General features: G+C 39.5%; 1 protein-coding gene across 1 annotated transcript; it reads right to left on the bottom strand.

Moving 5' to 3' along the window:
* Nucleotides 1–55,290: 55,290 nt before the first annotated feature.
* On the bottom strand, nucleotides 55,291–138,564 carry LOC133993224 (NALCN channel auxiliary factor 1). Its single transcript, XM_062432115.1, has 3 exons — nucleotides 137,833–138,564; nucleotides 58,083–58,254; nucleotides 55,291–55,592 (listed from the first exon to the last, which is right to left on the bottom strand). Exons 1-3 carry the CDS (start codon nucleotides 138,562–138,564, stop codon nucleotides 55,291–55,293), a joined length of 1,206 nt encoding a protein of 401 aa, XP_062288099.1.
* Between the last annotated feature and the right edge of the window lie 623 nt (nucleotides 138,565–139,187).

Here is a 139,187-nt window from a genome sequence, read left to right as displayed (position 1 = left end):
TGTCAGTTCTTCATGACTTTATAGCTTGCAGAAAACACTTCAGTGGTATAAACAGCTTAGATGGGCAGTGGTGATGCCTTGTGTTGTGGTTGTGAAGTGTACTGCTAGCCATGTTTGTGTTTATGCGGCAAAATTTTAGCTGCAGTGCTTGTTTGTAATCTATCCTTGAAGTTGCAAAGGGTCATTGGACCCTTTGCATTGTGTGTCTTTCTTATATTAGGGCCTCTAGTTTGAGGGCAGTTGACTTATGCAATTGGTTGATATGTAGTACCCAGCATTGTGGATACACAGAATATAGAATTAAGTATGTCAAAAAGGCTTAAAATGTATGAAAAAACTATATATTAGATTAACAGATATTACTGCATAGAATACTTAAATAACAACACATGGGGCCTGATTTACTAAAATCCCAAATAAAGGGTACTAAATTGTGTGCACAGTGCAATAGATTGCACATTTAGTTTGCGTGCGTTTTGTGGGTGATCTACTAAGAATAACTCTGTATATGAAAACAGGTGCAACAGGGTGGAGACAGCATTGTTTAAATGAGGGTTTTGCGTGTCTTAATGGAGAGTTTGGACGAGCAGAAAGCCTGCAAGCGCAAAATGAAATGTGATCAGGTTCTAGTGGAAGAGGTTAACAAATATATTGAGTTATAACTTAAACAAATTTTACTAGAAAAACCGACATATGGAAGAGTATTGGTGACATTTTCTCCTCCTTGTATTTTGCACACTGGGGTTAAAACGCCCCACATTGTATATTCATTATCGCAAACGTACTAAATGGACAGCGCGTATTATCTTGCACAGTTGAAAGACTCCAACCTCAGTGCGATGCATTAGTAGATCAACTTGCACATTTTTTGCAGGTGATGTCAAGTTTGCACACGTTTTTACACACGCAGACCTTTATGGCCCTTTTCCACTATACAGTTCTAGCACTACTCGACTCTACTCGTTTTTTTTTTTGCGTTTCCATTTGGGATAGTACCTGGTACCTGGTACTTTTTTAGTACCTGCTCTGCTGAGGTTCCAAGCGAGCCGAGCCGATGCTAAATGTGACGTCAACAGACTGCTGGCCACTGATTGGTCAGAGAGTCTTCATTGGAAGAGTCTTGAGCCGTCCCTCACAAGAATCACACCCGGCTTTTTTAAATACGGGCAACAGTGTTACAGCCATACGGCTCAATTTTCTTGCTTTGTGTGTGACAAAAAGCCACATACAGCAGCAAGTACACCACTGCCTCAATGTCCTCCATTGTTTATGTGTTTTGTGTCACGTATAAAAGAAGTCACGGCAGTTTCGCACAGCCGTGCTATGACGACCCCGCCCACGTTGACTAGGTACTATAGTACTGGAAAAGGTCGTTCCTAGTACCAAATCGAGTCGAGTCGAGCCGATTAGTGCTAGAACTGTATAGTGGAAAAGCGCCATTAGTAAATCAGGCCCATAGTGTTTTGGAATAACAGCATGATGGTAAATGATAAGGTGATTTTGATGAAAGTGATTTTTGTAATGTGATACAAGTTAAAGTTTACCACTCCAAAACTAGAAGCCTTTAGAGTAAAAGTTTACATTGCTGCTGTCAAGACCAACTGAACTGTGTCCAAATGAAGACTAAGAACATGTTTCAAGACTATTGTATTAAAAGTATTTGGTGATATAAAAAAATCATTTACATAATATTCTGTGTTTTAGTCATGCTACTTTGGTTGGCTGAAAAATAGTCGTGAATGGGATATGTTGTTGTTATGTTGTTGTTAATCTGTTGCATTTCAGTGTACTTGCTGAAGTAAAATAAGTAAAATGCACTCAGCAAACCACCTGACCTATTACCATCCAAGCTCTGCAATTATGGTTAAAAAATGACTCCCTATCTGTAGTAAACTGTAGCTTACTGTAGCTTGTGTGTAATAATAATAATTTTTTTTTTTTAAGTAATAATAATAATAATAATAATAGAAGAAGGACTATTTGTATTTCACCTTTCATACAAAAAAATGCAACTTAAAGTGCTTTACAACAAAACAATTACATGCAGCGCTGCACATGAAAAATAAACATAAAAACATGTACACCCATGGAAAATAAAGCCCACTTGATAATAATAATAAAGTGAAAATAGAATATGCAGAATGTGTACTTCAGTGGTGGTAATTTGAGTCTCAATAAGCGAAATCTTGCTTATTATAATATTTAGTCATGTTTTCACAATTTATTAATTGGTGCCCAGGTTTTTTATGAAAAGTAAGTTTACAGCAGCCTTATGATTTAAGGGAAGTCTCAAAGGGGTCACGTGACTAAGTATGAATATGTTCAGTGACTCATTTTCCCTGCTGAGCTCACCTGCAGGCTTCAGAGATATGTGTTTGTCATGCCCTGTCTAACGTGCCTGACTCTGGCTCCACTATTCCCCTTGTGCTAATTGTGTTACGACCCCAACCCTGCCAGGCTGAACCGCCAAGCATATTTCACTGAGTGCACCAAAGCACAGTGCTGTCAATCTTACAACTAATGGATGGGATGTATGGCCTGTCTTTTTGGAAGATTCAAGATCAGCCTGAAGCTTTTGCAGTATATTGTGTACCCTGTTCCCTTTGTCTTTAAAGTATAAATCATATTGATTCCTTACTGCAGTAGACTGAATTACATAAAGAAGATGAAGGAGATAAATATTAGGGAAAATATAGTAAGTGACAATCTTGTTGACACGCCGAGACTTGGACAATAAAATCGTACTCTGATATGATATGTCTGTTACAGCCAATTCCTCTTGTATCTCACCTTCATGCATATACACAGCATTACCGAGGACAAGGTGACTGTCTGATTTTTCCGTCTCAGTGAGCAGACTCAGACTACTTTATCTTTGGAGTACAGAGGCACATATTTATCTAGTTGCTGACATTCTGGAGGCTTGACACCATTTGGGCTCAGGCATTTGAATGTATGGCTCTGATCTAAAAAAATGTACATACAATGAGGTAGAGAATGTGTTTTTAAATTCAAGATCCAAGGTGTTAGTCTGACTCCCATTATTAAACATTGGAAAAGCAGGCATTTCTAACCGTGAATGAAGTCCTCCTACAGGAATAAACAACAGACCGGAGGTATTTATGTCTGCTAGTGGCATTTCTCAGACGGAGAGGAATGGTGTAATGCGGTTGTCTGTGTTGTTTATGAGTGACACTTGGAAATCGCTTTTTTTTTCTTTGAGAGCTGTGAGAGGCTGATTTCCCTGCGGTGTCACAGACGCTGTTTGACGTTATGACTTGCTTTCCTATCTGCCCCTCCTTATCCAGTTCCCACAAACACAAACACACAGAGACCCACACACCCATCCACACACACACACACACACACACACACACACACACACACACACACACACACACACACACACACACACACACACACACACACAGCTTATTAAACTAGTTATCAGATGGACAGATGCCAATTATTTGTTGTCCCCCTGCATTTAATTCTTATTTACTGTGCACATGAACGCTCAGTATAAAAATAACTGACAGCAACAACACTGCAGGTAGTGCTTGGATCTCTAATTAGTATATTTCACTTGTGTATAAAGAAATATCAATGTGACCAGAGGGACAAAGGTAAATGCTGCCTGTCGTCGTCTACTTTAAAATGTCAAGCTGATGCATTCTTTCATCAGAAATAGTAATAGAAGACAATTACTTCAGTTTGAATTTGATTTAAGCAAGGACATAATATGCTTGCATAAATATTTAAATGTCAGTAAGGGAGACATGGCAGGAGACAAGGATATATTATTAAGATACAAACCTCTGACAATTGTACCAACATCCCGATACAACAGAGGTGAAGCAAAAGGGAAAAATAATAGATGGAAAGCTCAGAATTTCTCTTTGCAGAAACAATGTACCACTTCCTCACTGTGACTATTTCTTTGATTAAAATTCCAAAATAGCTAGCAGGTTATCATCATATTGTTTCTACAAAAATGCACTGTTGGTGGTTTATTCAAATGAAATGATATATTTTCATTTACCTCTATTAAATTGGGATGGGAGTAAAAATCTCTGAGATATCTGCAACATCTCAATACCTTGACAGAAGAAAACAAAAACTATTTGCATGGATAGATAACACAGGTAGAAAATGAGAAATGAGAAAATGTGTTTTTTATAATATGGGTAACCTGTAAAGGCACAAACACTATGTATTCATACATTTACTGGACATCTCCATCTTACACAAAGTATAGCAAGATAAATGAGACAATGTAGATTCCAACGAGCACAAATATGCTAATGTAAATGTCTGCTTATATATACATATTTAAGAGATTTTAGAAGTGTCTCTGCCACTAACAGCAGAACAGTTGGATGATCACTATCAGCATAAAACTGTAACCATTTGTCACAGTAAATGGTCCAATATTCATTTGCACAAGTGTCACTGACAAATGGTGCTGCGGTACTCAGAGGGGTGCTGCTGTGAATGAGATTGACAGTGTCCATAGGTGTTATAGAGGAATTCTCTGAGGTATAGGCTTGGCAGTTTGGAAAGGGTCATGATGGTTCATCGTAACAAAAGCTGGTATTTGAGGAGCAAATTTGTCTCACTGGGCTGCTCAGCTGGGTGCATTTTTGACAAATAAGCTCAGTAGTAGTAACATGATTGAATGGAAATAATACATTTGGTTATCTGAAAATGGCAAATAAAACTCCCTGTCAGAACACCCTTGCAATGTCAGATGTGCAGATTCCCTTATGAATTGAAACTGTTGGCATCATGGTGTTTGTTACTGCTTTCACCTTTTTTAGGAGCTGGAATATAAAGAGGCACAACAAAGGTTTCACTGTCTGTTGAAAGGCTTTAGTTTTAAGATGGTTCCATGTGTATTTGTTGTTGGGTTATCAAGTTGCAGCAAATTGCAGTGTGAGTTTTGTTTGAATATAGCCTGCAGGGTTGTAATATAATAAAGATGTAGATGTACTGTAAGTCATTTCATCCATATGATCCATGTGGAGTGTGGGAATAATTTCTTTGACCATAATGATGAGGATTAAAGACTGTCATCTGAGAGTCAAGCATCTGGGTATTGTTTAATTTGTGTTGATGTTTACTGTGTCTGTGGGACGGATTTTGGATTAGTGCAGCCATCTTGCTTGCCTGTGAATGTCAGCGACAATATGTGGAGACACACAAGCCTTCTCTAGTGAAATGTAAATACCTGCTTGTGTACTATTGTTAATATACATTTTACTGAATTGTACTAAAATCAGGTGTTAACAGTATAAAATGAAAACTAAATATTCTCTTGTACTGTCTATTTGCATAGTGATGTTTTGTGAAGGAAAGTTCGGATCTTGTGTTTCAGTGATATGTTGTAGTGTATGATGTTTCTAAGTAGCTTGTTCAGGCCACAGGGAAGAATAGTGATAAAAGGTTACAGAAGCAAACAAGGACACATTTAGATCTACTCGAATGGTCACAGTTGCCAGGCCACCATTGCCTTAAGTGTGTTTTTGAGTGTACAGCACCTATATTTCTATGTGTGCATGTGTCTTTCATATACTTAGATGCCTATGCGTATATAAAAGCGTCACTTTTCTTTGAGGCGAAACAAGAGCTGAAGCATTTGGCAATGATATTTCCTCATCCATGGAAATGAATATGGGCAATGACAGCCACACTCTTGAATACTAACATATTCAAGGTTGGCTTGACATTCTTCTATGACTGTTGTCCTTTCTGAAACAGTGTGGAAATGATGTTATGTGGTTTTCTTGGCTGCTGTCCACAATCTCAAGAAGTATGTCATTGCTGCTATGACGCTGTAAGGCCTTAGGTGTTTACATGTGTTCTGGAATGTGTAGTTTTCCGTTCTGGTTTATGCTCTGGATGGAGGAGGTTCAACAGGTCTACCTCCCTTGCGACAGCTTAGATTCATTCACTATTATGATTGTTGTTATGGCAACTATCCATTGTTTCTGACTTGGCAGACAGGAGAGATGTGCTATCTTTCAGCACAAGGATCATTTGGTCAATATTTGTAAGTTGTAATAATGGAAATTTTGTGTATGTAAAAGAAAGAACCAGAATCATACAAGAGAGATTTCTGTGCATCTGCTGTTTGTTTTATGCTGCCTACTTTGGGTTACTAAATTGGTGATATTTATGTCTGACAGATGCACATTGTTTGTTTTTTCCTGAATGTGTATGTCTCTCTCTCTCTCTCTCTCTCTCTCTCTCTCTCTCTCTCTCTCTCTCTCTCTCTCTCTCTCTCTCTCTCTCTCTCTCTCTCTCTCTCTCTCTCTCTCACGCACACACACACACACGCACGCACGCACACACACACACACACATAATTGTCACTATCCAGCTGGTATTACTTAGCTTTTGCTTTTATGTGTTATTTAATTCAAATAAAGTTTCTATGTCAACTTATATTAAATCACCTCATGTTGTCTTTTGACCATTTTGAGATTGTACTGCAAGTTTTTTTTCCAGCACTTTGGATGTTTTCATGAAGTTGAAACTACTTTGCTGTCATTTTTCAGGAAACAGAGGAGCAACAAATTCTTGCAGTCATGCCTCATCTGAGTCCATTTCAGATCCTTTGAGCACTCAAAGCAAAGAACGAGGCCGTGCTGAAACTTGAGAAGTACAAGTGCACAGGGATGGCCACTGACTTACTTAGAGTGGTCTTAATGGACACGAAAGGAAACTAAATGTTGGCCTTTACTCTTTAAATAGCCTGTGTATAGCCTCTCAAAACACCAACAGCACATAAAATATAGATAAATCTATATTATGTACTTTAAAATAACCACTAGGCCTTAATGGACAATAACATATACAAGAAGTACAACAAGAGCATTTCAACACACCTAGTAATGAAAGATTGGAAAGATTAGAGCTGATCAGAAATGTGCTGATTTAGCACTGATTGACATTTATTGACAGTTTTTATTGTAACAGATAACATGAAGAGTCACGCATCACAAGCTGAATATAATTTAGATGGTATGGTTCTGGGTAATGGATGACTATTGATTAAGGGAGTACTTGTTATCAATACTGTGGCTCTGACAGGGATTAGCACCACCTGGGTAATGCATGAATGTCTGAGCAGTCAGCCCAGAAATCATTGAGAGATTTCATCATTCCTATCTGTGAATAATGAAACAAATCATTTGGCCCCAAATTAATATAACAATCATTTTCATGTATGCTGCTGTCACTAAAATATGCTGTCTTGCTCAAAGAGTCCAACCTAGTGTTTTATTGTCAGGTTTTACTGGTTCATAAATAGCAGCTACTTTTACAATCTCCAATTTTTTTTTCTTTAAATTTTTCCATCATTAACAACTGATTTAATCAAAATGACGGAAGCTCATACTTGGACATAAAACTAATAAATGTCAGGGAGCAATAATATAACAATAGCCATTACTCCCTGCTGCACATCCTTCAATCACATCCTCAGTGCAGTCCACATATGGAAGGTCAGAGAGGTCTCAAATTGCCCAAACAGTCTCCTCTGAGGTGCTTGGGGGTGGATGATGCATGTCTCTGTCATTGCACAGAGACATGCATCATGATTTAGTGCTCAACAAAACAAAATATTACAAAGTGCTTTTGTAATACCTCCTTTGTAAGAAAAAACATACACACATACAATCCAAATACCCAAATTAAATTAAGCAATAAAAAAGCCTTTTAAAAATATGTTATTTTGAAGCAACATGAAAGAAAAATTGTCATTTTACAGATTGGTTCCTGCCTGTGTATCCATGTTGATACATATGTAAGAACACAACGTCTGACCACATACCTAGTTTGTTACACCGTACACCAGTTGGGGTTGTAGCTATTTCAGGCACATACACATTAACACTTATTCTTCTAAACTGGCATTCTCAGGACCTCTTTAACGCTGTCATAGCTAAATACATCAGCTGGGATAATTACCTTCAGAAAATTGACTTTTTGTTGATTGCTTCAGAGATGCATTCATCACTGTTGCAGTGCTTTGTCCCATCAGCAGAAATTGGACATCTTATTCCTGACCTGTTGAACTGAGAGAACACCTAAGTGAAATGTCAAAATAACACAATGACCTGGCTTTGCCTGGTATAAAAGTGTTTTAGAACCAGCACGAGTCATGTTTTATGCATAAATGAGATTAAGCTTTAACTAGGGTGGGAAAAAATATGTAATAGAGGAATCCATAATGTGGGTCCGTTATGTGCTGGTCTTCTGTAAGTCAGGGCTCACTCCTAAAACCTAGATACAGCATAGTAGAGGCAGATCAGTGCTGATGTTGATGCTTTTTATATCAAATGCTCTTACCATACAAACAAAGAAGCAGTCATTTGGACCTACAGTATGAATTTATACACTGGGAAAAATGTCCTACGTTACCTGCTACATTCGCACCCCTTAAAACATTGGTTTGTGTTTTTTAGGTGTATCATAATACAACAATCACATACCATATATATACTGAAAGACTCACGGCTCACATACATGTCAATCAGCAATAATGAACACAATAGCTTAAATTGCAGCGTCAGATGTTAAATATGAACTCTTTTCCAATAAAACATCTGGATGGCTGTTTAATGTAACCGGACAATCCTTTTCATTAAGTTACTTGCCTTTTGAAAACTGGGCCTGTAGTTGATTTTTTTATTAGAAAAAATTGCACTCATGTTTATGGGTGAGTGTATGTGCAAATGAACTCAATTACAGACTTTGTGCTAGGTGTGTGAGCATTTGAATACATATACGCAAATATAGTATACTGTATATTTATTTAGCCCAACTGGGTTAGCCCCTGGTTTTCGCCTACACTGGACTTAAAGTGATCCCACTGTAGTGGAAAACGAGAGACAAAATTCAGTGCTCTTTCTGTGCAGAAATGCTTTCTTCAATTTATCCAGCAGCCAAATCACAACACAATTTTTATCAATCATTTGATGATGTTTTGTCTCAGCAATAAAGCTAATAGGACACCATTTCCTCTTTCTGTGGTTCAGCAAGGAAACAATTTCCAAGGAAACAGCTTTAACATTAGAGTAAAAAGACTGTCTGTTTGGAAGATACAATCTGAACGTATCCTTAAATAAGATTCTAAACAGAGGTAGAGAAACAAGTTGACTGCACAGACTGTATGGGGTGTTGTCATGTTAAAAGATTAAATTGTGGACACCCTATCCCTCTAGTTTCTCTAAAGGGAAACTTTAAAGTTTAGACTGCGGGGTCAGATGGTCTCTGTCAATCAAACATAACTATATGTTGTCTTTGGGCAAATTATATAATGATCTATTGTGTGGTTTTTCAGTTTCGTCTGGATGTAACTGCTTTAGCCAGTTATGTAGGTGTAGGCTTTTATACTAGGTAAAATAGCTTATATCATGTTGCTCAAAATCATTAAGAGAAAGCATCACTACAGATGTAGATATTTACTGTACAATCCTGCCTCAAAGAAGAGTAAAATGCAGTATTGTTGAGTCTTACAACCCTTTGACTCCATAACAACACGTGGGTATGAATGAGGCATTTGTTTAGTTATTCAAATACAAAATAACATTTATTCATTCAAAACAACAGCTGTCTATTTGATCAATCGTTTACCTCTGTGACCTTGTTTGTCCCATGGGGCCTGCCATAGGACAGAATTAATCCCTCTAACCCCTCTTGTCTTGTCGACATATTTCACTCTGTAAACCGAAGTGGAAATGAGCCTCTCTGAAGAATCCCAGTAATAACCATTGGTTCTAATGACAGGATAAATGAATCATCTTAGCAGTAAATGAAGGCTGTAGACACACCTTAGAAACCAACGTGTTAACTCCATGCAATTATGATACACTGAGCCTAACCCTTGCAGCAGAGATGAACAAAAAAACATTAATGAGATTCATCATTAAAAAGTGCTACAGTATTAGTAACATATAACACAGCATACCATGAAGAAAATAAGAATTAAGGTGTAATATACTTCCTGACTAGAAAGGTTTCTCAGATGTATGATATTGTGCTTCTAGAGATTCCAATTTAGTTTTGGGGTTTTGTTTTTTGTGACACCTCAGTGTGTATTCTGTTACATTACTGTGGATTTAGAAATCCTTCTAAATAGGAAAGGAGAAGAGGCTGCACGCCAACAAGATCTTAAGCTATGATTTGGCTTTTACCTTAAAACACAGGGTTACATTTTTTCAAGTGTGCTTTAATACACACATACATATGTACCCATATGTCATATGCCCATATGTACTGTATGTTGAAAGAGTTATTAGTAGCTGTAATAATCACTTCTGTTCATACTGGCCATACAACAATCCTTTCATAGTCCAATGTAAGTAATAAAACACTATCTAAGACTTAGACAAAGCTCAAATGAGGCTTCAGCAGCAGGCTGCTAACTTGACTTAAAAATACATTTTTCCTTAGAACAAGAACCCCCTACTCTACAGTGTAGTTAACGAAGGGATCTCTTCATGGCCTATACGATTAGGAAGGTTAGAAAAGTGAAATTAGCAACTGTATTATGCAAAACAAATTTATATAAAGTATACAGTATACAATATTTCATTAATCTAGTTTATCTGTGTTACTACATCATAGCAAACATCTACATTGATTTCACTGTATCTGGCCATGGTGCTAGCCACTTGATGCAATATAAACTTCAACTGTTTTGTTCGGGCAGGTTGAGACCAAAATCAAGCATCACCATAACAGCAACATTATAATATCAGTTTAGCTTGTCTTGGACTTCAAACTCATTACGACATGTTATACATATCACATAATCACATTTTGTGTTTTTTTATTCTGAGGAATGATTATTTTTTGTTACAGTATAAGTCATGTCTGAAGGAACCTATTAATCTTCGATATTAACCTTTATTCCCCTTTAAAGACATTTCACTTCGTTGAATAAAGGAACTGGCCCCCGAACAACAAACTGGACAGAATGAAAGAGTTTGTGCTAGCAGAAAAATGCCAGCACTCTTGTGTAAACAACCAAAGGCAATAATACAGTTAGGCATTAGACAAAAGGGTACAGACCCTCTTATTCTTGCTGTGAATTTACATTTTAGCTCAGGAACCACTTGGGCTCCTTTGACAATGGTTTGACAAATTGTTGGCACTTGGTATCCAAGGATACTTCCGTGTAGCTGCTTTGTTGCCCGAGTTACTAAAATGAATCAGTCATTTTGCATGTGATCTCATTATCTAACCCTAATTTGAAAAAATGTTAATCATCAAACTTGATGTGGAATTTGCCTGACAGTGAAAGTAAGGAAGAGATCCATGCTGCTGCTGCAATCACATTTTAAGCACAACATTTGTATGCTTTCACTTTTGTACGTGTTTTGACTATGCAAGAAACCAATCTTAATGTAAATGACTAGCAGTGTTGATATTGGCTAGCAACACAATTGAGTTGAAATGACTTTAAACACATCCAGTCGTGTTTCAGATGCAAACCGGAAATACTTAAGTCAAGGAATTTACCATTTTTAGCAAATAGTTAGATAGAGTTAGTTTTGGTGGAAAAGGCTCTGCGGTTTGAAAGAGCTCTCAAACAATCTGAGCAACAACGAAGCTTCTGTTGAGAGAGCTAATCCCCCAAAACAATGGCTTGCTCGCTTCTTAATAAATACAGTATTAGCAGGGAGTGGATTAAAACCCCCAGAACAACACAGCAATTGCGATCTGCCATCCTCAATCTATGCAACAGCATTTTGCAATTTCCCTTGAATGCTAGCAGAGCCCTTCTCATCTGAGACGAAGCCTAGAAAACATCCTGGCTAACCTCAGATAAACATGCAGAAGAAAATTGACAGTATCCTGAAATGTTCTTAAATAAATGTACCTAATCTTTGAGAAGTGACACACACATTACAATTCCTCTTAAATGCAAACAAAGCCAATCTAATCTGAGATTTAGCAGTAATATTGATTACCCTCAGATAAACATATAGTACAATACTTTAGCATCTTAACACAAGGGATTTCTACAACAAACATGTACTAAACTATATATAAGAGCGCATGCAAGCCAGGCCTCCTCTCCTTCTCCTTCTTAAACTAACCAGATTAACAAGCACAAATTAACTTTGGGTAATTATCTCAAGTGATGAGCTGAATAGCATACATCAGCTAATAGAAACCCCAAAAACAACTTCAACTGACAAGATAGATATGCCCAAAGCTCATGCAGGAGAATTCAAATGTATCATTTGGACATAGCGACAAGGCAAACGCATGCCAGTCCCCACAACAAATGAGCTTTACTGCTACATAAACTTTTGATTTATTGAACTTAAATAAATACCAATGCAAATAAATACATATACATTGCAATGAATACACTTTCATTGCAGATTCAGCAGGATATAGCAAGCTGAGCAGTGTTGCGGAATTTACCTCTTGCACTCGACTTCAGTGTGGAAAGAGATTACTCAGTATGGTATTGTCACACTTTGTTTAATGCACAGCATGGCTCACTCACACTACAGACTTATGAGCTTCTGTACTGGACTGAGCCCTGAACAGTGGAGTAAATATGGTTTAATCTGTTTCAACACTAACTTCTGGGAGTTGTTGTGACTAAGGAGAGCAGAGAGCTTTGTTGAGGCAGCAGAATGATTTGTATTTGTATGTGAATAAAAGTGGGAATAGAAGTAAAACTCCTATTTTTGCTTTTATTACTCTACTAACTTTAGGATTTTAAGTGATAAAGTAAGTGTTCATCAATAAATTAATTTGCGAAGCAGGTCCCCACCGCAGGTCTTGAATTCAGGTTCCCAGGGGATGGACGACTGCACTAAATACTCAGCTAAAACTCAGCTTTACTACACTTAGAGACATGCAGCTATTTATACATCCTTGAAACACAGACAGCACAGTCAGAGACAGCAATGTTAACTGACTTGCACTCTGTTATCTGACATGTCATTTTTTTCTTCTCAAATAAAAAAAGAAGAAGAAAAATCCTAAAATATTTGTACAACATAAATATTCATAAAAAAACCCAATACTTTTGTTTTTTTCAAATACCGTATCCGTATTTGGCTCTATCCTTAGTACCACGACACATATCCCACAAAGAAACTGAGAAACATCCCTTTGATTTGCAACAGTACGGTATTAAGAGGTAAATGGTAGAAATTACAAATTCGGTGACAAGGTTAAAATTAGGGTTGCTGCTGCTGCCAGCATTGTGTTTCTACATAGAGTGTGACCTAGATAATGGCCATCAATAAAAAATGTTTCATATCTTTTCATAATAGATTTAATTTATATTTAGTTTGAGCAGCTTGTGGTCAACTGTGAAAAATAAACAATATATGAGGTGAAGGCAGCTTTTTTCTGACAGACCTGTACCGAGTTAGGGCTACTTTTGTGTCAACCACATACACCCCTCACACAGGACTGTTTTTTTCAATTGATTATATTGATTATTCCACTAGTTAAAAACCCTCACTGTCACCGCACCAAGCGAAGAAAACACCTTCATCCACACCTTCCCACCCTCCAATCTCACCACTCTTTCGTTCAAACTCCAGAAGAAAGGATATGGCTGTCATTTACATCTCTTATTTTATTCCCAACAGAAATTCATCAACAATTTAAAGTCATACCAATAACTTAACAAAGTTCTATGGAAGAACAAATGTATTAAAAAAGAAAGAGAAAGGAATTACAACATATTCATATATTCTTAACCATATATGAATTGTGTTTGATTTACATACATGACCTGCAGTTCACCTCCCTGAGGAAAAAGAACGACACAGAGGTTGTGGTGTATGTGCCTCTCTCCCAGATCAAAGGAAACAATGTCATCATCCACCACAGTGAGCTGTGTACACTTCAAACTCACCAGTGGCTAACAGGCGAGGTATAATTCTAATGAGAAATCAATTTTAAAAGATAGTGTAAGATGATCTCATTATTAATATATGAGGTCAAGGAATAATATTTATCATTGACGCAGTTATATGTAATAACCCTTTGGTTGTTTACTACAGTATGTGTTTGTCAGGTTAACCATTCAAATAGTACATTGGTTCAATTGTTAAGATACACAAATACATGTGTGGTAATACAATCACAAACTGCAACAATCCTAATGAGGTTACCAGGATAACTATAGTGTTGAATTACGTTATAATGAAGCCACTATATAATCTTTTGAACACTCAAATATACTGTATATAGATTGTGTTTTTTCCCACCCAATTCCCACCCGATCTAACTAAATGAAGGCCTGATACAACTTTCTTCAAAACAGCTAGAGACCACATACACTATAAACCACTACACAGCAGGTGTGATTCTGTTTTGTTAAAGACTGCAGCTTTTCCAGCACAGTTTCACCAAGGTAATTAAGTAAGTATAAATCTACAATGTTAAAAAAGACAAGTTTCGGCATAAATGAGTGTCATCCACAGCTTCTCAGTATGAGTAACCTCATGAGTACCCCTCCATGTCAAAAATTATGCCTATCGTCATCTTGGAGCTAATTCAAAGATTATACATAATACAGCGTAAAATAATACTTAGACAAAAGGTATGAAAATTCACACTGAAAGACTAATCTGACCTAATTTAGTGATTTTGAGTATTTTTCAGATAATTTTTGCTTTATATATGATTATTTATGCATTAATCACATTCAGAAATTCTGGTTGGAAAGAACAGATTAGGAGACAGATAGGGAGCTGACCATGCAAAACCCAGATAAAAGGGAACATCAGAGCTGTAAAAAGGAAAAAAGGGCATGTCAGGGTGATTGGTCAATGACTCTTCCATCTCCTCTTACCTAATTGTCACATTAAAAGACAGGATGGAAAAGTGGACAGAGCACTCTGGAGAGCCATGGAAATGGAGATAAGAGTGAGTTTTATTGCAGAGCACAGCAATTCCACAGACCTGATAGAGTTGCGTGTAGATATTATTACCACATGGATAAGAGCCCACCGCAGAGAAGAAGAGAAGCTCTCTTATTTTCCAAACCTCTTACTTTAAAATCTATTAAGGAGTCCGTGCATCCCCTGCATATAGATATACTGCAAAAACAATATTGTTCATTCATGTAATTTTAAGGAATTTAAACAATTTGTTTTCCAAAATCAGTGCTGATATGAATGCAAAATATATAAATCATTGTTCTCTTAAAGATAAATTAAACACTTATTTTGTCACAGCTTCACTTAATTTTCTACAGCCCTGACTCTGTTCTTTTCAGTGTTGACCTTTTTAGTCTTGTCCACAGCGCTGCCAGGCTTTTCGACTCACTCTCCAAATGTGCAACAGTCACCCTGCTGTACTGAACCACACTACTGAAACCGTATGTCAAAACCTTAGACACATCGGCACCTTCTTCTCTGGTGCACCCGCTGATTCTTTTGTTCCATTTTCACAGTTTATCCTGACCTTTTCCTGTGACTGTTGATTTCTAGATTCTAAGACATGTACAGGCACACAAATAAAAAAGACTTCGTTACAACAAAAGTAAATGATTGTGTCTTGTGCATCACTGTGACAATTGTCCTCTTGGCTAAAAAAACAAAAAACTGGCTGAAACTGTTAGATTTGCCTGATTGAGAAGGCAACAAGAAGCCTTTGGAAAAAAATCCAGACCTTCAGTATTCATTATTTTTTAGGGTTTTAACTGCAACTATAAATAGCTTTCAGTCAATGTAATTTCTGCTTCTTCCCTTTACCTAAACTGGATCAATTGAACCAACTACGATTGATGAGTACTTGAGTGACCCAGCAACTTATTAGGAATTAGGACAGGTACACCTTGGACAGGCCGTCAATAAATCACAGAACATATAGTATAGAGGCAAACAACCAATTACACTCACATTCACACATACGGTAATTTAGAGTCACTAAATAACCTAACCTACATGTTTTAGGCCTGTGGAAGTAAGCCAGAGAATTTGTCAATATCTTGATTCACAGCTGACATTAACATAAAGCTGTAACCTGGCAAACCGTGCCCATTGATATTCATCAAGTCTCTACTGCAACAAAGTCTTATGAATACTTGCACATCAAACAAAGGCTGAGCTATTTGATGGTGGGAATTCACATCTACTTCGTGGAATGAACAGTACATCAAACAATATAAATCAGGTAACATTTAGTGCAAAGATAAATAAATAAATATGAATGGGACTACAAAGTGCATTAGTACAATAAATAAACAAGAATGTGATTGCATAGTCAGTGTGAGACAGAGTATGCCACTCTGAATAGGTACGTTTTCAGGCGGGATTTAAAGGTGGAGACAGGGTCAGAAGTGCAAAGGTCTGGTGGGAGACAGTTCCAAATGCGGGGGCAGATCAGCCGAAGGCTCTAGACCCCATGGTAGTTAAGTTGGCAGATGGGGCAGAGAGCTGGTTGGCAGAGGAGGATCGGAGAGTTCGGGAAGGTGTGTAGATGTGATTAAGTTCAGAGAGATATGATGATGCCAGGTCATGAAGGATCTTGAAAGTGAGGAGTAGAATCTTAAAGTCTTAAAGTCAATTTGATAGGGAGCCAATGAAGTTGCTGCAGGGCAGGAGTGATGTGTTCAATAGAGGGAGTTCTGGTTATGATACGATTTGTTTACAAAATATTAAAAAAATATTGTTTTCAAATCATTACTCAAAACTCATAGCTTTTATGTGATGTCATCTGTTTGTTTGTTTATTTTGCATATTGCTACTTTCTTTTATTTAATGTTATTTTTACTGTCTTATTTATTTTATATATTTTTATAATCTCATTATCTCCAACTGTATTCATTGTCCTCTACTTTCGTCTACTCTTGTCAATGCCAGTCTTGTTACCTCTCTCTGTGTTGTGTGTCTTATTTTTTTATTGTAATACTTTTGTTTGCCTTGTCTGTCAAAGCACTTTGTGAACTTTGTTTTTGAAAGGTGCTATATAAATAAAAGTTATTATTTTTATTATAATTATTACTATTATTAAATAAAAAGAGCAATATATGTATTCAGTAACATGTTAAATATTAAAAATCTTCTCGAAGTCTGACTTCAGATATAACCTCCTTTGTAATCATCAATATTTTCACAAGTAACTGTAATTTAATTACCCATTTTTTCTCAGTAACGGATTACAGTTACATTTATTTTGTAATTAAATGACGTAACACAGTTATGTGTAACTAGTTACTCCCCAACACTGGGAATATGACATCAAGATGTCTGTTGTGTTCTGCTCAAACAAAATGCCTTCATTGCCTTTCATGTCCATGTAAGAAAGATACAACAGGGCCATGTCCATTATTAAATAAGTCAAACTTTAAGGTTAGAAGATGAAGGATGATAAATTAAAGTTTGAGTCTATCTATAATATTTAATTATATGAAGCGAATACCAGCCAGCCAAACTGACATTGAATGAATTAGTATTCAGAGACACCATTAACACCAGGTATAATCAGGTTAAATCATCCAGATACAATCTGGATACAAGAAACATTGTAATGCAAGGTGTAAAGGGACTAACAGAGATAAAACATTTGATCCAAACTCCACTTTGCAAATCCAAATATGATACAGTATGTATCAGTACAATCCAAAGGTTTTTGTTACAAAGCAAAAACGAGTCCCTCATAATGATCTATGAACTAGCAGTAGCCTGATAAATTAACTCAGTCTTACAGCAAAGACTCGCCATGAATATCACTAGCATAAAAAGGCAGAGCCAGAGTGTCTCGTTTTATTCATAATTAATATTTGCTCTCTGTTTCAGGCATGAAATACCTCATCAACCTTCAATTAACCTCTAAGATCTTCATCTCCTCTCTGCACCTTTCTTCTTCCGCTTAAAGGTGCAGATGACTGGAGGCTGTTTTTACAGTCACACTGGGGGTTGATAACTGCAGGTAATCACATCTATCAGTGCTGAATGCTACCTTTCCTTCAATCATTAAAGGTATTAGTGTTGTAATAAAAGAGGGGACGGTAGGAAAAGCAGTTAGTGTGAGGAAGGCATCTCTGCTTTACCTTTTCTTTTTACCTTTGGAGTCAGCATTTTCCATTTCTTACTCATTTGACCTTACTTCCTACTTATGGTTAATTTGATGTCGCTGTTGCAGGTTTTCAATTGCTTCCATCTATCTTTTACCTCGCCATCATTCTTGATCGCTTGCAGTGTGTCTGTGAGTTGACTGATGAAAACACATACACAAGTATGGACTAACAGATGATAAGAGAGCTTACACACAGACGAAAGCACACAAAAAAACTGGTACATGTTTGTGTACTTTCGTGCAGTCTGTCACCAAGGCTCAAATCCTAATTTTAGTAAGTGATTCATTTCATCAAAGTAGTTAAAGGTAATTACAGATGTCACCTGTAGCTCATTGCTTAATAATGACTGACGCAATCTGAAGGAAAGGAGAGTTGCAGGGAGAAATAAGCAAAGAGCAATCTTGCTGCATGTGTTCATCTTCCTCTCTGGCTGCCTGTGGGATGCTGGTAAATGGCTACAACAGAGCTGAATTCTAACATGTTAATCAAACAGTAGGTTTGTTTTCTCCAAAGGGAAATTAGAATTGAATTTAACACCGAGCAAAACGTGCACACCATGAACCTAATACACGAGCAGTAACAGAGGGGTGTATGTGCATACAAAGCCCTTTATGCCTTGCATTAAAATGCATTTTGGGTCATCGGAATGTTATTGGATAGTGCTTGACCACATGAAAGTACAGGTTTAACACACATTGAGGATAGATTGTGATCTAATCAGCCAAACAACCTCAGAAGTTTGTCAGAGACACTTTGTGACCACATTAAACACAAATGTAAATATTGCATTGTCAATCCACATACAACAACTGCGTGGGTGGAAATACTGTTAAAAATTATTGCTCCAAACCAGCAAGGTAGCAGCTGTGAGTGAGCTAAGATACTAGTAAGAAAACAGCAAGAAAGCGATGGATATTCAAGACCATCATGGACCATCAATAGTCCACACAGTATTGCAGCTTCATGGATGGCTATCATCTGTTTTTGTTTGTTGGGGTTTTTTTGTTTGTGTTTGGAGCCACATAAATGAGAGAATGTGACGTTTGGTTGTTTGAGATGGACAGAGGGACTGAATCTCAATATGTACACTGGAGACAAAATTAATACCAGGTGTAATCAGGTTAAATCATCCAGATACAATCTGGATACAAGAAACATTGTAATGCAAGGTGTAAAGGGATTAACAGAGATAAAACATTTGATCCAAACTCCACTTTGCAGATCCAAATATGATACAGTATGTATCAGTACAATCCAAAGGTCTTTGTTACAAAGCAAAAACGAGTCCCTCATAATGATCTATGAACTAGCAGTAGCCTGATAAATTAACTCAGTCTTACAGAAAAGACTCGCCATGAATATCACTAGCATAAAAAGGCAGAGCCAGAGTGTCTCGTTTTATTCATAATTAATATTTGCTCTCTGCTTCAGGCATGAAATACCTCCTCAACCTTCAATTAACCTCTAAGATCTTCATCTCCTCTCTGCACCTTCCTTCTTCTGCTTAAAGGTACAGATGACTGGAGGCTGTTTTTACAGTCACACTGGGGGTTGATAACTGCAGGTAATCAAATCTATCAGTGCTAAATGCTACCTTTCCTTCAATCATTAAAGGTATTAGTGTTGTAATAAAAGAGGGAACGGTAGGAAATGCAGTTAGTGTGAGGAAGGCATCTCTGCTTTACCTTTTCTTTTTACCTTTGGAGTCAGCATTTTCCATGTCTTACTCATTTGACCTTACTTCCTGCTTATGGTTAATTTGATGTCACTGTTGCAAGTTTTCAATTTCTTCCATCTATCTTTTACCTCGTCATCATTCTTGATCGCTTGCAGTGTGTCTGTGAGTTGACTGATGAAAACACATACACAAGTATGGACTAACAGATGATAAGAGAGCTATCAGATAATAAGATTAGATGCAACCATGATGGAAAAGATTAGAATGGAAAGAGAAAGAACAGCCTGGAGCTGACTGGATAATTATCACTTAGTGGACATACTGTCCAGAGAACAGAAACAGCAGAGAACTTATGATAAAAGACACGTTTAGTGATTTGGAAAAACACAATTGATGAAATCTTTTTTTTTTTTATAAAAAAAATTAAAAGTACAGTGTGGTCAATAGCAATAGTAATCATTTTTGATAACACATCACTGAAATTCATACACTGATTATTCCAATATACAATCCTTTACTTTTCTGTACTGCTATGCTTTTCTGCACATTTAGATTCCAACAAAATTACATTTTAGCAAGTCGCTAGCAGCAGGGCTCCTTGGTATAGGTCATATATTGGTTCTCATGAATGTTGACATTCATACAATAAATCCTAAAGACTTTGGTGATCTCCTGACTTTTCCTCTAGTACTATTGAAAATTATCAATCAATCAATCAATCAATCAATCTTTATCAGTCAATCTTTATATAGCGCCAAATCATAACAAAAGTCATCTCAAGGCTCATTTCACATAGAGCAGGTCTAAACTGTACTCTTTAATTTAATTCAAAGAGACTCAACATTCCCACATGAGCAAGCACTTGGTGACAGTGGCAAGGAAAAACTCCCTTTTAACGGGAAGAAACCTTATGGCCGAACCGGGCTCTTGGTGGGCGGCCATCTGCCTTGACCGGTTGGGGTTGAGGGAGACAGAGAGAGAGGGAGAGAAGGAGAAGAAGGAGGAAGTAGCCTTCTGACTCCTCCAGCTGTCGAGTCTTGTCATGTGACCCTTACTTTGCACTTCATAGCAGTCCCTCAAGCATCTCAGATTCCAGGCTGGCAGCCTTGATATCTTCACACAATTATAGACTGTAGGCCAGGTGTCATCATGGATGTATGAACAGAATTACAATAAATAAAAATAATGAAGGGTTGAAAGGCTTCTACATAAAAATAAACATCTAAAATTGTGCACATTGGCAATAATAGCAACTGATTTAAGGTACAATAAATATAAATGCATTCTAAAAAAATAATACAAATAGATTTGAGTGGTAATAAAATAACATATCTGTCAATAATTGGTAAATGGATGATTTCACTGGTTCTCAGGTTCACATGTTTTCAAAGACATGGAGAAAACTGCATTGGTCTGAAATTAACAAAGACATATGCGTCGTGCCCACCATCGGCTGCGACGTGATGGTTATGGGGGTGTGCTAGGTGAAATAGACAACTGCACCTGCCATGAGATTTACTGTAACCCACCCTCCACCGTCTGCCTTCTGCCTGTTGCCCAACACACAACAACAACCTGGCCTTGAGTGCTCTAAGCCCTGCTGATTGAAAACACTGATGGTAACATACACAGTTTGATGAGGCCTGGATAAACGATAAAGTTTCCACATCTTTTTGGAAAAGTGCGTGACACAGACAGCACTTGGCATTGACAGGTAGGCATCCACCCACAGCAGCTTAACTGACTGGAATCCCCTGCTGATTTACTGATCTAACAGGGCTTAACTGGTGGCAAGTAGAAGAAATAGGAACTTGTCCAGAGGGCTTTACTCACTGTGTCCTTTACGTTATACACTCACAATCCCATTCATTCCATGCAGTGTTGATAAGCGTGTGTGTATCCCACACATACAAGCACACACACACACACAAAGAGAAAATCAAAGAATGAACATGAAGGGCATCCATTTATAATACACCACAGAATGAATAAGAGAGAGAGAGAGAGGCAGAGAGAGAGGCATTTAATTATCTCATTAAGCTAAAAAAAACACTTTGATTTCTGACGTGCTTTGATTCTAATGGCAAAAAAAAGCAGTTTGAAATGAAACAAACATTTTAAAATCCACCATGTTTAAAAAACAACAATCACGTTTAAAAGCTATGAGGATTAAACTATTAATATTAACTTTTATTTAAAATGATCTTTTTAATTTTGTGTTTTCCAGATAGATACTAAATTAAAGCCGCAAGCGGCGATGGCGGGCCCTCGCTCACCCATGCCACCGCGGGGCCTGAGGCATGGCGGGGCTGTGGCGTGAAGCAGAAAGTGAGAAAAAACCTGGAAGGAGGCCAAAAATGCAATGTTTCGTTCATCCAGTAGGGGGCAGTCACAGGTAGTTACACATATGGTCTGGTGTGGTCTGGTGTGTTCAGAGCGGCCACTCATCAGTCATGTGAAGTTTGGAGTGAATTGGACAAAGAATGAAGGAGTTATGAGCAGTTAATGGTTCATCCACCAGGGGGCAGTCACCAAATGTGGTGTGGTGCGTTCAGGGGCGGCCCCTCATCACTCATGTGAAGTTTGGAGTGAATTGGACAAAGCATGAGGGAGTTATGAGCAGTTAATGGTTCATCCACCAGGGGGCAGTCAGCACATGTGGTGTGGTGCGTTCAGGGGCGGCCCCTCATCACTCATGTGAAGTTTGGAGCGAATCGGACAAAGCAAGAGGGAGTTATGAGCATTTGATGGTTCATCCACCAGGGGGCAGTAATGGGATGCGTGCAGGTGTGTTCAGGGTCAGTCCCTCATCACACATGTGAAGTTTCGTGGAAATGGGACAAAGCATGAGGGAGTTATGAGCAGTTGATGGTTCATACACCAGGGGGCTGTAATGGGATGCATGCAGGTGTGTTCAGGGTCAGTCCCTCATCACACATGTGAAGTTTCGTGGAAATCGGACAATGTTGATGCAAAAAATGGCACTTCCTGTTTCCACTAGGGGGCGACATGAGCGACACCCCTATCAGATGGAAGAGGTCGGCACCCTGGACCTGTGTATCAATTTTCATGATGATACGTGTTCAATAAAGCCATCAAAAAGCCAAACGTATTTTCATGGCGAGGAATTGATGGTAGCCACGCCCCCACAGGGATGCCATTACTCGTAGCTTCACAGTGTTCATAATGTAGCTTCACCAACTGGTTCTGCATGTTTTAGAAGTGGAATGAAGTTGATGGGGTCAACTATGTATTTTTCATGAATTTAAGTTCACTTCCTGTTACCACCGGGGGGCGCTATGAGTTAAGTGGGAAGTTAATATATCGGGACGTTCAGGGCGGAGCCATCATCAAGTCCAGCAAGTTTGAAGCTGATTGGATGAAGTATGTGGGCATGAGAGCCACTCGTATGTACATGGCGAGCACGCCAAAGTTAGCTGAGCCCTGGCAGACACGCCCTTTGACCTACGGATGCGCAGAGCACAACTTAAGCTCAGCTAGGCTGCGTACCTAATTTGAACTTGATCGGGCGAACGCTGTGGGAGGAGTTAATTTTAGGCGGGAAAAATCAAAACCAAAATGGCCGACTTCCTGTTGGGTTGAGGTCATGAGGTCAAGAGGCTTTTTTGCATATGTGGGTATAATACATATGTGTACCGAATTTTGTGAGCATAGGACAAAGTTAGCAAAATTCCCTATGGGCATTTTTGGACTTTGTAGGGGGTGCTATTCCTCCATTCTGCGTCGACCATGTGCGACCACCCAAAAATATCGAATTTCGGATGAGGCCGGATGTCCGTGCAAAAGTATAAGCATTTTCGCATTTGGGAAAGGGGCGAAATTGGGGCACGAAATGTTGGAAGAATAATAATAATAATTAAAGCCGCAAGCGGCGATGGCGGGCCCTCGCTCACCCATGCCACCGCGGGGCCTGAGGCATGGCGGGGCTGTGGCGTGAAGCAGGAAGTGAGAAAAAACCTGGAAGGAGGCCAAAAATGCAATGTTTCGTTCATCCAGTAGGGGGCAGTCACAGGTAGTTACACATATGGTCTGGTGTGGTCTGGTGTGTTCAGGGCGGCCACTCATCAGTCATGTGAAGTTTGGAGTGAATTGGACAAAGCATGAAGGAGTTATGAGAGGTTGATGGTTCATCCACCAGGGGGCAGTAGAGTGTAACAAAACACAAGCGGTTGCGTTCAGGGTGGGACAGTGATTACACATGTGAAGTTTTGTGGAAATCGCACAATGATGATGTAAAATATGGCACTTCCTGTTTCCACTAGGGGGCGACACGAGTGAGATCACCTATGAGCGAATGGAGACGTTGAGGTCGGAACCCTGGACCTGTGTACCAATTTTCATGATGATACGAGTTCACTAAAGCCATCAAAAAGCCAAACGTATTTTCATGGCGAGGAATTGATGGTCGCCGTGTCGCCACACGGACGCCATTACTCGTAGCTTCACAGTCTTCATAATGTAGCTTCACCAACTGGTTCTGAATGAAGTTGATTGGGCAAAGTATGTAATTTTAATGAATCTTAGTTAACTTCCTGTTACCACCGGGAGGCGCTATGAGTTACGTGGGAAGTTAATATATCGGGACGTTCAGGGCGGAGCCGTCATCATGTCCAGCAAGTTTGAAGCTGATTGGATGAAGTATGTGGGCGTGAGAGCCACTCGTATGTACATGGCGAGCACGCCAAAGTTAGTTGAGCCCTGGCAGACACGCCCTTTGAACTACGGATGCGCAGAGCACAACTTAAGCTCAACTAGGTCTGGAGATGTTGCGTACCTAATTTGAACTTGATCGGGCAAACGCTGTGGGAGGAGTTAATTTTAGGCTGGAAAAATCAAAACCAAAATGGCCGACTTCCTGTTGGGTTGAGGTCATGAGGTCAAGAGGCTTTTTTGCATATGTGGGTATAATACATATGTCTACCGAATTTTGTGAGTATAGGACAAAGTTAGCAAAATTCCCTATGGGCATTTTTGGACTTTGTGGGCGCTATTCCGCCATTCTGCGTCGACCATGTGCGACCACCCAAAAATATCGAATTTCGGATGAGGCCGGACGTCCGTGCAAAAGTATAAGCATTTTCGCATTTGGGAAAGGGGCGAAATGTCGGAATAATAATAATACTAATAATAATAATAATAATAATAATAATAATAATAATAATAATAAACATTACAATTTCAATAGGGCTTTCGCCAGGCGACTTGCAGTCGCCGCTCGGGCCCTAATAATAATACTAATAATAATAATAATAATAAACATTACAATTTCAATAGGGCTTTCGCCAGGCGAATTGCAGTCGCCGCTCGGGCCCTAATAAACATTACAATTTCAATAGGGCTTTCGCCAGGCGACTTGCAGTCGCCGCTCGGGCCCTAATAATAATAATAACAATAATAAACATTACAATTTCAATAGGGCTTTCCCCAGGCGACTTGCAGTCGCCGCTCGGGCCCTAATAATACGGGTTATCTAATTATCAGATCTTACATTTGTTTTAATAGCCAGTCACTGGAGTATTGAACTGAGACCAATGTGAAAAAGCCCATTTTGCTGTGGATGAAAGCAGCGAGGAGAGAGCCAAACTCTGCTGCCAGCACTGATATTTAGAAGGTCTGGACTGGAGCGCACTGGACTTTGAGCACAGTCGGGGTCAAAACAAACACGCTTGCCTCTATTTTTACTCGCCAAGCAGCTTAGAAACCTTTCATAACATCAGTTCATATTTTTTCACCACTGAGCAAACATCTGGTTTAATTCAGCCATCATCCTCCTTTCAAATTCAATTGGTTCTGGAGGCTGAAGTGTCATACTGTGGTATGTTTGTTGACTGAAATGTTTCTCTTGCTTTGTTTTCTCTTGTCTGTAATTAATTAGTGCTCTCTGTGTTTGAATTACAAAAAATATTATGGTTATTATGATTATTGGATTATATTACACTTGTTAGTAGAAAATATCAGCACTGTCAGCAGACACCTGCTTACCCATTCAGCAGGAACAGCAACAGGGGCGTGACTCCCCTTTTTCACTATACTCATTCAGGGCCAGCATTCATTCATATTTTAGCTCTGGTTTAGTCCTTTACTGTAACTTGCTGGATGTTGAAATGTCTGCACCACCAACTTCACTTGTGCTTGTCACCATTTTGTCTGGTCATGTAGTTGCACTTGATTGTTTGATTGATTATGGTGATATAGTTCAAATGCATGCCTCTCCCTCCATCCTAGCCTCTTGGTTCTGTGCACTTTGTTTTATAACAGCTGATATTTTTCTTACTCACCATTGCCTACTTATACTAAAAAAGGTGGGTTGGTGGTAGTGGCATTGTATGTTGTTTATATATAAAGCCTCACTGCAAAAACAGAATAATGTGTGTTGGATTCTCTTATTTCACTTAAACATTTTAAAAGGTGGTACTTATATGTTGGCAATCATGCTTGTATATGCTTTTGTTAATGTATAAATGTATGTCTGAATTATTTTTGTCTTTATATCCTTTTATGTGTTGAAAGACCTGAAACACCCAATGATTCCAGGAACATCGCTGAAGATGTGTCCAGAAGCATCTGTACTGTAGATGGATTCTCACAGTACACAGGTCTTTCTTGAAAAAGAGATTCATATCTCAGTGAGACTACCTGTTTAAATACATTTTAAAAATTAAAATAAAATTATGAAAGAAGCTTCCCACAGTTTTACATGACGGTTATTATTGGTAAGAGCCACTGGGTCAACCATTTGGAGAGCAAACCACAGTGTTCCCATGGGATTGGCAGAACTAGCAACACCTATACAATATGAGGGTAATTAGTTATTGAATCTAATATTAATATTTCAAAAAATACAGATTCACCATTAACTAATGGTACATATAATTCAAGAAAATTAACATATTTTTGAAAAGAAACATTCATTGTAGCATATTTTTATTTGTTTAGACAAGTGGATATCAAGACACAAAGAGAAATGGTGATGTGCTCCATATTCAATACTAACCATTATGTTTCAAATGATACAGTAGAACATTTAAAGTCTGACTCATTCCTTGAAACGCCTTCAGTCTTTATTTTCAGAGGGTTTACATTGAAACTCAGAATGTAAACCTTCTTTACAGATCACTGAGGCCACAACAAGTCACTTGAACCAGTCCATGTAAAACCCAACCCAAGATATTGTTATCATACTTTTACCATTTGGGTTTAGGTCCTGTAGTTTTACGCTGCGATTCTCACTCAGTTGGCTGCTTCAAGAATCTTTATTACCTCCATGAGCTTTAACTTTTGTATCATATTTTCCATGTGTTTAAAACAACAGCATGCACATGTCCCTTTCGCATTGTAAAGTATCTCCATACTCAAATCTCTCCCTTCACACTCCCTGCTTGCTCTCCGTCAACCCATTGGGGAGGCATGTCTCACAGTTGGAAAGACTATTTTATGCAAGCAGACTTAATGTAACCACTAGTGTTCTCAATGACCTGTCTCAGAAAGCTATTACTATTATCAGAAAAACTTTGCATTGTAAAAATCATAAAGTCCCTCTAATCTGCAAAGAGCTGTGTAAGGTTTCACTTGGTGCTCTTGTCCGAGTAGCTAATTTTGCTTTGTGAGACAAGCTACGGATGTCTCATTGAGGACATCTAATCAGAGTTTAAACCCCTATTGTGTTTAGTGGCCCTAGCTTTTTGACAGCAAACACATTGCCTAGTATGCTATTATAACCTTCCTCAGATAGGGAGCTAAAGAACAGACAGCTCAGAAGCCTTTTGGCAATCTGAGCCTGTACTGAGAGTCCCTCTGCACTGCTGTGCTGATCAAAGCACCAAATTAATCCCTGCTCTGCCATTCTGGTCTTCCAGCCTGAAAGCCTACAAAATCCTCTTTTACAATCACATCAGCCCATCCACCAGAGCAGACTGCAGGTTAAGCAACACAAACTTTGTAAAGTATCCAACACAAACCCAAATATTTGCTTTGTGTGTTTATCAGTGGTCAACTACATTTAGGGATCCAACTGACTTTAGCTAGTGCATCAGCATGGCTCTTAAGAAGGCCACTTCACCAGACTGAAATATCTCAATAACTACAGTACAGACAGTCACTGGCCACAGAGGATGAATTCTACTGACTATAGTAAATCCTCCTAAATCCTTGTCCACTTCCTTCAGTTAACTAATTGTGAGCAAGTTAGGACCCACAGGACTGAGGATGCATGCATGTAGCCACAGCTATGCAAACATCTTCCTGGGTGGTAGAGGCAATGAAGAGAAAGGCAACCACACTGAGAAGAACAGTTGCGGTACTGTGATGTAGTAAAAAACCTGAATTGAAAAGGCGACAGAATGACATTTGACTACATTAAGTCAAATGTACTGTATATTGACTTTAAAACGTCTTCTAAGATTTCTCTATTCATCGCTTAATTCTCCCATTCAGAGAGAAAAATTACATTTTTTTTATCTTGAAGGTATCAGAGATATGAGGACTTGCAGGAATTGTGCACCAATGTCATCTTCAAACAGGAGCAACCATTAAAATGCTTGAGCCAGCCATTTCTTCATCATCATTCACTGCTATTTTTATAAAGGACCTGCACTCATGGAGTTATGTTTGCATCTTTATTATGCATTTAAATAGGTTTGCAATGAAAAAGATTTGAGAGCAAAACTATCAAAACTGCAATCAAAATGTGTTTTATTGCAAGTAAAATCATTGAGTCTAATAGTCGGTTAGCAAATCCAAACGTTTTGTTTGAAAATCCAGAAATGTGCAAATTAAAAAAAAATGTAAAATTAAATTGCAGTTAAGCTGAATTTCGGGGGTTCGACCTACACTGAACGATGTAAGACACGTCTCCATTGGTCTCGAATGAGTGGACAGCATGACAACATCCAGAGTTGGTAAATGAGAGAGGAAGTGTTTAAGTACATGGGAAAGACAGATAATCAATGCACAGGTATGTTTACATATAACTTCCGTCTAATAGAAATCATGTTTTTTTTAGTTTTTTTTTAACTAGTGCATATAGATAGCTTTTGATTAATGATTTGTGATGTTGTCATGTGTGCCTGTATTCAAAGCTGGTTTCAAATAACAAAAAAGTATGTAATCAATGAGAAATCCTGCCTTGTGTTATGGATACAAGCATATTTTAAAATTACTACTACGATTACTACTAATGAACTCTGATGAAAAATCGTACAAATTGATAAAGGGGTTCTGGCAAAGACTAACCTTGAAAACAACATACTTGGTACAATCAGTTACATCACTCGTCTGATTGCCAATATTATTGCCATTAAGTATGGTGGCATAGCATTACAATATTGAAAAATCACAGAGCAGAAAAAGTAACCAACCCTTGCTGCCTGACAAAGTGATGGATGAGGAGAAAAAACAATCAGCCTGATTGAACCAACCTTAAATGCTTTGTTTATGCTTGCGAACTCAAGACATCCTCTGCTTTTTCTATATTAGATTTTCTTTGCATTAAGAAAACGATTCACTACCATTCCGGTAGACTGCAGAGACAAAAGGGAAGCATCACGTTTGTGATGTCAATTTATTCGTTCCAGTTTACCATTCTGTTGCTAGTAGCAACCTCTACTGGCAGAATTCCATACCAGTTTAACCATTTTGTCAGAGCTGTGGCTATGAAAACACCAGGCAAGCGCCTTTTAACCTCCCTGTAATGCCCTTGTAGGACTAATTTCTGTAAGTACCCTGCTTACTGTTGCTATTTTGTACTTTTGTTTTTAAGTTGAAATGGTCTTCTGCAATCACTTTCTGATCCTAATCAAGCTGCAATCACTACCGCTTGAGGTTGAAGCCTGTGCAGAAGTACCTTATGAGCAATACTAGGTCCAATTGACTCCCATCAAAAACTGTCAACCTCATCAAAAGAAGTTGACTATGTCAACAAACTCCCCACACTCCTTATTTGGAAGTTTTTGGCTCAAAACGGGCTGTTGTGGCCTTAATGTATATTTACTAGATTAGCTATTAACATTAATGACATAGTGCTGGTTGTTATATGGACATTATGACTAATGTTAATTAAGTCTTTAATTGAAAAAAGTTTTCTTGTTCATGTGCGTTGCCTGGCCTGGGAATTCGGGGCTGTAGCTCTTAAGATTTTATCTTAAGCCCCAAATAATTCTCTGCTTTTATCAGTTAGACACTAAAGAAAATGGCAGTGTTGTAATTTTGTATGTACAGTGAACTGATGGAGGCAAGACCAAGCAAAGAGGCTTTACAGGAAAATGCATGCAAATACCCACGTTTTATTGGCTAACAGGTCCTTGTCAGTTCTTGTTTCTCTCATGTTCTTCCTTTTCTGTAATAACTGACATTTAATGTATTTTGGAAACGCTTGTCAGGTATCTCTCTTAAACTGGCTGCCTTTGACAGTGCCTAAAAAAGCAAAATTTCAGAGATTCAAGTCAACATTTACAACAAATTAATTATAATTGAATATGTTAGTATTTTTCCTCATAATTTCAGAGGTTACAAGTCCAGTTTTGACACTTAAAATTTTTGTTGATAACCTGTCTTACTAATCGTTCATTTATCTCATCAAGTGACACTGATTAGACAGTGTTTGTTTATAACCTGGAGTAAGGGAAAATTCCATAAATACATTACAGTTGAATTGGTTATTTTGTTGTTTCATCAAATCTCAAAACAGACTTGTTTTGTTTTTGTGGTACAGAGTGTTTTCTGATTTAGCATAATGATGACTTAAGCAGGGTCAAGGCTCAGTGTGGTGCTTTATAAAATACGACTACATGCTGCTTTTTTTTCATGGCTCAAAGAAACTTAACTAACCATGCTTTTGCATAGTAATTAGCTAATACAGGCTGTACATCTTGTGTATGTACCTGGAAAAATCAAGAGTTAGATACAAAAGACTTTGTTTGCTCTGCTCTATACTTTGTGTCATATTCCAGGTCATGCTCCTTCCTTCCTACACAATTTTCAGCTCAGTTAAAGGTGAAAATTCAGCCTTTTAATGGTGAAGGTTCAGCCTTTCCTAACAAGTTGATCAGGATCAGCCGTGCCACAGCTATGATTAGGTTAATATCCTGTCAGTAATGGTCTGAAGTCTACACCTCTGAAAAGAAATGTGTTCATATATGTGTAAAGGTTTTGAAGGTAGGATCATGCTGAAAGTCAAGTGACAGATGAGAAAAGTGAGCATCATGGTAAACGTTCATGTAACCATTACATTCATGGCTGATTGTTTCATTCTCTAATATGATGCACACTCACACTCGTGTTATTTACAGTATGTGATTCATTGTTAGAGCCAGTTCTCCTGAGGACAGAAATGCTGATTACTTCTGAGGCAATGGTCCCATAGGTGTGAAAAGCCTACACAATACCAGAGCTGACTTGTCTACAGCCTGGCCGACTCTGTACAGATAAAGCCCAATTTTAGCCCTGTCATATCTGCCAGATTGGTTGTCATGCAGGTTGAGCAGTTCCATGATACAACTTCCCACATGGCTACTATCAAATAATCAGTTGTAAATTGTAAGTGGCATAGTTTTAATTATTGAAGTATTGAAGTAGCAGAACAAACATACAGAGTGTGTCATAATGCTGCCATTGCAGATGAAGGCAGCTAGTTGGGAACAGTCGTTGGACTGAGTGGAAGCTTATTTATTATAGATACAGTACACTATACAGAATCAATAGGCATATGCATTTGTTCTGAATGTTTGGCCTTTACAATCAGTTACCACATGCAGCCGAAGCAAAGAGACGACCACTAATAAGATATGAGCAGTGCTTGAAGAAATATTATGCCACATGTTACAACACTTGTGATAGTTTAAGACATTTGTTTGTCATTGATGAAATAAAGCCTTAAAGCTGCTCTAATCAATATTTTAATATGTATAAGAGAAGTGTCCGCACACTGCAGCACCCAATGCAGGCAATGTATTTGGATACCAATAGTGACGTTTCGAGCATTGTGCACATTATATAATGTGAACGGTCAAAAATTTAAATAGTAATGTATGGTTAACTGAGAATTGCCCAACTAAATGAATGTAAGGAACGAGCAGTATTTCATATAAAGGCTGTAATCAAGACCAACCAGCCCAGTGATGTAGTCCTCTGGATGAGCAAGTATGTGTTTGAATATTCTGTGTATGAAGCACAATTATCTGAGACGATTTATCTTGTATATTGGATATTATGTGTCTGTTTTGCACTATTTTGAGTGTTTTTTCTTCTACCTGTGAGAAAATTAATCAGGAGCTTATGCAGCTTATGAGATGCAACAATACTGCAGTTTATAATATATGAAGCCGGATTACAACTCTAGAAACTCAACAAAGAGACAATCATTTTTTATTCTCTGTCTACATGACTGCAAGGATTCCAAATTTTGCAGTTTGTGTGAGGATAATCCCCCTTCAATGCACATGTGCAGTCAAAATAGTCACTCTATAACCAGAGTGGGTTTATTTATAGTCTGCAATTGAAAGTAAAAGGAACTCCTGGTCATGATGCTGTGTGATATGCTAGTGCCAGACATTTACATACTATACCATTAGCTAAAATGTTACTGCATACAATAAATATTATTTTAATTTACTAAACATTAATCAAGTGTTACTTTGCACAGGTTCTCCTTTTTTTGCACCTAATTATTTGTGAAAGAAAAAGACTGATGGATGTACAGAGGAGCAGAGAAGTGCAGATGATAAGAAGAGCATCTCATCTGACAAGAGGATGGATCAGCATTGCTCTGAAGCTTTGATAATGATCAAACTCATCTGTGTTGGTGATTAGTTTTTATGGTAGGACTCAGATTTGCATCTAAAGATTCCACACTTGACAGTTTGGTGTCTAAAATAATTGGGGTTTTTTGTGCTGCGGACACAATGTCATGCAAGACTCACCGTGAATGCTACCAAACTATCTAATGTGGTCAAAGTCAGTCCATCATCAGCCAGCAGTTGATGTCTGCAGCAGATGGCATTAGAAACAGATGCTATCAGTCAGGGTTCAGTCCCATCTGGGTCTAATCACTGATGCTATGTGTGACCTGTGTATTCATGTTCATGTGTGTGTGTGTGTGTGTGTGTGTGTGTGTGTGTGTGTGTGTGTGTGTGTGTGTGAGTGTGAGAGAGAGAGAGAGAGAGAGAGAGAGAGAGAGAGAGAGAGAGAGAGAGAGAGAGAGAGAGAGAGAGAGAGAGAGAGAGAGAGAGACAGAGAGAGAGAGAGAGAGAGAGAGAGAGAGAGAGAGACAGCTAAGTATGTGTGAGCGTGTCAGTGCATTTAATCCCTCTAGTGCTGGAAGTGGAAAAATTAACAAACAATTCTTTTGCACCAGTACAATTTATAGTAGTACGTACTGCCTCCACGTAATGGCCATGTGCTTGCACCAACATATGCTGCCAGCATATAAATTATAGCATTACAACCTTAAATAGTGTTACAAATTCACTAGAGTACTGTGTGACAACATTTAGTTTAGACTAACACATTATGCTCTCGGGGCTTACCATAACTGTATACACTCGCAGCGGAGATCTTCAGTGTAGTACAAACAAGTATACTCAACTTGACCTGACCACAGACTATACATAAAGACGTAGTGAGGTGTGACATCATCCTTTGTTTTGCATTGGAGCCAGAGCTGCTGCTCATGGTCAGCCATCTTTTCTCTTTGGAGCTAGGATCTTCTAAATAAGGTGTGCAGGGCATTTCCTATCATGTTCTCGAAACACGCCCTACTACCTCTGACCAAAGCAAACGCTAACTTAATGGGAACATTAAGTGGTGCACACGTTGGCTGTTGGCAGAGTAAAAAAATGTCCACTCACACTAATCCAAATTCATTTCCAGATTCAGAGAAAGGCTGCTCTCCAGCACATTGGAGTGGCTTGCTGTTTGCTTGTTCATTCACTGTTTATAAATATTAACTGTGTTGCATGTCCACTGCACTTCCTTGCATCCAAATCAAGACACCCGCCAAGCGTGAAGTCGATCAGATGAACGGTTCTCCAGTTATGCGAAGGACATGCAAACAGACAGAGTCATTCCTTTTTAGTTAGATAGTTGAACAACTTCTAGTGTCTGGGTTAATAATTGTTTTGCATTTTGATCTAAATCAAAATCTAGATCAGTTAATTTCTTAATTCTGCTACTGTCATGATACAACTCATAGTAGATTTTTGTTTAGTAACTGTAAAATAATTGAGACATAGCATCAACACAATTATCACAATAAACTGACAAACACTTCTTGATTACATAAGTTTATGTTTATTTAGCCCACAGCTTAATATTTTGGAGGGATGATGAAGCATATTGCTTACTATAAATTCAAGTTCAGACGGTGGTATACTGAAGCAATATAATGCACATTTTGTTGCTTTAGTTAAGACAACAACAAACTTGCCTGTTATATCAGAATTCCAATGTGTTTCTGTGGTTTGGATTTGTGTACACTTGCGTGTGTGGGTTTTATGTAATTGCATCTCTGTGTTTTAGTCTAGGATTAGTCAGTTATAAAACTTGTTACCTGATATATATTGTTTGATGTACTGTTGTTGTGTTATATGTGCCTTTTAAGGTGTCCTTGAGTGCTTTGAAAGGCGCCTTTAAATAAAATGCATTATTATTATTATGCTTATTATTATTATATTTACTCATGTTCACAGTCTCATCTGTGGTCTGAGTATGATAAAAGTAAGTATGATGAAAGTATGATGTCAGATCTGAAGTAAAACAAAAACATGCAACTGAACACTGTATGTGTCCTCAATGCAACAGTGTTTGTGTGAGCCATCCTCATGGTGAGTCTTGAAGAAGCTCTTATGGTACATTAGAGCAGCTCTTTGAAGTGCTACCATGGAGATGAGATGATGGGGACAAGGAATGGCACCTAGGTTGTGCTGTGTGTGTGTTTGTGTCTGCATATGGTGGGCTACAGATGATTGGACCCCACCATTGACTCACCTCATACACATTTTGTCTTTGTGTGTTTGCAGGATAGATCAAACATTTCCAATTGCATTTGTATGTAATTTTGTAAATACATTGGTACTGAAAGGATGTAAACATTTTCACTTTTTTGAATGCTTGCTCTTCTCAGATGCATCTACACCACTGAGCTCCTCACACTACGCTATGATGCGTGGCATATCTCCCATCTATTCATCATCATCAAATGACATGTTGCTTTATTAATAATGCCACTGACTCGGACTGACTCTATATGTGATGTTTGCTCACCCTGGATCTCTGTAACAAATACACAGAAATAAAATTGATCACAGTGCTGGGGGAGACATCAAATAAGCATATTTATGAATATGATGTTTGTTATTAGTCACAACAACGGTAGTCATGGGAAACAGAAACAGTGAGGGGAAAATTGTTCCAGCCATCTTAATTGTTGTAGATAACAACATGCCTTGCTTGAACAAAGAACACGCATCAATTAACTGTTTAACAGCACAAAGACACAAACTGCAGGCAAGAGTGCCTGTGTTGTATACACAAAACAATGTGTTTAACCAGACATTGCACGTGCAGTAACTGCTGACCATTTGGTTCAGCTTTGTGGATTAAAGGGGATCTACTATACTTTTACTTACTTTCAGTCATATATAATGTTACAGTGTTGGATGTCAAAAATAATAAGGTAAACATAGGCTATGTAGAAGTAATCCCTGTGTGCACTGGCTTCTGACTGCTTTAAGTGCTCTGTTTCTAATGTTTTTTTCCACTTTGAGTTTTTTTCTACTTTCAGCCCGAGCTGACATCAGCTTGTGAAGGATTGTTTTATTATTACAACAAATGGAAGATACAGTATGTGTTAACTAGAAGGTTACATTTGCCAACATATCTCCCAGTATTGCAAAGATCCATAAAAGAAATGAAACAAAAGCCTGCCTGCAGCAGCAACTTTGTAGTAAATGAACACTGGCATGTTCTGAATCACTTGATAACATAAACTCTTTCCCTATTCACAAAAAAATAGTAAAGACTTAAGCCAAAATACCCCTGTAATGGGCAATGAGCATAGAATCCATCGGATCCAAAACATTTCTGTAGTAGCAGCTAGCTGCTGTATTATTGTGTAAGTTCTTGTGGAAGAACAGGAGCTGCATGTTCTGGCATTGGCTTACAAGGGCTGCTGAACTGCAGCATCACTGAAGGTCTGGCCGAGCTGATTCACCAGCAGAAAAAATGATGAAGCCCTTCTTTTGGGAGAAGAAGGGCTTTGGTGTTAATCCTCCTCAGTGGGCTGGGGATGAGGGATGTCCCTTTCCCTTATCACTTGCTGTAGGCTATTTATGTAATATTTGTTAATTTGTCAATTGGTAAGTTTAATAACCAAAAATAAGTTTAAAAATGACTTAAAGTGTGACATTTTATGCGTTTTACATTTTTTTTAAAGAAATGAAATGGTAGAAATGACCTCTATTGATTCAGCCTCAGCCATCACTCTCTCCACCCTCTCCTCCTCAGAAAGAAAAGGCCTTTGAAATGCAGGTCAAAAGCTGAGGCTGTGCGAAGAGTGTTTCTCTCCTCACTCACTGGTGTATCTCTTGTTGAGGTCCCCATTAATGGCCTGCTTTTTCTCCTGGACAATTGACAATTCTCCAATTCTTTCCTTTATGTCCTGGATAAGTTTAGCGTGCAGTGGTGAAGTCAAAGACATGGTGGTGCCTCTGACAAGAGAAGTGGTATCTGTAATTGGTTTTAGGGCCTTAATAACATCCTCTGCATTCGAGATATCTGCTTTACTCAATGCAGAGGTCAGCCTTTACTCTCCTTATTTGAGGAGAGATTAAGGTGCAGGTTGTTGCTCCAGAAACCTGTCAACCATCTCATAATCACTATTCCACCTGTAGCTGATGTCTGTTTTCAGCTTGTGACACAGAAGACCAAAAACCTTCTGTTTCTTCTCAAACTGGTGTTTTGCAGTGGTGCTGCAGTGGAAAAACAAGGTAAGACACCTGACTCTTACTGGTAGCTTTGATAGAGTGGGCAACTTGAGCACCAGGTTTAATTTGTGGGCATAACATCTCACATGTAGGAATTTACCAAGTTGAGCAGTAATGACCACTAAAACTCAATATTTCATAGTGAACTGCCATTCTTCTGCTACATTCTGTAACAGCTCAACCACATTTGCACCCACGTGGCTCTCATACATTGCTCTTGTTTGGAGCACTGAGACACTAGGTGCCAGTCATTGGTGATAAAATGTACAGTAACGGTGGCATTCAAGAGCAAGGACCACACCACCAACAAGATTTATTGACCAAGTTAAAGATTGAAAATTGACATTCGTGTTCTTGAGTGCGATGTGGGCAGGCTGCGTGGAGAATCTGCTGTGGCGCCCAGGCAGCGCCGAACCCCCTAGGAACCTATGAGAAAGGAAAGCAAACAGAGAAAGAGAGGGCGCTTCGATAAGATTTCTTCAGTGATTGCTACCAGGTTCAAATTTGGTAACAACAAGTTGGATTTAAATGATTTACTGGACAGCCAGAACTGAAGATGTTGCACTAATAGGAGGCTCACTTCAGGCTGGTGGGGCGTCCAAGGCATCTGAACTTCTGGTAGTCATTTACACTGTGATGTCACAAAAGAGTGGTTGACACACATGACACTGAAAGTCATTTATGGGAGGTTCAGACGGAACAGTACTGCAATAAAATAAACACAGAGGTGCTACATCAGTGTAAGGCGACGTTACTTCAGGCAGTGGTGAGACGATAAAGTCCAATCCAGTCCAGTGTGAGTATATCATCCAGAAGTTTGAAGCATCAGCTGCCAAAAGACTGGACAGCTGTTTATAGTACTATGAGCCAGGATTTAAAATCCTGGACGTTTATCATAGAGCAGTCATTTTATTTTCTCTTGATGAAATAGCAAGGTAAACTGTAGAATGACCTCACACATGAACAAATACAAACACTTGCTAGCTAAACCTGCCAGCTTGCATTAGACTTTATACTTCTAGATGACAACACATGTAAAAGAAAAGGCTCTGAGAAATGTTTAGAGTGCTTGTACATATAAACAAACTGGTGCTTTTGTCCATTTGGTCCAGCTTGGTATGATTGTGAACACCATTCCAGCTATTGCACTGACTAAACAGCCACACTAAAAACTCAGTCCAAGCAAACTCAAGACTGCAGGAGCAGAGTCTTAAAATGCTCCAGGCTGGTGCTTTTCTGGGTAGATTCTCCATTTCAATTTAGTCCTGCCACCAATCCAGTGAGTCGAGGGCGCAACACACACAAGCACTCACAGATATGAAAATGCACATCAACACCATCCATGCAAGCATCCTCTCTGATATCTAAGTAAGCTTATGAAAAATGCAGTCCTGTTGAAAACAGCAGCATATGGTAACAAGGGGTATAGCAGATTGATAGTTCTAATAATCAGTGTACATTTATAAAGCTGCTGCTGTTCACTTGAATGACACCAGAATTGGAGATACTCTCTGCTACTCCTAACCAAGCAGTTATCATTATTCATTTAACAATCTTTAATATGTGCTGTGTATGTGAAAATGCAGTGCAGTAATTGTCTTCACTGATGCAACATAGAATGGCAGATTTGGCCATTTTACGGCATGTCTAAATCTTTTCCATGTTTATTTTTGAACTAATTAAATTATATTTGTTGCCCTTTTTTTGTATATTTCCTTGCCACTATTACATATTTTGTACCCTATTAAGTCCAGATACTGCTGTTACTGAGAGGGCACCATAACCTGTGCGCTTTGATGTGAACTATTGGTTTTGCTGATCTGAAGAATACACATACAAAGTCAGACAGCACTTAAAGCTCTAAATGGATTCTTCTAATTAGTTCTTTCCATATGCCTGTAGAAAAAAGGATGTCATTTGTGTTTGAGGTAGGTGGGGAGGTGGGTTTGAATACAGCTGGGACATGTTAGGTATCAAGTATGTGCAACTGATAGAGAAGGATGCATGCTGAAGAAACTGTTTCTGCCTAGCAACCATATGCGCTATATGATTCTCGTTCCTGTTTCTGCCATAACAACTCAAGAAAAGCAGGAACAGACAATTTAACATTTTTCAATATGAATCCACTATGGACTGAATTATTTTGAAGTGTATTTACAGTATATGTACCTCCTCTCTCATTCTTCACAGAGACCCTTTCAGAAGGCCTGCCTTTAATTTCTACAGTTTCAGGCCTCTCAGTAGCTCCACTGAGGTTTAAAGGTGTCAGGGTCGCATTGCAGAACATGGATTGATGTTAGCATGTAAATGTCTTCTGCATCTCTCCTCCCTGGAGGACCTCTACAACACTCGCTGTCTTAAGAGGGCACGCAGCATCTTGAAAGATAGCACACACCCAGGACACCATGTGTTTGAGCTGCTGCCCTCTGGCAGGAGATTCAGGGCTTTAAAATCACGCACAAACAGACTGAGAGACAGTTTTTTTTAACAGGGCAATAACAATACTAAATGCAAACATCTAACATGACTCATCTCTATTGCACTTTTTTTTACACTGAACTGCTAATTTTTGCACTGTTACTTATTTACTATTCGCATCAATTCATGATTCCCTTTTATGCACTGCTACTTTTGTATTTATTTTAATTTATATGTGATTGATTGAACTTGCTTGTTTGCACTGGAGGGGACAGTAGTCCAATTTTGTTGTACTATCGTACTTGGTAAGATTGTGCAATGACAATAAAGATTTTATCTCTATCTTATGACCTTTCTGCAGTCTAGGATCATAGAATACTGTGTACTGCATTATCTGGTTCCTGTGCATCAAATAGCACATTTAGGACTTTTCATGGTTGCTGTTGTTGCCATCTGATGAATAGTGAGCAGTTAACCATTTCTCGGTAACTTTGTGATTCCAGTTTGTTTGTGACATGGATCTAACTACAATGTACTGTCCTGTATATTATTTTAAAGTTTCAGAAACACTTTGGTGAGTTTAGTGTCAAGCCTTCTCCAGGGTGCTCCTTGGACAGACCTATTAGGTTTTTTAAAATTAAGATATACATTTTTAATTAAAATATAATTTATGTAGCTACCAGAGATGCTTTTTCTCTCATTTCTTCATTAATTTCTGGGACACCTTTAGCCTTGATGCACCTCATTAGTATGAGAAACAATTAGTGTGAAATTGGGCTTCTCTGGCAGTGACGCTTACCACAATGCCACTCATGTTGTCATGATGAACATTTACAACCCAGTACCTAACTCCTGTTCATCTAATCAGCTATGCTGAAGCATCTGTTTAATTATGCCTCCTCCATTAAGCCCTAAACTGTGACCAAAAACTATGCTTGCGGATTGAGAACGGTGCAGCACCATAAACACTGAGCTTCACCCCCGCCCCCACCCCACCCTCCTCTCTCACACCACCCCTTTGAAATGATGTGAATTACACTGCTAAACTGGTGTATTTGAATTTCCACTCAGGCAGATCATCTCTGTAAATCCCTTTAGTCCTAATGTTGCTTTCCTCCCCTCCCTCTTGTTATAAAACCTGAACTCACACAGTACACACACCCTGATGCAAAAACAAGTGAGGAAAAAAACAAACAAACAGGAGGATGCACCAAAGACTTGGTGTAAAAACTGTTATGATGGATAATTACATAAGAACTTCAGAAGCTGTAATTTTGTGAAATATTTAGCTAAAGTGGCATATTGCAACTCTTCTCACAAGACACGTACACAACCTCAGTGACAAATACATTAGGCAATACAAAGGTAATTGATGCTAAATTAAATCTAGAGTCAGTGAAAGAAGAATTTGAAGCTTGAATAAAATGTTTATTAATGTTTGTTAATCCTCACACCTGCAAAGCTCTCAGCAGATCTGACAAATGACTGTGCTCTGAAGGATTAGCCTGCAGCCAATCAACAGCATGTAGGCTGGTAGAAAGAGGAAAAAAAACACACTGTTCAGCCAAGCTCAGCTCAGCTTGGTTCAGTGGTTCAGCTAACTGCACAGCCCAGATTTTTCTGTTAGATTGACAGATTGTTTGGAATTTAAAGCAAATCACACCTACTTTGTATTAGTCATGTTCTTAAATGCAAATGTTACCCTGATTATCTAAAAAGCAGCTGTTTCTAAAATCAATATTGTCTCCATAGAGCATTTGATCTTTTTAAAAATTGAGATACGCCAACAGTCTGAAACTTAACATCAGTGTTATGTGTCCTATATCGCCTAGATAATACTGACCTCTATTGGTGGATATACTGTATGATAACACAGTTTTCACATAAAATACCGATAGGCCTATTTTTCATGGTATCAACCCCAACAAGGTGTAACACATTGACAATTATAAAAGCATTTTTTTTTAAATTAATCTTTTAAGTTATTACAGGGAATACTAGTTAAAATAGTAAGACATTTGTATATGTAATACCTGAACATCATAATAATTGATAGCTGTTAGAGGCCCATTTGGGACCCTTGATACTTTATGACAAATTTGTTTATGAGAACTGCTTGTAAACATGATTTTGACCTGGTGAAACGTTTCAGAAGTCTGCTAAAGGAAATTACACATTTCTTCTGTTTGGACCCCAGCTGTAAAACATAGTTAAAAATTAACTTTATGCTCCGTGTCTGTGGTTGGTGTTGATGGTACTTGATGGTACCATCAACACCATATCTGTTCATTTTTGTGGTTTGTGTCACCTTCATCAGTTGTGCAAGCTCACTTGTTACCAGTTCAGTACTTCTATACATTCTTAAATAAGGTTAGAAGGAAATAAATAATATATTTGAAGAAAATAAGGTTTATGTTGAATTTATTATTTTTATTGTTACATCCCAAAACAGTCTAGCTAAAGTGATAGTAATATAATGTAGAAAAGGTGATCAGCATCAATTAACTATTACTCTTTACAGTCTAACAGCAGTGCTAGATTCCTAAAACCAATTTCCCTCTACAAAACATATGGCTTTTTAATAGCAAGAAGACATGCACACAGTTTATAGTGGAATATTGGCAGGCTAGTTGAGGATTAGTCAACTGAGCACTGCCCCCTCTCCCCCTCCCCACTCCACCACCACCAAGTCGAAATGAGGGCTCTAATCCAAGGTGGATGGGCCATTGGCACCGAAATAGAATTACAATAGTGCTAATTTTTAGCCAGCCCCTATGCAATACTGCCTCCCAGGGAAAAATAAAACTCTGCTGTGTCCGAAATCACTCCCAATTTACTATATAGTGCACTACATTCACCCTCCACCATTTTATTTGAGTGTCCAAATGCTGAGTGTGTGAATATATCCACTTCATAGTGCCCTCAAATATTCCACAAAGGAACGAAAAAAAAGTAGTGTTCATGGTATGTACACTATTTTCTGCTAACAATCCCATTAAAGATGTTAAAAATTTGACTCTGCAGCAGACAGTGATGACACAAAATGACAATGATTAATTAGTGTCTGAGTGTCTTGATTTGCTCCTCACTACTGAGTAAACTATTTAGTGTCTATTTACTTTCACAGATTAATATTCAAATTCAGGAGAGTCATAGCCTTACTGCACAGTTTTATCAATGCTTGCAGCCAAATAAGTGTATGCCGTGTAACATACATTATATATTGTAAAAAGTTAAGTGTTAATGCTGTTGACCAGACTGACCTCAGCAGCTCTTTGTCAGCAGTTTCATGATGTATGATTGGAAGAGATACCAGTCTCCTGGCTTAAGTCTCAGCTCAGTGAAAAACTGCAGTAAATATTTAATAACACCTAGTGGATATTGGATAAACTAATCCCCTGCTGTCGAGAAAATACAGTGAGTTTAGCACAAAATTGAATCAATAAATACCCATATAGGATTCATTTATTATCCCCGTCTAAATTTTCTCCCTCTAGGTGTCAGGTTTTGTAGAAAGTTCGGACCCAAATGCAGAAAGTTCCAAATTCAAGAGTTTTTAATTGAACAGAAAAAGTCAAAAAACAACTCCAACAAAGAATGTCCCGTCAAACGGTGAAAAAACTCAACAAAAATGCAGGCTCTTGGCCACAAAACTGAAACAGGAGAAGAGCTGACAAACTAGAGGGCAGTCCAAAGAGTGGTCTAGAGGCAGGCAAGGGTCAGGTCCAAATAAGCAGTCCAAACAGGCAGATAATCCAAATCGGCAGGCAAAATCCAAAAACCAGGTTCACAGGCAGAGTACAAACAAGCAGGTTGGCAGACAGGCAAAGCAGGTAACAACGGTATATGTGCTCAGAACAAAAGACTGGGACAATCTGACAAACTGGGGCTGACAGAGCACAGAATAAGTAGGCCTAATCATTAGGACTTAACGGAGTACAGGTGAGCACAAAATGGCCGACAATAACCACATGGAAGCATGACAGGTGAGGGCGGAGTCATTACCCAAACAAACAAACAAACAAACAAACAAAAGCACATGGCTGCAACACACAAAATGTCCAGCAAGTGTCAATGAACATGCAAGGATACTGACACTACCCCCCCCTCAACGAACGCCTCTCGGCGTCAAGGCAGGATGGCGTGGGTGTTGCTGGCGAAAGTCTCTAATGAGTGTCTTATCCACAATGTGGCGGGCGGGAACCCACATCCGCTCCTCTGGCCCATACCCTGTCCAGTCAACCAAAAACTGGAGACCACGCCCACGCCGGCGAACATCCATCAGCTTCTCGACAGTGTAGACAGGACCCCCATCAACGAGCCGGGGGGGAGGGCGGGGCACAGCCGGGGGAGACAGAGGACTGTGACAGACAGGTTTGACCCGGGACACATGGAAGGTGGGATGGACTCTGCGAAGTGAGAGGGGCAGGCGCAACCGGACTGCAGATCTGCCCAAGACCCGTTCGATGACATAGGGCCCAATGAAGCGGGGAGCCAGCTTACGTGAGTCCACTCGGAGAGGTAGGTCCTTGGTAGAGAGCCAAACCCTCTGACCGCTCCTGTAGTGGGGGGCCTTGACCCTTCGGCGGTCTGCCAACCGCTTGACCTGGGCACCCGAATGCAACAGAGAGGCTCGAGCACGTCTCCACGTCGCCTTGCATCGCCGGACAAACGCCTGGACAGATGGAACCGATGCCTCAAGTTCCTGGGAAGAAAAGAGAGGTGGTTGGTAGCCAAGGCAACATTGAAAAGGGGAGAGACCCGTAGATGCAACAGGGAGAGAATTGTGGGCATACTCAGCCCATGCCAAATGCCGACTCCAGGATGTGGGATTCTGGGACGCCAGGCACCTAAAAACCCTTTCAAGGTCCTGGTTGGCCCGCTCTGTCTGGCCGTTGGTCTGAGGATGGAATCCTGAAGAGAGGCTGGCGGTGGCTCCAATAAGCCTACAGAACTCCTTCCAAAACGAGGACACAAATTGAGGACCTCGGTCAGACACCATGTCAAAAGGCATTCCATGGATCCTAAAGACATGGTTAACCATGAGAGAAGCTGTCTCCTTGGCAGAAGGGAGTTTAGGCAGAGGGACAAAGTGCACACACTTGGAGAACCGATCAACAATAGTCAGGACAGCAGAGTTACCATCAGAAGGCGGGAGGCCAGTCACAAAATCCAAGGCTATGTGGGACCATGGTCGTCTGGGTACCGGGAGCGGCTGGAGGAGTCCGACAGGTGGCTGATTTGAGCTCTTGTTTTGGGCGCAAATCTGACAGGCAGCGATGAAGGCTTGGACATCTGCAACCATTCGGGGCCACCAAAACTGTTGACGGAGAAATGCCATAGTCCTCCTAACCCCGGCATGGCAGGTCAGTCGGGAGCAGTGACCCCACTCCAAAACCTGAGGACGGACAGAACTGGGGACAAACAGGCGGTTAGGGGGGCAACCAGCTGGGCAAGCCTCCTGTTGCTGGGCACTGCGAACCACAGAGACTATATCCCAAGAAACTGCACCCACTAAACAGTGAGAAGGCAAAATGGTGTTAGGGGCAGGAGCAGCATCTGGAGCACTAAACTGTCGAGAAAGAGAGTCAGGTTTAGCATTCTTGGACCCAGGACGGAAAGACAAGGTAAAATTGAACCGACTAAAAAAAAGAGACCACCTGGCCTGGCGTGCGTTGAGTCGTTTGGCAGACTTCAAATACTCCAGGTTCCTATGGTCCGTCCACACAAGAAAAGGAACCTCAGCGCCCTCTAGCCAATGACGCCACTCCTCCAGAGCGAGTTTGACTGCCAGAAGTTCCCGGTCCCCGACATCGTAGTTTCTCTCAGCAGGCGTTAACTTGTGGGAGAAAAAGGCACATGGGTGCAGCTTATTGTCCTCCTTGGACCTCTGGGACAGGACAGCTCCAGCCCCTACCTCAGAGGCATCCACCTCAACAATGAACTGACACGAAGGATCTGGCATAACCAGAATGGGAGAAGAGGTGAAACGCTTCTTCAGTTGTTGGAACGCCTTCTCCGCCACTTCCGACCAGAAAAACCTGACAGAGGAGGATGTCAGAGCAGTTAGAGGAGAGGCAAGAGAACTATAGTTACGAATGAACCGTCTGTAAAAATTTGCAAAACCCAGAAACTTCTGCAGATCCTTGCGGGACTGAGGGGTAGGCCAATCAATGACTGCCTTGATCTTAGAGGAGTCCATCCCAACACCACCTTCAGAGACGACAAAGCCCAAAAACGATGTGGAGCGTTGATGGAACTCACATTTCTCAGCCTTTACATAAAGTTGGTTCTCTAGTAACCGCTGAAGAACTAACCGGACATGATGGACATGGTCACGAAGGGACTTGGAAAAAATCAGAATATCGTCCAAATAAACAAAAACTAATTTGTTTACCATATCCCGCAGTACATCATTGACCAAAGTCTGGAACACAGCTGGGGCGTTGGTCAGTCCAAACGGCATTACAAGGTACTCGTAGTGCCCTGTGGGTGTATTAAATGCCGTCTTCCACTCATCTCCCTCCCTGATTCTCACCAAATGATAGGCATTACGAAGGTCCAATTTAGAAAACACTGTGGCACCCTGTAACAGTTCAAAGGCTGAGGACATCAAGGGAAGAGGATATCTGTTCTTAACCGTAATATCATTGAGGCCCCGGTAATCAATGCAAGGTCTTAATGATCTATCCTTCTTGCCCACAAAGAAAAACCCTGCCCCTGCTGGAGAGGACGAGGGACGGATAATACCTGCTGCTAGGGAGTCCTCAATATACTTGTTCATGGCCATTCTCTCAGGGGGCGCCAGAGAGTACAGACGACCTCGAGGCGGACAAGCTCCAGGAAGCAACTCTATAGAGCAATCATATGGACGATGAGGTGGTAGAGAAGTTGCCCTGGACTTGCTGAAGACGGGTCTCAGGTCTAGGTATTCCTCCGGAACTCTTGACAGGTCTGGAAACTCCTCAGGTAGCTCAGGAAAAACAGGGAACCGGTTAAGGGCAGACCTCAGACACTGGGAATGACAGAATGGGCTCCAGCCCAAAATAGAATTCTTCTCCCAATCAATGTGCGGGTTGTGTTTGACTAACCAAGGGTGACCAAGAACTATGGGAATCTGTGGTGAATCAATAACATAAAGAGCAATCTCCTCAGTGTGATTACCAGAGAGCATCAAACTCACCGGGGATGAGATATGGGTTACCTTGGCGAAACAGGTCCCGTTTAGCGCTGAGGCAGTCAATGGCACTTGCAGGGTGGTTACTGGAACTCCCCATCTGGTGGCCAGTGATACGTCAATGAAGCTCTCCTCAGCTCCAGAGTCAATGAGGACGGAGGTGGTGTGATGATGGCTCCTCCACATCACAGTTGCTTGCAGAACAGTGCGAAGGGATGGGGAGATCCTTGAGGGAATTGCGCTCACCAGTACTCCCCGCCTCACTGGTGAGCATTGTCTTTTACAGGACAGGTTGAAACAAAATGGCCACGCTGACCACAGTACAGACAGGCACGAGACTCCAGCCTTCGCTGTCTCTCAGCTGGTGAAAGACTAGTCCGGTCTATCTTCATTGGCTCTGGAGGAGCCGGAGTGGACGACCTTGATCCCCCCTCAAGGACCTGAAGAGGAGAACTGGACCCTCGACGAAGCTCAGTCCGCTGAGAACTACTGGTTGTCTTCAACCGATGAAGCTGACCTAGCCGAGTGTCCACACGGATAGCCACATCCACCAAGCCATCAAAAGATGAAGGCAAATCGCGGGGAATGAGTTCATCCTTAATCCCTTCAGAAAGTCCATTGAAAAACGTATCATACAGAGCTTCCAGGTTCCAACCAGTAGAGGACGCCAGAGTCCGGAATTCTATTGCAAAGTCGGACACTGACCTGCGGCCTTGACGGAGGTTAAGGATCTCACGAGCAGCCTCCCTTCCCTGTTTAGAGCGATCGAAGACCTTCTTCATTTCACCAGTGAATTGAGTGAAGTCATCCTGGATCGCCACCTGGTTGCTCCAGATGGCCGTTCCCCACTCACGAGCTCTTCCAGACAACTGGGTGATGACGTAGGCAACCTTAGAACGATCGGAAGGAAAAGTCAATGGCTGTAGTCCAAAAATCAGCTCACACTGAGCTAGGAATGACTGACAGGATCCTGGATCTCCTGAGTAAGTCTCAGGTGGAGGCAGGCGAGGTTCTCGGGCTGGAGCAGCTGGAGGAGGTGGTACTGAGGAGGCTAACTGGAGCTGTTGCACCCTAGCAGCAAGGTCAGTCACACTTGCTGTAGCTGCCTCCAACGTCCTGGAAACAAACTCAATTTGTTTCCCCAGCGTTGCTCCATGCCAATCAAGAACCGTACTTATTTCTGCTGGGTCCATTATCTGGTCAGATTGTAATGTCAGGTTTTGTAGAAAGTTCGGACCCAAATGCAGGAAGTTCCAAATTCAAGAGTTTTTAATTGAACAGAAAAAGTCAAAAAACAACTCCAACAAAGAATGTCCCGTCAAACGGTGAAAAAACTCAACAAAAATGCAGGCTCTTGGCCACAAAACTGAAACAGGAGAAGAGCTGACAAACTAGAGGGCAGTCCAAAGAGTGGTCTAGAGGCAGGCAAGGGTCAGGTCCAAATAAGCAGTCCAAACAGGCAGATAATCCAAATCGGCAGGCAAAATCCAAAAACCAGGTTCACAGGCAGAGTACAAACAAGCAGGTTGGCAGACAGGCAAAGAAGGTAACAACGGTAAATGTGCTCAGAACAAAAGACTGGGACAATCTGACAAACTGGGGCTGACAGAGCACAGAATAAGTAGGCCTAATCATTAGGACTTAACGGAGTACAGGTGAGCACAAAATGGCCGACAATAACCACATGGAAGCATGACAGGTGAGGGCGGAGTCATTACCCAAACAAACAAACAAACAAAAGCACATGGCTGCAACACACAAAATGTCCAGCAAGTGTCAATGAACATGCAAGGATACTGACACTAGGTCTACTTTTATACTGTTGGAGTAATGCCAATTTACACTCACACATCTAATATGCTCATACTGCCATCCCATGGTTTTAAGTGGAACCACATACACTATGTTACTGTGCTTTTTTACATATAAAATAATTTGTTTTTTAAGCATCACATTATTGAAGGCTTTAACATTGTAGATTTATACTCTGTATTACTGTTGTCAAGATTATTTAATGATGCATCATTTTTAAAAGTGTATTTTTTTTTACAGAGTTAAAGAAACCCAATCCCGGGCACTGCAAAGCTACTATTAAAAGTGGTGTGGTATTTAAACAAAATAACTGAACTGAAACTGAACCAACAAAGTACACTAGACCTCAGACAAAAAAAGACTCACACCTTGGCACTTTGTTCAAAGGGGCACACACCATTTTCACACATGAAGATTAGCTAACATGAGGAGTACCGCTTAGCCTGTGAAAACTATACGTAACACTTTCTGTGACTGTGGAGGGGGTTTTCTAAAGTCATCAGATTGAAATCAGCTTGATCTTGGAGCTTACACATTTTTAATATAAAGTCTCTGAAAGAGATTTTCATTTAAAGGCATTTAAGAAAGGAAGTCTTTTGAAGAGAAGCTATCAAGATGCATTATATAGCAGGAAGTGTAGAATATAGGATTTGGGTCTTGACCCATGCTAGGGACTAAAAGTCTGCCATCGCAAAATCATTTTGGCTTCCAAGATTGAAAAAGCATATCAGTGCTACACAAAATAAATAAAATATTGAATACATTTGACATTTTATGTTCTCAACAAGAGTATAAATTATGTGATAAAATAATTCATTCAATTCATTCAAACATGTTACCTATTTCTCAACCTATGTTATACTGAAAAGTGGATGATTTCTTTAAAAGTTTAAATGTTTCTGGTGCTCAAGAGGCTGACAACATACATTACCTTTGGGTTAGGGTTATGGTTAGGGTTAGGGTTAGGGTTAGGATTAGGGTTAGGGTTAGGGTTGAACGTGACACCACCGGTATCCACAGTGCTTCATTGGGAATCTTTTAAGCTGCTTTCAGCGAATAAGATGGCTAGCACTAGCATCTCTGAAGGTATGATTGCTCTTTGTGTCATCATGGATTGTAAAGACAAAACTAAAAACAGTTTAGTAAGACATTATTTTAAATGGAAACCAGTGACTGACAGGTGAAGATGAAGCTCTGTTAACATAGTGTTTACAAATGATGAACGGTGTGTCAGAGAGTTTTTGATCTGACGCATCAGTCAAGACCTTCTGGTGTTCAACAACTTTCCAGTTATTGTTTAAAGTTAGCTACTGTCTAGATGCTCACTCAGTCCATTTTCACACAAGTAAATCACATCTTATAACCATGTAATCACATTCACCCTTCCATTATTAGTTTATGCTACATCTCTTGTTTCTATTCTTAAATAAGTTAAATTGCCAGAAGATATTTTTTCTTCTCTATGTAACAGTTTTTTTTGTTGACATTATTGTTATATTATGATTTTGCATACAAAAATGGAACAATGTCACATCATACAGAAACACAACAGAGGAACAGATTATATGTCTGTATTTATTTTCATCAGAACACAATTTTAATCATTGTAGCAGTAGTTTTCATACTTTTCGAAAAGATCATGACTTGTGAGACTGTTTTATAAATCATTTCATCAAAGTTGTTTGTAAAAAAATTAAAGAAGTTACTTGAACTAAAGCATCTATAATATTACAATATACTGGTAGTATAATAGTAATCATAATAATCATAATCGCAATGATACTTCTATATGCCTTTGAACCATTTTCATTTCTAAAATCAAATCTGTCGCTTTCACACACACAGAAACACAACCTTTTACAATAAGGTTGCGAAGCTGAGGACAAGTCTATTGGTTAAACCTTACCACATTCTCTTTTAACATCAATGATTTCAGATGCTCAAAATAAAAAAGAAAAAAAAAAGAAGTAGAAGAAGTAGAAGAAAAAAGTAACATGACATTAACTCAAAATACACAAGGAAACCTGGACGCAAAGACATAAATTGTTCAGCATACTAGGGAACGTATTTACAACCAAAAAAGGAATGGGCTTCTGCATAGATCCACAGGATAGAGAACGGAACTATTGTGAAAACAGAGAGAGGCTGAAAGGGAGTGAAAGGGGTCAATATTTGTGTACATACCATTTGGTGGTGGGTGCATAGGGGTTGGGGGCAAGTGGTATACATACTCTATATGTGCAGGGGCAAACAACAAAATTAGTCTTTGTAGGTTGGTGTGTAATGGAATGTGACAGACCAAACCCTACATCTGCTACAGACCATTGTCGGAGATCTAGATTAAATCTATAGGACAATTTATTCTCAATATAATGCAGTAAAAAAATCTAAACACACAAAAAAAAAACAGCAGAGTAATTGTTGCATGCATGCCTGCATTACCAATGAAAATCAAATTAGAGCTTAACATCGATCGAATCTAATTCTATTATTGTTATTGTTTGGAAGAAACCTTGCACACAAAAATGTACATCCTTGGTGCAATATTGTCTGAAGGGGTGTGAAGACCAACACATACGTATGCAGAGCATTCACACCCATGCAACCACAGTGAGAACACATCAGACCTGACATAACCTCTGCATGACTTGGGAATGCAGGTTTTGTTGGATGAGCACATGACCAGTGGTTGACTTGTGATGATTTGTTACATCCCAGCACAACCACTGACATGATAGGCAGGATGAAATCACATGTATGTCTTCAAGAGATCCCTTACATGTGCTTGTGGCAAGGTTTGCCTGATGCTCGTGAGTTGCAATCCAAATATTGCTAACATGGCACATTTCTATGACACTGATGGATCCTATATTACTACTGAAGCCCAGTTGTTTCAGCATGAAATGCACTGTGTAATAGCAGATTTTGAATCAGGTTTATTTTCTCAATACGAGGTATACTTTGGCACCGGTTTGAGGTCATTATCCACTTAATTTACCCTGACCTTCTCTGACATCTTCTATCGTATGTGGAGGAGGAGGGGGGTGTCCCTATGGGTCACAGGACAACAGGCCCAAGGTTGTGGCAATGCTAACGAGCTCTCCAGAGACTACACAGCAATTAGTGACACACACACACACACACACACACACACACACACACACACACACACACACACATCTATGTATATGCACGTACTGCGTGATGATCACATATGGCAGCACACGTTCACCCACAGAGTTCTGCCTTCCTGATTGCTGTGTGACTTGTATCTGTCAGTCCTTGTGTGGTAGGTGTTCAGCAGCAGTAGCAATATAAAAAGAATACAAATATCACCATCTACTGGTTGACAGAAGAATAGCAGCTTTTTTTCTATCATTGAGTCATCCATGATGGGCATGGGAGTGCTGTGCTGAATGACAATGAGTAGTTATGTATTTTATGCAAGGAATGATGGGAAGGGTCTAAACATCAGGTGTCAAAATAGGCTAATATTCTTGTCGTATAGACATGGTCTGAATAATAATGTTTTTTAAAATCCTCATATAAGCTGTGTTGTACAATGGTTGACATCAGATATTGGATTGGACATCTCGTTTAAGTGATCAGCATACTTGAGAGTGGGGGGAAAAAATGCATTCAGCATCATCTGGTTGTCTTCGAATACCTGATCTGCCAGCCAAGTTCATCAAGGAGACAAAGGAAAATCTACAAACTGAAGAAGAAGTCAGCCCTTAAGGTCACACCATTCCTTTCTGTTCACACGCTGGTCAACATTTATAAAAATAAATGCAAATGTCAGCTGACTTAACAAATATCAGGTTATTCTTACAAAGACAATGACACACTCCTCTCTCTGGTTTTGTTTCTGTTCCTGCTCTCCAGTAACAGCCAGTGAGATGCCTCTGTGCTGCAGGTGTATGAGTGAAAACAGGTAATAAATCATGTTTTATCCTCTGTCTGCTTTCAATTTTGATGTACATGTGTTTCAGTGTGTTGATGATAATGTTTGTACTGTATATCTTAATAAGCCCTTTACTTAATGAGACATTAGTTTGATGCTTTGAGGAGAAAACTACAAGACAGTGGGCATGCTTCAGGAGCTGATTTGGGAACAGATGTGGTGCTTACAGGGAGTGGGGCTGAGGACACATGCAGTTAATGAGAACAACTACACATTTTGATTCAATGGAAACCAACAGTTTTAAACGTACAGTCCCAGTGTTGGTGAGATGTCGATGTCATTCTACTGTATGGCCATGGAATGGGATTATAATATAATATATCTATTAGTTGGTCAGTGTATTTTCCTTCACACTACTACAGGTAGCATGCTAGCTTTCCTAGTGACATGTTGACATTTTATCTTCATCATAACCGCAAGGGGATTGCAGTTAACAAAGAATAAAAGGTCCTTAAAGGTAACATCCAGTCATCTTGTTTCCTGTGAATAAAGGGGCCTGAGATTAAAATTACACCACTGATATAGATTTCAGTTTTGGTTCAGGTGCAATCCGAAAATCAAGTTTTCAGGTAGTGGTCATAAAATAGAATAAAGTTATTTATATTCGAACTGCTGTCATATTAGATTATAAATCCACCGAGGGGACAAGGAAAATAATCAAGGTTGTTGAGGCAGAGGAGACAGCACTGTTATTTTCATGTTGCAGGCATTATCTTGACTGGACAGTACCTTTAAAATCTAAAAAAATATATATAAAGGTAAGCGTTTATATCTGGAGCATCAGGGATAAATACATGTATATCAATCCAGTGTTAAAATCCCAATGTCAGCTAAGTTTTCTTAGCCATGTGACTGAAAAGCAACCAGAATCTGAATGGGATTTTGGTTAAATGCCTTCCATAACATCTTTGGTTAAGACAGGTTTAAGACAAATTCATGTTTTGTTCTGTGAGATAAAATTATCCTATGTATGTTTTATGGTGTGACAATGCTGAGGTTAAGGTCTGGTTAGGTTTAGGCACAAAAACTACTTGGTTAGTGTTAGGGGAAAATCATGGTTTGGATTAAAATGATCATTTAAAATGTTGTAAGGCAACCTTTGTCATCACAGCAACAGTAACCACCATGTTATAGTTTTTAAAAACGTGTCCTGACTTGCAGTTAAAAAAAAAGGAAACATCAGTCTCCTACTGATAAATACAATTTTTACCAATCTTTTTTTGCCATCTAACTAACTATCTAGTGATCCGCCCAACACCCATCCTCCTAATAAGGAAGTAATCTTGTATAACTGCATCACTTCCCTGGATAAATTACTGGATTGATTATTATGGCCCCTAGATGGCGTCGGTCATGTCTGTTGCTTTTGCCTTTTTGAAATTACTTCCGATTGTGTTGTTTTCTTGGGAGAACAGGTTCTGTGTCTGTTACCCTGGTTGATTGTTATTCCAGGCATAACATTTTATCAAGTTAAGTAGCATCTAAAATAATTTAGCCCCAGGCAGTATGTTTAGCAAAAGCTTTCTTTGGGTTATTTGGCATCATGCTTCTGCCTCATCTTTCTGTGAATCTGCATTTAGAGCAGCTTAACTTAATGAGATCTAATGCTTCAGAATATTTAAACCACAATCATTCTGCACAATATTTGCAGCTTTGTCATAATGATTTTTAAAAATGTGTTAGTTTGTTCAATTCAATTTACTACAAATTGGGTGTTATTAATGTAGTTTTGGCTACCAGTTCTATTGGTTATAATAACACTGTAGTCAAGTACTGAGATCTGGGAACATGGTGACATCACTACAACAAAGTCCAAAGGGACAAGAAACACAAGGAATTAGACAATCAGAAAGGTTTTAAACAAGCTAACAGTCTATCAATCTGGTCATATTATCTAAACCACTGTCTTTGGTGTAAAAACTGAAAGTGAGTGGACCTGAAATGTTCCTAATAACCCTTCATTGCTCGTGCAATTGTGACAGGCTTCATGTTATCTTGGGGTTTATTTAAAACCTGTGTGATTGTCTTACTGCTTGTGTTTCATTGCCCAGTCTGACTTAATTTTTAGCAATGTAGCCGCATTTTCACAGAGCAGTAAACTTGGTGTACAATGTAATTATTTGTTACTGTAGTAATGATGGTCAAAAAACTATGAAAATAAGGCTAAACTGGATTTGTCGTCTAAGTTTAGTTTAGCCAGATTTTTACTGATGCTAATTATATAAACACTATACTTGAAAAAACAGTGTTAGTTGAATATTATCTCATAAAACAAAGTCAGTGAAACCTGTAAAACCTGTGTTAACACGGTGCTTAATGTGGGCATCAGTCCAAAACCACATTCAAAACCCAGTGATGCTTTTACGGGAATGTGACCAACAAACCAGCATGGCGGAGCTGAATAACATCTGGGGGTGCTTCCATAAAAACATCATTGTTGCACCAGTCGAGTAGGTAGACTTTTAGGGTACATATCAGCAACACACATTCATTTTCTCACACATACATACATAAGTACACACGTGTGTAAAGACACGCATACACACACACACACACACACACACACACACACACACACACACACACACACACACATACACACACACACACACACACACACACACAAATAGTAAATCTAGATACACAAATCATCTCACACACACACAAACTTGCAGCTAATTTTTTTTTACACATTATCTGTCTTATTCAGAGAACACATTTTCTTCCTGTATGAGAGACCAGAAACAAACACAAAGGATGAGCATTAGAAAGAGAATATGATTGTGTTATTCCATAGTCAGCCAGTGCAACAGAAACCAATAATTGGAACACAGTGTAAAAAAGCGTAGTGAGAGAAACTCAGCCATGAGGAAGCTGACCTTCCCACTCAACAAAGGCTGTGGCATTGTCCCCTTTTCCTACCTAAGGGACTGGTTGAGTCCCTTAGTATGTCTGTCTGTTTACTTATTTATTTGTTTTTGATTGATTTGTGTGTCTTTCGTCTCAAAGCGTCCTGCATTTTCCATTTGCCAGAAAGTGTTGCAGAATGTCCACAGGCACACAGCTCCAGCCGTTCGCACAAACTGAGGCTGTATTTTTCCACTTCGGTTGCCATGGTGAGGGAATCCCCCACCTCAACAACCTCACCTCCTCCTGGCAGCTCTATCACTCGTCGTTGGCAGGGCTCTCCTCCAGAGGCGCGATAGCAGGGAGGCCCAGTCCTGTTGCATTGTGGGATGCAGTGAGGCTGGCAACAGTGTGTAGGAGGACGAGGACAAGCAGGCAGAGTTTGAGCCGGCTGTTACACAGTCTGCAGGCTGCCGAGGAGCTGAGGGAGGTCCGGTGCTGGCATGGCGGGTGAGTTCTTTTCAGGGTCCCCAAGGAACGGTTGTCCACTTTTAAGTCCCACCGTACATCACAGCACTCTGCATCTGGGTTCACACCTGATGGATAGTCCTCCAGCAACCCTGAGGGTGGAGATATAAACAGTTAGAGATGCACAGTGACTATTAAGCTCACACTTTATTGTGCACAGCATTCAGTATAGTTCCCTCCTGTCACAACAAGGGCATTGCTGCCTTTTCAGCTTCCTACACCAGCAGTGCTTTGACAATAAAAGATTTAAAAGTCAATAACATCAAGTGATATCTATAAGAATGAATTCCAAAATAACAAAGTGAAGCATGTCACTGCCACAGTGCAGAGATATTTTCATTGGGAGCTGGTGGAGACAAAACATGGCTAAATGGAAAATAAATATGGCACTTACATATGTCAGGTGGCCATAAAACATGACTCATGATTATTAATGTTGCTCCATATCTGCTAACACATTCCTATATCCACTTTAGAAGGTCATGATATGGGAATGATGTATTTTCAGCTTTTGTGCTAACCCCAAATGGTCCAAAAAGCTATTATTGTTACTTTAAAATATTTTACTGATTAAAATATGTTTTAATTAATAATAATAGTAATAGTAACAATCCAATAGTGTCATAATCATTCTAACAGAATGTTAAAAACTAAAATAAAAATGTTTACTTGGTGTGCTGGTGTGCTGGTGTGTTTAACAGTTTTATGAATCCCTTGGAAAGTTTGTACCTCAGTTCCATTTTGCTCAGTGAAACTTGCAGCTTTTTTGCATTTGTTTGTATTTTCTTTCTTTGCAGCAAATTTCTTTATGCTACAAATCTTGTCAAGGGTGACTAATATGTTGAGCTGTCTTGGTTATTGTAGAAAAGGGTGTATTAAATGTATGAACACACATGCAATGCTGCATCCTTCACTTCAACATCTACTATCTCTTTTCTATTCTGCTCGGCAAACCTTGCATTTTCAACTAGACCAATAGACTACAGTTCATCAAGACAGGGACTAGAATCACAACTAGCTGACCAACACACCCTCCACAGACATCATAAGCAAAGGGATTTTGTCATAGCCAGTGTGCACAATGATGTGAGAAGTGAACTTTGAAAAAGTTTCTGCCCACTCAGTACAGTTTGACTGTCAACAGCTTAACTGTGACAAGAGGAAACATGTAATTATGGCAGGTTTATGACAAACTCTGAATTGACAGCAACTATGTTTAAATAGCTGTTGGTGAAATACACACATACACTTACTGTACATATAGAGAAATAACCCAAGGAACTGCAATAACTGTTGTCATCTGACTCACTTACTTTAAATATGCCCCAAATTTTTGCTCAGTGCTTCCCAAATCAGCTTGCTTTCAAAGAACAGAATGGATTGTCATATGGTGAGACCTTTATATTGAGAGAGACCAACATAAAAACAAGTTTCCTACTAGTGACTAGCTGAAGCCTGACATAGTTTATTCCTCTGTGCCATAAACCTTCATAATTGTCTAAAAACGTACCCACATACACCATCCTGCTGATGTGAACACTCACTAAAACACCAAATATGTATTAATGTATAAGTATGCAAAAGTAAGTAATATTTAAAAATTGATGGGGACATCAGAAACTACTTAGAGATAGATTAACACTGTGTGTTTGGGTCTTTTCTTTGGTCTTGACATATATTAATAACAAAAACATTATTGTGTTATCATGTAATCTTAATGAGTGACAAAATATTATTTTCCGGACACTGTACATGACTGTTACCTGTCAATGATCCATATGCCCACCAGAGGGCAACATTAGCATGTTATTTACTGTAAGTGCTGTGTGCCTATATGAATTATGTTCAGGGAGGAAAAAAAATTCTGTCCTAACAATCACACTGTGTGGTACTCATCTCCTATTTACTGTATGTAGTATGTGGGGATTTAAATCTGGTCCCAACAATTTCAACAATCGTTTATTAAGAATTCAGATTTGTAGGTGTTTGTGTGTGTGTGTGTGTGTGTGTGTGTGTGTGTGTGTGTGTGTGTGTGTGTGTGTGTGTGTGTGTGTGTGTGTGTGTGCACCACATCCACTACCCCTGGCCCACAGAGAGCTATGCGCTGTTCAGCATACAGACTTTTGTCACAGTGCTCCATTGTGCAGGTGCTTCTGCTGTGAATAATTGGCAACAATTGTTGTTCTGGTGTATCGCCCTGTTAGTCTGCTGATTAGACAGAACATCCTGTAACTGTAGAGTCACAAGTGTTCGCTGTGTGGTGGTTGAACAAGATATAAAGCTCCTGCAATGTACCTCACGCAATGGACTGTACAATAAGTTACTCAGACTAGTAGCTCGACAGTAAACTGGGTGGGTGGAAGCAAAAGAGGTCAGAGAAGCTTGCTACTTGTAGGATTGAATCCCAGGATTTGGGGAAGTAATGCTCTTTTATCCCTCAAATAGTCAACAAAGTACTTCAGCCCAACCACTCAGTGCCTACTGGTTGGGTACTAATGCAGCGCTGACTTTAATCTTTAATAGAGGAGTAAAAGAAAACAAACATAGGAGATAAAAACAACATGTAAGATGGGTTTTGGTACCTGTGCATATAAAACTGGGGCTGCCTCCGTGAATGAGATCATCATTGTCGGGCAGGACGAAGGGGCACCGCTGCTGCACCTCCAGGCAGTACTGACCACAGGGGATTCGCTTAGTGCAGTGCATCTGGGTGGTCTGGAAGTACTGAGAACACAGCCAGGGCTTATAAACCATCTAGGAGGGAGACAGAGAGGTGAGGGCAAGGGAATAAGAGAGATGGAGGGGGTGCAGAGAGAAGATATTGATGAATTAAGGAAGATTGCATTGGTTAATACACATCCACACACTCACAGGTTCGTGCATCATCCATGACCTCTACAGCTATTGATTCTCCGGTTCTGAGCAGATATCCTGGCGATCCAGATATCCACTGTTTAATGAATGTGACTGTTGCTGGGCAGTCATCACTTTGTGTGTCAATATATTACACAATCTCCTCTTGAGAAAGCATCACTGTGTACATTACATATCAGTGTTTTCAGTGGTGGAATACACAATGTATTACACAACCTCTTCTTAAGAAAAGTATCACTGTGTATGTTACATTTTTTATGTTTTCAGTGGTGTAATACATAACTTGTCTTTCACTACTTCAGTTTGTGTAAACCTGAGTGCATCAGAGCACCTGCAGTTTGTTTTAAACAATTCATACAGTAATCTAGATAGAGTGAGACAGATAGAGATCTAAGTACTCCCACCATCAACAATACTAACAAAAGATTATAACTTCTAATCGGTTATGTTTGTAAATAGATAGAAAAACTATAATATCATATCATCTATAATAATCAGTTACAAGAAAACAAAAGCTACTTTATAATTTAATTAACTTGACAAATTTATGTAGTCAAAAATATACACTGGAGATTCAATTAAAAAACAATAAAAATGAAATTAGTGAAGATGAGGATAACTTTTTCAAAAAAGCACAACTATATGCCTGAAATGCAACAGATGTGACTGTTTAAAGTGCACCCAAACAACCCATGGGTTGAGAGGATTCATCATATTGTAAAGAAGATGAAAGACAGTCAACAATGTTCCACAGTAATACTGAACTCATATTTTGCATGCTCGCTTTCCCCCTAATATAACCTACCGCACGTCACTTCCAGTACATGCATCCATCGTTTTCTGTGAATATCTGCATGACTCAGTCAATACAATGAAAGGTACTATACGAAGAGGCGATTACAGTGTGCAAATATATCTAATGGCAATAAGTGAAAAAAGCATAGCAGGAAATAGTTTAAAATTGGGGTTTGATACACTGTAATAAAAATCCTAATGATTAAAACTAATAACAGTATTCAAACTATCCAAATTAAAACAGAAGTGTAGCACCATCATCAAAATACAGGAATGACATGTACAATACTTAACTGACTGACACCTCTTTTAATATGGTAGACAACGATTTAAGTTATTATGCTGTAGGTTTGTTTACATAACTGTTGTCTGTTAACACAGCAGGAAAACAGGCTCATGTTTTCAAATATGTGGTAATTTATTTTGTTTTTTTCTCACCTATTTTCTCAACTCTACCAGTGCACAAGTGGGGACAAATGATTTACTTAGCACCTTGTTTATCTTTTCTCATGCGATAAGGTGGTTGCCTCATTGTGTGGTATTATCACCTGCAGCAATTAGCTGGTATTTACCCCAAGGACTGCAGGGCAAGCTAGCACCTGCTATGAGACAATCATTATGCCTAGAAACAGGGCCCCAAACCATAGATCATATCAGTCCTACATGTAGATATGCTTACATGTTGCTATAATGTGTGTGTGTGTGTGTGTGTGTGTGTGTGTGTGTGTGTGTGTGTGTGTGTGTGTGTGTGTGTGTGTGTGTGTGTGTGTGTGTGTGTGTGTGTGTGTGTGTGTGTGTGTGTGTGTGTGTGTTTTTCGCTTTATAATGCATATTTCAGGCCCTTATGTCCTGTGTTAGTAATGGTCCCTCTAATAAGTCATATTATATTTCATAATATAAATATTTCTGTCAAACAACATACTGTAACTTCTGGGCTGCATTATCTGTCATGTATTTTGTAGATTTAGCAGCATCAGGATATGCATGACTGATCATGTAAACATACAGACAGTCTACACACATACAATAAATTGCCATGTGTTAATAATTACATTTCCAGTTGAAGATAAGACGCTACCACACACACATATGCACCCACACATTGCCCTTCTCTCTAATCTGCTATCACTGTGTGAATGCCAGAAGAAAATGTGGTCACATCACTCCGTGTCACATCTTCTCATGTACACATTAAGCTAATATTTCAAAATCATTGCCTCTGTGTGTGCACGGATATGTATCTGTGTTTGAATAAGACTTTACAAGTATATTAGAGAGTACATGGTCTTCTTTTACATTTTGCTTGTGCAACACATTTTACATTTCACCTCCTCCTGTTCCTGGTGTTTGGACAACTGTTCTTCCTGTAGCTGTCAGCATGGGGAGATAAAGACAAACCGGGCGTAACGCTGGGTTTTCTCTCATTCAGCAATGTATCACATTACATTAACGATGTCTGTGGCAATGAGCCTCAGGAAGTGTCTGTTTTGGTATGTCTCTGACGTTTCTCCTACTCGGCAGAATCTCATAAAACAAAGTTAAAGTCAAGGTCTGTCTGATCATTTGTGCCAAGGCTCAGACATGAATCAAGGAATCAAAAGCTGAATTATCAATAACACCACAACTAAAGTGATTATCTCTGGACACAGCTTAAAGCAACCTCTTAGCTATGACTCAATCAACATTTTAGGTCACTGCTTTGTAATCGTACAATAAGTTAGAGGCAGGTGACACTCGAGACTGCAACAAAAAAGAGCAATTTGGCCTCAGAGGCCAACAGAACATCTGTTTGAAATGCAACAGATGTGGTGTAAAAAAACATGGTTCTTTTTGGCGCTTTGCCACAAAGTCATGAAGCCCACTGCTGCTGCTGCATGCAAGATAGCTGCTCCCTCAACCATCAGTCTGCTGCGGATGCATGATTCCTAATTTATCATCCCGCTGTCATATCTCAGAGATGGAGAGAGAAACAGCGAGTGAACGAGATAGAGAGAGGAGTGGCATGATGGAGATGGTGCTAGGATGGACTCTTTCTCTCATTTATATCTGGTGTGTTCTCCTAACTCCTGTGGGGACAGAGTAAAATACTGTCTTCTCCTCAAACACCAACTCTGTGAGCTAGAGGTCAGCCAGCTGGCTCTCACATTTTTTTTGTCCTTTCTCTGTCACCTTTCATTTCCTTTTACATCTCTCCCTCTTAATTCTTGTCACTGTCTCATCTCACACACTAAATGAGATGAGGCACATATTTGTTTTTTTCTTTACATTCTCAGACAAAAGCACACAAAAACCCACAAAATGTATTATCTGAAGTAAATAATATTGGATTTCCACAACACTAATTCTTTACTCTAGTTATGTATATATCAAGGACATTCCACAATAATCTAAAGAGGCATGTTCATCACTCTTGTTTTAACAGAAATACTATTCTCACAATATGATCACATCTACTTTGCTGTTTATTCAATCACTGTTAAGGTACTGTCAATGAAAGTCAACACTTGTAGATTGTTTACATTAAAAAGCATGCCAGGAAAGGAAGGGATTATGTCCATTGATTTGCTGGCAGGCCTTTAATGTCAAACATCTATGCAGGAGATGCTGAGGTTAATTGACACTGATTGAAAATATCTCAATTAAGAGTTCAACCAAGTGGAATAAACAGTATTTCTATTAAAAATAGTAACACGGCAGCAGTTGTACTGATGGAATTAATGCTGTGCAATATGCTTTATGCTAAATATGTTAAGACAGCTGGTAGACATAAACGAAGTTTTGAGCTTGCACTAACAACAAATAAAAAATGGGAGCAGATCGGAAAAAAGGCAAATGCCTTAATAATATATAATATATGTATAAAAGAAGGGAAATTAGTAAAAAGAGGTTTGTAATGTAAGGATGACTGGCAAATTCTAAAAGGTAAATAAGGCCTAAATGGGCATTGAGAGCAAGAGCATTTCCATGAAAAGAAAGTATGAAAAGTCCATATTTATTTCTGCTTCAGTGTTTTCAGTTATACCATACTTAATTTTCTTTGTTGGGTTTGAGTGTTTCCTCCATGTGTGTTTGTGTTGTCTGCCAAAAGAATGCATGTAAATGAAAAAATGTAACATGAACAAATACTTGATGAAGATAAAGAACAACTGTATGAACTTTGGACCAGGTTGTACAATACCTTGGAGGATGAACATACAGAGAGAACAGACTGTAAAGGGAGACATGAGTGGACAGTAGTAACCAGATGGTTTCTTACACAGAACCATCTAAGAAGTCATCTTTGGAAAAAGGCAGACACTTGACAGGTGGATGAACCATCTGTCTATCACTGTCTTACCATGCGACGAGCTGAATTTACAACGCTGACTGGTCTGAACAACCAGTTGTTCAGACACAAGTGCTTAACTTGAAGCCTGATAAGATGGATTCTCGTCTTCATGATGTTATGATCCCACGAATCCAGCTGCCTTGCGAGGTAAGGAAAATAGAGGATCTTGAAGACAATAAGAGTTCCTAGTCAATCTGTCTGCTCTAAACTCTCACAAACAGCTTTACAGTTTGTCGCAGAAAAAGTCAGTCAGGTAACTTGTTTGTTACTTATGGTCAAGAAGACTAAAAAAAGTCAATAGTCAAAGTAAAATCACAATTTTCTTTAAATGTAAATACATCTTGCTCTTCACCTTGTGCGCCACCTCTCTAATAAAAAGTAGCTGATTCTGCAATCTGTTTTTCCGCTCTAGAATCCCCACTCTTCCATTATTGCTGTCTGGTTAGCTTGCCTGTTGGTGATCTGCAGAGTTGAGACTCAGCTGTCTCCTGGATTTGATTATTTCATTACGATAAGGCTAATAAGGTTGTAATTGATGGAAGGCCTTTACCCTGCCCTGTGGTATTGGTTTTAAGTGGCCCCGGATGGTCCTGTCTTGTCAGTGCCTCGTCTTTAATGTTTTATCAGGACTTGTGGTTGTGGCTAAACTGCTGACAAAGGCTGAGGGAGCTGGTAGCGGCACACCAGATCCCTGCAGCCTTCAACTCATTCCTCTTCGACACGCGGTAAATAAACACAGGCAGGGTCTCATGAGTCTCCTTGTCCATTACAACTAACACAGCCATCAATGCTCCACTGTATTCAGCCACTTTTCTTTCATTCTCATCTATGCTCTGTTTATTTAAATGATCCTCAGCTTAAATAATGGGCCAGGACAAGTGTACAGCACAGTCGCCTGGTATTAGCATACTTTCAAGTTGTGTCAGACAGAGGAATTGGAGTAAAAAATTTTTTTAAAAAAACATAAGGCAATGAAAACTGAATAAAATTCTAGATATGATGGCCTCTGGTTTTCTGATAATTATACTGATTTAAACTGATTAGCATTCAGATTGTGTCTCCATGTACAAAAAGTTGATGTGATTGATGTGAGTGCTGTAAAGTCATTGCACAAAGCAGAGACAATGCAAATGCTCCAAATCCCCTCTAATTATGTTAAAAAAAGAAATGGTTAAACTACAGAATGTTTGGATTTATGTATCTTTGAACTGATCCACTGATTTTGAAATCTTTTAATTATTGCACCCTGGCATTGTAAGCTATTCACTAAAGAAAGATATTATTTCCTTTACACCATCTGTTGGACATTATCATTCTACATACAGTCCACACTGTGGCATGAAATGAGCTGTCCGTTCAGGCAGTGACACTAAGGCAGCCCGAGATGTATGGGGTCAAATAGAGGGCGTTGTTTAGTAGAACTCAGCATGTAAACTCCCATACTTGTGCAGCAGCAGCAGCAGCAGCAGCAGCAGCAATGCCCCCTGGGAGCTCCACTAAAAGAGGGGGCTGTAGGGTTGAATAGCAAAGGTTACACCAATATAATCCCAAACACAACATCCACCCTCACACTTGCAAACAAACAAGTGTGCTCAGCTAACCACGTCGGTAAGTCAATGAATGTAATCAAGCGTGAACACAAACACAAAAGAAAAACTCACCACTGGCTTCTGCATGGAAAGTGCATGTATAATCAATTCAATATCATTGCGGTAACTTAGGCAGATAACATTTAATTGGCTGTGGCGTACGTATGTGCATTACCTTGTGTGTACGGTAAATGAATGCATATGTGTACAATGAGAAGCCCGGGGCGCCACCAGCACCTGGCAAGCATACCAACTGTGTCAACAGAGGTTATACAGTACACAGAAAATGTAACTAATGATCTAAACAACAAGACAGACATAAGATAAACAGGCAGGTTTAGCTTAAGATGGTTATAGGAGCCAATGAGGATGTAATAGTAAAATAAAAGGAAGAGCGAGGCTGCTCGCAGGCTGAAACCATGACACAATATATTGACTGACACTGAAGTGAAACAGAAATCCCTTATGCAACTCCCTGAGAAGCACCTATTCTATTACATTCATGTTGCATCTGAATAATAATGTGGACATGAGGACTACTTTTGCAATAATGACCCACCTGTGGCAAACATCAACAACAAAAACACTTGCATGTACAGCAAACACACACACACACACACACACACACACACACACACACACACACACACACACGCACACACACTACACGCAATGAGGGTTGCTCATTTGGCAAACAAGAGCCATGCTAATTTAATTACCACACGCCAAGGACATATATTGGGTAAGGTTATTAAAAGGGAAATAGACACATCCAAACAGAGTGAGAGGCAGAGATGTGTGTAAAAATAGAAGAGCCACAGATAACTGATAGGACAAAGTTCACCAGACTGTTACTGTATGCTGAGATGTTTGACAGGCCATTTTTAATGTGGTGTGTGATTCTCAGCAAAAAAATTAATAAATAAAATACAAGCATTACAAGCGCTGAATGACAATACATGAAAAATGAATGAATGAAAGATACGGTCATGGTAGCGTGTGAATTAATAATAAAATGATGAATTTCCTCTGTGCAGGAGGTGTTCGCTGCCTCCGAGAGTGTGTCAGGCGAGCCTCCAAGACGGTCCAGATTAGGTCCGCCTGTCAGGATATCGTTCATTCCTGGACCACTTAATGAAGTTCTCACCAAGCTCCCATCACACACACACATTCATAAACATGAAGTGTTGGCGAATAAATGGTGCAGGTTTTTTGAAAAAGGTGATTGTATTATGTTGCATAATAAAAGAAGTGTCTGCCTGCTGTGTGTCGGCTTGGTGCGGCAGGAGTCAACAGGCACAGTAGGGGAGGGCATTAGGAAATGGTCTACACCTGATTCACTACTCAACTCACTTGTTTCTCTTCTCTTCCCACCAGGCATCCACCAGCTAGTTTGAGTTAAGGTTTTCTGTTGCACACACAACATTTATATACACACACTATATTCATCACTGACCTTCCTAACTAATTTAAGTTCACTTCAATTTAAGCTTAAGCTTGACCCAATACTCTTATGTGACTAACATTTTTGTCATTTTGGGGCAGTTTGTGTTGTCAGTGTTTTGGTTTTATATGCCAGCATACAGCTGCTTGATTTAATAATTTGATTTTAGAAACTGCAGTACAGTAAACACTGAAATGCCCCCAAAAATCAGATCATGAGGACAGAAATTGCTCTCTGAAGAGTAATTTCTGACTCAGCTAAACTGTGCAGATTGCAAACGATATCTCATCATACAGCACATGGCTTATTAAGTGAACAGCAGACTGTCCAGGCAAGCAGAAAAGAGTGAAGAAATGAAAGAAGAGCAGTCGGGATAGTTTACATCCACAGCACAGCTGCAGTTTTACCTACTGTGGGCAGACAGCTTTGCTTTCAGACTGAGCAGGAAAAAAACTCCTTTATGAGAACACAGTGAGACAGTGGAGCAGAGACGTACAACGATTAAGAATTATGGACATGAGAATGGAGATGGATGAAGAAGGGATAGGGCATTTTCTACAAGGAGCACATCCATACGCACAAAACATTTGCCCTAAAACTCATTTTGTTGATTAATCAAGGTTATCTGGGTGTAATTCATCCGCACCGTCATGCTGACACTTACACTGATAATTAATTTGACAAAGATAATTATCAGCAAGATGGGCCTACTGTGAGTGCGAGTGATGAATCAACACCCACTGCAGTCATGCAACCTGCTGTCAGCTCTACCAGACCATGCTTGTATGCATGTGTGTACCTGCAGCTCAGTTATCAACTATGTCTGTGGGGTCCTGTTGCTGCATTACCAGCCACACAAACCTGTTAAATAATGTAAGTAATCTGAGAAACTGTTCACCATAACTGCACAGTATCATTGCAAAATCCCTTTCTCTTCCCAGCACTGATAACTCTCCTACCGTTATCCATGGCACCCCCCTCCCTACCTCACCCCTACTCCCCCCTCTTCCCCCCTTGTCTCCCTCTGCAGTGTGTACTGCAGCAGCAGGATGAAAAATGGCCTGGAAGGGGGGGATGGCGCAAGGTTGCCAGCTGAGACATAACAGATATACACACTCACCTTCAGACACACACTGTGCTCTCTTTCTCACTGTGCTGTGCTATTTCTCTAGCTTGCTCTCTTTCTTTCTCTTTTACAGGTAAAGCTGCACACACACACACACACACACACACACACACACACACACACACACACACACACACACACACACACACACACACACACACACACACACACACACACACACATGAATGAGAGAAAGAGTTAGGAATAGGCAAGGAGGGAGTGAAGTGTCAGCAGGTCTTTACAGTATTAATAACCTACAGTTGTCAGTGGCTTGTTATCGGAGGATTTTCCTCCCATGGGTGCCACTGACCGAGCCAGGCCAGCTATGTCAGCCTCTGTGGAGCCTCTTACAAGGGGACTGTTAGAAACTGAGCCTATGTTCTAAATTGGTCTCCTCTTTTTTCAGTTGAATGCCTTGTTGTTTTGGGACATAAATCAAACGGGCATGCTGTGTTCCTGGTAGTTTCAGCATCTATATTTTAAAACTAAAACAATAACTTGATTAAAACATACATATACATATACATATACATATATGTATATGTATATGTATATTTATATATATATATATGTGTGTGTGTGTGTGTGTGTGTGTGTGTGTGTGTGTGTGTGTGTGTGTGTGTGTGTGTGTGTGTGTGTGTGTGTGTGTATATAATATATATACACATATATATTTCACTTTCAGATGTTTTGCTATTCACATCATTATAAATAAAAATGTAAAAATCATTCCATCCATGTTTATCTGGTACAGGCGTGAGAGAAAAAGTCAAAGAGAGAAGAGGGAGGAAATCTTCAAAGGGTGTCACTGAACTTTACGCCTGCATCTGGATGAGTGAGGGAAATCAAAGCTTTCTTCAAAGCAGCATCTTTTAATTAAAAGCTAATGTAAAGATAAGATGGACAGCAGAAATGAAGAAGGTAAAGTGACAGGTGAAGAAGAGATCAAATCCAATATCTATGAATCTCTTCGGACGCATCTGCAACACTGTGAATAATATGTAGAGGTCACATGACAAGTCTAAAAGAGAGTTTAGAACATCACTGTAAGCAAAAATCAATATTTCCTGCTCCTGCCTGTTAAATATAGCTGTTATAATATACATTGCACTGTATCTCACATTGGACCCACACAGCTACAAAGAAAGGAGACAAGACAGAGATATTTGATTGTTTGCTGCCAATGCCAATAAAGTTCAGACATGGTTATATTTTCATTTGTTTGAAGCCAGGACTGCTACAGCACGCTACATTCAAGTTTTAGGGTGAAAGTCTGACTTATGCACTTTCTTGTGCTGTTGTGGATCTATTCAAGAAACTTTATCCTTATTGTCTTTAACCCCACCTCATCATGACTAATGTGACCTTTAAAAGTCACCTCGTCACCCTCTCATCCAATTTGCCTGCCAGAAATCAGTTTAACCAGTCAACATGATAAATGCTAAGAGGTCTTACCTGTTTACAATAGCAGTTTGCATCTTTATTTTCTGTCTCCTATAAATGATACATTTATATACTATGAAATGGTTTTGCCTTACATGTTTTGGAGGAATTTCAATTGCTGCATAGATTATTTTCTGTGCATTCATTTATACAGTGCTTCCAAAGTTTGTAAACAATATTAGTGAATATGTAGAACCCACATGCTGTTTTATAATGAGCTAAGAAGTGTTATACACTGAGTAGATTCATTGAAGTATTACATGAATACAAATAAGGTCACCATGGAGCCTTTATCATGAATTTAATTGCATTTTGCCATCAAATCAATGACACTGTCCATGCGTGATACATGTGAACATTCTTACTAAGCATACAAACACACACGCACATACACGTGTACATGTAGTCTCTGGGTACACAGCAGAAAATCAGCACTATCCACTGTTTAATTATCTGACCAACAGCTACCAGAGCTGAGGAGGTATAGATAATGGAGGTCTTGTCTGGGCTGGTCCAGACACAGTCAGCTGGGAACCCATGACACTCTGCTAACATACATCAACCATACACACACACCCACAAATGCACACACGAACATTCAGGCATACACACACCCGGTGCTGAGACCACCTCCGCCAGCAAGAGGTTTGACTCTGATCCTTGTTAACTCTTGAACCTCTCAGAGAATCCAGCCTGCTAACACTGAAATAAAAGTTTTTAGGTCATTCTGTACAACCAAATGTGCAAACAATGATCCAACAACATTAACTATTTTTGAAGCTCATAATGTTTTGTCAAATCAGCTCTGTTGTAACTTCGGAGGCCTGTGACTAGTGATGACAACATGTACAAAGTGAATGATTTTAGTTCATGACAATGACATATCATATAAGTTTTATTCTCATACTATCTTCTCTATTCACTCATTTTTTATTTTATTTTGACTTAATTTTAGTAAATACATTTATAATAAAAGAAGTATAGTATTATTTTTTTATCAACAAAATTCTATCATTATTGAATCAAATCAAATGAAATACTGAACTGTTAGAACCAATTGCACAAAATGTCATGAGTTTGAATTAGAAATGGACAGTACATCATTTTCTGATTATATTTGTTGAGATTTATTGATCAACAAGAATTTTAAACTAATTAGAAGTTAATTAATGAAAATAATTGGCTCCACTGACCCTAACTTAATCTAATATTGCTTCAATATCATCTCATTTGATTCTCTATTAGTTTATCTGTGTGTCATTCAGTGTGTGATTTATCCTTACATTTGATAATCTGCATAGCTTGCAGCTGAAAATGTCATGCGAGTGTCAGTCAAATGCAGATTCACATGTTCAGTTCACAGACAGAGATTGCTATTCAGCCTTTAAGAACAGGTGTATAATGTTTCTAACCCTGATGATGACCATGAGCGCTTGGAGATGACACATTTTTTATAAAGTTGGGACTGGGCAGGGAAGAGAGGCAGGGAGAGTCTAAAAGGTGCTAATGAATTGCATGACCTATACTTCAGTCAGAGCCACTTACATCAATGAACTGACCATTTATAGCATATGATTAGCTTTGGAAGAGGCCTCTCTCAAGGAGCTCTCAAAGACTCAGAGCAGCCACAAGGATTGTGCTGACAGCTAATCTTCCTTAATAAACATACATGAAAATAAATCCTATTTAAACCAAATTAAATTAAATACCACACAAGGTGGAGGTTGTAGTGGTGGTGGGAGCTTAAGTGTATTCAGTGAGTAAACAGTGAAAGTGTCAGGTTATAATATCTGTAACTGAATGAATATGACTGAATGTTACCAGCCACAAAGCTGTGAATGAGCCCATGGTTGTGAAGAATACTGAACAGCTGAAACCAATAAGCCAATAATAAGCCAGTAATTGTGGGGGGTTGGGCATTGCTTGTTGATTCACACAGTTTTAAAGTGAGTATGATTTATTAAACGGACACAGCATGAGTCAGATTTAATAAATTGGGGTGACTATGCATACGTTTCCAATTTTGTGCATATTTAATGTAGAATCCACAGTTTAATATATTTGGCCCACCAGTCCTCCATTAATTCCCACTCTAAGTCCTTTGTACGTCTAGTCAGTTGGTGTTGCTCTCTAGGCTTAGACGACGTGTGTATGACAGTTTAGGGTAACACATTTCCTGATCAAAGGTAAGGCAAAGAGCTGCCATGACACAACTCATGTCTGGGAAGCTGCTCCTGATTTCACTATGGGCTCTGAACATTTTTCCAGCAAACATATTCTGAGCAAGTTTACAGATCTTGTTGTAGAAGAGCTAGACCATCCAGAAGTGACAGTCCTTTAAGACATATTCATGATATGGTAAGTGTGTGTTTATCTTTGGTGGGGGTTTTTTTTGAACAGCTCAGGTCAAGCTAAACATGCTTTGTCAGCAATGCTTCTAAGGAGATTAATGTTTAATGTCATTAGCCCACAAAGTAGGAGCAGACTCAAGGGCAATATTCCATGTAATGTTTATGTGTGTGTTTGTATATGCACATGTACACATGGATATACAGTGTGCATGCATCCAATAGTATGTGAATCACTGCAGTAGTATTTATCCACTGCTGCAGCTGATGTATTTTGAGTTATCATATAACCTGAAGCTTAAAAAGTCTACCACTAATCAAAACATGCATTCCATTCCCACGGAAGGACAGAAAAAGATGCCATGATCCCTGCGGGACTTATTCCAAGAGCCAGGGAGGTCAATAGTGTCTGTTTTGACCTCAGTGACACATTAACCACATTAAACCCTCCCAGTATTCAGTGAGTCTCCTCTTGTCAATCTGTCTACCTTCCTGCACATGCTCATCTTTTACTGGTTTCTCTGGTTGCAATGTGATATCCACTATAAGATCACTGATATCTTGTCTTTCTCACAGATTCATCACCCATTGACTCAAAGATTTGTGCACAACAGAGAGAGCAGAGCATGTTCGACTCTTGTAACAGCACTAGCATGTCGGTAGCTTTATTTCTCTAGCATTTGTAGCTAGCACTCTCTCTGTCGCAGCTTTCATGTTCTCACTGATGTGTTCTTTTTTATCACACATGTGGACGAGAAAGTGGGCCAGGATTTGGCCAGTGTTTGAAATGCAGGACAAAATTAGAAAGGAATGGCAGAATCTGATGGGGTCACAACGTCTGGGCCGAGCTTGAGACATGGCTGCTCCCAATTAGACTAAAAACTACAGAAAGTCTGAGTCTGATGTATTCAACCAGGCCACATTCCTCCCCTCTGTCAGAAAAAGAAAGGAAGTGGGATAGCCAGAGAGAAGCGGCGAGATGCAAACATTAGAAAAGGAGGAAGGAGAGAGTGGAGATAAATTGGTCAGCCCTCCCCCCACCTCTCTCTCCCTCCCCTCCCTCTGCCTCTCTCTCTCAGGACTGCTGTGTGCGAGACTGCAGATAGATTCTGATGTTCTCATTTATGTCTTAATGATTGGGTTAGTATGCAGCTTGTGCTCTGCAATGCTGCGCTTAGACAGAAAGCAAGATCACAGAGGCACACAAGCATGGGAGCTCATACACACATACACTGCAAGATGAAAGGATTAACACAGAGATCTAATGCAGCCAGTTGCACATACAAACATGTATGTTTCACTGAAACCGTGGAGATGACGCTATATTTTGCAAAGCACACTTGCTGTGTACATTTGATCAGCATTAAGTCACGCATCTGTTCTGCAGCATGTAATTCTAAAATATGCCATAACTGAAGGAAAAGCAAATGTACAGCATGCAATACAGATGGCTTGGAAGTGCAACTCTATGCAAAAGTGGGGACTTGTAATGACATGTCATGTTATCATGGGTGGTTAATGCTTGAAATTCCAGGATGGGTATCCTTTTAGTAAACAGTTGTATCATTTCAATATTTCACTGAAGCCAATTACTAGCTTGTTTATTTATTAATCTGATTGACACAGCCAGACTAAGATCCATCCCTTTATCATGGAGAAAATGAGAGGCAGAGGAGAGCAGAACAGAGCAGCCCCCACACTGCTGGTGGGCCTACTGCAGGGGAAGCATCAAGTTTACACTGAATTATAACGATAGCTCAGAGAATATTGTGATAGCCAAGTGAAGCATTCAAGGTCTTAGACGGTATGCAAACAAACATATGCTATGAGTATCCATGAACATCATAACTCATCAACCTTGGTATTGAACATTACAGCTCTAATAGGAAAACAGTGACAGCATTTACAGCTGTGAGTGAAAAGAAAAGAAATTCTAAATTACACAAATGAATTAACCGCATAAATATTCTATATGTTTTTTACAATCTTTCATCTACAATAAGAATTTTGTATATGGCACTTTCTGAATTTCTGTTCCATTTATAAATATGTTTGATTCATCTTTGAAGTAGGACTTGTTTTTTATTACAAAAGGTCAGGCTTAAATGCTTCAGCTTACTCAGCTGAAACCATTCAAGAACTACAGACATTTCAACGTTGCTCAAGTAAGCCTTTGAAATAAGTTTTCTGTTGCTAAAGTAATTCATGAACCATTGATATGGTTACAAAATCTTCCCCACTTTCCAAAAATGTTTTATCCTCTTTCTTTTTTTTAAAAAGCTCAGTGGCTGTAATATCATTGTGATTTATATTTCATATTTAAAAACCTGAAGTAAGACCCTATTTGATTGTTATCATTTTCATTTGAATCACAGATAGATTACAATGTGCAGTGCTAGAGTGGGAGGCTTGCCATAGCAACAGTAACTAAGGGGGGTGGGGCTTAGAAAATGGTCAAATACAGCAGGGTAAAAACACATTGAGCAAAAACAACCAAAACAAAAACTCTGAATATTAGTTAGAATAAAACATGCAGGAAATTATAAAACTTCACAAAATGAAAGATACTTGGAGTTTCTCTGCTTATCTGCTGGAAAATGTTTTTCAACTGTAAATGCACTAAAATTCAATATATATTTCTATGGTGAATGTGGCCCATATATTTGGACTGAGCAATGACAGGTCTATTAATCGAAACAATGTATCCTATTACAACAATCGGTGTAAGAACACGGTTGCGTCCCATTCCCTGCTACTTTATTACCACTCAAGGGCCCTCTCAAACCACCTCGCCTGTCATTTCATGTCATCGATCAACATGATGGGATAACATGTAACAGCATATATATGTTGCACACCTAGACACAAAAGGGACTTCCAGGCATGCATAAGTTTAAAATAATTTCTATACTTCTTTTCTTTCATCCTTGTTTGGAAATACAGAAACATAAGCACATTGGCCTGATGTGGATGCATATTGCAGGCTGTCTAGTTCTAGCAAATAACACTATAAATATTCACATTCACTCTTGAAATTGCAGGACTTGCAATATAAAATGTCAGCTTTTACTATAACCCTGAAAATGTACTCATGGACGTTCAATTAACTTGCAAAATTGTGATATAAATCTCATATTAGCATTATCAATAGTCCATTTCTCTTGCATACCCATTAAACATCTGTGTCACTACTTTTTCACCTTTTTCATCTTTTCAACACTTTTGCTCACCTGGAAATACAGAAACAAAAGCACATTAGTTTAATGTGGCTACAACAGCATGTCCCGCATATTGTATATTTGTATTCAGGGCTCATAAGAGAATAACAGATAATAGGCGAGGGTGTCAGAGGAAGGTGCACTGAGGTGTGTTCTTTCAGGGCTTCCTTGGTTACATCCAATATTTAGCCAAACAGAAACGCGTCTGTTATTCAGTTTGGCTGTCATGACAAAATGGACCATCTAATAGCATCATTGGCTAAAAGAGAGCTAGCCTCGGGACGTAGCTCAACAGCTAGCTCAACAGCTTACGGGAGTTGATATATGAGAGGATGAGGGGAGAGCAGAAAGGAGGAGAGCAGCTTAGGGGCAGGAGCCGTTTCCCATAATAGTAACACTGCAATACCTGCAATACCCATGATCTATGTGGTGTGTATAGCACAGGAGCACAGACATAGCACATTTTACAGCATAGCATCATTTACATAAATGGGGTGGGAGGAGCGTGCGTGTGTGTGTGTGTGTGTGTGTGTGTGTGTGTGTGTGTGTGTGTGTGTGTGTGTGTGTGTGTGTGTGTGTGTGTGTGTGTGTGTGTGTGTGTGTGTGTGTGTGTGTGTGTGTGCGTGCATGTCTCTGGGTCAGGTTCTTCATAATCCAGAGATTTTCCACTCTGCTGCATCCATTGTGAGGAGGAGAGAACACAGGAACTCTTGGTGCACTCTGCTCCACTTCCAAACACATGCTCAATGTAACAAAGGCTAATACTACACTTCAGCCTCATCAAGTATATGTGTCCTCTTCAGTACTAATCACTGTCCCCCACTCATAGAGGCTTGCTTAATGAGGAACATTCTCACCAACCGTCTGCTGTGATGAAAGTACACTCTTTTCTGTGTGCAGCAATAGTAGATAACCCATATCTCTCTTCAATAATTGATAGCCTATACAGTATCTCCCTGCAAGGTCTGCTAAGCTGAACATTAGGAGCTCAGGGCCCTTTCACATGAATTGTCTCAGAAGAGAAGTTATTGTAATAGGAAGATCACAAGTCAGGTCACATGGTCACAAAGTTAGCTCTGTTTTAAATGATAAGGCAGACAACATTCTGTATTTTTATTGTTGTCAACAAACCACACGGAAAGACCAAAAACCAACAAGGTGTTAGTCCGTCTATCACTGCTTTCTAACTTACATACACCGTCTTTTGCTCTCAGCCCCAAGCCCATTAATTTCTAAAGATGCAAATCTTTAAAAATAGGTGCCTTGTTTCTTTAAAAAAACAAACAAACTTGTGTGTACTTGTGGCAGTAGAATGCTGAAGGTGCAATGGAAAGGGCATATCATGCACATTTTTATGTCTTTATTAAAATTCTGGGGCTCAACTGGAATATCTTTGCATTATTTACAGGTGGAAAAACTCTTCATTTATCTTATACTGGCCCTTTACACAACCCCTCAGTTCAGCCTCTATCTTAAACAGGCTGTTTTAGCTCCTGTCTCCTTAAGATACCCCAATGAGAACTCTCTGTTTTGTTTGGCCAGAGGTAACTTTGAAAAAGACAATCACAGGAGAATTTGACTTCTTTGATTGTATCTCATGCTTTACTTGAAATTAAATTTCTCAAACACATCTTTGTGTCAATTTTTAAGGCCTGAATCGAAAACAAAATGTGTAACTGAGCAACGTGAACAACCAATGGAACAACCTTAGCAAAAAAGGTTTGAGAACAGACGGATGTCTGTGGACATGCGCAACCGTTAGACGTCATCACGAGGAGGAGGCAAACATTGACAAAACAGTATATATGTGGCAGAAAATCACAAAAAGCCCCCCTTTAAAATAAACTACAGTGCCCATGTTTACCCTACTGTTCACGTTTTTGATCACTGAGCTCAAAGGAACACACATACTAGCAGGTTCAATTTGGTTTGGCGCGTTCATGGATTTGTTGACAATAAAAAATATAAAATGAAAAAAAAAAAAATATTTGTCGTCTTTCTTCTTCTTCTCTAATGTGCACATTTTTATATTTTTACATCCTCAGTCACTCTAACCTGCTTGTAGGTTGATCAATACAATCATTTGTGTAGACAAAGTTGGTTCAAATAAAAAGTGTATTTTAGATACTAGCAAGAAACTGAACATTTTGTGCCAGGCTGTATATGTCTAGAATATATCCCAAAATAAAAAATAGTAAAACACTAACACAGAATCTTGATCATGATCTTTGATCATATTTAGTCCATATTCTTTCCAACATATTAATATTGCCTTCATGAAATAATTCTGAATTGATCACTTATTCATTTACAGTATCAATCTAAAGTTTGGACATACTTTCCCATTAAGCATGCCAAACTTTTGACTGGTACTATAAAAGCTATGAGAGTTTAGTAAGAGTGCTTACTTAGTACTTTACTTAAATAATCTCTGTAGAGATTAGGTATAAAGTTTGGCTACATCAACAGCCACCGATTATTACTTAGGAGGCAATAATCATTTAGTGTGCTGTTTAATAATCCCACTGAGATAAAGCATCTGTGGGATTTTTCACCCTACATTTGGCACCAAACCAAAGTTTTTTTATTGGACTGATTTCACAGTGTTCACTGACTTCTGAACTTAACTAATATTCTGCCTTCTTTTATCAATTTCAGTAAATTTTACCTCACCATTTGCCATCTCCCCCATGTTCTCCCATGTTTCCTATGCTCATTCCCTCCCGCTAATATGCTACTTCAAATAATCCTACACTTTAAGGTGGGCATAAATGTGACAGATTCTGTGTAGCAGAATAGTATCTGGAGACACGGCTTGCTGAACCACGACAGTGTGTGTTATGGGATTGAAAATTCTGAGCATATTTCTGCAGAGTCACAATCCCCAATGAGTATGTTCTATTCCATTATGTAAATGAGTCTCCAAGAGTGTACCTCCTGGGAATTTATGAAAGCAGGGCAGACATTTATAAAGAGCATACATATGCTCTTTACAGTCCCTCCCGTGGACTGTCTGCAGAGCCCAGACTTGTAGTTCATAACAGAGTAACCATGGCTTTATGAATGGACAGAGACCGACAGGTGTTGAAAATATGACAAAGCTGCATGTGATGTTGTTGGTGCAAACAATGCTGACCCCCAGGTCATTCTCTGTCAGCTGTAATGATCCCAAAATGTCTTGCCCTTGCAGATCTTACTGACAACAGCCAATCATGCGTAAACATCCCTGTAAACACATACATAGCCCACCTTTCTCTCCTCTCCTGGTGTCTCTGTACTCTTCTCTGAGGTCAAATTCCCAACATTTGCATTTAAATTGAAAACAGAGTACGTAATTCCTTAATTCCCTGAGTATCCATGGTCCCAGATGACCCCACTCCACAGTGTCCTCCCACACACATCTACAAGAACAGAACAATCTTTTCCTGGATACCACTGTGTGCTTGACACCTCCTCTTCCTCCCCCGCATACTATGCACAAAAGGATCCACATACACAAGCACGGAGATGAACACAAACTGACCAAACACACTAATATACACACAAAGCCATGGCAGTGCTAGAGGAGGACGTGTGAGGATTTGCGTTGTCATTAGGGGGAACGCATTGACTCCTGCGCTGCTGTGAGCTCTTTGCTTGCTTAGTGATGAGTCTATTATGTGGGCAGTGGCTGTACTCTGAGGACGCCCTTTGTCTACTGCATTCCATCAACCAGAGAAATGATGCTTAGCAAGACACAATTAAGTGACACAAAATGTAGGGAGTCCCTTTCTACCATACAGACATAATTATTAAAGGATTCAGTCACAAAACAGAGTTGACATTGCCCGGCAGCTACTTTTGACCCCTGCCCAAACTTAACTGTGTTTCATAAACAGTTTGACATTTTAGGCTGGATACATGTTTACAGATTTTAAAGCCCATTGAGGGTTATAAATAAAATTGCCTTGACATTATGAAATTACTCTTTTCTGAATGTATCATTCAATGTTCCTACTATATGGTGCACTGCAGTAAGGAGATTCGATGTGTCAGCAGTGTTGTCACCTGCATTTCATCCCTGTGGGGTGCAGGTGTAATATAAGTTCCATGGCCTTCTCTGTTCCATGTCTGTTGCATCCAGTGACTAGTCAGAAGTATACATAACTGTTGTATAGATTGCTCATATTTTGCACATGTACTGTTTTACAACAGATAGTAACCTACTTGTTAAATTATGTGTCACACTTGATTTGCTTGATGGTGATATTTGATGATCTTTTTAATGATTGTCAACTAAGTGTTTAATCCAAAACAAATCAAATCATTGCACTCTGCAGTGATGTCGACATTTAAATGTATTGTTTACACACACACACACACACACACACACACACACACACACACACACACACACACACACACACACACACACACACACATACATACATATATATATGAATGAAGAAAAAAAGGTCTTTGGAAAAATACCACAAATGCTGAGGGGTCATGGAAGAGGCTCGTTTGACTGAAATTATCTGGCAGGCTAACAATGTTACACCATACAGGACAAAGCTAAAGCAAATAAACATCTGTAGTTACAAGTCATGGACAGACAGTGCGTTGCTATAGTGACATTTTCAGGTATGTTAACAAGCTGTTTAATGTGCTGCAGCTGAGCAGTAATTAGCTAACTATCCTGTTAATTGACGTTAGCTCACCAAGCTACAGTAAGGTGCAGAGATAGATAAGAGGGAGAGCTTAGCAGGAAAGCTATGGGTTGTTGCTCAGTGTCTGTGGCTCTTGTGTTGTGCGGCAGGATGGTATCAGGCTCAGTATGCTGCTCTGCCTCAGATAGAAAGCCAAGCTTTATTTATTAGGGACCAAGCGGCGACTGCAAGTCGCCTGGCGAAAGCCCTACTGAAATTGTAATGGTTATTATTATTAGGGCCCGAGCGGCGACTGCAAGTCGCCTGGCGAAAGCCCTATTGAAATTGTAATGTTTATTATTATTATTATTATTATTATTATTATTATTAGGGCCCGAGCGGCGACTGCAAGTCGCCTGGCGAAAGCCCTATTGAAATTGTAATGTTTATTAGGGCCCGAGCGGCGACTGCAAGTCGCCTGGCGAAAGCCCTATTGAAATTGTAATGTTTATTATTATTATTATTATTATTATTATTATTATTATTCTTCCGACATTTCGTGCCCCAATTTCGCCCCTTTCCCAAATGCGAAAATGCTTATACTTTTGCACGGACGTCCGGCCTCATCCGAAATTCGATATTTTTGGGTGGTCGCACATGGTTGACGCAGAATGGCGGAATAGCGCCCCCTACAAAGTCCAAAATTGCCCATAGGGAATTTGGCTAACTTTGTCCTATGCTCACAAAATTCGGTACACATATGTATTATACCCACATATGCAAAAAAGCCTCTTGACCTCATGACCTCAACCCAACAGGAAGTCGGCCATTTTGGTTTTGATTTTTCCCGCCTAAAATTAACTCCTCCCACAGCGTTCGCCCGATCAAGTTCAAATTAGGTAGGCAACATCTCCAGACCTAGCTGAGTTTAAGTTGTGCTCTGCGCATCCGTAGGTCAAAGATCGTGTCTGCCAGGGCTCAACTAACTTTGGCGTGCTCGCCATGTACATACGATTGGCTCTCAAGCCCACATACTTCATCCAATCAGCTTAAAACTTGCTGGACATGATGATGGCTCCGCCCTGAGCGTCTCGATATATTAACTTCCCACGTAACTCATAGCGCCCCCCGGTGGTAACAGGAAGTTAACTAAGATTCATTAAAATTACATACTTTGCCCCGTCAACTTCATTCAGAACCAGTTGGTGAAGCTACATTATGAAGACTGTGAAGCTACGAGTAATGGCGTCCGTGTGGCGACGCGGCGACCATCAATTCCTCGCCATGAAAATACGTTTGGCTTTTTGATGGCTTTATTGAACTCGTATCATCATGAAAATTGGTACACAGGTCCAGGTCGCCGACCTCAACATCTCCATTCGCACATAGGCGATCTCACTCGTGTCGCCCCCTAGTGGAAACAGGAAGTGCCATATTTTACATCATCATTGTGCGATTTCCACAAAACGTCACATGTGTAATCACTGTCCCACCCTGAACGCAACCGCTTGTGTTTTGTTACACTCTACTGCCCCCTGGTGGATGAACCATCAACCTCTCATAACTCCTTCATGCTTTGTCCAATTCACTCCAAACTTCACATGACTGATGTGTGGCCGCCCTGAACACACCAGACCACACCAGACCATACGTGTAACTACCTGTGACTGCCCCCTACTGGATGAACGAAACATTGCATTTTTGGCCTCCTTCCAGGTTTTTTCTCACTTTCTGCTTCACACCACAGCCCCGCCATGCCTCAGGCCCCGCGGTGGCATGGGTGAGCGAGGGCCCGCCATCGCCGCTTGCGGCTTTAATTATTATTATTATTATTCTTCCGACATTTCGTGCCCCAATTTCGCCCCTTTCCCAAATGCGAAAATGATTATACTTTTGCACGGACGTCCGGCATCATCCGAAATTCAATATTTTCGGGTGGTCGCACATGGCCGACGCAGAATGGCGGAATAGCGCCCCCTACAAAGTCCAAAAATGCCCATAGGATATTTTGCTAACTTTGTCCTATGCTCAAAAAATTCGGTACACATATAGGCTGGTATATATATATATATATATATATATATATAGGTATAATATGTATTATACCCACATATGCAAAAAAGCCTCTTGACCTCATGACCTCAACCCAACAGGAAGTCGGCCATTTTGGTTTTGATTTTTCCCGCCTAAAATTAACTCCTCCCACAGCGTTCGCCCGATCAAGTTCAAATTAGGTAAGCAACATCTCCGGACCTAGTTGAGCTTAAGTTGTGCTCTGCGCATCCGTAGGTCAAAGGGCGTGTCTGCCAGGGCTCAACTAACTTTGGCGTGCTCGCCATGTACATACGAGTGGCTCTCACGCCCACATACTTCATCCAATCAGCTTCAAACTTGCTGGACATGATGATGGCTCCGCCCTGAACGTCCCGATATATTAACTTCCCACGTAACTCATAGCGCCCCCCGGTGGTAACAGGAAGTGAACTTAAATTCATGAAAAATACATAGTTGACCCCATCAACTTCATTCCACTTCTAAAACATGCAGAACCAGTTGGTGAAGCTACATTATGAACACTGTGAAGCTACGAGTAATGGTGTTCCTGTGGGGGCGTGGCTACCATCAATTCCTCGCCATGAAAATACGTTTAGCTTTTTGATGGCTTTATTGAACACGTATCATCATGAAAATTGATACACAGGTCCAGGGTGGAGACCTCTTCCATCTGATAGGGGTGTCGCTCATGTCGCCCCCTAGTGGAAACAGGAAGTGCCATTTTTTGCATCAACATTGTCCGATTTCCACGAAACTTCCCATGTGTGATGAGGGACTGACCCTGAACACACCTGCATGCATCCCATTACTGCCCCCTGGTGGATGAACCATCAACCTCTCATAACTCCTTCATGCTTTGTCCAATTCACTCCAAACTTCACATGACTGATGAATGGCCGCCCTGAACACACCAGACCACACCAGACCATATGTGTAACTACCTGTGACTGCCCCCTACTGGATGAACGAAACATTGCATTTTTGGCCTCCTTCCAGGTTTTTTCTCACTTTCTGCTTCACGCCACAGCCCTGCCATGCCTCAGGCCCCGCGGTGGCATGGGTGAGCGAGGGCCCGCCATCGCCGTTTGCGGCATTAATTATTAATTATTATTTATTTGATTTGGTGAAATAAGATCTCCAGCTGGCAGAATAGTGTTTGGTCACAATAATGTAAAACTAAGGGGAGTAATCATGAAATAAAAAAGGAATTAAAAATACAGATTTCTTTCTTTGGGTTTCTGGGGTTTTTTTTCTCAAAAGAGAAAACAGAACAGGTGACTTGCAGAGTAGACAACAAAGGCTAATATTTTGACTTTTCCTAGCAGGAAAAGCACAGGTGTTACTAATAACATAAACATTGATTCCTTTCTTTTCAAGTGTCCCAGTAACCCATCACAGTGTGACAGTGAGTCAGTATTAAGAATACTGAACCCAGATCATCTAAATGGAATTCAGACATAATTAATTTTACACCTGTGCCTTTTCTACTGTGACATGTCAAAATGTCTTCCACCTGTCTCAACAACCGTTTTCTTTTTTCAATAGTCGCCTCAGATTTTGATGTGATGATGTGATGCTGACAGTTATAGAATGAATACAGAGTTATTGTTTGAGTAATAGTTAACATCAAACATCTCACCAAAACTAAAGCTGGGTTTTGGTGAGTGGCTTTTGTATCTTCAGAAACCTTCACAAACACTGCACACCTGAGAACAGAACCAAACTAAAAGCAGAACAACCTAGCTCTGATCCAGGATCAAAAATTATGTAATAGTCTGTATAAATGACTGATTTTACCATACATATTGTTGCAATATAGCTTCTGGCCACTGGTGGCAGCACTGAGCTATCCACTGCTTCACAGCGCTATCTTTACATGGTTTTATTGACTTTACTGGAGGAGACATTTCTCTGTCAGGATAAATCATGTTTTTAATGTTTTCACCCAGCTTATTTATCGGGAAAGTTTGTATTTTTAGCATTCTTCCTGTAACCATTTTCATGAATGGATCTGTGATGCTGAAATGTTGGAGTTCTGGGGTGTGGTCATGAAGAACCAGGGTACGTAGTATGTGGTCCTGGGTCAAGGCTAAGAGCATCCATGCCATGATGCTTGCACACGACACATGACATAATACTTCCATTGCTCACTAGGCCACTGACATTGAAAACGCATCTATTTCCTCCGGTGCAGTGTGGCCTTAAATGTGTACAAGTAGTTATATAACAAAGAAATGCCAGAATGTGAATTTCCTGGGTACCTGCTGGTGTTTGTCACTGCCAGCTTTGTGGCATCACAGCAGATTGTGTCATCTGTATGTGACTAGCTACCCCCCACCGCTGTCTGCCTTCCTGGCAGCCCCGACCTGTAGGCCTGCTGAACAGCATGCTGGAGCATAAACACCAGCAGTCTTCACTTCTCTTATCATTTAACTCCAAAATCACATTACATCCTCTGAATCACTGTGATTTTTTTGCATTGGGAAAATATACTGTATGTGTAACTTAAAAGATTATCTATATCAAAGCAGCAACAGATCATTAATGGTGTCTGCAAAATATCAAAATCCAGTCTATCTTTAACTGTCTGACAAAACAAACACTTGTATCTTATATCATAGAGGCAGAGTGTATGTCCATCACAAAACAATACACATCGAACAACTACGAATATGTAATTATTTACCGAAGCTTCTTTCTGAGACTACCTCTATAAAAGATGTAGTGATGACAAATGAGTATGATAATAGAGCAAACAAGCACACCTCATGGGGATTCATTCCACTTTTCGCCACATTATTAGGTTTGATATTATGACTTTGGTCTGCCAGCTTACAGCCATGTCTTAATGTCTCCATCATCTAAATAAGGTCCCCCGACTCCTTGCTCAGCTAAATGTCATCAGCATGCGAATGCAGTAGCCACAAACCTCCCGTAAGTGGCTTCTGCCTCTAAGCCTTCAAGGAAAAGGTTCCTGCCTTAATATGCTAAGTAAAAATGAGCGCACCAGTGCTCTCCTGGCCTGTATCACTTATTAATAAAAGGGCTAAGAGGTCCACTCTGTGGGGTTCTGATCAATGCTGAATCGCTTAATGTAACTTAGTGGGCCTGTGTGTGTGCGTGCGTGTGTGTGCGCATGTTAACATGTGCAAATGTACATTACCAAATGTATCTATTTCTAATATGAACATAAAGGTGAGTGTGTAAAATGAAATGGTATCTAGTGAAATGGACATGTTTTAATTAGTGTATAATTCTTTGAAACTAAAAATCCTTGTGTTTTCAAGTTTCCATGGAGTCCACTACGTTGCACCACAATGTTTATACAGTAGCCAAGAATAGACAAACCAAACACTGGCTCTAGAGGGGGCCTTTTTGTGAGTTTCATGGCCACCATAGGTTCTCCTACATGCTTACAAGGGGAGGTACCTATCACACAGTCCTCACAGTTAACTCCCAGAGTTATGTCCTCAGCTATCATGGCCTTTCCTTCCACCTGTCTTGCTTGACCCATCAAGAACTCCATCTGTCTTTTATTTCTTTTCCTATCCTCCAGGGATAAAGACAAGGTTCAACTTTTGAACCCTCTCTCTTAGCTTTTAAGAAGGAAAGAATTGAAGAAAGTAAATTAATTTGTTTCAGAAGAACTAGTAGCACAAAATACTTTGAAAACTTGGCAAAATGTGAACATTATGTTTGAAAGTAACATTTCCCTGATTTAAGCTGTTTTGGTGTTAGGGGACACACTTAAAATACTGGTAGCAGCTCTGAAACTTTGTGTTTCTTCACAGCACCAGCCTGCCTAGCTGCTCTACACAAGATTCATAGAGGAAAGGGAAGTATGTAGGTGGTATTAAGTTAAATATTACTCAATAGAAAGTATTATATCTCCACACGGATTGTTGAGATAACAACTTTTGACAAGTGCTGAGAGGTATGACATGGATGTGAAGAGAACAAAGATGCAGCATGGTCAAGATAAATAAACCCATGGGTGCTTTTAGCTGACAGAGAGACATCCAGCTGCCTCAAACACTTCTGTCTGCCAAAGAAACAAACTCAGGTGAATTCTGCCCATTCATCCCCTTAGCGCAAACTGCTGCTGGAGCTGTTTAGAAACGTTAGCTACAGTAGCAGGTTATCACTCCCTCAGCACACATAAACAAACCAACATTACAGGCAGGCCAGCGTGATATGAGGAAGCTGCATTGTTTCCAACCCCTGAAGCTGTGCAAATGAAGATGTGCGTGTATGTGTATGTGTATGTGTGTGTGTGTGTGTGTGTGTGTGTGTGTGTGTGTGTGCATGTGTGTGTGTGTGTGTATGTGTGGGTGTGTGTGTGTGTGTGTGCAAACCAGGCCTGTTTATATGATAAACTATATATAATGCTTATGTGTCCTACTTTCTATTTCAGGCCTTTTTCAGTTCATTCACTTTTTATGCATATATATGTATTCAGGAGACTAAATGCAAAATGAAGAATTTAATTTTAAATTCTTCATTCATCTGTTAGAAGAGGAATATATTTAGTTTACCTGTGTGTGTATTCTCTTACAGCACCTGTAGCACTGAGATAAACCTGAAGCAGATGAACCCAAAACTGCAGCTGCTTGTCTGAGATGAGGACGAACAAACACTGAGAGATCATAGTTCCTGGACCATTATTTAAATGCCAAAAAATACTAATAAAGTCAATTTCTGTGCTGGTTTGTGTCTTGGTCCATCTCATACACTGTATGGATGTATGCATGACATCACCCATTGGTTTCTTCTGGAGTCAGTTTAAAGCCCAGAGTTGATGCTTTTGGTTCGACACTATCTTTTGTTTGGAGCCAAGCCCGTCCAAATAAGGAGTGAGGAGTTTTGCCTTCCGCAATTGGTGACTTTAAGCTACCTCCGCATATTGGATTTAGGCTCAAGCTGTGGTATATGCTGCTTGGTCCATCTCAAATCTTATGTCATTGTTGGACACAGCTACTAAGACTATGAGTATGACAGCAGTATCATTTTTACCTTTAATTTATAACATCAGCTTCTGAGGTCTGAGATCCAATTTAGCTCTAAACTGGTATTGCAAATGTGTGCTTATCTAAATTTAAAAAAACATTCATACATTACATTTACTGTACATGGCTCTCTGTCCCCAACCAAGCAACCATGCATTGTACTAATGAAATAACTACAAATAACATAATGACAGCTGACATCATGCAAAACATCTTATTCACTTGTAAAATATGTATCCACAGTTTATCTTTGGGAAAAAAAATGCCTTTTGTCTCTCAAAAGTTTATACCCAATTCAAAGAAAAGCAAGAACATTCCTGTGAGAGGGTCAAACTACACTGATGCTGCTTGGATTTGGTATGAAAAGGTATACCAAGGTTACTGCAGTGTCTTCAGTGATCCTGTATGATGGCAATTTGAAGCCTTTTCAGCAAAAAATTCTTCTCAAACACAAAAATGCTGCAGCACAATTGTAGAAAGACAGTTGTTTCATGATTTTTTCATAAGGAGTAGAAATAAAGAATCCTATTAAGTTACAACAGATTGTACCTACCAAAAAAAGATCAGCTACCAAGTTTTTTTGGCACCTTATGTTACAAGTGTAAGCACACATGCTTTTTTGTTGTTCAACAAAATGAGCCAAACCTCTCAAGGGCATCCATGTTTAATGACAGCCACGCACAAACTTTGCCAAGACAAAATGATAATTCCCCATTAAAGAAATAATAAGATAAGAAGGGCCTGACCAAACATTTAATGCCAGCTTTCAGTATTTGGCATTTTATCAACATTTAGTCAGCATGAAAATGTATTGAGGTTAAATACCCAGCCCTACATTACCTTCAGTTTGGTTTAAACAGAAACTGATTGACACATCAGTAAAATGGTCACAGAAATAGGGTCATTACATCATATATTATCTGTGTACAGTAATCATTCTTTGTGTATGTGTGAGTATATGACTTGTCTTGATGTTTTCCAAAGCTGAATATGAGTAAGGATAATAAGCCTGATGCTTTATAGAGAGAGAAAGAGACATACACACACAAAGACACACAAAGAGAGAGAGATGAGGGGGTTAGCTCTCACAGAATGCACAATGGAGCAAGCAATGAGACAGGAATGTCAATATACCCTGTGAGCATTGCCTGGAATACTTAAACGTGCTGCCAAGTAGAGACACAGTAGGACAGTCTCAGCCTTAAGGTGTGTGTCTGTATTGCAATAGTGTATCCTCTCTGTGTGTACATCACCGGCTCTGACGACACCTCCAAAGCATACAGACATCCCTGAAACCACCTGCACAAATACACAAGACACAGTGACATCCAGCGTTTAAGAGAAAGAGAGCCCCGGAGGATCTTACAAGGTCAAATGACGATTTTCCCGTCATCAAAAATGCAATCGATTCAAATTCTAAGACAGCAGTAAATAACCGCTAAAACACAATCACGGTTTTCACTGACACGCATTATAGACAAGTCATTACACCAACACGCATGTGCAGTGCTTGTGTAATGACTGAGTGAGGGAGACAGATGGTGACTCATACCCCACTTTAGATTGCCAGCACTACATTTCCCATGAGGCCACTCGTAACGACTGCTGTCAGAGGCAATGTTCTTCCTATTTTTCTGTGATTGGAGCACAGCCTCATGGGAAAAGGTCAGATGTCAAAGCATGAGAGGGTGACCAGAAGCGACACATCACAGAGGAAGATTACACATAAAATCAATTAGTTATGCACAATTGAATCCAGAAGCTATTTTCTGATTAATTTATTTTTTGTTGTACCTGCCGCATGGACTTCTCGTGCTGTACTTTGATTTCCTACATTTCCCAGAGTGACTTTCAGTAAACTCTGAAAAGCAGCTTGTTTGACTTTGCTGTTTGTGCTAGTTCTCTGATTGCATGTTTAATATCAAGTCATAATCATTTTATTGTTTGTCTTCTTACAGTTATGTAAATATGACAAAATATCTATTTAACAGTTTACAAGATATCAATAATTATCAATTATTATGATAACCCTCATGGAATATTCGTATATGGTACTGTATTTGAATAATAATGTTGATTTCCAGTCCAGACGAAGTGATAGTCCATATACAGCATGTGTTGTTTATGTGTCCGCTGTCAACAGAGAGATTAGTATCACTTCCTCTGTGATGATGGGTTTGTCCTTGTTGAACCTTGATGCAGAATGGAGAGTCGAGAAAGAAGTCCTTATTATAGCTTCAGGCTATTTCTAACGATTATTTTCATACTGAATTAATCTGTCGTTCATTATAATTTGTCTGAGCCCAAGGTGACGTTTAGAGACTATTATTTTTAAGGCTGACAGTCAAATACATTCAATTTGCAGTGATGCAAAATTAAGAAAAACAGCAAATCCTCACATTTGAGAAGCTGGAAACTGCATGTGTGCTCAAAAAATAAAGTGCCTCTCCACTCAAAAAATAGTTTTTCTTCTTGTACTTGCATGTCTGAGTTTCACTGTACTGAATGATGTATATGCAGAGTTTGAAAAGTGGTAATTATACTTTTTTTGTGGAAAAGCCATATCAGGTGTACTATTGTTCTAAGCAGAGCATTTTATGTCTGAATACATGTCTAGAGGGGATCCTTAAATAATTTATCAACAGCTTTCAGTAAAAAGTTGATCAACTAATTTTTTTCAACACAATAAAACTGACATTTACTTTTAATAAATCACATTCTTGACAATGTTTATTAATCTCTACTATAGATGGAATATTGGCATACCACTACCCTCTGTGCTCTCTGACTGCAAACACAAACCTGGTTCCATATTACACATATTCAGACAAGCCAAATTCATCATATTTGCTGTATTAAGACAGACAGTGTTACCAATTATCATAAAAATGGCTAATCTTGTTGGATGAACACATTAAGTAGCCTCCCAGAGGAGATAAGGACATCAGACACAGTTGATAGCTTAAAACAGAACCTCAAAACTTGAATTCAAGAATTGCTTTCATGTAGTTTTAGTGGTCTCATGTTTTATTGTTTACTGTTTTATTTGATTTGATTTGATCATTTTTCCTAAGTGGGTTTGACTTTCTTTTGTTTCTGGTGTTTTATTCTTTATATTTCATTGATGTAAAGCACTTTGTGTTGTACTTGTATGAACTGTACTATACAAATAAATTGTTATTGTTATATTCTTTAGAATATTGGCTTTTCACTTCACTTTCCCATTTATGTCATACCACTGCACTGTATTGTGCTGTTGTGTTAAAGGTTGAAAACCATTTCCAGCAAGTGTTACGTCATCCACATTTTGCCAGTTGTGCACGAGAATCCAGCAAACAACAGAATTTTAGGGTAAGAACTTGCAAGTGGCTGATTTTACTTGATTGATTTATTTCTTGAAATCCTATGTTGTCATGTTAGCTGATGCAGTAATACTGGCATCCTGGCTTTGGAGTAGCTTAAGACAGGCTAAAAGGTCTTTCTAGCCACCATGTAATGCCCGGAGGCTATCGCTTAGAGGTCTTTTACATTTCACTTGAAGGGAGAGTAGGATTGAAAGTGTGTGTGTGTGTGTGTGTGTGTGTGTGTGTGTGTGTGTGTGTGTGTGTGTGTGTGTGTGTGTGTGTGTGTGTGTGTGTGTGTGTGTGTGTGTGTGTGTGGATATGTGTCAAATACGTCTACAGGGAAAGACAGATCCTCACCTTCAGAACTAGAAGCTGACAGCTGCTGGTCAGATACTGTTAGGGTTAGGGTTAGGGTTTAGGTTTAGGGTTAGGGTTAGGGACATCAATCTACAATAAAACAGTCCAAATCAGATCTGCAATCAACTCCATTCACATGTGTGTGCCCTCTACAGCTACAGGAAGAGTAACAAACAAGCATACATTCATTTGTTACTGTTTTTAAGTTTAGTGTTGTTGTTTTTTTTTCTTCTTTGCCTGTTTCCTGGCTGATTAGGCTGAAATGTCCGAGAGGAGTGCCAACAGGAAGCAGTTGTACATCACCCGGCATGAATAGAGTGGTTTCCATGACAACCACAGACCTAGTTCCACCAACAGCACTTGTTAGGAAGTGGTGAAAAGTATTACCATTTTTTCCATGGTTACACTTTTCTGTCAAGGGCTAAATTTATAATCGATTACAGTGGACTACCGTATCCATGGAGACTAAATATAGACATAACACTATTGATATTTTCGGATTCATTGTAATGCACTATGAACAATGAACCAATGTGAAAGCTATTAAAGCTTTAGGCACAACAGTGAATCTTTTTTTTTAATACATTTTTTATATTGTTAAATCTTGTTATGAAAAGTCAGTAGACACTAAAGGATTCAATACAAGACAGTAATTTTCATCTTCAAGTGAGGTAAAAAATGTTTAAATTGATCAACGAAGAAGCAGACATTCACATGGCAGTTTATGGACAACATGTTGTGGAGTAATGAGCTGTAATTTAACATTATATGTATATTATAAGCTATAAACAATGATAAGAGTATTATGAATTATCAGTATGTGTACTTGAAACAGACTCAAAGCATTGATCAGTGCATTTTTAATATGCAAAATAAAGGCATAGTTACACATTAAAAATGACACTTTTTCATTCATACTCACTCATTAATCCACCCAGTCAGCCCACTTGAAACACTTTTAAATGCATGAACGTTTAATACATTTTCTGCTGTTTTATCCTCAATGGCATTGCACTGTTCAACAAACTCAACAGTATTTAACATTTCCCAGATAGCATAATCAGGATTTTCATATTTGATATAAGGGTATATCCCACATAGTGTAAACAGAATATGGTGTTTACATGCACCAAGAAAATTGAAGAGCATATGAATATCCAGAAAGTAAACGTGGCAGTGGTTCTCAATGGCAGTGATGCACATGGATATTCCTACAATCTGAGTGAAGTTTGGACAGGATTATGAAAAGAGAGGTTTCTCTTATCCTAAAAACAAACACAGATATTACAACTGAGGATTGTCAAACAGATTTCACACAACCTAATTCAATTAGTGTTTTAATATGGAATTTCCAACTATGTGTCATGCAGAGAAAAACTGACATTCTGCAGGTTTTCATTCCAACCTATGACAGCATATTAGGGCCATATTCAAGGAAAAACTAAACATTTCTGAGATTTAAATCACAAATTTGCAGGGGGAAAAAACGTATACATTTATGAGAAAAAACTCTGATTCTCTGATATAATAATCACAAATTTGCCAGAAAAATATCACAAATTTATGAGAAAAAACCCCATTCCATTGTTTTATTCTGACAGGCAATCACATAGCCTCAGTTTGCAACACTGGAGCGACGTCGCTTGTCGTGCATTATGCCTGTTGTGGAAGAACTTATCAAATTGTACTTTTCATTTGGGTTTAGCAATAAGGAGATACTTGTTATCTTAGCCCACAATTACCATATCATCATAAGCATCCGGACTTTGAAAAGACATTGCAAGAAACTGGGCCTGTTTCGGGAAAAAAGCCATACAAATCTGGATAAGATGATGATGTTTTGTTCACAAGGAGCTGCAATAGACCAGGCATATGCAAGGCTATTGCTGATTACATCTACAGGCAATTCAAATGGGTTTTGTGGTACAGCAAGACACCATACGCCAAATTTTCAAATTAATCAATCCTCAAGGGAGATCGAAAAACTAAAAAAACTTACGACTTTAATTTCAAAAAATCCGATTTTTTCTAGAAATATTACCCCCCAGCAGTCCTCCAGGCCAGTATTTTTCTTTACATATATGGCCCTAATATGGCATCGTACCAACTTAACTCTTAGTTTCAGTGGATGACTGATTGTGAGAAGTTCTTGCCTCTGCTTATACAGAGTGTAAATCAGTGGGTGGAGCCTTTCGTTGGAATGAAACCTGAAGACTGTTGCCTCGTCATGGTTTATGGTTGGCTACCTGCTTTAAATGAATGGCAATGTTGACTGCTTGGTTTTTGAAACCGATACAACAGTTATAATCTCAGAAATTTCACAGCATATACATATAACATTGTTATGAAATAAGTTATTGTTAATTAAAATTAAATGAAAAAATGTATTCTCTTTGTATTCTCTTTGTTTTCCCACTCTGGAGTGGGAAAATATAAATGTGGTCAAAGACAGAGACTCATAGACTGCTTTAGGCAAGTCAATCAATCAAGCAAACAAACCATCGAGAAAACTTTATGCTGTATCTTATTAAAATTACTCTGGATTTTTCAGGACTCATGGGACCATAAATCGATATTTTGAGGAGTGGGTCACAATTCTATCTCTCGCCCTCTACCTGCTGGGGTCACACGATACCCATTCCTGCCTACTGCAGACGGCATTAATGCAAATGTGTAGGTATGCAAACCATAAAACATCAAGAAAAGGACAACAAGGTGAAACGCATCAAACAGACAGACGAGCAGCTGTAAAAATCTCATCATTGCTTGCTCTGCCTGCATATCAATTCACACAATGTGAAGGCTACAAAAACTGGCATTTGCCTCAAAGACTGGTTGTTTGTCAATCAAGAAGTGCTATATGAGGTCCTGTGTTTTTACACTATTCCACACACAGTGTAAATAGGTAAGAATGTAACAAGAAATCTCTGCATGGTACCTTTAATGGTAATGTGGAAAAATACTCCAGGGCTCTATTCATTTTACACCGATAAACAGTGTCATTGCTCTCTTTTGCACATTTAAACTGTGCTTTTTTATTTAATTGGCTTTGAAATTGCAAAAGTAAAGTCATGGTGTAACTGCATCTCACACATGAAGGGACAAAGACCTCACACATTTATACAGTAATACTGTAGTTAAAATTCAGTAATGGGAAATTATTCTAGCAATACAAATATTTTTTTCTTATTATGATCTTAACTGCTAAAAACAAATAGACAAATCACACAGCTGAATTATGTGTTGAACAGTAGAGTGGAACTGAACACATTATCTGTAATGGTAGCATGTGTACTTTGACAACCTGGATTCTTATATATATATACTGAAAGCATCCATGTATTGTATCTATATGTATCTAACTACAGGATAAGCTGTTTAGAGGTGTAGAGGGTACATGGAAATTGCTCAAATTGTATTACATCAAATTAATTAATTCCAGACTGCTCACAGATACTTTTCCCGGGTATTTTTTCATGCATATTACTCATTCGACACACTTTGGTACTCTACTAGTAGAATGACCCAGCTGCTTGTGTACAGGCTCACATGCGCCTGTAGCACTCACTGATAAACGAGCAGAGGGATCTTCATGAACATGTGATCAATCATCTTATTAAGCTTATCTGATAACATGGTTCCTCAGAAACAAGACACAAGTACAATGCACACAAGTACAGACCCACAATGCTTGTCATAGTGTTTCCAGCAATCTCCTCTTAGATCAGTCTTGATTCTTGTACTTTAAACAAAGTGAAACCAAACAGATGTAGCATACCTTTATCTCATTCCCTCTAGTGTGTGTCTGTGTGTGTATGTCTGCAGGGAGAGGAGAAAGATAGTAATAGTGTGGGGGGGAATGCTTGCGTGCTGAAATAAAACACTTATTTTCACACCATGTTTCTATGGCTGAAGATATGGATACTGGGTTTTTCTTTTTTCTTTGTCTGAGTTTTAAGGGGTTTAGCTATATATCTCATATTTTACTCTTTTTACATGCAGCATGACAAAAGATAGCAAATGTTTACTGTTCACTTACCTTTATTTAAAAATACAGAATGAAAAAGTGAATTTTTCATGTAAACATTTTACATTAGATTAATTTTAAATTGCACCCCCACTTAAAAGTTTGTTTTGTTTATTGTTACATGAATGTTTGACCTTCACAGTGCAGAATGATGTATGTGCAGAGTTTATGTTCACATTTATCTGTTGAAAGGGAAACGTTTGTCTGTTCTCACCTTAAATGTGATTTTAAGACATGCATATATGAGCATGATTGGTGTCATTGGTGACATGACTGGTGTGAGGGTCCCAGAAACCCTATCCAAAGTTAGAATGGATTGTTGTCCACATGGGAGCAAATGACATCCCAAATCTACAGTCAGAACTGCTTAAACTGGACATCTCTGGACCAATCCCCTCTCTTGGCCGTGGGGTGGGTCACTTCAGCCGGCTGCTGAGTCTTAAACACTGGGCTTTCAGCTATTACAATGCAGGCTTCATTGACAATTTTAATTTGTTTTGGGAGTGTAGACAGCTTTATTGGAGGGATGGCCTCCACCCAAACAGGGTTGGCTCTCGCATGCTAACGGCAAACTTATCTTACTGTTTACAGCACTCACATGCTTCACCGCTCCCAAGCCATTCATATGCATCTGCCCACTTTCAGTCAAGCCCCCTGCTCTCCTCCAGTGACTGGTTCCCTAGTACTTGATGTCTTCCAGGTCTGAGCCACTGCCAGATCAGTTCCACCAATTTAATAAGTGCATATAACAGGCATGCACCTGTTACTGTAACTCCCCTTTCTATTTTCTTTCAATTCATTTGTTTATGTTCATCTAACACATTCCCAATTCCTGTTATTTATGATCGCAACAAAAAGGAGAACACCACACCTGTGCATCATTATTACACAAATCCACAGAAACCACTAAAATTGTCTTGATTCAATCAATTCCAATTCACCCCAAACCTGAACTGAAACAGTTTGTACTTTTGAATGTCAGATCCCTCTCTAGTAAGAGTTTTTATATTTATGATTGTATCTCTTGACATTATCATTTTTAGACAATTTTTTTACCAAATGGCTTTCCTCAAGTGCCTCTATCATATTTTTAGAATCATCTCCTCCAAATTACAGTTTCCTGTACTCATGTAGACGAGCTAAAGGGGATGAGGAGATTTACATGTGTAACATGTAAAGACACACAACGGCAAATACATTCGATTTCTTTTTTAATGCTACCATGTCTGTATTAAAACAGTGTAATGAGACTGTTGTTGTAAAGTGAATCATTTACGACAATGCTGGGATTAGATTTTTAGATATAATTAATACTTTTAGAATCCAATGCTTGCTCAGTTGATGATCTAGTGCATGATTCTAATAATAACTAACTCAGAGAAACTCATGCATGTATTTGTCATGAATAGACTACATTATTGCAAATCTCTGTTTAGAGGTCTTCCAAACAAAACAATCCATAGATAACAAACACAAAAAGATCAGAAGATATAACTTCAGTCCTCCAGAGCCTTCACTGGCGACCCATTGTTTTCAGAATACAATTCAAAATTTGTTTTTTGAATTGTATTTTGATTTTTGGTTTGCAAAGCACTTGCTGGTCTGGCTCCACAGTACATCTCAGACATGCTGTCTGTTTATAACCACAGCAGATTTCTCTGGTCACAAGGTGGAAATGTCCTCCATTTGCCTAGGGCATTTCAAGGTTTTGTGACATGGCATTCAGTATTTATACACCTAACGAATGCAAAAGTTTGCCTGCTAAACTTAGACTTGCTCCAACACTGTGTTCTTTTAAAAGCAAACTAAAGACCTTACTTTTCAGTAAAGCTTTTTCTTAATTTGAATACATGGGTGTTTCTGTTTATTTTCTTCTTCTTTTATTATGTAAAGCACTTTAAACAGCTTTCGTATGGAAATAGATTTGAATTAAATTTGAATTTAACTGAATCCTCCATGAATTAAAAAACACAAGTAGCCCACAAATTAACTTTGAAAAACTGACACTTTTTGTCAGCTAAAAAGAAGCATGGCCAAGAAACAGTGGAGAAAAAGTAAATTAAATGCCTCTTTGTCATCTTAAAGTCTGACATAAGAATTTAGCATAATGCTGTCAGAATTTACACCATTATATTTAGTATTATATATCCAGATTTATCAAATTTGCGGGAAGTACCGTTGGGTGAGCTTCCTATGACATCCTACAGTGTGACAACAGATGATGAAATGGGTGTGACTATTAACAAAGTGAAACCTCTGCTTAAGAAGCGTGAAGTGATTGCAGAAACTCCTTTATTAAAGGTAGTAAATGACCTGAGAATTTCAAACAATTGTGGCTTTCCTCTTTTTGTAAGATTTGTGTACTGTACTTTTATACAATAGATCATGGCTTTTTAATCCAAGTTGAGAAAAGAGTATCTCTCTGGCACAGTGCTTGGCTGGTTTTGCTCATACTTGTGACAAAGAAAATTTGACACTGAATGTGGTGTTCCTCAAGGAAGCATTTTAGGTCCTATAGTTTTTTCTTTATGGTCCCTCTGTGCAAAACTTTTAATCACCATAATGTCAAATATCATTGTTATGCTGATGATATATAACTATATATCTCTGTTTCACCAGACATCCCCAGATCGTTAAATGTTCTTTTTACCTCTCTCACTGACATCAACATTTGGATGAATTGTGCAGAAAACAGAAATTCTACTTATAGGCCCAGAAGCAGACACTAGTCATTGTTTGCCAGCATGTTCAAACAAATTATCACATTACCTACATAACAAATACTTAGACTCCTATCTTAATTTTTTTTAAGCCATTTTAACAAGGTCACAGAAACTTGAAAAAAAAATTTCATCTAAGGAACATTTTCAAAATTAGACTTTTTTTTAACTGAAATGATGCTGAAATGCTAATACGCTTTCCTTACAAGCCGCTTAGATTATTGCATCTCTCTTTTTACTGGTAAACGTCTTTTTACTAAAAAGTATTTTAAGAAAATTACACACTTAGAACACTGCAGGATTTTGACCATAGTAAAGTTTTAAAGTCATTTTACTAATCTACAAAGCCTTACATAATCTAGCACCTTCATATATCATTGACTGCCTTTCATTTTATGTCCGAACAAGAACTCTCTGATCTTCCATTGCCGTTCTTTTCGAAGTGCCCAAAGTGTCCCACAAGAAAAATCTGGTGAGTCTGCTTTCGGTTTTTAATGGCCCTAAACTGTGGAACAGCCTCCCCTTGGATCTTAGAACAGCAAATTCCCTTGGAAAATCTAAAAGGAAATCAAAGAAACCTTTAATTTAAGAAACCTTGGCAAACTTGACTTTGTTTTCTGACTGAGAATATTATATCCATCTTTGCCAACTCTTTCTTGCTTGTGTGCAACTCTCACTAAGTTTGCATGGATCCATATAACTGACTTCAATGTCCCATTTGTTTTATAATCTTTGCACACCACTATGCCATATCCAGACTCGGTGAGGATGAGGAAAAATGTTTTAAGTAAAGAAATATAATACTTTACTTACTTACTTATAATACTAACTGGCAGCTCTGTGTTCTGTAAACACGCCATCAGTAGCTGATTGGACATGACTGGACACAATGCATTCTGGTTGTTGTAGGATTCACCCATAAGAACACTATGGGAAATGTACAGCCTTTTTCTCGCTTTCATTAGTCACAAGGCAACTATTTCAAAAATAATTTCACATTTCTACTACATACATGATCTAGTTTTCATCACAAGATCACAAGAAAGCTTGAACTCTTTATTTCACACCACAGACTGATTTTTTTTAATTTTACCAATCTAAGACTGACTGCTTGATTAAATTACTTAGGAAAATTATTAGTTTGTTTAAGCCAAAAATAAACAAAGATACACACACACACACACACACACACACACACACACACACACACACACACACACTAAGCTGCACACAGACAAACACATGCTCACTCAAGTGCACACAGGTGCTCTAACCAGTAACTGATTGAATTTACGGCAGTCTAAGCCTGGTGAGCGGAGCCCAGAGAGCATCCATGGCGTGTGTTTAGAGGTCCCCCAGGACTATTAAATCAGCCCAGAGTGGATCAGGAAGTCATTGCCATAGCGACGGGGAAAAGCAGGGGTCTGATTTACAATGGCCCCACCAAATGCTGTAGACACATCCTACTATCATGATCAATCACACACTACTGTCACACACACACAAATCCGGGTATTACTGTTTTTCCTCCCTTTAGCCATTTAGTTTCGGGGTTGATGGTGTAAAGCAGGATCCTGTTCTCCTTAGCAGAACTCTTGAACAGTGGTCAGTAGGCTGTCACGGTTCAGTAGCTGAAGTCTACCCAGTTCTACTTAATTCCAGGGGAAGGTGAAGACCTTCTGTTACAGAGGAGACTGAATGACAGTGAATATTTAATGGATTTTGTGGTGCTATGAGAGGCTAGGCCACACCTGCAATTTGTTAATTTAGCTAAAAGAGGATGGTGCTGAGTTGTTTTTTGCCCTGTTTGATCTTATAGGACTTTTCCACAATGGAAACTTAATTTGTATCCACTGTCATGGATTCTGCCTTTGTCTCCACTTTTCTCCACCTGCTTTGGGGATGAGTTCCTGGAACAAAATTGCATGGCTCATGAGGTGGTGCTATCATTAAATTCACTTTGCAGGTCCTCTCTGTGGGATGGAAAGCAACAGTTTTTACGACACAGCAATTACTAACGTAGGAAATGTGTTAAGCTAAACACTGCAAGGAAGTGGGTGTCAATAAACAGATGATATTCTGATTCAGAGTATCTAACATTTGTTTGACCTATTTGTCATTTATTTGTCTGTGTAAACTGGGGATTGTGTGCACCATGTTGGGGAACACACTACTAGTTTAACATTGCCCTATAGTGTTCGTGGTAGCGTAATTATTTCCCAAATTATGTAACGTTTTCAGTAGCGTGCATTTTTTTCCTATTGACTAAGTAGCATAGCAGCTCGACTAAATGCTACACTGCATCTCAGTGATTGATGAAGTTGGGGCATTTCTCCTGGCACTGCTTTTATGAGTTATTATATTTACCATTTTCTGCATTTTTGACACCAGATAAGCTTTACATGTTGCAGAAAGTAATAGAACAAGAAAGAGCAGCCACAGTGAAGGCACTGGTGTACTCCATCAAAAGTTGTCAAGTGGTTGAACAGTTCTGGAAACCTACTCACCCCACACCTTTCTGATGTTTGAATTGGGTGGCTGTGCCCGACAATTTCTTTCTGAAACAATCTGATTTCAGCACCCTCTCCAAGCAGTGACTGGCCAAGTGTGTGAAGGTTAGAAAATAAACTGTACTTCTTTCTGATAAATGATAAACTTCTTTCTTTGCACTACTATTTCTTGCACTTTTCATGTGAAAACAAGAGTACACTGTGAATGCCCTCCCAGAGAGACTACCTGTCTGCCTGTCTATCCCTGTATTTAGATAATTAACTCTGTCCCCGACTCTCTCTGATGATCTTCTCATTTCAAGTGTGGCCTTTCAGAACAGCTATAAACACTTTTGCCTTCCAATGTGGTTGGACAAGACATTGTACAAACTAGCATAACCTGAGCTTTAGCTGTTAGATGTGGATCACTGTGGATCACTATGTTCCCGGGTTGTTAAATTCCTATTGTGAGAAAATTTCCTTCATGATATATTTCAGAATTATTATAAGGAGGATTAACAGCTTTCATTCAGCCCACACCTGAGCACACGTGAATGAAACCCTGCAGTGTTTACTGAAAGAGATGTAGAGGGACAGAGGGAGGGGGGCGGGAGGACTCCAGAACACGGAATCTATAGGACAGGAGAAGATATTAAGTTGGAGGTGAGAAATAACTGGTGCAATGCAGGTGAGAGAAGAAGAGGTTTAGCGGGGGGTAGAAGGGGAGCCAGAGTCAGTCCTCTGCAGTGCTTTGCTGTAGGAGAACATCAATCCATAGCCCATTTAGCTGCCATCTCTGCCTTCAGACACCAAGGGGACCCCGTATTGTGAGAACAAGGAGGATATGCGCAGGCCCTGCTGCACTGTACACCGCTAACTGCACTATGCAACATTATTCCCTCTTATTATTGACTCTATGTGCACACTGCTGTAAATAGGGTTATCTTGCATTCAGTCCCTTTATCACCTTTCACTTTTATTATTATTAAATCTACTGGAAGTGTTTTTTTGTATCAATATGTCACCATGCTTTTTTTTAAATCATCCAGCTAAATGGTTTTGTTTTCTGTTTTGTAAAACTTTCTGCTGTAATGAGCCTTTAAATCCCGTCCTCCTGCTGTGACCAAGCTGCAGCATTCATAATCGCTTTACAATTGACACAGCCTCTTTACACTGGAGCAATAATGCCGAAATGTGACACAAGGAAAAGTCCCAGCTTGTCTCCAGCTTGTACAGTGCAGATCGTCCGATACAGTATCCATTATCATCATAACTCACAGTGCTCCAATGTGTAAAACACTGGCCTAATATTCATTTATCTCTGTGTATATTCTTGTCCCCTTCCCTCTGCATTGTTTGGTTTGCCTCCCATTAGAGTGTTGACAGACAGTGGATGCTCCATGCTGTGGAGATGCAGAGTGCGTGGGAGTTGATGGCCAGGATTATGCCACACTGTGCGGTGGATGCCTGCTTTCTTACATTTAACAGGGAATGCATCTGAAAAATCTGTATGCTGCACCCTAATAGTGAACCAATCATCAGTCAATGAGAAAGGTCTCAGTCAACCAAGTTTTCATTGGTCTGTAAATTGCAGGGGAAAAAACCCCTCAAACTAATCGGGTTAGGTCATATTAGGACAAAATCTGGTATATGAAAGGACCATGTATAAAACACTAGAGGGCTTTTAATTTAAAACAACAGATACAGGAAGGATACAAGAAGTGGTCACATGTGGCGACACCTGGCCGAGGCAACCAGTGAAGTCATAATAATAGTAAATCAATAGGCATTTAACCTATTGATTTATTATGTTTGTATAACATTTTTGTATTTAACTGAACACTGTGGTGCATCCAGTGACATACAGAATATCATATGCGAAGAAGGGCTCCCTTTATTCCTGACAGATTTTACCCAGTTATCTGTATGTCCTCTGTTTGCATGTATGTCCTCTGTTTGCTTGTGTTTTGCTTCGTATTTTTATGGTCTTGTGTTTTAATTTAGTTTTTATTGCTTTTCTTCTGCCTCATTGATTGTATGTTTTTATTGCCTTTGTTTTTTAATGTTTGCACTTTTTTATGGTCTTTTTGTATTCTTTAAAGCACTTTGTGAATTTTTTTCCCGATGAAATATGCTATACTAAATACATTTATTATTATTATTATAATTATTATTTTGATTGATCATGATAAAATGTATAGTAAGTTTAATGTTTAATATGTAATCCCAACATGATGATCCCAGTCATTTAAAGCTGTTTTTTGTTGCTTTTGAATTCTATATTTCATTCAAAGAGTTTTTTATTCTCACACTTGCTAGCCTGCAATTTGATATAATGCTATTTTTTATGTTTTTAATGCCTTACTCAGTTTAGCCTTGGCAGTACACCTACAGTCCATCTCTCAGTTTCTCTTTTTTCTCCCACACTGCAGATTAACTGAAGCTGTTTTTCTTAACCTATCGTCCTTTTTGTTTCAGTTATTTTCTCCTTCTCTCCTCTTGAATCTGTATTTGTCTGATTCTCTTAAATAGCTCTCAGAAAATATATCAAACTGTTGATAAGTCACATTTCTTTATCAAAGGCTGCTGAACCTCAAATAGATGGCCATCAGTAATGCAGACTCTCTTGCATTATCACAAAGAATATAGCTCTTCAAGACATCTATAACTGAAATATTGCCACAATGTAGGTGTAATATGGCTGGCTTGATAGCAAAGTTACCTAAAAATGTACACATTATATATTACTCATTTGAAAATCGATTACATAACTAATTATTCATATGTACATTTATCAAATATAAATGTGTGTTTTTAAAACTTACTTAGGATCTGTGCTATGGGGCTCCACTGGAAAGTACCCCTGAGGATATAATGAAAACTGTTCACACAATACATTTTGAAAGAGCAAAGGCCAATGGGGAAACTCCAGCAGTGGGCCAGAAGACTAATGGTATAACTTCATCACACAGTGAGTCAGTCAGTCAGTCAGTGACAGAGAGTCAGGGTTACAGAGCTGATCCAGCCAAAAATATGACTCAACTAATTTAATCTTTTAAGGTCTTTCCCAACTTTTTCCGACGCACGTGTTGGAAAAGGGAGCGTGGCTCATGGCTTCATTAATGAGTCCCATCATGAGTGCCAGGGGTGCTCATCATTGCATCTCAGTCGTCTGACCCAGATGTCCTAACGAATGTACTCATCACTGTCATCATTTATTAGATAGAATATATATAATTATATAATAAATAATTATAATATATAATTTCTGCAGCCCATTAAACAATGATCTGACAACACGTTAGCTGGAGAGTCTCTTTTCATTTCTGCTGGACTCATCCTGGAAGCATGATTACAGTTGGCATGAAAATAAAGTTAAAAGTAAGACTGGTTATCTATAATGAATAATTATTGTGGTTTTCCAAGGGTTTGTTTGAATGAATTAAAACATTTGTACATATCGTTGCTATTGGTTGTGAACCTTGTGTGTCCAAAACCATTACTTGCCTTGAAATGAAAAAATCCAGTGGATCCAATGGAATAACGACATTTAGTAACAAGCTCTTTTTAACTCTTTTCATTGTTTAAATGTCATCCCAAAGACGCAAGATGCAAAGGGTGATCAATAGCATTGATTTATGAAAAAAATTAAAATGACAAAATATGGAGATAAAAAGTTTCTGCTGACAGCAATGCTATTATAGGAATATCCTCTGCAACTTTAAATTGACTAATTTACACAGTTTTCTTGTATATTCAACTGATTTAACTTTCTTTGGGCATTCAAGATGATTAAAGACGACTACGACAGTAGACGACTACAACGATGACATTGCTCTTAGAATTAGGAACATGACATGCATTGTAATCTCTGTTTATTAAATCTTGTGTTGCCTTTATGTTAATGTGTGTCAATTCAGTGCTGGAAGGTCTGTCTTGGAAGGTCTGTCTTAGTATGATTGCTGTTGTGACTATTCAGTAAAATTGAATATAATATGCTTCCTCTCGGTCCTGCCTCAGCAGAGCTGTAAGAAGATAGCTCATCTAACTGATGCCTTATTCTTCTCATTGCCAAAACACAGGCAGTTTTCTTTCTCCTAACTGGATTATCAGTAATCAATAGTGATTATGGGGTGAAGCTGCCCTGGCCGATAGCTGGGGTTTGTGTGCAAAGAGTCAGGAGTCAGTAATCAGTACAGAAGAGGGTAGGAGGGGGACAATGTCTTCTCTCAGCCAAATAACACTACTGCCAGGTCATCACTATCTACTCCAACAACAGAAATCATCCCAGCTACACTGATTTAATCACAAGTACAGCCAATTTACATATTCACATATACAATCACAGGTATGCTCAGTTCAATGTAAACATACTGTAAGTATTTCAGAAACACACCTGTATGCAAAATGATGTGCACACATGTACACACAGTATACACACACATATTATAGATCACATAATATACCAAGAAGCAAAAGATTCATCTAAAAAATATAAATGAGTTATCAGTCAGGGTTATTTTCTGATACCCCTAAGGGTTCTTTCATGCCACTAAGACAATTAGTAGTCCTGAGTCATAGCTGGCTAGAAACAGGAGTGTAGGAGTGAAAGCTGCTAAAAACAGCAGCAACAACACCCTGATGTGAGGTAGAAAGCTACTGTAGGATGCTAATTTTCCAACAAATTCTTTTCAGTGAGACATCGCAAGTAGAGACGGCAAACTTCCCGACCAAGTCTGAGTGGAAATTCATTTAAAAATGTTGAAGGTGTGATGCATATGAAGGTGTTGCCTCGGATACTGTAACGGTATAGCGGCTTGGTTGTATAATGCCCTCAAACTTCTCATAGAGGCACATGCCCTGCATTTTCCTTGACTGCAGCTCCGAAAATGTTATGTAAAGAACTGAGAAAATGGCTCAAGGTCACTCGCACACACATATAAAAGCCATATAAGGTTATATAAAACCTTTTTAATTCTGCTGAAATGTAAAATACTAACATCTACATGTTTTACAGTGAATAATTTGAACAAGCAACAGTTTAATAAAGTAATAGTTTACACAGGATACCAAAGACACCAACAAGCATAATTCTCTCATTTTAGAGCATGATATCATCGGAAGCTATTGTCCCACAGTGAAAAATATATTTCCAAAGCTATTTGTATCCAAGCATGCAAGACTGTTCTGAAGTCAAATATTCAATAAATTATGAATAATTTAACTGTAAATTTGGTGTAGCTTTCGGTCTTATTTTTGACTCAAACAAGCGCAACCTGCAGCCTAAATAACCTGAAATAATTATATTAAAATCCCAGACTGTCCCTTTCCTACAACTATTATTTAATTTTTTTATTAGACAAAAAAATGTTGATGTAAAAATGTTTGTCTCACACTGTAGTAAAAAAAAAAAAATCCAAATAAATAAATGAGGTGTGATTCTTTTAAAGCTGCCACTACGTACAATTCCTTTAATGATGAGACCTTTCATTTTGAATGTATGACTTCCTTGCACTTTAAACCTCCACTTCTACAAGTGTTGGTGCTAATTAATGAGTGTACACACACATACATGCAATGCACTGGGTTTATCTTGTGCTCTTGTAATTAACATGCAGACCTTTGTCCCTGCTCCCTTGTTTGTTTCCCTCTGGTCTTACAGTTCTGTTCCCCTCTGGTTTGATAAGCTGAATAAAGCATTAATCCCAGCTCACGTGCATCAGTCTCTCTCTGTTCTGCTCTCCATGGAAAACTTTATTTATGGACAATTATAAGTGTCCACAATGTTTTATAGTCACATGTGTAGACTGAAACACCCACCACATGTATCTCCTGTCTGTGTACCTGTTCACACAAAGAGCTATTTATTAACACACACCTTCTTTATTTTGATACTTATGACTCATCATTGAGACGTTTGAAATAGCAACAAAACTTAATTAAGAACTGTCAACAAGCTGAATTTATCTCTCAAAATGTCTTTGAATGAATTTCTCTCTCTTACACACACACGCACATGCAGGCACGCGCACACACACACACACACACACACACACACACACAATGCAGACTTCAGCTCTATCTCCTCTTTCAGCGTTGCTCCCCAGAAGCCTGAGGTAACTTGTGGCATTTCAGCGCTTTCTCTCTGAGGCAACCAGAGCCTCCCACTGCTTTCCCCAATGCTGCCACTCTGTCCTTGATTTTCCTTACCTCATGTCCTCACTTTTACCTTTCTTGGGTCATATTTTTGTGCAAATGCAGAAGAAGTGCAGCTGTGATGGATTTTCTTGAAGCATGGTGAGGCTTTTTACTTGCCTTGCCATTTCTTTCCTTTATAGACTTTGCCATAGATCTAAATGGGACGAAAGCTGCAGTAGAAGGTGTATCATTGTCAACCCAGTGGCACACTGAATTTCTGGTGTATGAATGTGCTACTGCACAGGGTACACACGTGTGTGGTGCTAAATATGTAACATTAGGTGGTGGAACAACTAACTCTCCAAGATCACACAAACGCCACATGTATGTTACGCGTTTTTGTTTCACCAGCAGATCAAGATGTACAACAGATTTGCAAACTAAAAACAATAAACATGCCAGCAGTGTAAAGTTAAGATTAATACTTTATGAAAGATAACGGTGGGTGATTAATAACCACACAAACATTAAGTATGTGTTCTTCAGGTTTAAGCTATAACCCAGCCTCAGACATACACACAAAACATACTATTACATTTTTAAGATTTAAAAATGTGTCACTGGTCCCAGTGTTGTATGCTCCTACAGCTAATCTACATCTAACTAGAGGTAAACATGATTAAGCAAATAATAACATCAAACATACAAGTAGTTGTTCTGATTAATAAATCTTACCAACATGTCTTTATATGGCTTTAAGTGTCCATGTTTTTGCTAAAAATAAAAATTGCATTGAACTTTCAATAAGTTCAAAAAAAAAAAAAGGGTTACTCAAGTGGAATAGCTCTTTTAGTGAACTCCTTCACTGTGGAAAAGTATCGCAAGAGGTTGCAATAGAGAAAGATCTCAGCTGCGATAAACTATATGATATGGTAGAGCAGAATCATGAGGATACTTGCTTTGCTTTGTGATGAAACAAGGCCTTTGTTTAAGGAAAGTCCACAATTCTTTTTCCCAAATTCTGCAAGCAGGATATTTTTTCAGTTTATGCAACTGTATAAAGGTTCATATGAGATATGCATTACTGTCAGCTGCCAAAGTCTTTTTGGATACCGACACTAGGGGCCTGCCAAAGTCAGACATTTACAACTTCTTCTATAGTGGCTACAACAATGTAATTTACTCTCTATATTGCCTGTGGTTACTGTATGGATATCTAATGGATATTAAATCACACTTCATTAGGCACAATACACATCAAATCTGAATTTAACTTACAAATGTTGATGCACTGATACAGCTTTTCCAAACCATTTGATACCAGTGCTTTCTTTTATCAAATTTAAAGTCAGTGTACCTTGGTGCAAAATCATTGGTGGAATTTTGATGTACAGTAAGTAACATGAAGAGAGTCCTGTGGCACTAAAACTGAGTCAGCAGCTCACCATGATAAAAGACACTGAGGTTACTTGCTCTCTCTGTGAACAACCTCTAGCATGTCCTCTGACAATGTTTGATATAGGATTACATTATAATACACACTGTCCAAGCTAACCTGGGTACACAGGTCTGCTCACAAAGAAACCAAACACAATGTTTGCCTGATTATATCCTGCATGTTAAACTGCACCTTCTTTAACAATATTCAGCCCATTTACCTTTCTACATTCATTTCCCCCCTGGTGTCTGCCACTGTAGTCCCTGTACTGTATTTGTTGTGAAGTGAAGGCCAACGGAAATAGGCTGGTACAGTAAGTGATGACTGTGCCGGCCACAATGACACACAGGAGCCTAGAGCTACAGCACACTCGCTCAGAACGCAGCACAGTCTCTAATTAACTAATGAAATATTAACCACCTCTTCATTCTCCTTCTATTCTGTCTGCCTTCTTCTACACGTTTTTCTCCGTGTTTCTTATTACCCATCCTCTTTACCCCCATTTTTCATGGCCTTACATGCTGTATAGATGAAGTCAAATCTCCATAAGATAATTTAGAGATACAAAATGTACAATGTATATGCCTTGTTCTTATTTTCCATGATATTGATTTAACACTTCAATGTTATTATTTAGACAATTTAGAAGGTATAAATCAAGAAGGGAAAATGACAGGCAGCAGCATAAAGAAATAGATGGAGAGTGAGCAAAGAAAATCTAATGACATATACTCACTTTAATTGAAAACTTTATATGGCCAGCTTTGCAATACTGTGTGTGTGTGTGTGTGTGTGTGTGTGTGTGTGTGTGTGTGTGTGTGTGTGTGTGTGTGTGTGTGTGTGTGTGTTTGAATGCTCAAAATCATTTTTCTTACATGCCCACAATTGACGTTTTAGCAAAAAAAAAAATTGAAGTAAAAAAACAAAGACAAGAAAGTGCCACAATATAGAGCACACACACACACTAAACGACAGCCACTAGGTCCATGTGCTGCTGTGATATTGGCAGCTCGGCTCGGTGCCTATCAATAAAGCTCTGGAACAGGCCAGAGGGCCAGGACCCCATGCTGTTCTCCCAGGTGCCTGATCTATATTAAGGTGGACTTCCAGACAAGCTGGGCCAACAGGGGGTGCACAGCAAGGGGAGGTGAGGTGGCCTGAACAGCAGTTGGCTACCTCCTGCCATGACTCTCAGAAAGCATTCATTGGCAACGCAGACACAAAAGAGCGAGCAGGTTAACACGTAACGCATACAGCCAGAAAACTTCACTTCTTGCGATAGTGGTTTAGCAACAGGAGGTGGTAGCAGCACGTGGCGAAGCATCATTTTTCTATCACAAGTTAGTATGATCATGGGAGCAAGTGTAAAAATTACAGCATTGTATATAATTTCATAATGGTTTGTTGTTGGTCTTATTTAAAAGTAATGGGGACGTGTTATGAACATTTCCAGGTCAACATGTATGTTCTGGAGCTCTTCTGGACTATCATTTCAAAAATCTCCATATTTATATTATACTACCTCCAGGCCAGCTGACAGTCTTGCCTGGGCCCGGGACGAGATAATCTTAGATGGGCCCCCACGCACCCGGATCTCTCCTTTTCCCTTGCTCTTCCTCTCCTCTGCTCTTCCTCTCCTCTCCTCAGTGTTGGGGAAGCTACTTTGCAAGCATACCTTGTAAAGCTACATGTAGTTCAGCCTGGCAGTAGTTTGAACAAACTACATTTCTACCCCTGGAGAAATGTAGTTTGTAAAACTACAGCTAAAAAAAAGTAGCTTTAGCAACTACTTATACTCATTATACTCATTTAACTCAGCGTGTAAATCAGCATGTGGTGTATATGAAACTAAATATAATAGCCTACAAAAATTCACATGCCAGCAGAAATATGCCTCTCCACTCAGTTTTATTTTTTTAAAGAAAAAAAGCTGACATGTTGGTCAAAATACTGTAGGTTCACCATAGACATGTTGGTTAATCTATAGATATGTTGAGTAATATAAAGAGAACATGAAAATCCTACCCCAATACCCACATGTAAATCAGAAATGTAAATCAGTCTACAAAAAATTTAATAAAAAACCCAAAGAGGCAGACATATTCTAGATCGGTGTGTCTTAAACAACAATGCTGGCATGTCATCACATGATTCATGCCTTTTTTCAAAAAAAAATTTAAAACAACATTTATATTATATAGGTCTTTTTTTAATAAAAAATATTTCATGTGCAGGTGGTCGAGTGGTCAGAGCACATGCCATATACGCTGCTAAATAAAGGCGTCCATGCCAACAAAATCTTAAAAAAATAAAATAATAATATTTCATGTTATTGGCCAAAATTGTAGTTTGTAAATTGAGTAGTTTAACTACAAAAAATGACCCAAAAAGTAGTTGAAATACTTGACGCAGCACAACATATGAATGTAGTTTAACTACCAGCAAGTTACAGCATATTGTAGTTAAGCTATGTAGTTCAACTACATGTAGTTTAAGTCTCCCCAACATTGCCTCTCCTCTGCTCTTCCTACTACTACTCTATCAGACTCGGTCATTTTATAGGAGGGGGGCAGCGAGCCCCTCCCGCTCCACTGTGACTCTCTTCTCTCTCACCGGTAGCCTGACTCTGTCCCTCCGTTGCGGGTCAGCTCTCCCGCATCACTCTCTCGGTCACCTGACTGCAGCTGGATCTCTCTCCTCTCTGACGGAGCTACCAAACTCAACTGTTTACTGTCAAAGGTAACGTGTTGTGTCAGGCTTTTATACAAGCTAATGGACGTTAACATAGAGCTGACCAGTTAGGTTACGTTACAAGGCTGCCGGTAAACGGTGGCTGCGCTGTTTCTTACCTTGCTCTACGTTGACTTTACTAGTTCCAGCTTCACCGTCACCACCTTTTTTTAAATATTTGTTTAGAAAATCAATAAAGGCCTCTATTTTCCCGTTTCTTCTCTTCTTCTCTTTTATTTACTTTTCTGAGCACCGGACTTGGGCTGACCGGACATTTTTAGCGTACTGAACTTCAAATGACAACATCAAATTTTGATCAGTGGCCAAACCATTTTTGTGTTGGGGGTGGGGGGGTTCTTGACCACTATTTCAAGAGCGATTAGGAAGAAAACAATTAAAAGCTTTTATGTAACTCAAATATTACAATTTTTTCCCACAAATAGGCCTATTTAGAAAAAAATATTCCATAATTTAATGTGGGCCCAGTTCTACATCATTTCATTGTGATTTTTTTTAAAACTAGAAAACAAAGTGTTCAGGGGAAACTTTAGTGGACTTTAGTCATGCAGGGATCATTTTTACATACATTAATCTCAAGTTATGGAACTTCAATTATGTTTAACATGGTCATTCAATATCACAATAGTATATAAATGACAGAAGATACCAAAAAGCATATGTCCCCTTCAAACACAACCTTTACATATTTTTGGTTGGTTTACACTTTTTGGTTGTACAAATATTTAAGATATTGATGAGGATAATACAATTGTAAACAATTGTCTATATTTTTAGGGATGATCGTTGTCACCGTATTAACTTTCAATAAACTCAGCCAATGTCATACAGATCTCTGATTAGCTATTGGATATTACAATCAGCTCCTGCCCCCTTATGACTTAATTTATCAGTGATGTTCAAAGATGTAATCCAAAATCTTTATACAAAAAATCTCAAATAGTTGGCAGTTCTCTTCCACTTCTTTTTATCCTTAAAAAACCTGCATGTTCGTTTGTTTCTTTCATATCTGTTTTCTGATGCCAACACCACTGGGCATGGAACAACACAATATTTCTTTCAGGACACTGAGTTTATATTAGGTGACAAACCCACTGGTTATCTGTCCTCAATTGCTACTCTCCGTGTTTCATAAGTGCAGTACATTTCATATTTTTGTCTGTGTATTCATAATTTTATATTCGTACTATACATTGACATATAGTCCTTTTCTTCCTGAAAGTCCTGTCCTGAAAGGTGGCAGAGAGTATTGTGTTGTTCCCTGGACTGCCTGATTTGTTTGAGCATCACACATGGCTGCAGCAAGATGTAAAAGGGAGAAAAAACATACTGTGTTTCTAAAGGATAAAATGAGGTGGAAGAGGCTGAAGAGGATAAATCATTTGAGGATAAGGAGAGGAAACACTGAATGTTGGTGCTTTCACACGTCTTGTTTGGAGTGATTGATTCAGCCCAAGAACCATGACCACTACTAATTAATTATAACTGGGAAGATGCAATATATTTAGATGTGCAATTAAGTGACTCTGTAGCTTACTTGAGTCTTTACAGATGCCCTCCATGTACACTATAATACCACTACATGCACATATACTGCACTTAAGAAATTGAAGAAAAAAGACATCAGTAACTTACAAAGGGATGAGACAAATATTGTATTAGTGCTATAAGGCACTATGATGCTATAAATTCTGATTCTACATCTATAAAATAGATTTTATGTTAGGATCCTCCCCCGAAACGTTGTAAGACATATAAAAATACTCTAAAATAAGTTGTGTCTTATACTGATGATAGTTTCCCACACAAACGTTCAATTAGGTAGTTACAAATTCTTGAAGGTACATCTACTCCTATTCCCTCCCAGAATGTATAAACATGTAAATATTGTTAGTTTCATGATTGGCTCCAAATTAGTGGTCATGTCACAAATCATCATAAACTGTTTCGATGAGCACAGAGAAAATATCCACCTTCAACATGAAAACAGCCTTGTAATATCAAACTCTGCACATACATCATTCTGCACAGTGAAGCTCAAACACCCAAATGAACTAACAAGAGGCAAAGACACATTTTTTCAATGGAGATGTATTCAGAATTATAAAACTAACCAGGTTTTTGATTTGCTTTGTTTTTTTGTTTGTTTCAGTAATTAGTACATACTTGTCAGTGTTAGTAACGCCATTACCACACTGGATTCAAATTCCTTTCACAGGCACAGGGGATGCACAGGAAATCATGCAAGCATTTAATTCAGTGTTGCAGTTTTTAAATGTATCTCAGTGATAACAACCTCACTGCTTACTGTCTCACTCTCCTGATACCATATCAGAGCTGTGTTAACTTAATGCTAATGCAAACCAAACATTTCCAATTACTTTCTTTGTTTTCTACACTTTTCACCATTGGATCATTTTTAATGTTTGCCAAGTAGTAATGGAATAAGACGGAGCAGCCACTGTGAGCTCTTATATAAAGAACTGCAGGCCACAGGCTGCACACCTCCAACTCTTCAGCAACACAACACACTCTTTTCTCCACACTCACACTGTGCACGCCATGAAATCTGACGTGCATACTTTTCTTATGTATCAGTTTTTAATTTCTTACCTCACTTAAAACAGAAGGAAAAAGTTTTGAGCATCTCCTCAAATAATATTTTAATAGCTCCAGCAGCAAAGCCAACTTTTTTTACAACATACAGAGAGGTGTCTCTAATATTTTGTCCATTCTATTTATATAAATGAGTGTAGATTCAATATTACAAAACATCTCTCAATAAATACAGTCACAGATTACAGCCTCCAAAATGATCATAAAGTTGAATAAACATCTCCTTAAAACAGTTTCAACAATAGCTAAACATTATAACTTTAATGGAGGTCGGATTTATTGCAGTGATGTTTTATTACACTGCACCAGTTTTACGCTAGGTGTACCTAATAAATTGGCAGATGAGTGTATGTTCATATGTTACATGTCACCGACTATAATTATACTTTCTATGGCACTTGGCCAATTAAGACTACATTACTGAATCTTTAGCCACAAGGTGCTTCATTATCATGGTTCCTGTTCAAGGCACTTGGTTCTGTGAGAGATTATACAAAAGGCTGTTAATAAATCCACAGGGATTCAACGTTTGATTTAGACCCATGCCTAGATTTGAAACTCAATTCAGATGTGCATGAAATAGCTTAAAAACAAGCCAATCATAAACCTCCTTCCTTCTCCCAAACCAGGGACACCTGGAAAGGACAAAATCTACCTTTCATCAGCAGAGGTTGATAATATCAGGCTTCAGAGAGGCCACACTGACACAGGACAAAACATACACAGGTGCACAGTTGACACTGACTCTCCCTCTTTCTTTCTCTCCGTCTGTCTGTGGGTGTGCAAAGAAACAAAGTAAGCAAGCAAACAAAAATGCACACACTAGAACTTAAATGGAAAAACATCTGACAGCTAAAGGGGTGAAACCTTACGGCAGCCACAGATGTGATGTGCAACCACAGCTGCAAATATATCTCTTTTACAAAAATCTGCATACAATACACTGTGAGACATGATGACAATCATAATGGTTGCAGTATCACAGCCAGAAGGACAGATTTCATATCGACCATGTATTCTTGGAAGACCAACATAAAATATTAATATGCACCACTCACACTGTCAATGTGTCAAAAGGTGACATTGGCATTTGGAGACACTTGGAGACATTAGCACCAGTCTCACAACATCTTTGCTCTGTCACCCACTGAAACACTATCTGTTAGTTTACTCTGCAATGCAAGTAACAGAACCTGTCTGAAAGAACAAACATGACAAAAAAGGGGACAGTTTGCCAATTTCACAAAACAGCAAGCATGGTTTCAGTATGGACATTGTCTTTGACATATATTGATGTGTATAATCATAGAAATAATTGCCACATGTTAGCATGTATTGTCCATTTGGTAGACCATCTGAATATCCCATATCGACGGTGGCCCTGAAGGGCAAACGACAACGACAAAAAGGAAAACACAACGACATTAACAAAAACACAACGACATTAACAAAAACACAACGTATGTTGAAGTATGTGAATGATTATGGAAATACATGTACATGCATACACACACATATGCATCAACTTGTGCAAATATACGTTACACAAAAGCTCCTCGTTGAGACCCCCTGAATGTAATGTATTCATATGAAAAATCCATGTACATTCCTTTCTATGTAACCTCTGATTTACATCACCACCTCTACAGATTTGTTTTATGGCACAAAATGAGCACACTGAGGCTTCTTTGCTTCTTGAAAATGTCTTGCAAGATGACTTATTATCATTTCTGCATGGCACTTTTGTCTAGTTGGCAGACAATTACTCAACGAGTTGCTAGGCCAGCCAGCTGCATAATCCTCTAATAGTGTAAATGGATTTCTATCTGTTACACTGAATTTATAAACACACAAACATGCTACTTGCATAGCAGGAACACTTAATAATGAATAATTTCCGTGAAAATTACATTATCCAAAACGGTGTTAAAGGACCAGTGTGTAGGATTTTGTGGCATCCAGCAGTGAGGTTGCAGATTGCAACAAACTGAATAGTGCCACTAACAAAGCTTTTCTAAAATGGTGGGTAAACACATTTCATTTACTGTTAAGTCCTCAAACTACAAGTTTCCCTTCATTTAGTCATTTAAAAGCTTTTCATTTGAAGCAGGAATCTTATAATCTTATCTTGTCATATCTCTACTTTTACAATGCTGAAAGCAATCAGCAAGCAGTAAAATAAGGCAAATATCTAAAAGTACAAAAAGGAACACAGAGAGAAGCTAACGTTCAAAAGATAATTATTTAGTTAGAAGCCACAGATAGGATAAAGATGTCAAAGAATAAGTAGGTAATAAGCCTTACCAAACACATACATCTTGCTGTAATCTTTGTTGCTGTGGATGTTTGTACTCTCCACTGGCATGTTTAGGTCGGATTTCAGCTCCAAAAAGTACAGACATAGTTGAGAAGTTTATACTTTGATTAAACAACCAGAGCAAAAAGCAAAATCTGCCTCCAGAATCAGAGGAAGCTTCCTTAAGCTGGCCAATAAGAAAATAATTGGCTCATCAGAAAACAGAGAAAAGCTAAACTGAGGGGCTGTATACAATACCAGTATGAGATGAATAAGAAGGGTTTTTTTAAACTGCGAATCATAAAAAGCTACTATAGTGAAGTCCAAAAACATGGAGCTGGAAATTAGCAAGGTCCCCTTTAAAGAATGATGACAGACAATATAGCAAAGAGCACTAGATCAGATGATCTATGATGATCAATTAATAAATGAATGACTAATATTATTTCTCATCACCTGTAAGGAAATGTGATACTATACTGTAGCTAATGTGCATATTTTATGCATTTTAAGAGCTGTTTTTATACATTTGAGTGCGCTCAACAGTCAACAAAATATTCTTAAATTCCATTTAACTCAATCTCATAGTCTCCATTCATCCAATTGAGTGGGTTCTGGAGTTGCCACATAACTTTTATGTTGCAAATTTGATGGACATATGTGTGTTAACAACATATCTCAGTGGGTGTATACAATGGCATTGACTGACTGACAGTTGAATGCCAGCTTTGCTTCTGTAGGACACCTGTTGTCAACTTTCATCTTATGCTACATGCAAACTTTGATACATGTTTATGTCTGTCCGTCTATTTACTAATTCAATGTTTGTAGCACCAAACATGCCGTTAATTTTGATTTCCATTTGGAAACTTAAAGCTAATTAGCCAAGCTTGCTAACGTGCATATTATTTCAACACCTTCAAAGTGCCACTAGTGTTGTCGACATCCCACATTTCCAGAATGGAGCGTGTGTAGGTAATATTAGCTATGTGTCTGTCAGGGGTTAATAGGAGATGAGGTAACAAAATGATCGGATCCTAAATTTACCGGAACAGTTAGCCTCAATGTGACCTCAGTTGACCAACTCCCACTTTAAGGGGTAGGATAAGGATCAGCCGTTATAGAGATCCCCTTTGGGAAACCACAGATTAAGCATAGACACTTGTAACAGACTACATTCAGTTGAAAGGAATAAACAACTAATGAGAACCTAATTGTAACTGTATATGTAAATATGCACACAAGTTATTATCATTAAGTGTTTGGGCAACAGGTAGGAAGAAAACAATGTTACTTCAAATGTGTCATGTTCAAACTTTTGCTGAGCCGTGTGCTGCTACAAGTGACCACAGAACACTGCCACATCTAATTCTGAGCAAGGAGCTCACATCACTATTATAACAGCAGGGAAACACTATTCCAATGACACATTGTGATAAATTAATGCAATCAACTGGGTTGTACCAGGTGATATGCGCAGTTACTACTAGTAGTACCATTATGGCAACAATGAGCCTGATTATGAAGTAGTTTGTGAAACTATGCCTCCTCTAAACAAAACTAACTCTAACATCAGTTAACTTTTTAGCAGTCAAACTCATAACATTAGTGTATTGACCACAAACAGCAAGAGCAGAAAAATATAATCCCTACACAAAACAATCATTTCCACATAGCAGAAGCCAGTGTTAGAAGTTAATTACCAGTCAAGTAAGGCTTACTCTGTTGTTTGTCACTTTCTTTTTTTGGCCTGGTGACCCTCTGGCAATCTCACTCTTACTTTCTTACTTGTAAGGCTCAACGCCCCAGTGGAGGTTGGCTGGTACATTTCCTCCAACATGTTTGTTGTTTTTTTATATTTTATGGTGGCTGGCAAACAACGACGTGATGCACTGCCGCCACCCACTGCGTTGGAATATGTCATTGGCATCTCTGCTTTTCCCTCAGACATGTGTTGCTTGGGAACAGCGATTTGTTGATACTTTCTTACCAGTCCACTTTAGAAAACTAGACGGTAGCAGCCAAAATATAAATTAGGGTGGTGCGGTGCATTATGTGTATTGTTTATATATCAAATCCAACTAAACCAATGAAATAGGTCTAGCTAACACTAGCCACACTAGCAGGTGTTCTAAAAAAAATAACTAATGAATGAAACGTAACATCTACTGGGAATCAGTGCAGAGTCATAAAGCAGTAATTGTACACAACCAAAAGTGGGCTTGTTGAAAAGGGGGAGAAAAACACTTGCATCAATGTTCATAGCCTACAGAGCTACAAAGTGTGCAGGGCTGTAGTGTACCTCAGAAGTTAATTGTTCATATCCTAGCAACACCAGCTTTCAAACAACAGTTATCTGATGCCAAGGGAAACGGCAAACCAGAGACTTAGATGCTGTTTCCCCAGATATGTCCAGAAACCGTTTTTTTCAACTTTTTTTAAGTAGAAAACTGTGCATAATGGCTGCAGCATCATTATTTCCGCACTCAAAAAGTGAGAAGAATTCAAATTTCAGTTCATCTTTAATGCATAGGTGTACCCATGTAAGCCTGCAGTCTTATCTCTGTTGCTACAAACTATGCAGGTCCAGAGCTATCATGCAGTATATTGTTGTCCTTTTGGTGAGGAAACATACACTTTTAAAAAATGGGATTCATTGGCTGACTGGGTTATTAAGTAGATTCTTATTGGGATGTTACCTGACATGAGTTATAGACATAGAAATAGTTTAAGACCGTGGTTAAGTCAGAACTGAACTTCTGTCACACATGCACTTTACTCCCTCGAAAAAATATATTTGGTAAAAGCTCGGAAAGACCATTTAAAATTTGACTCCATTTTCCACATTAAATATTGACGAAACTGATACATATACTGAAAGTGAATGTTCAACCAAATGCCCTTCTATTGCAGGATTAAGTGTTCCATCTCGAATGCATTAACCTTTATTAATTAAGCAAAAGTTTTCAGTGGTCCATTTATAGAACCACTCTGACTGCATCAGCCTAAAGATGACTAGTTACATTTTAAAAAGGCAGAGAGAAAGCATACATTTCATCAACTATGTGCACTTTATGTAAAATGTGTTCCTCTATACAGTAGTAATATATCTTCCTTCATACTTCAACTTATAATGTCAGACGTAAGTGTATTGGTTTTGGCTTATCCTCGTATGGTATAACCTGGGCAGAACATTTGCCTTATGTCTTGCTTTGCATGTGTTTTTGTGTTTGATCTGCCTGTGCTCTCAAATTGATTAGATCATTCACACCTGTACAATCTACAGCAAAGAACCAATCCCTGCAGGACGCGCAAACAACAGGCCTATGGGACTTTTTATATAGATATTTGAGGGTGAAAAAATAAATAGTTCCACAACAGATGCCCTCCATTTCTAAATTATGATATGTACGGCATAAAAATAAAGACGGGAAAAAAATCTGAAGAATACTAGCTATGTATGATAAAATTTACATAACGTAAATCAAGTGTGTTTTGGTTGGTAAGATGGCGGCGCGCAAGTGTGCAGCAGCTTTTGGCTCTCCAGTATATGGTGTTTTTACGTGTTTCCTGGTGTGCGTGTTAAAGCTTTCTCTAACAAAGCAAGTCAACAGCTGGCAGGACTTTCGACGGGCTCACAACACCCCTGTGGACATAGCGAGACCTGCCAGGTCTCCGTGGACTGTCATCGAGTCTATCAAGAGGCGCAGGTGGAGAAGAGAGAGGAAGCAAAAGTGTGCTGAAGGGTGGGCCTACTCACCAGGCTAAGGAAACAACCCCCTTAAACTTCAGCTCTTGAGCATATTCCTCTCAAACGCCAGGTCAATCACACACAAGGTGGACGAAATGGAATTACTGATTGCTGCCAACAAATCAGTATGTGACTGCTGTGTGATTATTGTGACAGGAACATGACTACACCTGGCAATCTCTGACACTGCTGTATAGCTAGCGGCTGCACGCTACATCGCCAGGACCGCAACAAGCACTCCAGTAAGAGCAGAGGTGGAGGACTGCATTTATATCCACAATGACTGGTGCACAGAGCCACATTATAGACAACCACTGCTCACCCGACATAGAGACACAGTCAGTCATGCATAGGCTGCAGTGGTTACCAGAGCTGTTTACATCCCACCTGATGCTAATATTAGCACAGCTCTCAACTATCTGGATGACACCATTAACAAACAACAGAGAGCTTATCCTGACGGAGTGCACGTCATCGCTGGTGACTTTAACATGTGAAACGTCCCACCAGAGGAAGAAATACACTTGACCATGTGTACTCAAATATTAAGCATGCCTACAGAGCTGCGCACCTCCGACACCTGGGCTTATCTAACCACATCTGTCTGCTCCTTGTCCCAGCTTACACCCCCCTCAGGAGGAAGACAAAGCCCTCCATTAAAACTATCCAAACCTGGACTGAGGGAGCTCTCTCCCAACTACAAGACTGTTTTGCACGGACTAATTGGGATGTATTTGAGCACCAGGACCTGTCAGTATACACACAAACTGTTTTATTTTACATTGCCAGCTGCACTGATACTGTCACTGTAAAGAAGTGCATCTGTGTCAACCCAAACCAGAAACCCTGGATGTCGAAAAAAGATGTCCAGGCACTCCTCAAAGCTCATGATATGGCCTTCAAGTCAGGGGACAGGGCCCTCTACAGCACTGCAAGAGCCAACCTTAAAGGAGGCATCAAAAATGCCAAACGGGCCTACAAGAGGAGAATCGAGGAGCACTTCACAGGAAACATCACCAGGCAGATGTGGCAGGGGCAACATCACAACTGACTCTAACAGCACAGCTTCACTGGCAGAGGAGCTCAACTGCTTCTTTGCTTGGTTTGAAGTAAACACTCCACTCTCACACACTTGTTCCCCTGTTACAGGCACCCAGGCATTGACTGTACAGGAACATGAAGTGAGACAGTTGTCCAGAGCGGTGAACCCACAGAAAGCTGCTGGCCCGGACGGTGTACCCGGAAAGGTAATCAGGGCATGTGCCTACGAACTTGCTGGTGTCTTCACTAATATCTTCAATCTGTCACTTGCACATACCGTCGTCCCAACCTGCCTTATATCAGCTATTATCATCCCAGTCCCAAATAAGCCTGCTGTAGACAGTCTAAATGATTACAGACCCATTGCTCTCACTCCCATTGTCATCAAGTGCCTAGAGACACTAGTACTGAGGCACATTAAAGCTATCCTCTCTCCCACCTTTGATTCCCACCAATTTGCCTACAGCGAGAACAGGTCTGCAGAGGATGCCATCACCATTGCTCTCCACATGGCACTACAGCATCTGGAGCACAGAGGAACCTATGTCCGGGTGCTCTTCATTGACTACAGCTCCGCTTTAAATACGATCATTCCGGACATACTTATCAGGACACTGCTCCACCTGGGACTCTCCTCTCACCTCTGCACCTGGATCATGGACTCTCACAAACCGCCCACAGTCTGTCAGGCTTGGCCCCCACCTCTCCTCTGCGCTCACTCTCAGCACTGTGTTGAGTCCACTACTCTACTCACTCTGCACATATGACAGTACACCCTCCTATACCAAGAGTCTGCAATAAAATTTGCAGATGACACTAGAGTGGTCGGCCTCATGTCAGGAGTGTGCCTAGCGGGATGAGGTCCACAAACTGACCTTGTGGTGCTCTGCAAATAACCTGACACTGAACACAAAGAAAACAAAAGAACTGATCCTGGACTTCAGGAAGTGCAGAGTGGACCACCTTCCCATCTTTATAAATGGAGACTGTGTGGAAATAGTCTACAGTTTTAAATTCCTGGGGGCCCACATTAGCGACAACCTCTCCTGGTCGACAAACATCACAGTTGCTGTAAAGAAGGCACAGCAGCGCCTGCACTTCCTGCGTGTCCTCCAGAAGAACAACCTGGACTGTAGGCTACTGGTCTTCTATCGCTCTGCCATAGAGAGCATCTTAACATACTGCCTCAAAGTGTGGTATGCGAGCTGTTCAGCGGCAGATCGGAAAACTCTACAGAGGGTCATAAAGTCAGCACAAAAACTCATTGGCTGCCATCTTCCTTCACTTGAGGATATTGCTGACAACCGCTACTTCTCCAAAGCAGAGAACATTATAAAGGACTCTTCTCACCCCGGTCAACACTACTTTGACCTTCTGCTTTCAGGGAGGCGGTACAGGTCAATAAAACATGCACCAACAGACTCTTGAACAGTTTCTTTCTCTGTGACACTGTGACTCTTCAACCACTTTCGTTTTATACCTGTGCAATATAGTAATTATATTTTTATGAAAAACTGTGTCATAGGCTTGGGCACTATCAAGGTATTATGGTATACTAGGCTATTTAGAACTCCCAAAGGTATGATTTTCAGTACCATAAAAAATAAGGATGATCCTCATTCTCGACAGAGCTGCTGTACTGAGGTGCTGTATCGTAGTGTACAACACAACACCAGAGGTCAATTTTTACTGTTAGAACATGAAACTGAGCTGAGGAAGATGGCGACTGGTGTGCGAGTGGTGTGGATAACATTACAGGACAAGTATAAAAAGAAAAATGCCTCTGCCCCATTTGGAAGTATTTTTGGGTTTCATCCCGATGATAAAGGTGAGACAGCTAATATGGTTGAAGAGGCTAACATCACCTGCACATCATCTCTGTTCAGCCCATTGATGTGTCTGTATCCACCACAGCAACAAATGCCATCAGGAAGAGCAGTTAAAGACTCAAATGTTCTACAATTACTTCTATCTTCAGTAGCTCAGCTTGTACATTTGTTTTTTGGGTTTAAAAAAAATAAAAATACAAATACTGTCATATACTGTGTACCCAAGGAAGGTATAAAGGTATGAAAGATTAAGATTAGGATTAGAAAAGCTACTTGCTTCATCCTACACCCATTCGAACATTGGATATTTATTGTTTTGTTGTACGTCTAAAAATGTTGCTGTCATTTCTATTTTGTTAAAAACCACAGCCTATTTATTTGTTTCATTGCACAAAGAGTGTCAGTTGAGTCTTTCACAACCCAAAATATTAGAAGACAATTGCTAATAATGTTAAAGTAGTCCAACACTTTACATTACATTTCCATCGTTATCGTCTTGCTTCAGCTTTCTGCATTCACTCTTTAATCTCAGCCAAAATTAAATGTATTAATTATTTATTTTATAATTATTTAAAATTAAACTAATCTCAAAGCTGCATCCCCAGGCTTTTACTCCCCGCCTCCCATTACACACATGCGGATACCATCAATATCTGAAAGGACATGGTCCCAGTCCAAGGCCAAATAAGAACACTATCTGTTTCAACACCGACACTGTCAAGCCCAGCTACTGAATATAAAGCCCATATTTGTCAACTTTGCACTTTGCTGCAGGGCAGGCATTGCAGCGAGGATGCTGCATAATGCAAATCAGAGAGACCCAATTTTCTCCAGAAAAAAAAAGATAAACTCCTTTAGCAGCCAAGTCCCTCTACAGGTGCTGAATGTTCACTCCCTGAGCTTTAGTGTTTGCCTCAGCCCCTGACCCTCGAAATATATTCTTGTTCTCTCTCTCACTCCCTCTCTGTTGTTCCTACTGCAGAAAAAACTGCAGATCTGTGTCACCAAGGACACAAGAGGCAAGTCTGATGGATCTGCTATCACTCTTTCCACTCCTTTTTTTCAGTCTTCCTTTCTGCTGCCCTTTTCACTAAACATGCAAAGCTTTTATTCAGTGAAAATCACCCTCAACCACTAAATATTTTTAAATCAAAGCTACTACCCACAGCTAACAGCAGAGAAACCTTGCTGAGCATTAGCTTATTAAAGTTACAGCAAAACAGTCTAAACCAAATGTGCATCAGTTTACCAGTGCTACAACACATTAAGACCAAGGCAAGGCTGGTTTGCTCAGTGTTGGCATGTAACCATAATACCCTACAACCAGAACAAGTAGTAGGGCAACTTGCTTGTGCATAAGCATGCCAGAGCAAGTGAGGATGCTAAGTGTTAAAGGCTGATTAGCTGAGATGTGTGAAATCAGACAGAACCGGCCTGAGTGCAGACTCCCATATCCTCCCCTGACCCACTTCTCTTACTTGCTCTGGTTTTTTTACCTAATATGCTGCAAACAACTCACACTAACTTGGTGCAGTGTTCATAGCCATGTTTATTCAAGCAGCACTGAGAGTTGTGTCAAATGATAGTTATAGAAATAAGATTGGTGATGAAAAGAAACAGTTGTATGCAGCAGCATAGCCGGCATTCCTGTGTATGATAGCAGTGGTAGACCTTGTATTGTATGATAACTCATTTATTGTAGTTTCCACAAAATGGTCTACACCACATACTTCATTCAATTCAGGCCTGTTTCCTGTTACCATAGCAACCTACCTCTTTCTCCTTTTTCCCAACTATTCCTTCTTTCCACATCTTCGTTCTCATTCATTTTGTTTTACTTCAGCATAAGCTACATCAAATAGTCTTTAAAGAGAGCTGTTAAGTTATTTAATGAAATGTGGTGCAGAAAGACATGATTCACTTCATCTGGTAAATCACACAACATTACTTATGATTCCGCCAACTTTTTAATAGTGCATGCTATTAAGCGGGCACTCGGGTACTGTTATATCTAATTTTTCCCACATGAGTAATGAAATCGACAGCACATTAACAACGACTAAGAGAAGAAAATAAGAGGAATGGATGCAAGAAATCATTTGAACTGTTAATTTAAGAAGCTTTTAATCTCTCTCTCTCGCACGCACACACACACACACACACACACACACACACACACATACCCATGCACATGCAGACATGGTGGGTAGATTTTGCTGCAGTGGATGTGGCGTTGGTGTCTTCACAGTGACATTGGTGCTGAGTTACAGTGCTAATGAGAACTTTAAAGTCACCCACACAGAGACTTCTTGCAGACAGATTAGAGCTGTGATTACACTGAGGCCCAAGAACACACAGGAACACAATGATGCACACACACACACACACACACACACACGCAATTAATAAACAAACATAAATGGGGCTGAACTTTCACAGATAAAAGTATCATCTACTTCAGCTGCAATTTTCTCTTTATTCTATTGTGTGCTAGTGTTCATGCAGCTTCAAAAGCGAGAGACATATACAAAGAAAGAGAGACAGAGAGGAAAAACTGCAACAGACCGATCAAGACAGGGGAAGAAGGTAAGGATGTACTGATCTGAACTGTTGGATCAGCTTTCGGCACCAATGCTTATCTTATTTAGCAGATATTAGCTCAATGTCATGATCCACCTAACTTAAATCAATTTTGTGTTCCGCACCATTCATTTGCAGTAGTAAGCTAATATTGACTGATAGTTTGCCACTTACTGCATAAGCTTCACATTAAATACATTTCTATGTGAAGCCATTACTTTAAAATTCGAAGAGTTGACAGCAACCAAAGATTTACTCCTTATAGTTTTTATAATTGTAGATTTATGCCATGAGAGAGGTATCTAGGGTGGACGCAAGAACCTTATTACAGGAAAAGGTCCTGTGGCCAAATATAACAGTATTAGTTGTGCTAGCCCAGGTGGGACCTCAATTGATTCTCCAGCTAGTTGCTAGCAACTGTTAAATCATCCATATCTGTGTATGCAAAGTGCATCTGTCGACAGGAGCCCTTCAGCTCAAACTTGCAGAGTAGTAGTTGGTTCAGATTGAGATCAGCTCATGTTCCCACCACAAACAAACCACACCAGAGTTCATTAAGGACTTGAACAAGATTACTTTAAAGGTTAAAGGTTGTTGGTACAATTGTTTTGGTCTGCACCCGAGTACAGTTGCTGTGTTCAGACCAAAGGGTTCAACTGAACCAAAAAGTGCAGATCTGGAAATGCTCTTAGACATTTTAGCACCTTTTTTAATCTGGATGAGTGGATAGAAAACCTTTTTTGGGCCGGGATTTTTAACAACGGTTGATAAAAGACAGTAGTTTAAATAAAATGTGTGTGTGATGTTACATCTTAGTGAACATCAATACATCAATAGTGAACTTTTATCAAAAGGAAGTCTGTTGGCAGAAATGTTAATAAAGTAAGAACAAGACAAACGATCAACACTGAGTATGATTTCTTTGGTCCTTTCAAAGTCCATCTGTAAGAACCTTGTAGAGCTTGTTAGCAACATGAGTTTAAAAAGCACTACTGTAGGTGCAACATGCGAAAAGAGACAGAGCAACATACAGTACAGGTGAAGTGGTTCCTGATCTCCACTGCTCACAGCTGCTCAACACCAGGTCTGTATCTGTTCACAACAGCCGTTATACTACTGCAAGTACTTTGTGTGTTAAGACAAGAACACAGGTGTCTCTGTTGTCAGGAGGTGTAACAATACAAAAACAACATGAATCAAATTTTGACAAGACTAAATGGCATATAGTTGTATGGACATCAGTTTACAGTGTTAATCACTTACACACAGAGACTGGTACCAGATAACAGCTCATAATCAGCAAATACCCTGACTTGGCATATCGTCATTAGGTTGTATAAGGTTGGTTTGGTGCATTTCTAGAAGTTAGAACTAGAGACATCAAGACTTAGCTGATAAAACATGCAAGGATGGAGGAAATGATGGGTGGGTGGGGGGAGATGAATGGAGGACTGATGGAGATGGAAGTATAGTGATGAAAGAGAGAACAGTCCTGCTGTCCTATGTACAGGATATGATCCTCATTTTCCCCTACCAATCAATCACCATCATTTCCTATGCTACAGTTGTGCAACCAGCATCTGTGTGCCTTGACTGAAGGCATTAATCTCAGATTCGATGGGGGGGGGGGGGGGGGGGGCTGAGGTCAAGCCCCCACACAGCTCACCAGCCCTCCTCTCCTTCCTGTGTGTTCATTTCCAAGCATCATCTGTATCATTCTGTTGTCAATTTCAGACCCCACCCCCCTGTTTGTCTTTTCTCTCTGCCTCATGTCTTCCCTTTTCTTGATGACTCCATCTCCCACTCTCTCCCATCCAAAACCTCACCCCTACTTTCTGAGGGGATATCAATACATCTGTCTGTGAAAACCCCCCACCACCTATTAACACAAATAAAACAACATTCAATCTTTGATGTAAAAAATGTGGGGATTCTGTTAGGAATTCCGATTTTTTTTCTAATTAAATAACTGGATTATACAGCAGGAATAACGGCACATTTTGCTCAGCTGCAGTCCACGCCACAGTTAACTGACACCAAGGACGAAAGGACATCAAGGAAAAATGAGGAACCCAGACATTCACTTTCAAACTGAAAGTGAGCACAATCACATTTGAAAAGGAGGTCGATAAGAATGAACAGCAAGCCCAAAGATTCATTGTGAGAACAATTTGCTGCAAACAAACAGCTCTATATGCTGTTATATTCTGCCACAGGCTGCTGTTCACTAGACAGCTGGTGGAAACATAAATGTGTGTCACAAGAATCAAAATGTCTCCATTTTCAAAATGTCCTTCCCTGACCTTTCTATTTCCAGTTTCTGTTTAAATCAGTGAGAATCTTATAACATTATGTGATAAAATAGTTCCCTGTTCTAACCCTTTCAAGTAACGGTCAGTTGGGCTTTTTAGAGACCTTCAGGGATTTCCTTCAATTGCACAACTTTTTTATGCTCTCCAAAAAGCACGGCAGTGCAACAGTCGAAGCTACAGTAAGAGTGCTAAAAGGGGGATATGAAGAGGTACTGCTGTAAATCCTGCCATAAAGAGAAAGGATGGGAGACAGCTTTATCCAGCTAAGAGCCTGCACAGGAGGATTAGGGCTACAGGGAGCAAGATAGGGAGAGGAGGAGGAGATGACAGAAGGGGGCAGCAATTCTGTGACGAGTAACCACCATGACAAAATGAAAAAAAGAGGAAAGGAAGGGTTACAAAAAGAAAATGGGTGGGGGATATCTACACATATCATGTCCACTACTTTGCTCTAAGATAGAGGGCGCATACATGCCCTCCAGGTTAGAGCAAAGCAAACACACACCTGGACCTGGTTTTTATGGCATCCATGGATATCTGGACACAATAAAAAATTAATTTTATGCCAAGCTCATCCCTACTGTCTAACTACTCAATGACTTCTGTGTCAGCTGTGCTCTGTTAGATTCTACACACATGGCTACAAACAGATGAGAGACAGACTTTGGTGTATGGAGCATGAATTTTGACAAATCATGCACACATAAATGGGCCTTTTCAATTAAATGATCCTTGGAAGTCCCAAGAAAAATCTCTGGAATAAAATCACGTACTAAAATGACATTTTAGTGCCTTTGAGTTTCAGTTTTCAGATCTACAAAGATAAGCCAGAGTAAAAAGCACCCGGTCTGAGATGTTTTCATTCAATGAGAAATGGGTTAATAATACTTTTTTATTTGCTGCTGTGCACCTATGATTTTTATTGTAACATGCTGAAAAAAGGATGTGCAGAGATAGGATCAAAATACCATAAAGATAAAGATGCTTGTTCCAGAGTAGCGACGAGTGTTTTTTCTGGTGCTTTTTCTGTATTTGTGGAAACAATTTTATATTTCTATTGCTCACCAGCTCTCTGTCTTTGTGTTCTTTTTTTGGACTACTCAGGAAGTCACCAATGTTTATTGAATTCCCATGCCAATTTCTAATATTGCTCCCACTTAAACTCAGTGCTTGTTTACAATCTGAATGATGGCTGTATACATACAGCAGCACTTTTTGTGTCAGCAACATTCTACTGCAGACTTTACCTTTGGAATCCCTGCAGGACAGAAATGAAAACCTGTACTAGGTTTCTGTTGTTCTTGACTGCTTAAAAGGTTCTTGGATTCATTGAAAAGTTCCTGTGGTATAAAAGGGCCAAAAAACACCTTTGTACTTCTGTTTGTGTTTATATTTGGATGTGCTGACATGATTTACATGAGCGGATGCGTGGGCATGCACGTGCCTTCATCTGTGTGTGCCTGTTTGTGTTTGTGTGCTTATAAATAAATGAGGTACAGCAGAGTGTCACAAGGGTGGAAGCTAGGAAGAGGAGTGTTCCAGTTCCTCCTCAGCGCTTTTGAAAAGTCAATGACAGATGAATAATTTACAAAGACTCAGTCAGGGTCTGTCAGTGCCACTGTAAAGCAAAACTGCAACAAAGAGCCAAAGCAGGACAGGGCTAAGCAGTGCCCATGTTCTATGGGTAATTTCCAAGTGGGGAAAAGATGTAAGAAAGAAGAATAAAAAGAAGAATGAAGGATAAAAATGGGAAAGGTGGAGTAAAAGGATGAAGAAAGGGTGACACAGCTGCAGTTGACAGTTGGCAGACAGAACAGACAAAAAATGGTGAAGAACCCTACTGACCCGACCACCATCCATCCACTTCACACACACATATACACACACAGCAGGTGCAAAGCCAGTACGAAGAGGTGCCGATAAGACCCTCATCATCAGGTCAAGCTCTCTTCCATTCCTCTTCTGTCTTGCTTTGTTCCTTTCCCATCTTCTATCTGTACCCATCAATAACCTCTCTTTCTTTGCCCCTCCCCACTCTGTCCACAATCAAATTACTGTGTCAGACTGGAGGAGGTGTAGGGTGAGGATACTGCTTGCTAAGCTTCAGCCTACTTACAAAAACCTCAATCGGATCACCAAATGAGGGTCTCACATACTTTAGGGTTGTATCACAAACCAGAAAAGGCTCCTTGATGGCAAAGTGGTTGCTAGGTGCCATTGGAGCAATGATGTGAATAATCAGCCTCTTTGGCATCATAATGAGGGCTGTGAGGAGGACAACACAATTTGCATCCGCTCTAATGGAGGTGTTTAAGGTAATAAGGCCTAAATGCTATTTTAGAGGTCTCTCCACCCCACATGGAAAAAATGCTTTTTGGGAGAAATAGGGGTGATTATGTACAAACCTCTGGAAATGACAAAAAAACAAATATTGAAAAAGTCTGCATCACACATGAGTGTAGTCTTTCATCATGCTGCCCTGGAAACAGCCGTGAAACAATGCAATCCTGATTTCCATATTTACCAGACAACAATAAAAATATAAATTAGTGAATTTGTGCATAAATGAATGTTCTTGCCCATTTTACTGCCATTGCATCACTTTACATTATCTTGAATAAGATTGATAAATGATAAACTTTGTTTTATGCACGTGTTCTTGAAAACATATTTGCATGTTAATTACTTTATAATGAGACCAAATAAATGCATTTATCCATAGTTAACAGGCTAAAAAAAACAAAGAATGCACGCTGGAATTTAATATATTAGAGTCAATGTTATAATTACAATTATCAGAACAATACGAACATTCAGTCCTATCAAAAACATTCTTGTTGTTGAGTTTTTTGAAGGCTTGTGTTTAAGTGCACCTATTGTTATCAAACAATCAATCGATTCAAACAGTCAACAATCAATTCCTTAACCACATCAGGTTTATTCCATGTCAAATTTCATTAGGCCCATTATGTACCTTGCTAATGGGAAAGGTGGGAAAGTATTGCATTCCAGTCCGGTGTACAAGAGGAGAGGGCAACACACATATCCGGTGCACCGTTCAGTCTATTTCTTTGTTTTGTCTTTTTTTTTTTTGTGAAAACAGAAAATCCCACTTCACACTTGTATGTGGTTGTGAAAGAGATGAACAGTAAAACGCTTGCCTTACTTAGGACAGGATATTCAGATGAGATGCTTATCCAGCATAAAGATAATGCCATTCATTCATGTGTTCTTTTCACTGCTCAACTGTAGCAGCTCTTTTCCTTCAGCAGGAGTTATTCCCAGCTCCAGCAATGACTCTGGGCTTTCATATTTAAAGGTATTTTTGAATCAACCTACTGTCACTCAAAATATCATATCTCTATTGGAATTAGTGATCAAAGTTATCAGTGTGTGGAACTAAGTGTGTCTGAATAAGTCCTTTCAGATGTTTCATGCCGGGCCTGTAGAGGTTTAATGATAATGTAGGCTGCTGCTTGATAAACCATAATGTCTTGTTTTCTATTTCTACACGTTTTAAATACCAAAGAGTGATAGGTGTGGAGGACTTTGAGTTGTTTAAAGGCACCATTGGTGAAGCTGGGTTGAGTAATGAAAGTAATGTAATTCAAATTGTTATTTTTTTCTTTTGAGTAATTAGACATTTTTTTTTAAAATGACTTTAACATTTAATAACCTGATATGTAATGTGTAACTGATTAGATGGTTTTTAAGTAACATAACCAGCAATGCAGCTAATCTAACATCTCCTAGCTTTAGCTTCATATTGACCAGACAGATGTGAGAGTGGTTTTCAGCTTCTCATCTAACTCTCAGCAAGAAAGCACATAAGAGTATTTCCCAAAATGTCAAACTGTACCATCTATCACTCTTCATACCAAGTTTATGACAAATAATAATTTAACGATAATAATAAAACGATTACAACATGCCATGCTTTCATAAATGCACACATGTGCTTTCACTCAGGAGAGAGACACACACACACACACACACACACACACACACACACACACACACACACACACACACACACACACACACACACACACTACCATTGACAGAAACCCTAGCCTGATTAAAATGGAAAGGATTAGGTAGGACCAGGTGCTCAAATGAATTGTTTGTACAAAAACCCAGAGAAAATACAGTATGTCAGGGGACCTGACACAAGCCCATCATGCTGCACACATCACTGGGTATTCCCATAATCTAACCATTCATTTGTCATTCTCTCTTGCTCTCCACCCCTCCTCTATTTGCCTCTAGGATTTTATTGTTATCAGGCTCATGTGTGTGTGGTGGTGTTGGTGTAAATATAGGCAGTGTAATTGGTAAAACGGCACCCATGCTGCCATAACACAGGTAGTGTAGGTTTCTCCCCTCTGTAATTCAAGAAAGGCAGTGCTGTGACAAAGAGTAATAGCATTTGTGGTAACCTTGTACAACACTTACACTAAAACTAGCCTAATTAGTATGACCAGCAGTAACAGCCAACAAAACAGTAATAAGTATTTTTAAGAAGGAATACACATGTAGCTTGATACAGGTACTTGCAATTCAATGGACATACACAACAGCCAAAACTAAGGCAGTAAGGATCTTTTTTTAAACTTAATTAGCTGCAATCCTTAAACACAGAAAAAAATCAAAATCTCAGTCTTTGTGGGTTACTGTGTGGAGCTGGAACGTACCAAGAGGGGAAGAAAGGAATAGTCCAAGTGTTGCTGGCCTTTTTAACAACATTAGTACATGTTTGAGCCGGAATCCAATTAAAGTGGATACATTTTAGCAGCAAGGCTACAGAACAGACAGCTACCTGACATCAGCTCGTCGCCATGTATAAAAAAACCATTGCAAACTTGTGACAAAATGTTCAGAGTATGTTGAAGTCCTGGATTTTTACTTGCAGGGAGCACTTCTACATACATTAATCTCAAATTTTGGAACTTTGACTATGTTTTGCATAAATATCATGATAGTAAATATAAATATAACCATAATTGACATTGTTTTATTTCTTTGATTACATAATCATGACAGTGATTGCTGGGAAATACAGCTGTCCTCTGTGTGCTAGTGTCTATATCATGTGACAGTTATGGCCCATCATTACTAGCCTGTGCCACTGGTGCTACAGTATGTGTCTGCTCAAGCCATTTATGTACAGTCTATAGACATGTGTCTGTAAGTACGTGTACTATTCTTCTCTCACACTTGTGATCTGCTTTCTCTGAATCATAACATGCTGCAAGCGGCTGATGAAGATGATGACTCAGTAATGTGAGAATGTCACCAGAGCCTGGGAACTGTGACTGATTTCTGTCTCTCTGCCAGTGATGCTTAGACTGAAGCTATCTCAGTACACTTCACTATTACTGCTGTCAATTTCTTTTTGTTGTTCTCTTCTAATGTGTAATTTTAAGTGTCTCCCATCCAGATGAAATCCAAATGTGATTTAGTTCACTTTCATTTACACTGCATACCAGATCACAAGTCTGATCACAATCTGTTTGGGTTCTCCTGAGCTACAAGCACATCAGTAACCCTCTTCCAGTACAAATGGGGGTAGTAATGCACTTGAAGTTGTTTGGTAAAGACAAAAAACACCCAAAGAATAACTGTAGCATTAGCAGATTACCAACTGTAGGTAGCTAACTATCCATAAAAACAAACACATGGAAGATTCACATGGATACACTGCTGAGACCAAAGCTTTGCGTGTCATTACTGGCTCTCACTTACACCGATCCCTCACCGATAACAGATCAATGCTCTCTCATCCACACAGACCATTCAGAGGTTGCACCGATCAGCGACCAGACAAATGCTACTGCAACATGTTACGCTGTTATGTTCTGATTTCGTCCTGGTGCTTTTGTGACTTGAAAAATGCAGGCTAATTTCACTTCACCTGTCATTATGGCCAGGGGCTTGAGTCTGTAAATAGCTATTTGCAGAGTGCTTACTGACACTTGAGGACAAAAGATAATACAGACTATGTGTCTTTCACTGCCTCAGAAGCCAAACTCTAAGAACCAGATGACCCTGACTAGCTGTGCATGGAAGCAGGAAGTGGTTGTAGGCCTGGTGTACTATAATACTATAATCATGTTCAAAATTGATTTTGTAGCATCAAATATTGTTTTTCAGCCTAATCTATCCAACTTTTGCTGAATCAGCATAAATTCAAGACCGTGTTTAGCTCAAATTCATTCATAATTCATCCACAAAGTTCTTACTGATGTTACTCTAAAAAATAGTATCCAAATAGCACATACTTCACTCTCTGCTTCAAATGACTTCGGAGCTGCTTCAATGAAGTCCTGATTAAATGTATTCCATTTTTATCAATGACTCATTCCACTTAAAATAAATTTCTCTTGCCTTCAAGTAGTAGAAGTCTACAGATCAATGTCATGCGTACACACAAGAGCTGAATTAACATGTGCCAGATACTGTATCAGCCACATCCTTGAAAAAAGTGCAAAAAATTGTGCACAGAAGCACAATAGTTGTTGTTATTAAGCCATGAAGATGCAAGCCGAGCTGTTTAACACCTCAAATTAACATTGGTTAGGACAAATAATGCCTGGTGTTTATCAATTGTACGTTTCCAGTGTTCAATGCCTTTTGTATGGAGTCAGTTATCAGTAGCAGCCATTTCCACTCTCTCTAGCCCCTTCTCTCTCTCTCTCTCCACCTTGCCACAGAAAATCAAACAACACCCACTCATCAAATCATTCAACTAAGCATACCAGTTTGAAAGAGAGAGGAGAGACAGGAAGTGTGCATTCGTAAAAAGTCATCATTTGTTTGTTATAGATCTGATTGAATAGGCTAACTTGTATCTCAAGTGGAGCAGGGCTATGGCCTACAGTGAATGTGCCTGGTGCATGCAGCTTGTTCTTGCACACAGGCACAAAAGACACACATGCACACACAACCACAGACTGCTGTCCTTAGTTGTTACAGCAGACCAACAGTAAATAGTACCTACACACCAGTCAAACAGGACTGTACTCCACCGTGCATTAACTGGGTGAGGAAAAGGACTTTTTCAGAGGAGTGATGGATGAAAAAAATATGGAGAGAAGGAAATGGGTGTGGGTGTGTTGATTGGAGCTGAGGACCAAGGCAGCGACGGAGGGAGCTGTATGGTCTCATTGTGCTGCGTAGACAGGGAATAGAGGACAACAAGCAGGCGTCTCCATGGGAGGACTGCTGCGTTCTCCTCCAACAGACACATTCCCTTATCTCCTGCCTGGGGAGAAACAAACACTGGCAGCTCATATGAAGGGGAGTTTCCCTGGATCTATTTGAGCTGGGTAGAGAAGCTACAAAGCCCTAATTGAATTTTACTAAGAGAAAAGTGCAGGATTTGCAGGGGGCTATGCTGTCTATGCAGATAGCAGAACAATCTGCACTTTATGTGCTGTGTCAAACCCTTCTGTTACTAAATTTATATGAAAAAGCTGTCAGCCTTAACAAATGAACTGTAGCATGTTTCCTACCGCTGAACGTCAAGCTACAGTATCCCAAACTTATGATACGGATATAAATACTGTATATCTCTTCTATGTCACTTTGATGTGAAGTATCAGGACATAGGCATTACATTTATGCACACCAGTGCAGGTAATGTACCGCATACAGCTTTGATTTTGATTGATTTGATTTATGTGTTTGTATTTGCAGTGTAAGTCACTCTATTGGTTGATTATCTTGAATAATATTATATAAGATTGCTGTGAAATTGTGTAGAGACATTCATGGTCCCCAGAAGATGTATCCTAATGACTCTGATGATGCCCTCACTTTGTGTCTATAGCGTCACCAGCAGATTGACACTTCCAGTTCAGAGTGGAATCTCACTACTGTTGGATGGACTGACAAAAGCAATTTCACCTCCAGGTTGATTATTCTCTGTTCTGGAGCTTTCATCACAGTGTTTCTCAAATGATGATTTATGAACATTGAGTCTTAATTGTCAAGCCAACGTGGATGAGCAGCCCTACAAGTGCTTAGAAAAATAGAAATTTATAATAACGCAATTGAAAGCTCCAGAACAACTACTACCGAGCCGAATAAACTTTCAATCTCAATTATTGATGCACTGCGATTACATTTAACGCTAACATTCATGTCCTCTTAAAGACGAATTATTAGCACTGTGGTGTAGTGCAATCATCAGTTCAACATTTAAATTTGCCCAATACCTTAGTTTCATTAGCCACAGCTGTACTTTGTGTTCCCTGCTAATTAGCAAATGTTAGCATGTCAACATGCTAAGACAGCATGTAAACAACCCACATCATTGTATTAATATAATTGTGACCCAGTTAGCATGCTGATGTTAGCATTTTGCTCAAAGCACAGAGCTGTAGACTTTTGTTTCTACTACCTGTATGTCTATCCTGTTTCTCTCTTTATCTCTGGGTGTTTCTGGTGCTGCTGTGATTCAAAAATGATTTCCTCGAGACCAATAAAGTTTTAGCTTATCTTATCTTGTTTAATTTTGCGTTGACATACATTAATAGTCAAGAGGGGACTTCTTGTAATCCTGCCTCATTTTTAATGAAAAAGTGCAACTCATCCAATACTAATTGTGAGGTTAACACGCAAACCCAAAACAGCCAAATTAAATGTGAACTTTAAGTGAATAGTAGAAACAGAGAGTGAGGGGGGAGAAGGTGTTTGAATGAGCAGAGGACCGGAGTGGCTGGGTGAAGGAGCTCACAGAGGGATCTGTGTGGACAGGCCTGTAATTGAAGAGAAGGAAAGGACCTTAACCTAGATCAGTATCTATCACTCTAGCAGGAAAAGAGAGCTCAACACCCACATATTTCCAGAGAGGGAGAGGGAGAGGGAGAGCTGAACCAAGGCCCCTGATGGGAAGTAAGTCTATAAGGAGGAGGGAGAGAGGGGTGGAGGTGATGTAGAGAGAGATACTGGACACGTGTCCATGTGATGCTGATTCCTCAGAGATCTGACACAGATGGGAGAAGACAAAGAGGGAAAGGATGTGAAAGTAAGCAAGAGACAGTGACAGATACAGGGAGAAAGAAGATCAACATGTTGAGACGGAGCCCTGGAGACAGAGCCACCAGAGAAGCAGAGAATCATGGGAGTGCAAATTAAATTACACCGGAAGGGACAGTCAGGTCTGGACCTGCAGGAAACACTGCACATGGGGCTCTTTGTGTGTGTGTGTGTGTGTGTGTGTGTGTGTGTGTGTGTGTGTGTGTGTGTGTGTGTGTGTGTGTGTGTGTGTGTGTGTGTGTGTGTGTGTGTGTGTGTGTGTGTGTGTGTGTTTGTGTAGACAGGTACATACAGAGATCAAAAGGTGTAAACATCAGATGAGGGATACAGAAAGAAAAAAACAGGGAGGAAGAGGAGGGATACAGTGTAGCAGTCTTAAATTAATTTTTGCGAAGCACACATAAAACAATCATACTTATGTGTTGATGTGTTTCTTTTCTCCTGGCGAGCCTGTGCTAGTGGAAGTGGTGTACTGCACAGAACATGATGCACTAAAATTTCAAAGCTATAGAACTTTTAACCCAAGTTGTTCTGATCTTTGTCAACGCAGCCGATGACTTCTCACATTAATGTGAATTTCCTGTAATGCTACATGTTTATGTGTGTAGAGTTAATCATGATTAATTATGATGTCATTCTTCCATCTAAAAAAAATAAATGTAACAACACCACTTAGTCCACCCAAAATGGGTTTTTTCAGGGAACTCTACTTAGTAGTGGTAGTGTATATCTCAAGCCAGGCCAGGTATTGCCCCCAACAATTATTAGGACCTTTTTCAAAGTAGACATTTTGACTTGTCATAGTAGAAAAGCACAAGTGTTACTAATAACATTAACAATGACTCCTTTCAAGTCCCAGTAAGCCATGACAGTGTGACAGTGAGCCAGCATGAACAATACCAGGACCCTGAAATTAAAGCAGGAATGGAATTCAGTCAGTCAAAGACACATCTGAAGCTGAAACTTACCAAGTCTGTCTGTCGCACTCAGCCCCAAGCCCATTCGTTCCTTCTGAACATAAATCTTTTTTCTTTTTTTTAACGAAAGGGCATACATTTTTGTGGGTTATTTGGGTTTTTTTTGGTGTGTTGTTGGTTTTTTTTTAATCAAACTTTGAAGTAAGCAGTTTTTTGTTTGGGGCTATTTTCAGCTGCGGATTAACACACATTTGCATCTCTAGTATTTACAGCAGTTGGACACTGTACATGTCTATATAATGGCTCATTGATGTTTTAATAGTAATTAATAATAATTTTTGGATAAAAATGGAGGTCCAAAATGTATTAGTAAGATCAAAGATAGAATAGTGTTAAAATTTTATAAATAATTAGTGTATATGGCCATAAACTTAACCTAATATCTTATTGACAGTAGATATTAGGAAATACACATTTGATCAGTTGATCAGTCTAATATTAGGGCCTGTAATTCCCAGGGTACAGACATTGTTCTGTCAGCTGTCACACTCTTTCTTGAAAACCCATCACTTAGCTAACCTATAGCAAGCTGCAGTGGTTTGGTCATACATGTATTTTTAAGTTAACTTCACAAAATGTTTGTTTTATTGTCTGTAATACATATGTCACTACCACCAAACAAATATAAATGTATGGTTGGTTTTGTGATCAATTTCTGGCTCAGCTGACTGGCAAACTCTACTAACAAACTGACTGGTTCTAATAATAATGCTCAAAAGTTAATATTAGTGTGTGTGTGTGTGTGTGTGTGTGTGTGTGTGTGTGTGTGTGTGTGTGTGTGTGTGTGTGTGTGTGTGTGTGTGTGTGTGTCTTTTGTATTTGTCTGTTACATTTAATTGCACCTCTTAATTAAACATAAGCTTTTCCATTAGTCCTTCTCCTTTCTTCTCTAATTCCTTATGTATTCTCTGATCCACTAAATGTACACACACTGACAACACACATCTACAGCTCACAGGAACACCATATGATGTTGAAATTCCTGCAACATCCACATTTTAAACTACTTAAGCAGCCATTTAAAACATGGATGGATAATTTACAAGAGAGGGGCCTGTCATGACAGAAATAAGTGAAATAAGAGTGAATTACAATAATAATTGTTTCAAGCTGTCTAATGTCTTCATTGTCCAGCAGAGTGGTTCCTCAAGGAGCAGTGGTTTGTGATGCAGGCCTGGGGTGCTGTGCTTTCACAAAGGTCACTTGAGCACTGAAGCAGATTAGCAATTCAGATTGGACTAAAGGGGCTAAAAGGCTGCTGTAGCACTGCCTGAGTCTTATTACATTAGCGAAGGGTAGGAGTGCAAACGCACACTACTGATTAGATGGCCTAAGGAGGAAGCAGCTATAGGATGTTTGAGGGAATATATTCATTTTCAGGCATAACAATAAGGTAAGACTCACAATAAACAAACATAAAAACATAAAAACAGCATGTTATGGTGCTGTTGTGGTGATGATGAGTCTCTCCCAGCTTTGGAAACACGAGATAACAGTCATAACAATTCCTTAAAAAATCTTCATGTTCCATCAAACACTTAAACATGTTACAACACAGGTTATTGAGTCACTACTGTCCTTTTAAGGCCATATATTCACAGTCTGGGAAGCTCTAGCTATACTTTCAGTGATTCTCACTCATTCTTGGAGGACCACTGTATTACATACAGTATTTTCCATTTCTCATGATGAGAGAGTGAACCCACCTGATTTGGCAAATAAGTTTCTCCTGCATAAACCCAGACATGGTCTGTGTGCCAGTAAAGTCAACTATACAACCATGCTTCCCTGCCATTCTAATAAATACGGTAGCTATAACCTGATAGTTACACAGCTAAATAAACAAGCATGTCCTACTGAAAGGCTTTTTGTGAGGCCTTCTTTAAGTACCATGGACAGCGAGCACAGGAGGATGCACAGCTTAGGGGGAGACAGGGCCTCTGCAACAGTCCAGTGCACAACAAATGAAACAGATTCAGTGTGTGTGTGATTCAATCAATGTGTCTCCAACATGTTGCCATTTACAGGTATGTTTTCACTGTTGAAAACACAACTGAGTGGGCCTTGTCTCCAAAAGTAACACAAGACTAATTGGTGAATGAAGTAGACCTACGACGGCTGGGGTTGTATGCTGTTGACATGCACAACATGTACTCCAGACCCTGAGATATATACTCTAATGCTGCCATGTTATTGGAACCACCAAACTGGGGACATTGCAAAGCCTGGATTAGGTCACTTGCATGCTATTAACGATATTGAAATGAGCACCACTCAAAAGCCCTCTTTCCCCTCCTCTCTCATAGCTGCGGTACAAGCCTGGCCCTTAGTCCAAATGTCAAATGTCAGCCCCACAGTCACAGTTCACAGAGTAGTCCCTATTAAAAAGATGAGACTTCATGAGCTACAAAAAGAAAAACAGAGACAGAGAGAGAAAGGAAGAGAGAGAGAGAGAAAGAGAAAGAAAAAGAAAATGAGAGAGAGAAAGAGAAACAGAAAGAGAAAGATATGATGAAGGACTGCAAAAGTCCCTGTTGACTTGTCTTCTAGTCCCCTCAAACCATTTGTATGTGGTGCAACTGCGTGTTTGTGGAAACCCTGACAGGCCAAATGATGCAGCTGGTGCTTCAGCCTCAACTCTAAAAATAAATAAATAAATAAATAAATACTAATATACTGACAGATATGCCCAATGGTTGCCATGACGACTGTGAACCCATCCCCTTAAATGCACTTTTGAGTGTGTGTGCGCGCAACCGGCCCTTAGTCCTACCTTGCATTCCTCCATGCACGTCCTAACAGAGTATGCATCTGTCTCGTATTTCTGAACCAGCAGTTCAAACTCCTGGTACCTCTCCTCCACCTCCTGGTCAAGAAGCTGGTAAGCCCGGACACACTCGCTGCATCCCTGCTGATTCACCGCCATGGCCATATCCAGGGTGCAATTCAAATTGTCTAGACTCGTAAACCCGTAAAACAAATCCAAAAGTGAGTAGGAATTACAAAAAGAAAGATACAAATCGCTCAGATTCACGTACGCCAACTGTGTCCCCTTTCCCCCTCCACCGGAGAGGCCCCGGCACACGGTCTCGGCGTCCGTGAAAGTAAAGCAGTCTTTGGACACACTATCGGGGTGACAGGTGTCCATTCGCCACAGAGGTTTGGTAGAATTCCCTAGAAAAATAGCATCTTGCTCTCTGGCGAGACGGCGGGGGTCAGGTGATGTTGGGATATGATGTCGGTTGAGGGAGTTTTGGTGCTCACCCATGTCTGTAATTGCAAGCCCCTGGTCCCACCGCTTGTCTCGGGTTCGTGTCAGTTTCGCCTCGGCGCAGAACCACAAGTGATCAGAGAGCAGGACGGTGATGAACAACAGAGAGGCCAGCGACAGTCGCCATCTCTGGGCCCGCTCCGACTCGGTAAATGGCTTCTCGTTCTCTCGGGGTGCAAACCAGTATTTTAAGCCTTCATCATGCTGCCGACGCATCCAAGCACCCCTGGTCATATTTTAGGAAAGTGCTGCCCTTGCCGACTCCACCGCGGGGGCTGCTCTGCCACAATACTCATTGACTTAGGGGAGATGGGCTCCGGTTGGTTCTCTTCTGTAACGGTGGGGTGCCGTGCCTCCGCCGGTCCAGGGCGCTCCTCTATCCAATTAGACCGCCCGCACAGATTAAGCTTCGCGCTGCCGCATCCCGGTTCTCCATGGCTCACCGGGGGGAAACGGCGTCCTCTTTGACCGCATGCCCCCCTCTACCGTCCCTCCCGGGTTTGTTGTCTCGTCAGGGCGCAGGAAGACCAGCTGTTGCGAGCCCCTCGATACTGATGCTGCGCGCCTGCCGCCGTTCGGTTTGCGGATTGACTTAAAGGAAAGCGACCAGCCCCTTCGATGCACGCAGGCTGGTTTCTCTGTCCCGTACCTGGCAGGAAAGCCTATAATCCTTTCTCCCATTGGCCATTGTCATCTTGGACCTCGGTTAAGTTGCCGCCATGTTCGTCTTGAACCACTTTTTCGGAGAGCTGGGTCTGTTTGCGTCATCTCCATCGTTGCGATAGCTCCATCGTTGCGCAGTGGTGGAGCAGCTTATTACCTAGCTATATGCACACACACACACACACACACACACA

This window comes from Scomber scombrus, chromosome 13, assembly GCF_963691925.1.
Source record: "Scomber scombrus chromosome 13, fScoSco1.1, whole genome shotgun sequence".
Taxonomy (NCBI): Eukaryota; Metazoa; Chordata; class Actinopteri; order Scombriformes; family Scombridae; genus Scomber; species Scomber scombrus.
The sequence above is the reverse complement of the archived record's forward strand: the minus strand, read 5'-3'. Positions and strand labels throughout refer to the sequence as shown.

Bases quoted from the DNA above. Each gene is read 5' to 3' on its own strand.
- LOC133993224 (XM_062432115.1), bottom strand. From the start codon at position 138,564: ATGACCAGGGGTGCTTGGATGCGTCGGCAGCATGATGAAGGCTTAAAA. The intron at 58,255-137,832 runs GTAGGACTAAGG...TCTCCCTCCTAG, and splicing joins CGTGCATGGAGGAATGCAAG to ATGGTTTATAAGCCCTGGCT. The intron at 55,593-58,082 runs GTACCAAAACCC...CTCCACCCTCAG, and splicing joins CCCCAGTTTTATATGCACAG to GGTTGCTGGAGGACTATCCA.